Here is a 144,179-nt window from a genome sequence, read left to right as displayed (position 1 = left end):
AGGGAGAAGCAGGCTCCATGCAGGGAGCCCGACGTGGGACTCGATCCCAGGTCCCCAGAATCAGGCCCTGGGCTAAAGGCGGTGCTACTCTGAGCCACCCATGTTGCCCTACTCTTATTCCTTTTTTGTTTTTTTTTTCTACTCTTATTCTTGAAGACTATTTTCATTTTCATTAATATCTTCATAGAATATTAGGTTGACAATGATTTTCTTTTCGGCACCCTAAAGCTGCCATTCCATAATCTTCCGGCCTCCACTTACTCATCATGCCTGTACTACTTTTCTTTTTATTTGTTTATAAGTTGTGGTATTTGTCTTGCAGTATTTGGGATTTTCCTCTTTTTTTTTTTTTTTTTTTTTTTAATTTTTGGCTTACAGCAATTTAAACTACTAGTTTGCTTTTCTTTATTTTTCCTATATATGGTTTGCTGATCTTCAATATGTAAATAGATATTTTTGGCTCAAGTGGAGAAATTTCTAGGTACCATTTCTTCATATTTTTACTTTATTTTATTTTTTTAAGATTTTATTTATTTATTCATGACAGACACAGAGAAAGTCCCTATGCGGGACTCAATCAGGGGCCCCAGACCATGCCCTAGGCTGAAGGCCGCGCCAAACCACTGAGCCACCCCGGCTGCCCCAAACATATTTTTATGCCCTATTCTTCCTTTTCCTTCCTTCTAGAACTCAAATTACACATATACTAAAATATTTGAAATAATCTCTCCTGTCTCTGAGTTTCAGTGTTTTATATTGTTTTCCAGTCATTTTTCTCTCTGTTCTTCAAAATGGATGTTTTATATTTGTTTGCATGTAGTTTTAGTGATCTTTTATTTTGAAGTCTCCACCTGCTATTAAGAAAATCCAGGATTTTTTTTTTTTTTTACTTCATATATTGTATATTTCAGTTCTAAAATTTCCCTTTGGGTGCTTTAGTTTTTTGAGTTTTTGTTTGTTTTGTTTTTAATAGTATCCCTTTCCCTAAGTACCCTAATCCTTACTCTAGGGTATGGCCTTTACTCCTAAGCATAGCCTTTCTGGAGGTGCTCAAGAAGTCTTTTCAGTCAGACTGACCCAGAACTCAAATATTCCAGTCCCTACACGAATGCTGTCTAATACTTGAATACAATTGCCTCATATATTTTATTCACTTTCAACCTTGGTTCCCATGAGAAAGAAATTTTGGTAGCACTCTATTTCCAAAAGCAAATTTTAACATATACAAATTAATTTCTTAATTCAATAAAAATTCCATACATTTTTTAAATTATAAAATATATAAGGGAGAAAAAAATATTGGCATTACCAAAAGCATTGCATAAAAGTATAAGAAGGTTTTTATGTTAAACTACATTGTAATCAAAATATACTTCCCATGGGAAAAGAAACAAAGAGCAATTACCAAAAAACAAAACAAAACAAAACAAAAAAAAAACAAATCCAGAAGCGGATAATCTTAACAAAATTTTAATGAATGGTAAATTTAATATTTTAATTGAAGTGTAAAAGAGAATGTGGCTATTAGACGGTACTATAATTATCCCTGACTCTGGGAGTAAACAATTCAAACAATTTGCTGGTAAGATTCACCTCACTATGAATAAATATGAAATGATTTATTTCTCTGAACACATTCTTCAACCATACTCCACTGAATATCCTTTATCCTAATAGCAGCTTTGGTAATTTCTGTAAAGGTATGGTTACTTTTTGCATTAACACTAAGGTCATAAAAAAAAAAAACAAATATAGAAAGACAAATTTTAGATATCCTAGGAAGTTTTAAATAACTATAAGAGGATGTTGAATAACTGCATGATGATAATATTGCAGATTTGGAGAAAATGTTCTTAGGTTAATATTGATTACTTATGGGTAAAATTATGTGATATCTGGATTTTATTTTAAATACATATCCATAATATGGTGGACTAAAGGTGGATGCAGACATAGGGAAACATGTTGATAGTTGCTGAAGTTAGGTACAAAGCATAAGTTGGGGTTAAACATTCTCTATATATCTATATGTTATGTATCTATGTACCTAAGTTGTATATGATTGATTCTATGTCTTAAGTGCTTTATTTTTTTGAGTGCGTTTGGGAAATTTTTATCAGAAAATGTTAAGGTATAAGAGAGCAATGTTGCCTCATTAAAAAGAATTATAATGCACAGACATCTGGTTATAGCTCCAACATGTAGAGAGATTGAAAATTGTTACTCTCACACTTAACAACAATAAAGCTAAACATTCAGAAAATCAATGACTTTTATTGACCCATCAGAGAACTGAAGTCACAGGGCAAACAACATACAAGATCAAGCAAGCCAGGTGAGTCTGCAGGGCAATGAACTTGTAAGAGGTCTTAAATTATAATTTTGACAGCCTTGGAGGCTGAGTTTGGACAAAATGAGAGTGAGAAACACTTACTATTGCATGCTTCAGTCATAGGAGGGTGCTCACAGTTTCATGGTTTCTATGCAAATGAACTCCAGCAGATTATAATGTTGAAGACCCAAGAAAGATCCCGTATCAGCTTTTGCATTTGTGGGGAAACAAGTAACCATTGTGGAAAACACTCAGAACTTTCTCAGTAATAGAGGCTTATTTGCCGGAAGAAAAGATTTTACATGTTTGCCTACTTTGAGATAGAACATTTCTTGACTCTAGTTCTCTCTAACCTTGTTTCACTTAAAGTAGGGGGATGGGGTGGTGGAAAGAGACATTTCTCAAAACATGTGAGAAACACTTATGATAGTTTTAGCCCAGGGGCACTCATTCTCTAAAAGGTAAAAATTAATCACTGGATTTTAGAAAACTTATCACTCACATCCTATCACCATATTATTAATGTTCTAATATAAGGGATTATAGCTAAAGGAACTGCAATATGCAGATTCTAAGGAAGAGTTTATAGGAATGACCAGAGAAAACAGAGAAGATAAAAACAAGGACATGTGAGGAATTTGAAGCTTTTGGCATTTTCTACTATAGCAACCATTAAACAGAACCTAACCTGAGTCCAAATTAATATAAAACTTTACATACACACACATGCACACACAAAAGAAAGAAACCAAATCAATCTGAATGAAGTATAAGAACTGGACTCAGATATAAAATAAATATTAGAATTATTGAATAGGGAATTTAAAATAATTATGATTCACATTTTAAGTGCTCTAGTTGGAAAGCACATGACATGAAGAACAGAATGGCCCTTAAACAGAACAATAGAAACTCTAAGACTCAAAATGAAATAGAAAAATCATTATAAAGGAAATAAGAAATGCTTTTTATGAGCTCAATAGTGGACTAAATATGGCTGAAAAAAGAATGAATGAGCATGAAAACAGTTCATTGGAAATTTCCCAAAAATAATGCAAAGAGTAAAGAATTAAAAACAAAACAGAACAGACATATGAGAAATGCAAATCATGCTTGGATTTCCAAAGATGTGGGATATATAATTGAAGAGAATCTAGAAATATACCCTCACATATATGGTCAAGTGGTTTTTGAAAACGATATCAAGACCATTTAATGGAGAATGGGCAATATTTTCAACAAATAGCTGGGAAAACTGGATAACCACATGCAAAAAAATATGGAGTCAGACCTTTATCTAAAACCATACAGAAAATTAACTCAAAATGGATTAAGTACCTACATGTAAAATCTAATAAAAGACCTAAACCTAAAAACCTAAAAGACCTAAAATGTAAAACCTTTATATTCTTTAGAAGAAAAGATAGGACAACAGCTTCATGACATTCTATTTAACAATGATTTCTGGAACATGACATCAAAGGCATAGATAACAAAAGAATGTGTATGTGTACATATGTATATGTGTGTATATATATGTATATATGTATGAAAAAATATATATATACATGAAATTATCCATAGAGTAAAATTATCCATAGATTAAAAACACAAATTACACAATGGGAGAAATTATTTGCAAATCAAACATCTTATAAGGGATTAGTATCCAGAGTATATAGAGAAGTCTAAAACTTAACAACAAAAATGACTCAGTTCAATAATGGGCAAAGGACTTGAATAAACATTTCTCCAAAGATGTATGAATAGCCCATAAGCACATGAAAAGACGTTCAACATATTAAGGAAATGCAAATGAAAAGTATAGTGAGATACTACCTCAAATGCATTAAAAAGTCTACTACCAAGAAAAGCAAAGAAACACCTAAAACGGAAAACAACAAATGTTGCAGGGGATGTGGAAAAACTGGAACATTTGTGTATTGTCAGTGTGAATGTAAAATAGTACAGTGCCTGTGGAAATAGTATAATGGTGCTTCAAGAAGCTAAAAATAGAACTAACCAACTATCCAGCTATTGCACTCAAAGGATATGAAGATACTGATTCAGAGGGACACATGTACCCCAATATTTATAGTAGCATTATCAAAAAATTATGGATAGAGTCCAAATGTTCATTGACTGATGAATAGATAAAGAAGTTGTGGTGTATGGATGTATAATGGAATGTTACTTGGCCATCAAAATAATGAAATCTTGCCATTTGCAAAGACATGGATGGAGATAGAGATTATTATGCTAAGTGAAATAAGTCAGAGAAAGACAAAAACCATTGATTTCACTCATATGTGGAATTTAAGAAACAAAACAAAGGAGCAAAGGAGAAATAAAGGTGGGGACAGACCATAAAACGGACTCTTAACAATAGAGAATAAGCTGGGGGTTGCTGGAGAGGAGGTGAGCCAGGGAATGGGTTAAATGGGTGGTGGATATTAAAAAGAGCACTTGTTTCGATGAGCACGTAAGGGATGAATCACAAAATTCTATTGAAATCAATTTACACTATATGTTAACTCACTGGAATTTTAAATAAACAACTTGAAAAAAAAAAGAGGGGTGCCTGGGTGGCTCAGTTGGTTGGGTGTCAACTCTTAATTTTGGGGTCTTGATCTCAGGGCTGTGAGATCAAACTTAGTTTGGGGCTCATGTGCTGGGCATGGAGCCTGCTTGAGGTTCCTTCTCCCTCTTCTTCTGCATCCTCCCTCTAAAAAAAAAAGAAGAAAGAAAAGAAAAAGAGAAAAAATATAAAAGCAACTGTAAAAGAAAAGAAAGGGAGAGAGATTGAGAGAAAGAGACAAACTGAGAAACAGGCTCTAAACTATAGAGAACAAACTGATGGTTACCAAAAAGAGGTGGGGGGGGATGGGTGAAACAGGTGATGGGGATTAGGGCGTGCACTTGTGGGGAACACTGGGTGATCTATGGAGGTGTTGAATCACTATATTGTACATCTGAAGCCAGTATTACACGGTGTTAACTAACTGGAGTTTAAATTTTAATAAAAGTGCTCCCTGTGCTTCTCTTTGCTGGAGGAGATATTGGTATCATTTTTAAAATGTTTGGGAGAGGGGATCCCTGTGTGGCTCAGCGGTTCAGCGCCTGCCTTTAGCCCAGGGCATGATCCTGGAGACCCGGGATCGGGTCCCGCGTGGGGCTCCCGGTGCATGGAGCCTGCTTCTCCCTCTGCCTGTGTCTCTGCCTCTCTCTCTCTCTATCATGAATAAATAAATAAAATATTAAAACAAAAAGACAGGTGAGGTTAAAAATAAATAAATAAAATAAAATGTTTGGGAGAATTGGTCAGTAACATCTTCTAGGCCTCATGCTTTCTTTTTTGGAAGTTTATTAATTACTGATAAAATTTCCTAATTGCTAAAGGTTTATGCAAATTATTTATTTTGCTTTCTGTGAGTTTCAATAGTCTTTTTCTTTCGGAGTTTCTACATTTCATCTGAGTTGTCAAATTTGTAGACGGCGAATCATTCATGGAATTATTCTATTATCTTTCTAACGTCCATGGGATCAGTAGTTTCTATTTCATTTCTGATATTTGTAATTTCTTCTTTTCTCCATTTTTCTTGGTAAGATTAGCTAGAGATTTATCAATTTATTGTTCTTTTTAAATAAAGACTTAAATTCCATTGGTTTTACTTCAATTCCATTGGTTTGTCTGTTGTTTCCTATTTAAATTTTATTGATTTCTACTCTAGTTACTATTATTTCTTTTCCCTGCTTGCTTTATTCTAAAATTGCTCTCTTTTTTCCCCAATATCCTATAGTGGAGTCTTGGTTATTAATTTTAGATCTTTCTTCTTCTCTAATATACTTAATGCTTCAATTTTTATCCTAAGAATTCACACAGACTCCATAAACTTTGAGAAATTGTATAAACTGTTCTATCAAAAGTTTACCATGAATTCAAAATATTTCAAAACTTCTATTGGTATATTTTTCTTTGACTCATATTTTAGTAAGAAGCATGTTTAATCTCCTAATATTCTGGCATGTTTCAGCTGTCTGTTATTTAGTTTAATTTCATATGGTCTGAAAACATACTTTTTATGGTTTCTATTATTTTGAACGTGTTAGGGTGTGTTTTGTGGCCCAGAATGTGCCTATTTTCTAAATTCTCTATGAAACCTTGAGAACAGTGTGTATTCTACATTTATTTAATGAAGTTTTCTGTCCATGCCAATTTAATCAATTTGATTGATAGCATTTTTTCAGGTCAACTATATCCGTACTCATTTCCTGTCTGCTTGATCTATCAATTCCTGAAAGAAGCACATTGAAGTATTCAAATATTATGGTGGGTTTGCCTACTTTTTCTTGCAGTTTTATCAGTTTTGCCTCATGTAGTTTGACAGTCTGTTGTTAGGGACATACAATAAGGATTGCTGTTTCTTCTTAGAAATTTTCCCCCTTTATGTAATGCCCTTCTTTATCCTTAATTATTTTCCTCGTTCTGAAGTCTGCTATTTCTGAAATTAGTATAACTACTCTAGATTTCTTTTGACTATTGTTGTCATGGTATATTTTTTTCAGCCCTTTAGTTTTTTTTTTTTTTTTTTAATCAACTGAAATGTTTTTATTGGGTCTTTTCCCTATTTTTTTGTGGTATAATACACATAGCACTTGCTATCTTAACCTTTTTAAATGTACAGTTCAGTGGCATTAAATACATTTACACTGTCATTCAACCATCACCACCATCCATCTCCACAATACTTTCCATCTTGTAGAACTGAAACTCTGTACTCCTTAAAGAATAACTCTCCATCTGCCACCGCCCACCCCCAACAAAAGCCTGTAGCAACCACCATTATACTTTCTATCCTTAAGGTTTTCACCTCTCTTTAGCACCTCATGTTAAGTGGAATCATGAGGTATTTGCCTTTTTTGTGACTGACTGATTTCACTTAGCATAATGTCCTCAGGCTTCAACCATATTGTCATATATGTAAAATTTTCCTTCTTTTTTCAAACTGAATAATATTCTACTGTACGCATGTACCATATTTTATTTATCCATTTAATTGTTAACAGATTCTTGTATTGCTTTCATGTTTTAGCCTTGTGAATATGCTGCTATAAACATGGATATACAAATACCTCTTTGCAACTCTGCTTTCAGTTTGCTTTTCTTTCTTTCTTCTTTCTTTCTTTCTTTCTTTCTTTCTTTCTTTCTTTCTTTCTTTCTTTCTTTTTCTTTCTCTTTCTTTTTCTTCAGAAAGAAATTTCAAGGTTATATTTAAATTCTAGTTAGTTATTATACAGTGTACTGTTAGTTTCAGGATTAGAATTTAGTGATCCATAAGAAACATATAATAATACCCAGGGCCCATCACAAGTACTCTCCTTAATATCCATCACACATTTAGTGCATCTCCCCACTCACCTCCCTTCCAGCAACCCTCAGTTTATTCTCTATAGTAAAGAGTCTGTTTTATGGTCTGCCTCTCTTTCTCCTTTATCCTCCCCATGTTCATCTGTTTTGTTTCTTAAATTCCATATATGAATGAAATCACATGGTATTTGTCTTTCTCTGACTGACTTATTTCACTTAGCATAATAATCTCTATCTCCATCCATGTCTTTGCAAATGGCAAGATTTCATTCTTTTGTTTTTTTCTTTTTGTTTTTGTTTTTTTTAAATAATTTATTTATTTATTCATAAAGACAGACAGAGAGAGAGAGAGAGAGAGGCAGAGACACAGGCAGAGGAAGAAGCAGGCTCCATGCAGGGAGCCTGACGTGGAACTCGATTCAGGGTCTCCAGGATCACGCCCTGGGCTGCAGGAGGCGCTAAACTGCTGCGCCACCAGGGCTGCCCAGATTTCATTCTTTTGATGTCTAAGTAACATTCCATTATACATCTATACACCACAACTTCTTTATCTATTCATCAGTCAATGGACATTTGGACTCTATCCACAATTTTTTGATAATGCTGCTATAAACATTGGAGTACCTGTGTCCCTTTGGATCAGTATCTTTGTATCCTTTGAGTAAATACCTAGCAGTGTAATGGCTGGATAGTAGGGTAGCTCTATTTTTAACTTTTTGAGGAATCTTGATACAGTTTTCCACAGTGGCTGCACCAATTTGCAACTCCACCAACAGTGCAAGGGGCATCCTTTCTCCATGTCCTCATCAACACCTATTCTTTCTTGTGTTGTTGATTTTAGCCATTATGATGAGTATGAGATGATATATCACTGTGGTTTAGATTTGTATTTCCCTCATGGCCAGTAATGTTCAGCGCTTTTCTTGTGTCTGCTGGCCACCTAGATATCTGCTTTGGAAAAAAAAAAAAAAAGGCTATTCATGTCTTCCATGTCTTCTGCCCATTTTTAATTAGGTTACTTATTTTTTTGAATATTGAGTTTTATAAGTTCTTTATATATTTTGGATGCTAACCCTTTATCAGAGATGTCATTTTCAAGTACCCTCTCCCATTCCATAAGTTGGCCTTTTAATTGTGTTGACTGTTTCCTTCACTATGCTTTTTATTTTGATGTAGTCTCAATAGTTTATTTTTGCTTTTGTTTCCCTTGCCTCAGGAGACATATCTAGAAATAAGTTGCTATGGCAGATGTCAAAGACGTTACTGTCTGTGTTCCCCTATAGGTTTTTATGGTTTCATATTTCACATTTAGATCTTTCACCCATTTTGAATTTTTTTTATGCCTGGTGTAAGAAAATGGCCCAGTTTCATTTTTAGCATGTGGTTGTCCAGTTTTCCCAATACCATTTTTTCAAGAGACTGTCCTTTTCCCAATGGATATTCCTTCATGCTTTGTTGAAGATTAATTGACCACATAGTTGTGAGTTCATTTCTCAGCATTCCATTCTGTTCTATTGATCTATGTGTCTATTTTTGTGCCAGTACCATATTCTTTTGAACACTACACCTTTGTAATATAACTTAAAATCTGGAATTGTGATGTCTCCATCTTTGCTTTAATTTTTAATGTTGCTGGCTATTTCAGGTCTTTTGTGGTCCCATACAAATTTTAGGATTGTCTGTTCTAGTTGTGTGAATGATGCTGTTGGTATTTTGATACAGATTGCATTAAATGTGTAGATTGCTTTGAGTAATATAGACATTTTGACAATATTTGTTCTTCCAATCCATGGGTATGAAATGTTTTTCCATATCTTTGTGTCATCTTCAACTTTTTTCATCAGTGTTTTATAGTTTGCAGAGTTTAGATCTTTTACCTTTTTGATTAAGTTTATTCCTAGGCTTTTTATTGGTTTTTGGTATAACTGTAAATGGAATTGATTATTTAATTTCCTTTTATGCTGCTTCATTATTAGTATATAGAAATGCAACAGCTTTCTTTATGTTGATTTTGTATCCTATGACTTTACTGATTTGTGTATCATTTTTAGCAACTTTGTGGTGGAGCCTTTCATGTTTTTTACATGAAGTATCAACTGCAAATAGTGGAAGTTTTAATTCTTCCTTACCAATTTGTATGCCTTTTATTTCTTTTTGTTGTTTGATTGCTGTGTCATTATCAAGTCAAATAAAAGTGGTGAGTAAAAATCACAAGGGGACACTTTCTAACCCATTTTATGAGGTCAGCATTACCCTAGTAACAAGACATGATTAATAACAAGAAACAGAAACCAAGTCTAATATCTCATGAATATAGGTGTAAAAAACCTCTACAAACTGAATATAAAAATGTATAAAAAGACTTACTATAATCAAAAGTGATTTATTCTAGTTTTAGGCAGATTTAACAAATATCATAAATATCATAAAAATAGCTTCATCACACAAAAAATATGTTGTGCTTCATCTATGTAACTCTTCCCCTTTCCCCAAGCAGATTTAACATTCAAAAATAAATAAATGTAGCCCACCATTTTCAAGAAGGTAAAGAAAAAGTATAAGGATATATTAATTATGCAGAAAAATCATTTCACAAAATCTTTTGCCCGTTTTTAATTAAAAATCAATTTTTTTACAAAAATACTCAGGAAATCAGGAATAGAGAGAAACTTCTTCAACTTGAAAAGAAACAGCCACAAAATACCTACATATAATTTCAAACATAATTTTGAGACATGAGATTCTTTTCCCCTAAGACTGAGAACAGGGCCGGGATGTCCCCTCTCACTGTTCTTTTTCAGCATTATAAGGAAGCCCAAACTAATGTAATAAGACTAAAATAAAATAAAATAAAATAAATAAAATAAAATACAACACAACACAACACTGAAGGAGAACAAAGTTGGAGAAATGACACTACCTGACTCAAGACTTAATATAAATCAACATTAATCAAGACAAAGTATTATCAGTAAAAGAAGAATCACACAGATCAATGGAACAGAATAAAGGGTGACACACACAGACCTACACAAATATACTCAGCTTATATTTGGCATAAAAACGAAGGTAATTTAATATATGAAAGAGAGTTTCTCAATAAGTAGTTCTGGAATAATTAGACATCCACACAAACACAAAAATTGTACCTAGACACAGAACTTGCACTTTTTACAAAAATCAACTCAAAGTGGATTATACACATACATGTAAAACATTAAGTTATACAATTTCTAAAAGAAAATGTGGTGGAAAGTTTATGTGATCTTGGTTTTGATGATGATTTTATAGATAAAACACCAAGAATGTGATTGATAAAGGAAAAAAATCGTGGTTAGATTCTATTAAAATTAAAAAAATAAATAAATAAATAAAAACATCTACTTTGTGATGGATACCATTAAGAGATTAAGAACAGAAGACAAAGGCTGAGAAAAGATATTTGCTAAACATATAACTGATAAAGAATCTCTATCTAAAATATACAAATAATTCCAAATACTCGATAAAAATAAAGCAAATTATGCATGGGAAATGGGCAAAAGGTAAGAACAAGCACATCATAAAACAAAAAACATGGATGGCCAATAAGCATATAAAATATTTTCAAAAAAATAAAAAATAAAAAAATAAAATATTTTCAACAATATTTGTCATTAGGAAATTGCAAATTCAAACTACAATGAGATACTACCATATGTATTAGGATGGCTTTAAAAAATAAGAGTAGTAAATGCTAGAAAAGATGTAGAGCAATAGGAACTTTCATTCTTTGCTGGTAAACAAAATGGTACATGCACATTGGAAGTTTGGAAGTTTATTACAAAGCTAAAAAAATTATTATACAATCTAACCTTCATTCCCCTGGGTATATATCCAATTGATTTGAAAACTCATATCACACAAAAACCTGGACATTACTGTCTATAGTTGCTTTATTCATTATTTTTAAAAACTGGATGCAACCAAGATGTTCTTGAATGGGTAAATGGATAAACAAAGTGCAGTACATCTATGCAATAGACTATTATGCAGTGACAAAAAAGAAATGAGGTATAAAACTTTGAAGACATGGGGAGGAAACATAAATTCATATTGTTAAGTGAGAAAAACCAATCTGAAAAGACTATATACAGTGTAATTTCAATGATAGGACGTTCTGAGAAAGGCAAAAGTATAGACACAGTAAAACAAATATAGACATTAAAACATTCTAAGGGCTTGGGGAAAGGGGGTGAGTTACATAGATGAAGCACAACATATTTTTGTGTGATGAAGCTATTTTTTATGATATTTGTAATGGTGTATTCATGACATTATGCACTTGTCAAAACCCATAAACCTTTACAGCACAGAGTATAGCTTAATATATGCAAATTTGAATAATTTAGGGAATCAAGAATTCACAGGAAAGAATGCAGACTGTGACAAAAGATATATCTGTAAAACAAATGTGCGAAACAATCTCAGTGAAGAAGGCAGAGGGGAAGCAGGTTGACTTAATAAATGGAAGTGAGTTAAATCCATGACTAAAGACAAAAGAGCTGCACATAAGCACTGTACTCTCACTAGTAATGCTGTTTGCAATCCAGGAATGGATTAACAATCCAGATACTAATATTCATGTATACTGGAATGGAACAGTTAAGTAAATGAAGGTTAATAGTGGAGCCAAGTTTCTCACTATTGAAGTAGTGTATAGATAGGCAAAGGGAGATGAGAATGACCCATATGGTAAAGGATTAGAATTGGAGCCTTCAGTAAGAACACAACTTTAGCTTAATATAGAAACAAATGGCTGCCCATGGAAACATTTACTGATGTGTGCATATACTCATGTTGGTATACACACATATATTTCTTTACTTGGTCATCTGAGAAGGCCTAAAAGAAATGACATCCCAAGGCTACAAGCACATCTGTCAATCTGACCTTGTTTTTCAGGATCATTTTACCAACCAAAGGAACCAAGTCTTTTTGAATAAATGACTCAAATATCCAAGATGAGCCTGGAGCATCTATGCAGTTCCAGAAAGTAAGGAATGGCTCAAAACACAATGAAAGCAGACAAACAAATCTGCAATGACAGGGGTATGTTGAAGGAATACAGGAGACAGCTGAAAAAACTCCCAACAAGCAAAGCTAGGACAATTTGAGCAACAAAATAAATAGAGTAACACTGGATTTTAACCCAAAGTATAAAATATCCACAAATCCATACTGACACAAATAATTAGATCACAAGTGGGGAAAAGAAAGACAAATGTCCTGTACAGAAGAATTTCAAATAATGAGTGCAGTTTCTCCACCCATAAAACTACCCACTTCTTTTTTTTTAATTTTTTTAAATTTATTTATGATAGTCACAGAGAGAGAGAGAGGCAGAGACACAGGCAGAGGGAGAAGCAGGCTCCATGCACCAGGAGCCTGACGTGGGATTCAATCCCTGGTCTCCAGGATCGCGCCCTGGGCCAAAGGCAGGCACCAAACCGCTGCACCACCCAGGGATCCCAAACTACTCACTTCTTAAGTCAAAGCTGTACATCATGATTGCCTTCCAAAGAGAACACTGTGAAAAAGAGAAGAAAAAGAGTTTTCACAGGTGGCAAACCTGACAAACACTACCTCAGCCAGGTGATCAAGGTCAACATCAATAGTCATAAGTCATAAGTATATACCTTTCCTACCATGTGATAAAAATGTCATTGTCATCTTCTTCCCCAAACCTATAAAGCCCAATCTAATAACAGTAGCAATAACAATAATAAAAAAGATAAATTCCATTAGAATATAATATAAAACACATAGCTAGTATTTCTCAAAACTGTCAAGGTCATCAAAGTGTGAAATTCTCACAGCCAAGAGTGGTCCATGACAAATATTTGTAATGTGCTATCATGGATGGGATGGCGAAGGGGTAAAAAGAACATTAGGTAACACATAAGAAAATCTAAATATACTATGGACTTTATTCAATAATAGTATGTCAATATTGGTGTATTAATTGTAGCAAATGCACTATACTAATATGTTAGTACCAGGTGAACTAAATGTGGAATGTGCTAGAATGCTAAATGTTGCCATCTCAGTTTTTCTTTAAATATAAACCTGTTACAAAATATAAAAGTTGTTATGGGCTGAATTGTGCACCCTCTCCCATTCATATGGTGAACTCCTAACCTCCAAGAGCTTCAGAACATGAAGATATGGAGACAGTCTTTAAGAGGCAATTAAATTTAACTAGATTATTGGAGTATGACCTAATCTAATCTGAGTAATGTGTATGTAAAAGGAGGGCAATTTGGAAATAGATACAAAAGGAAGCATGTGCAGACACAGGGAGAAGAGGGCCATCTGTGAACCCGGAAGAGAAGCCTCAGGAGAAACCAACTTTGCCAACATCTTGATCGTGGACTTCTAGTCTCCAGAATTTAGGGAGATAAATTTATTCTATTTAAGCCACCTGGTCTGTGCCATTTGTTATGGTAGCCCTAGCAATCATTCAGTTTAAAAAAAATAAATAACACATAAACTCCATTCCTATGTAGGCAAATCTCATCTTATCCTGTTTTTAATTATATCTATTGCTGAGTGCCTGTACTCATGTGGCTGTCTTTGCATACATGATATACATATTACACCTTTTTTTCCTTTATAGAGCTCATTAATGATTTTGATTCCTGTTCGGTGTGTGTGTATATATGTGTATATGGTTTCTGTACCCAATGATTTTTGTCTGTATATCAAACAGGCATATTTTAAAACAAGAAGTCCTTTGACCTCTCTGAAGATTTTCTATGCCCTTTTCTTAGCATAATTTTTCTTCAATATTTACAAACATATAAAATAATCATTATATTTAATCATTTTAGAATTAAAGCTCTAGGAGATGAAAGAATTTATTAGCTCTTTTTGCTTTTATCTATAGTATCCAGATCAGTGCCTGGGCATGGTGAGTGCCCAGTTAGTATTAGCTCTATTTTTGAATAAATATCTACAATATATTTGCAAAATACTCCTCACCCATGAATATGTCGTATCTATTAATGCTTGAATATAGTGATATAACTGTAAATACTAGGACTTCCGTAAAGCAATTTTTAATGTAAAGAGCATAACTAATTTTGTTTTAATCTAACACCACTGTGGTATTATCCTTCAGTAATACATTTAAACTTAAAAAACTCTTAATATCTATACAATGTTTTATTAAGAATGTTTGGTTTGAGAAAGTATGACTATATACATTATTTTCTCTTTCTGTTTAAACAGTTGTCTTGCATTGTGTTTTATTTTGTTTTTGAGAAAGAGAGAGTGTGAGTAGTAGGGGAGGGGTGGACAAAGGAAGAGCGAGGGAGAGAATTTCAAGCAGCCTCCACACCCCTAGTACAGAACCCAATGATGAGCTTGATCTCAGGATCCTAAAATCATGACCTGAGCTGAAATCAAGAGTTGGGCACTTAGCTGACCGAGCCACTCAGGAGCTCCAATTATGTGTTTTCTTTATATCTCTCTCTTTTTTTATATTCCCTAAGAATAAACGTTAAGATTTTTCTGTCTTCACTGGAATATTTGCCATTAAATCACTAGACCAAATGAGTTTATCTATGTCCATATTTATTATGCCCATTCTGTGCTGTGTTTTGAGAAATTCAAATAACACCAAAGTTTCTTTTAATTACAATGTTAATTACAAGTCTTAAAAAATGTGTCCTATAAAGAGAAATGGTAGGAAACAAAGAAAGTGTAAAAGTTTTACATATGTTCTTTGAGAGATAGATCACTTTGGTTCAGCATGCTGAGTTTAAAGCAGACAAAGGTGAGCTTCCACTGGGGGGGGGGGGGGATATTTCTTACTCCAGCTATTTTCTTTTTTTTCTTTTTTTTCCTTTTTTTTTTTCTTCTTTTTAGGGGCGGGATAGAGAGGGAGAGAGAAAGGAAGAGAAAGAATCTTAAGCAGGCTCTATGCCTAATGCGAGCGCAAGGTGAGGCTCGATCTCACAACCCTGAGATCATGACCCGAATGAATCAAAATCAATGGACGCTTAATGGGTTGAGCTACCCAAGTGCCTGCCAGCTATTTTATTTCCATTCACCATTAACTTATTAATCCTCTTAGAATACAGGTTACACATATCAAGAAAATGGAATACATGTTCCCAAAGTACTTCAAAGTATAAACTTTTGAAATACAATGTATTCCCAGAGAACTAAATACTAATGGACAAGGAAAAGAGAGTAGACATATAATTGAAACATACTATTATAATTGAGGTGTAGAATAATCTACAGCATGATAGAGGGGGAGGAAGTTATATTAAAGATAATTAGGTGCTGACGAATGGGTAGATTTTTTCCAATGTACAGATGGAAGGGAACATCAGATGGAGGTGAAAATGTGTACAAATATCAAAATATAAGGAACAGTATATTTCATGATGAATGCAGACAGTAATTCATTATTTTCAGCCTGTAAATTACAGGTGGTATCACATGCCTGTGCTGGGTAGATATGGAGCTAGGTCATCAGGAGCCAATGCTACGAACTTTGAGGGATATGAAATTTGGCTGAATGTGCAAGTAAGAAGTTGAGGGAGGTAAAGTTGAGTAAGGCTTGCATTAAATGGAAGTGTCAAAAAAAAAAAAAAAAAAAAAAAAGCAAAGGCCCCAAATGGTGCCACTTATCAGTGCTCAATACATAATCTAATTGCAGTTTCAACCTCTCCCCAAAATGTAATCTTAACCAGTCAGCCAGGAATTTTTCAATCCTTGCAAATGAGTCTTCCACCTGGGTCCTCTCTACTCAATAAAGAAATATGAGGTAATGTGCATGCTAAGACTTCTTATTTTTTCATGTAGAAAGCAGTGTCACTTGGAAAAATTCTTTTCTTCTGCTAATAACTTTCTAGCCTCCACTGTCCCTCTATAAAACCTTCCATTTTTGTCCAACTCCTTGCAGTGCCTATGTACAATCGGATGCTACTCGATTCATAAATTGTTTAATAAAGCCAATTAGATCTTCAAATTTAGCTGGTTGAATAAAAGGCAACTAGACATCCTTATATTAATGTAATTATAGATATATCAGACATATTTTATTCAATCAAATGAATGAAGATATTTGAACTTCTTTATTCATTAAAATATCAAATGATTTTCATATATTTGGATTATATTCTTTATGAAGATATTGAAATAGAGAATTTATTACTAATTTACCCTAGATGTTTAAATTAATTACTTTTTAAGTGTCTGTTTAATAAATTTATCTAGGATAGAAGCCCATATATGGTAAGCAAGTTTTTTTCATTTGACTTGTAAATTCACAAAAATCATATATTAGGCTTTCTAGTAGCTAGAAACTTTTGAATATCTGTGTAAGAAGCATACCGTTAATTTTTTTTTACTAAAAAAATAAGGCTATAGGGAGTGAATTAGGGATTTAAAGGATCTTAATGTTTTCACACTAGTCAAGAAATGTAGAAATGTATAGAATAAGTGAAATCAAAGATAATAAGAGCTTATTATAATAATGGTGGATATAATCAATCTCCTATGGCAAATTTAATTTACAATTTTAAGTAAACAAATACATTAAGTCATCTATAACCAAATATTAATAAATTTAATTTTCCTAAATAAAAATTTATAATCCCAGAATTCTAAGCAAATTTAACAGTCTTGGAACTATGAAAACCAACTATCAATATCATAGGATTTTTGTTTATTCTTTATATCAAAAAGATATAAGTAGATGGTGATAATGATGATGACAAGAAACAAAATAAGCCTGTGTTAATTTTTAGCTTTATAGTAACTACTAAGTAATGACTAACATTTTTAATATATCTACATGAATCTAAAGACTAGTTGAATGATATTTTAGTAAATTTCCCTCTATCATTTATTCTTTTCAAATTTGATAAATGACTGAGGGAATGTAGTTTTATTTCACATTATGGAAAAAATCTTTTTTCCAAATTTATAAAAGTGGGATCTGAGATTTAGAAAATATTAAATTTAATTTCTCAAAACATAACACTTATCAGCTGAGTGTAGATTACATTTACGTCTCTTCACTTTCCTAATGGTGAAAATAGCAATATTTGATGCCATTTATGGTGAATGAATGTGGATTTTTTAATGGTGACAAGAGCAATATTTGATGGCATTTATTTCATTACATTAATTGTAGGACAAAAATGCTGAAACTGTAATAATGGTATTGATACTGGTACTTCTTTAAAATTTCTTAATTTTTTTCCATTTAATCCATCCATATTAAAATAACACATTTTGCATTTTCTGCTTCAATTTAAATGAATACTGTACAGTTTCTAATCCCAACTAGGAAGTTTATATTGGTTTTACTTTACATATTAAAATAAATCTTTTTTCTGTAAACACTAAATGGTGAGAGGACTAATAAACTGATTAGTTTAATCCACAAAGATTTTTGTTCAAATGCTCATATTGCAGAAGAAAAGTGAGTCTGAGATTTCACTCTTTTTCCACATTTTCAAAGCACATAACAATTTTCACATAGTTCAGTTTGACAGACAGTCCTTTCTAACAAACAGGTGTTTCAAGGTCAGAGCTAAGAATTGTTGGCAGAAATATGAGGGGCAGTCCACAAAATAGCCGCTGACATGTACTTGGCTTCATTCCCTCTGTTTCACCAGCACTAATTTCATTCACTGATAATTTTGCAAAGGTAAAACTATTACTACCTCTGGAAAGCTTTTATGAATGCTTTAAGTAAGCTGATTTCTTCTTTTCCATTTTGTACTCCAGCATTGCAAATGGAGATTTCTCCTACGTGAATAGTCTTTCAAAGCAAATCAATCAGTGATTGAACTTACTAAACTTTAAAAAGGCCACTTATGACATGTGCTTAACAAGTTTCCTGGTCTCCAGTTAAAAGCAATTCTCCTACTTAAAAATACATTTTTTACTGTAACTCTACCTGAAAATGTAACATTGATATAATTTTTTATTTTGGTGGGGAGGGGTACTAGAAGCATATAAAACCTTGTCAACTTGCTAAAATGTCTAAACAAAGCTCAAGGATGAAAATGGTGGCTTGTAATGGCCATGGGCATATCTTTCTTACTTAGAAGATTTTAAGAAATATAAATAGCAAATTACTTTCTTGACTTCACATGTAAGACAATTCACTTCCCATTCACTTTTTCATGGTGCAGAATTTTAAAAATCGAGATAGAGTGAGAAACAATAAATCAACACATGTAAGATTTTTTATGTAAATCTTGGATGTAGATATGCTCCTGTCTAATGATTACTATATAATAAATCAAAATTCTCAGAAGTATAAAAATGCTAAAAAATTTTTCTTCTTAAATTAATCGATTATGTGCAAATTTCTTTAGCCTTTGCTAAACCACTGTCAGAGTGGAAAAATAGATCAATTTATCTTTGGAAATAAAACGTTTTAAAAATGTTTAGCTTTTTAAAAAGATTTTTAAAAGATTTTATTTATTTATTCATGAGAGGCACAGAGAGAGAGGCAGAGACATAAGCAGAGGGAGACACAGGCTCCATGTAGGGAGCCTGATGTGGGACACAGTTCGGGAACTCCAGGATCACGACCTGGGCCAAAGGCAGATGCCCAACCACTGAGCCACTCAGGCATCCCTAAAAATTTTTAGCTTTAATTTATTTCTATACTTTTTTAAAGCTTTTATTTTTATTTATTCATGAGAGACAGACACACAGAGAGAGGCAGACTAAGGCGGAGGGAGAAGCAGGCTCCCTGAAAGGAGCCTGATGTGGGACTCGATCCCAGGACCCCAGGATCATGACCTGAGCCAAAGGTAGACACTCCACCACTGAGCCACCCTGGTGCCCCAGCTATTTATACAGGTTATACGGAAATAGGAGCAAAATTTCAGTAAATCAAATTAAACAATGCTATGAATTATCAGTTCTCACTGAAATAAACCAAATCACACTTACTACATGTTTCAAAATTAATTTGTAATGTTTTATATTCTCTATATTATTGGGAGAATAATGGATGGCTCTGCGGTTTAGCCCCTGCCTTAGGCCCAGGGCATGATCCTGGATCCTTTGCAATTTTTACAATGTTCTCTCTACTGTGAATATACTATAAAATTTTAAAAACTTAGAAATGTTTACACTGTTTCATTATGACATATATATTAAAATGTAATCATGTAATGTGTATATATATGATAATGGTTATATAAATTATGAATGTATAAATCACTGTTTTTTAAATGTCTGTTATCATATTTGGGCTCTGAATGCTTATGTAATTAACATCTTTATACATAAAATTTTATTGCAATTCTGGTGATTGCCTTTGTAAAAATTTTCTAAGGATTCATAGTAAATAATTTGAACACTTTGAATGTCTTGAGAGTTTAAATAAGGATTTTTGAAAGTCTTACTAATTTATAGTTCTACAATAGCATGATGAGAATGCCATTTCAAAATATACTGGAGACTATTTATTCTATTTTTAATATTTTGTGGATAGAAGTCCATCCCACCTTTTACTGACATTGACTGCAATATTAGTGACATTCATATTATCAGAAATTCTCAAATAAATTTTCTGTGAAATATTTAATATCCTCTGCCAAATCTTGATATAGCTTTTATTGATATGCAAGAGGTCTGATTTTATAGATGGTAACATTTCATTTGCCATATTCATTCAATATTTTAAATTTAGCTCTTCATATATTTTCAGTGGCAACTCACAAATATTAATTGTGAGTTGAAATTATCATTTCCCAGTCTGACTTCTTGATGCCTATTTTATGGCCAGAAAGTCTATCCCCATTTAATTAATATTTCATATAAAATATTTAATTATACTCAATTAAATTAATGCCATTGTATTTAATTCATATTTAAGATAAACTTTAATCCTTTCATTAAATTTTATTTCTGATATTTGTATAAGATATCATGGCAGATTTATTTTTACCAAAGCTGAATCAACTATTCTACAACTTATGTTATAATTTATTAAATTATACTTTGCTTCCCTACATTTCTTCTCTGACATTTTACTGTTAACATTATTTCTTTACAGAACATTCTAGTGTTAAAATTTCTAAAATTCTCTACCATCATTTTGTATCAAAATACTCTATTTTCATTTATTTTCTTCCAAATGGTTTTATTTATTTTTTTTAAGTTTTATTTCAGAGAGAGAGAAAGAGATTGAGCATGAGAACATAAGCAGGGGGAAGCGTAGAAGGACAGGGACAAGCAGACTCCATGCTGAGCACAGAGCCTGATGGAGGACTCAGTCCCAGGACCCTGGGATCATGACCTGAGCCAAAGGCAGACACTTAATTGACTGAGCCACCCTGGTGCCCCTATTTTTCCAAATGAATTATTAAACACATATTTAAGAAAAAAACATTAATATTTTAATTGAAATTACATCTATGTTTGTTAATTGAAAAAAATGATTTTCAATAAGGGATTCTTAGACCAGAAATATAGTATCTTTCAGTATTTGTTAAATAAATGGTCATATTTTCACTTTATTTCATACTTTTCTCAACATAGATTTTTCACAGTTCCTTTTTAAAAATCAGTTTTCCTAAAGTACTCTTCATATACAGTAAAATGTATTCATTCTTAAGTGAGTTTTCTGATATGTTTGGACACCTGTATACAACCATGTGACCCTTACACCAAATATCGGGCACCCTAAAATTTCCCTTGAAACTCTGCAGCCCCTTCACCACCTTCTTTGCCCCGCCAGGCAGAAACTGATATAATTTATAACACTTTAGATTCATTTTTTCCTGTTTTAAAGAATCATACCATCAGAAACCTATATGTACTTTTTTGTATGACTGGATTATATTATTTAGCACATTTTTTTTTGAGATTCATCCATGTTAATGTGTGTATCTCCAACTGTTCCTTTATTTGTTTGTTGGTCCCCATTTGAATATACCATAATTTATCCATTTACCAGTCGAGGGGTATTTGAACATGTAAGATTGTGACTTTTGGGAACAAAGTTCCTGTGAATATTCATCTAAGTTTTTTCTAGAACCATATTTTAATTTTTGCTAAATAGCTAGGAGTAAACTCCTGGATCATAGCTTGCTAACCTGTTTTCTAAAGTAGCTGCATCATTTTATACCTCCAACCTCACTGTATTAGACTACCAGTCACTGCATTTTTCACCAAGCCTTGGTGTTAAAAATCTTCTTAATTTTAGACAAAAAAAAAAAATTTTTAGACAATCTACTGGGCATCATGGTATCTAATTTTACTGAGCATATCCTTAATGACTAATGCTGTTGAACACTTTTTCATATGCTTTTTAATATCAAAGTATGTTATTTGGTGAAATGTTAAAAACTTTTGCTTTGTTTTTATTGGATTGCTTTCTTCTTAGTATGGATTATTTCTTAACCAAAAGTTTGAGTTAAACATTATGCAATACTGGCCTAGAGTTTTGTGAAAAAGTATTTATTGTTATATTTATTTAATAAATATAGAACTTGCAGATATTCTAAATATTCATGAGAAATTTCTTTTGAAAAATTTGTTCATATCATGTGAAGATAGATTTATTGTCATACCTTTCCCCAAAATAACTTATAAACTTTCTGTTTCATTCATATTGGTAATTTATATTTTCTCTCTAGCCAGAGATTTTTCAAATGAACCAGTTTTATTGATTTACTCTTTCGTTTGACTGTTTCCTATTTCATATGTTTTCACTCTTTCTTCTACTTACTTTGTGTTAGTTCTTTCTTTTTTACAAACTTTGATAATTTATTTTTAAACATATTTAAAAATAAACATTAAAAAATGCAAAACTGTAAGTACTACTATAGCTACATCCCACAAAAGTTTATGTATTATTTCCTTTATTATTCATTTCTAAATAATTTTTTTAAATTGTCGTTTTTAATGGAAGATTACAAATGTCACAGTTAATTACAAATATTTGTCAATTTTCTAGGTACTTTAAAAATAGATTTCGAATACATTTCCATCATGATCAAATAATATATTTTTATGATTCCAATCATTTTTTATTTCTTGAGACATGTTTCATAGTTCAGTGTATTCATTTTAATGAATGTTCCATGTGCACTGGAACTAAATATACTCTATAGTTATCATGAGGGCCAAGATTTATACATATCAGCTAGGACAAGCTGATTGATAGTATTCTATTTTAAGTCTCCTTATAAATTTTTCTATCTCTGGTTTATCAATTTCTGAGAGAATAGTGCTAACTCTGCAAATATAATATATATTTATTAGAATATATACATACATACTCATATATTATATAAACATATATACACACATATAATACATACAACTACATATATACACATAAACACATACAGAGAAGAAAGAAAGAAAAGAAAGAAGAAAGAAAGAAAGAAAGAAAGAAAGAAAGAAAGAAGAAAGAAAAGAAAGAAAGAAAGAAAGAAAGAAAGAAAGAAAGAAAGAAAGAAAGAAAGAAAGAAAGAAAGAAAATTTTGGTAAGAATGTAAAATGTATTAAGCCCCCACAAAAAATAAAAATAATTAAAAAATAAAATAAAATAAAATAAAATAAAATAAAATAAAATAAAATAAAATAAAATGTATTAAGAGAATAATTAATTGTTTGTTCCTGGGTTAATAAAATCTATTGAGAAAAAGAACATATATTTTATTATCTGAAACAATGTATTCCATGACAATTGTTTTTCAAGTAAATCAGAGAAATACAAAATAGCTTCTGTTTAATCTTAAATATAATATTTAACATGTAATAAATAGTTTCCTTAATATTTGGTTAGTTAAAATGTTCTATTTCTTAATATTCATAAATTTTAGTTTTTTAGAAATCTTACATTTTAATGTATGTGCATATGGGTATTCCATTATTATATGTGCTTATATAACCTGTCACATTCTTATTTTGAACATTTTTGTTTAATTAGAATAGAATTTATTTTTTAAGACAGACCAATTGCTACATGAACTTTACTGGAATTACAATTTTGTGTTTTGTTTATATCCCCACCTCCTCTCATTTACCTTAAGTTTACTTAAGAATTTGTTATCTGGTCCCTCATTCTATTGGCTTTCTAGTATAGTGAAGTTAAAACAGAGCTGTCTGCGTTTTTTTTAATAAATTTATTTTTTTTGGTGTTCAATTTACCAACATACAGAATAACACCCAGTGCTCATCCCGTCAAATGCCCCCCTCAGTGCCTGCCACCCAGTCACCCCCACCCCCCTCCCTCCTCCCCTTCCACCACCTCTAGTTCATTTCCCAGAGTTAGGAGTCTTTATGTTCTGTCTCCCTTTCTGATATTTCCCACACATTTCTTCTCCCTTCCCTTATATTCCCTTTCACTATTATTTATATTCCCCAAGTGAATGAGAACATATAATGTTTGTCCTTCTCCGACTGATTTACTTCACTCAGCATAATACCCTCCAGTTCCATCCACGTTGAAGCAAATGGTGGGTATTGGTCATTTCTAATAGCTGAGTAATATTCCATTGTCTACATAAACCACATCTTCTTTATCCATTCATCTTTCGATGGACACAGAGGCTCCTTCCACAGCTTGGCTATCGTGGCCATTGCTGCTATAAACATCGGGGTGCAGGTGTCCTGGCGTTTCATTGCATCTGTATCTTTGGGGTAAATCCCCAACAGTGCAATTGCTGGGTCGTAGGGCAGGTATATTTTTAACTCTTTGAGGAACCTCCACACAGTTCTCCAGAGCGGCTGCACCAGTTCACATTCCCACCAACAGTGTAAGAGGGTTCCCTTTTCTCCAAATCCTCTCCAACATTTTTGGTTTCCTGCCTTGTTAATGTTCCCCATTCTCACTGGTGTGAGGTGGGATCTCATTGTGTTTTTTTTTTTAATATTTTTTTTCAATTTTTATTTATTTATGATAGTCACAGAGAGAGAGAGAGAGAGAGGCAGAGACACAGGCCGAGGGAGAAGCAGGCTCCATGCACCGGGAGCCCAATGCGGGACTCGATCCCGGGTCCCCAGGATCGCGCCCTGGGCCAAATGCAGGCGCCAAACCGCTGTGCCACCCAGGGATCCCCTCATTGTGGTTTTGATTTGTATTTCCCTGATGGCAGGTGATGCAGAGCATTTTCTCATGTGCGTGTTGGCCACGTCTATGTCTTCCCCTGTGAGATTTCTCTTCATGTCTTTTGCCCATTTCATGATTGGATTGTTTGTTTCTTTGGTGTTGAGTTTAATAAGTTCTTTATAGATCTTGGAAACTAGCCCTTTATCTGAAACGTCATTTGCAAATATCTTCTCCCATTCTGTAGGTTGTCTTTTAGATTTGTTGACTGTATCCATTGCTGTGCAAAAGCTTCTTATCTTGATGAAGTCCCAATAGTTCATTTTTGCTTTTGTTTCTTTTGCCTTTGTGGATGTATCTTGCAAGAAGTTACTGTGGATGAGTTCAAAAAGGGTGTTGCCTGTGTTCTCCTCTAGGATTTTGATGGAATCTTGTCTCACATTTAGATCTTTCATCCATTTTGAGTTTATCTTTGTGTATGGTGCAAGAGAGTGGTCTAGTTTCATTCTTCTGCATGTGGATGTCCAATTTTCCCAGCACCATTTATTGAAGAGACTGTCTTTCTTCCAATGGATAGTCTTTCCTCCTTTATCGAATATTAGTTGACCATAAAGTTCAGGGTCCACTTCTGGGTTCTCTGTTCTGTTCCATTGATCAAACTCTCCCTCTTCACCGATGACATGATACTCTACATAGAAAACCCAAAAGCCTCCACCCCACGACTGCTAAAACTCATACAGCAATTTTTTAGCGTGGCAGGATACAAAATCAATGCCCAGAAATCAGTGGCATTTCTATACACTAATAATGAGACTGAAGAAAGAGAAATTAAGGAGTCAAACCCATTTACAATTGCACCCAAAAGCATAAGATATCTAGGAATAAACCTAACCAAAGAGGTAAAGGATCTATACCCTCAAAACTATAGAACACTTCTGAAAGAAATTGAGGAAGACACAAAGAGATGGAAAAATATCCCATGCTCATGGATTGGCAGAAATAATATTGTGAAAATGTCAATGTTACCCAGGGCAATTTACACGTTTAATGCAATCCCTATCAAAATACCATGGACTTTCTTCAGAGAGTTAGAACAAATTATTTTAAGATTTGTGTGGAATCAGAAAAGACCCCGAATAGCCAGGGGAATTTGCTAAATGACTGTTAGTAAACAAAAATGCAGTACCACACTGTCTTGATGACCACAGCTTTGTAGTACAACCTGAAATCTGGCATTGTGATGCCCCCAGCTATGGTTTTCTTTCTTAAAATTCCCCTGCTCAGCTCGGGGCAGGAGCGTCCTTGCTGTCCTGCGCCCCCCCGCCCCGCCCCCGCCTCTGCCTCTGCCTCTGCCTGTCCCGGGGGAGGCCGGATCCTGGGCTGTGACCCGGCGCCCTGTGCTCCCGGTCTGCGCTGTTGGATTCGCGCTCCCGCCCCGCAGCCCCCTCCGCGGAGCCTCCCCCGAGCCCCTCCGAGCCCCGCCGTGCACGCTGCAGCCCTTAGGGAGCTCGGCGCACTCTCCCGGGGCGCAGGTTAGTGTCCCCGGGAGTGTCCCCGGGAGCCCGAGGGCATCCCCGCCCTCCTGGGTCCTGCTCCACCTCCCTGCGAGCCCCTTTCCCCCCGGGAAGGTCGGTGCAGCTCCTGCTCCTCCGGGTCGGGGCTCTCCTGGCCCCTCCCCCTCGGAGGCCTTTTGTGTCTTTATTCCTCCCCCCCCCCCCCCCCCCCCCCCCCCCCCGGTCTTCCTACCTGGATAGAAGCATGAACTCTTCTCACTGTAGCATTCCAGCTGTCAGTAGCCTAAGTTTAAAGTGGTATTTTGTCATATAAATGAATAATCAGAATATTTAAAAATCTTTTTATTTCATCTTTCTTTATTCCTTTAAATGATTTAAGCAGTTTTGTATACATTTTAATTTATTTAAATCAGTATTACACATTTATTTGTGTTATATACTTAAGATTTTATATTACTTTCTTCTTTACTATGTTATATATTAAGGAGAAAATATTTAATATCTTTTCGCCAAATGAAAGACCACAGAGCTTCCCAGGAAATAACTCAACATGTTTTATTCATCACTGTCCTAATAGCACTGTCCAACTGAAATTTCTGTAATAATGGTAATGTTCTATATCTACCCTGTCCAAAATAGTCAATAGCTACATAGGACTTGAACTTGTGTGGCTAATGTTATTGAAAAATTAAGTTGTGGGCAGCCCAGGTGGCTCAGCGGTTTAGTAATGTCTTCAGCCTAGGGTGTGATCCTGGGCACCTGGAATCGAGTCCCATGTCGGGCTCCCTGCATTGAGCCTGCTTCTCCCTCTGCCTGTGTCTCTGCCTCAATCTCTCTCTCTCTGTGTCTCATGAATAAATAAACAAAATCTTTTTTTTTTAAAAAAAAAGAAAGATTAAGTAATTGATTTAATTTTAAGTGAATTTTAACAGCCACCTCTGTGGCCAACATATTGAACCATGCTCTCGAGAAATATCTATGTTAGTTGATGTAACATTACTTGTACACTACTTTTCCTTACTGGTCTGGTCTTTTGTACACTTTATTATCCCAGGTTTAATTTTTAGCAAAGAACTGTAATTTAACCATTATAATGATTAGTTATAATTATTTATTACATATATGATGCCCACAATAGAGTATTAAGATAAAATATCAAATTTTTCAACAGGGTCAATAGTACAATTTGATTTTAGTGAATACTAAAGCATTATCTTTATATGTGCTCATTTCTATCTTACTGTATAGTTTTCTAGATACTTAAAATAAAATTTATAAAAAGGAAACTTCTGATTGTTTTGCCATTGAAAAGTTTGGGATAGAATAGAGTGTGGGACAGATTTAAGGCTGTGCTTATGATCCCTGCCTTCTGGTGTCCACACCTTACAAGGCCATCACCTTAAGAATGGGTAGGGCCTTTGACTTGCTTCTAACCAACAGAATATGGCAAAAATGATGACATGTGTGTAATTATGTATGTGTCTTATTCTTTATAATAGAGGGTAAAGGGTCATGTCTGGCTTGTCCATAGTTACAGCTCTTAAACATACCACATTAAGGTACATATACTAGGTTCTAAATATTTGTTGAAATAATTTATACATAAAAAATGGTTTTGACAGAATTAATACTAGTGAAATTTTTGAGTTTCCAGCTTTGTGAGGCGACCATTTTCCTTATGGTTTTTGAAGAAGCAAGGTGCCATGTTGTGAGCTTCCCTATGAGGAAGGCCATGTGTCAAAGAACTAAGGGTAATATACAGACAAAGCAATAAACTGAAGTAAGCAGTCTAACAGCCTTCAGAAAACTTCCAGCTGCCCCCTTCAATCAAGTGAATTTGGGAACAGATCATAAAATGGAGAGAGAGGAGATGAGTCTGAAAATACAGGCTACAGTCTGGTCACATACTCTTGAATTCATCATATTAACAATAGGTAAAAATAAGAAGCTCTTAGGTGAAAGTGTCTTAATTTTTAGGAACATTCATGATAAAAGGAGAATGTTAAATATGCCAAGCAAGGGAGAAAACTACCACCTCTGGCAAATCTAAAAGTGAGGCAAATTCTCAGGAATTTGAATCTGGAGATTGAATATGGAGAAATGAGGAACAAGGGTAATACAAAATTAAATTGTTCTCATATACTAGATTCAACCTTTAAAATTAATTTTAAAAAGATTATTATTGGGGATCCCTGGGTGGCTCTGTGGTTTGGTGCCTGCCTTTGGCTCAGGGTGTGATCCTGGAGACCCAGAATCGAGTCTCACATCGGGCTCCCTGCAAGGAGCCTGCTTCTCCCTCTGCCTGTGTCTCTGCCTCTCTCTCTCTCTCTGTGTCTCTAATGAATAAATAAATAAAATCTTTAAGAAACAATAAAAAATAAAAAAATAAAAATATTATTATTTACAGTGGCAGCAAAACAGCAAAAGTCCAATCTATTAGTCATACGTAGGACTTCAAAAACAATAACACTTTATTCAAAGACATAAAAGAAGATATAGATAAGTGGAAAAATGAAACTGTTCATGAATATGAAGTTCGTACATAAACATATAAGGTTCAATGTCATTTACTAAAACACAATCTATATAAACATTCCAATTCTAAAACCTTTATTAGGACTTTTAAAGGAATTTGTCAAGAATAATTAGAAAAAGTGTGACCAAAGATAATTGTAAAAGAAGAAGGTGGATGGATGAATTGTATCAATTAACAGGATATATTGTGTAGTTACATCAATTTCAATAGAGTATGTTGACATAGGGACAGAAAATGGACCAATGATACATTATAAAGAGCCCAAAATAGACTCAGACAATTGTGGTAAGTTGATATATAACACAAAGAGGTTTAAAACACATCTAGAAAATGACAGAATAAACATAAATCATGCTAAAACAACTTGTTTTTATATAATAATAATAATAGTAATAATAATAAGGGATTCCAATGCCACTAAAAGTATACTCTAGAGGAGTTAGTTACCTATGTGAAAGATAAAAAAATTAACTGTTTAAAATATAAATGGAATTTTTATGCCCTTGTAGTAAGAAAACAATCCTTAGATCAAAGGCAAATCATAAAATACATTGGCTGATAAATTTAAATATGCCAAAATGAAAATATTCTGTACATTATAAGGTTATAGACAATAAAATATTTTATCATGTATAACCAAAACAGGATTAGTGTCCATGAAATGTTCTAATGAATGTAAAACATTCTCAAAAGTGTACATGACATATCATGAGTATAAGATAAATGCTATTTACAATATTCATTGTTTTTAGGAACACATACAGACCATAAAAGCTATAAAAAATATAAATTAACAAGTCAGCTTAGTAGAAAAGTTGGCAAAAAATATGAATAGCAATTTAAAGGAAGAAAAATGGAATGACCAATAAAATGTGCCATCTCACTAGTAATCAGGAAAATGCAGATGAGATGTCATTCACTTTCATTAGATTGGAAAATAATAAAGTAATTCTTCTTAACAAATGTTAGCAAGGATGAGGAGCAGTGAAAGTCTCATTAATTACTAACTTATTTAATTAAGCTGAGCAGCGAGAGCTTAGTAAAATTGAAAATGAACGTATTTTATAAACTAGTAATCCCATTACAAGTAGATATCATATATAACACATATATTTCAAAATGTGATATTTTAAATAATATATTATTTTTGTAATATTTAAATATTTGAATTGATCTAAATATTTTCTAAAATGCAAATTAATGTTATATTCATACAATTACATATCAATATTAATTAACTTGAGATAAAGGTACTAACATGGATAAATCTCAAAAGCATAGTCTGTGAAAAAATGTAGGAAGGTATATATAATATCATTCTTTTTATATAAAATTTAAAATCATGTAAATAAGTGTTATATTTTTTATTTTTAATTTTTTTCAGTGTTATATTTTTATGCATAATGCAAATAATGATAAATACAAATTAACTCAAATTCAGAAAAGTAAATACTTCTGAAATGGAAGGATTGGCATGAGTTGAGGAAATTATAAATAAAGGTCTTTAACTTTTAAATTTATAACTTTTTTGAAATATAAAAATCACTGAGTCAAATAAAGCAGAATATTAAGTTTTAACCAGCATATGAGAAGAAACATGTATGTTTATTAACCTCTAATATTTGATGTGTACTTAAATTACTTCAGAATAATTTAGAAAGAAAAGGATTTGTAAATGTAGAGAGAGAAGATTAAATTGACACTTTTGGGATTTGTGATAAGAATGAAAGATAAACTAGGCCAAAGAAGATTAGGAAAATGGGACAATAATTACATCATAAATAAGAAACGGGGATGGGATCCCTGGGTGGCGCAGCGGTTTGGCGCCTGCCTTTGGCCCAGGGCGTGATCCTGGAGACCCGGGATCGAATCCCACGTCGGGCTCCCGGTGCATGGAGCCTGCTTCTCCCTCTGCCTATGTCTCTGCCTCTCTTTCTCTCTCTGTGACTATCATAAATAAATAAAAAAAATTTAAAAAAAGAAACGGGAATTCATGGACCTAGGGGATATTATGCTAAGTGAAGTAAGTCAGAGAAAGACACATACTGTATCATCTCACTTATATGTGCAACCTATAAAGCAAAATAAATGAATAAACAAAAAGCAGAATTAGACCTTTAAATACAGAGAATAAACTGATGGTTGCCAGAGGCGATAGGGGGAGGGGGTGGAGGATAAGAAAGTTGAGTGAAGGGGCTTCAGAGGTACAGGCTTCCATTTAGAGAAAGACTAAGTCATGGGGATAAAAGGCACAGCATAGGGAAGATAGTCAAAGGTATTGTTATAGTGTTGTATAGTAAGCTACACTTGTAATGAGCACAGCATAATGTATAGAGTTCTTGAATCACTATGTTGTAAACCTTAAACTAATGTGACATTTTATATCAACTATACTAAAAAAAATTTTTAAAAAAAGAAGAGGAAATTTAGAAGCTAGAAGTTACCTGGAGAGAATAATGAATTAAGTTGCCAGGAAAAATTTTCAGGTACTTTAGATAATTGTAGTTAGTGGAATAGAGACTGATTAGATATGGAGATCAAGTTTTGAAAGTTATCCCTGTAGAAGTGATAACTAATAGGATGAGATTAGTTACCATTAGATAACTAATAGGAAGGAAGATAATTGTGAAGAAGCAAAAAAGCCTTTAGGATTCTTCATTTGCATGTGGTGACCCCAAATTGCTAACAAAATTAGACCATAAAAAAGAGAAATAAATAAGAAAGATATTATCAATATTGAATGAAAGGACATTCAAGGTACCTTATTTCCATGTCTATATGTTTTGACAAAAATGTATAGGCATAGGCAATAGGTACTCCAGTTAAGGGGAAATTAAGAGAGAAAATTCAAGAATGTCCAGAATATTACATGCCTGATTGCATGGGATCACTTTATCTAGTGATTTTGATTTGTGAGCCTCCTACTTCTTTCAATTAAGTCAGCAAATTAAGCTTTGAAGTCCAGGTAGACACTGACAGCTTTATCAAAATGCAATCTGTAGAAAGGCTTACTCTGACACTTTCATACTTCAAATCAATTTGCTTATAGTAGAAATAGAGAATTTTCTTAGAGAACATATGGCTTTATGCAGAAAGAGTTCTGCAACTACTTAGTAAGGCTACTCTGTGGTTTTGGCATGTGATGATAGAATTTTTTTTCTACCTATCTTGATCCTTTACTTAAAATATTGCATTGTAGTTTTTATTCTATTTATGTTAAATTTGTTCTGACATAACTTTATAACAAAAGGTGGTCACATCGGTTCCTATGGCTTAATATTAATGTGATAATATTTTTACTCTATATTCTAAAAATAATATTTACTAAGTTGGACAATCAGTTCTGGCATGAAAATACTTTTATATATAAGGAAAACAATCTTTTCTTAAAAATTAAACACATTTTAGAGTAATAGAAAATTTTCCAGCTCTTAATATTTATACTTACCCTGACAAGGGTAAGTATAAATAAGAGAAGACATACAGACTTCAGTTCTGCCAATATGGAAAAGTTATTCTGAAAATATTCAAGCTCCAAAATACCAATATCCTTGATAACAGCAGCATATCACCTACAAAGTATACACCTTACTCTTTAAGGAAATTAGGAATATTCCTATAGGATATAACCTAGAGAAAGCTGGAATTCATCGTGATAAACCAATGCTGACAATCTGACAGACCTAAAGGTTTTTGATGATTTCAGAAATCCTGAGACTTGAGTTTTAACTGCTCCCAGGAACTCAGGTTGGAGATGGGAGACTTTGTTCTATTCCAAGTGGGAAACTGGTACTTAGATTCCCTCATAGAACATCTAGAATTTCAACACTAATAATAACAATAATAACAACAGGATTTAAATTAGAAGAGAGAAGGTTAAATAGATTATATAGACAATACAAGGACATAGAAATTATCAAAAAGTGGTTAAGCGGTGATATAATAAGAGTCCAACATACAGTTTCTGAATTTCCAGAAGAAAGGGATGATAGACATGAAGATTTAAGAAACAACAACAACAAAAATCCACACTCAGACTTATCAGAATGAACTTCACAACACATGTTATAAAACTTAAATTAAAAACATCCAAAGAAGAAAATAAAAAGGTAACCAAGAGAATGGAAAAAGACTTTCAAAAGTGTTAACAGGGGTGCCTGGGTGGCTCTGTTGGTTAAGCATCCAACTCTTGATATCGGCTCAGGTCATGATCTCAGAGTCATGAGATTGAGCGCTGCACTGGGCTTTAAGCTTAGCATGAAGCCTGCTTGGGATTTTCTCTCCCTCTACCTCCAGTCCCTCTCTTCTTTAAAAAAAAAAAAAAGAAAAGAAAAGACAGCAGAAAACTTGAATTACATGTAATTCAATGTAACACATGTAACAACAGCTGGAGAATTTATAAATTACATTTGGTATTTCAAGGTAACTATATACTGGGGTGTCTGGGTGGCTCAGTAGGTTTTGGCCCAGGTCATGATCTCAGGGTCCTGAGATTGAGCCCTGGGCCCCACTTCCATGGGGTGTCTGCTTAGATTCTCTCTGTCTCCTTTTCCTCTTCCCTCCCCACCCCATGTTCTTTCTCTCTCTCTCTCTCTTTCTCAAAATAATCTTTTTTAAAAAAATAAAAGTAACTAATACTAGTTTCAAAAATAATTTTCAATATTTTCATAGAATCAGTGTCATTCATATAGATGAGATTAACAAAATAAATATAATTGAGACATTTTATTTTTTTGAGACATTTAAAAAATGTTCTACATACAAACTGGGTCAACAACATTACAATGGAAATGAGCAAACAGGTAACTATGGGATATAATTAAAGGGGTATCCAGGAAGAAAGTGCATTGACCTTGTATATAGAGTATTTAAAAAAGGATGTATAAAAATGCATGAGGGGCACCTGGGTAGTGCAATCAGTCGCTTAAGCTTTTGACTCTTGATTTCCCCTCAGGTTGTAATCTTAGGATGGTGAGATCAAGCCCTGAGTTGGGTTCTGTGTTCAGTGCAGAGTCTGCTTAAGACTCTTTCCCCTTGTCCCTTCCTAGTTCTAAAATAAATAATTAAATCTTTTTTTTTAAATGCATGAAATAATATCTCAAGGTATGAGGAAAAGAACAGAAATATGTACTCAAAGTAGAAAAAAAGAAATTATAGCAATAAAAAGCAGAAAAAATGTTTGAGAAATTGAAGCTAATAGACAAAATTTAACAACTTTACTTGCAACTTGTACACTCCAAATGATCACATTAACTGAGCAAAAGAAATAGACCAGGTAGTCATTTAAATATATTCAGGAAAAATACAATTAATTGGATAATTTCAGCATTCACTCAAGATAAAATAATTTTGCACATCAGAAGGGAAATTGCTTAAGCTGCTAAAGTGTCTGCCCAAAATTTATAGCTAAATAAATATATAATTTCAAAAAGGAAAACTTCATATTAAAATTTAAAAAAGAAAAAGAATGAATGGCCACTGGAACTTTCTATACGACATTCTACAAATGCTGACCAATGAGAGAAAAAGAAATAAAAAAAAAAGGCATTCAGAAAGAAACAATTAGTGAACAAACTATTCACTTCCATCTAATAATCTCAATTTATTCTATATGATCTTACATATTATGTTGCTATTATAAATGATGTCTAAATTATACTTTGTTTTAGGGACATATAAAAATGCAGTTTTTGAAATTTTATCTTTTTCCATCAACTTTCTCAGGATTCCCCATATATCTTAAGATTTCTAAGTGTTATATGCAGAAAAATCTAGAGATATAAATTCTCCCTAAATCATCTGTTTGGTTTCTTTACAGGTTTTCCCTGAAAATAAACCTTGAGAAGATTATTCTCAAGTGTATCTAGTGGAGTTTGTCAAGAAGAGATTTCACATCCTGAAAGAAAATTAAATTCAGTGATGTTCCAGAAACTTATAATTGGCTTTCATTATCTATTTTGATATTTTTCCTCAGTTGAGCAAAAATATTTCCAAGAAAACAAGTGAATATTTTCTGGGCTGTTTTGTAAATGTAGGTTATTAAGATCTATTAAGTGGGACTTAAGGGATATTGGTTTGTTATCTTCAGGAACTGTCCTTAAAGGCACAGAGTGTTGCCTCTCCTTCATTTTCCTCTTCTCCATGGCTGGAATTTGGATTCAGTTAACTGGGACTGGTTCGTAAAGCAGAAGACAGCTACTGACAGTAGAAGAACAAAGCAGTTAAGACCTTAAGTCCTGATGCTCATAAAGTTGATTTACCAGTTGTAGCCCATATACTATACCTTTATATGTGAGCAGAATAAATCTATACAGTGTTTAATCCACATTTATTCTGGAATGTTATTTTTCTTTTACTCATAGCTGAATTATATTCTATTATATTCTATATAATACTAGTGACTTAGCTTACAAGAAATTAAGACCTATTATAAAACCACCATATTCAAAACAGTTTAGTACTAAAGCAGGAATAAATATATTTGCTTATGAATTAACAAAATCAAACAGGTCTTTATAGTAGTTCTATAATAAAAATGGAAAATGTACATATCTGAACAGTCACATTCCATATCAGTGGGGAGCACATGTGAAATCATATATGTGCTAGATAAAATAATAGTATTCCCAATATCACCATATTCTATGTTAAAGTGTTACCTATGTATTTAAGAAACTGGAATGTGGCAGTTTGGGGAGAGAAGTTTGAATTATTTATTGAACATCATGAAGATATAAAGAAAACATTTTAAGTTGGAGAGCTTCAACTTCAAAGATAGTAGCACTGTACTTTTCAGTATTTACCCTGTTAGCACTATATTTTGAACAAACCATTGATTCTCATTAAATATTTGTAAAATAGGGTCTTTTTATTTAAATGTGGTAATTCGGTAATTATTTTAAAGAATACATTACTATATGTTTTATGTATCAGCCTTGTTAGGCTTATTGACTTGATTAATGTGAATTGACCTTATAGATGGGTCGTTTCTTCATTTCTGAGTCTGGAAACCCAGGTTAAGCTTTGAGTTTTTGGAGATACACTGATGTATTTTTGAAGGATATATTCTATAAATACTCCTTTGAGACAAACTTCAGGCTCTTTCTTCCCATACTCATATATTTTTGGATAAACATTTATAGTCTACCAAAGGCCACACTGATTTCAAAATCCAATTATCTTTCTAAAGAATAATAAAGGTGAGATGACATTGTATTCATCCAGAATCATTGCAGAAGAAGTTTATGCACAAAGAAGAGTATGAGTCAAGTGTCAAAATTCTCAGTGAATGTAGAGGACTTTCTAAGAGATTTGTGGACAAGTAGTATTTATACATAGTTGATGGAATATAGTTTATCTTAGAATTATGAATAACTTCAATAAAAACGTGACAACAACCTATTCATTTCATTGAACACTTAGATGTTTAGGACATTGGAAATTATGGAAAATTCTATTTAAATTAGAAATAAATAATGGCTATAAAATGGTTGGTAATTTTAAAGAATGGAATTATAAGTAAAACTATTTTTTAACTTATCCTAATCATATTTTAAGCATATGTCTTAAAAATATTATAAAGATAAGATGTATAGTTTTGACAACTAAAAGTATTCGTTAGGAAACTAGTTGAGTTGAATATCTTATGAGTACTAGGCAGTCTTAACATCTGTTCTCCCATGTTCCATAGACAGGAAGCTTACCTGCTCATCTCATTTTTTCAGCCCTCGGTAGCTATATATAGCCCTGAGACTATGTTCTGGTTAATCAGATGTCTGTTGAGCTTAAGTGCTCATTACCACTTCCATGAATTAACTTGAAATGTTTTTGTCATGCATTCCTGTAGCCCTGTCTCCATTCCCACTGTCTAGATGGTTAGAACTAAATCAGTGTCCTTTCACTCAAACTTGGAAGTCAACTGTTGAGGGTAGCAGAAATGCCAGGTCAACCCGGACCCTATTCATCAGGGTTGTTGGAACCAAATTTCCGTATTGTTTTATCCACAGTATTTTGTGATCTATATCTCTTCTTTCCTTAACAGAAGATTATCATATACCGGGTCCCTGGGTGGCTCAGTCAGTTTAATGCCTGCCTTCCATGCAGGTCATGATCCCCAGGGTCTTGGGATCAAGCCCCGTATCAGGCTTCCTGTTCATCAGGGAGCTTGCTTTTCTCTCTCTCTCTCTCTCTCTCTCTCTCTCTCTCTCTTTGCTGCTGCTGCTGCTCCCCCTGCTTGTGCACTCTCCCTCTCTCAAACAAATAAAATCTTAAAAAAAAAGATTATCATATACCTTAATCATTACATCTCTCAAAGCCTATTATTTATCAACTATTCCCTGTGAGCTTAGGTTAACATGTCCATACTACAGTTCTTAATTATCACTTAACTTCAGATTTACACTTGCATTTAGATCCAAACATATGGCCCCTAATTTTTTTCATTCACTTACTTGAAACCAAAAACTGAAACATGGCTTTACAATGTTTCTACCTAAAAGATTTCTTTGTGACTAGCTAAAAATGGGCTGTAAAATCTCATCAGGATTTCTTTGAGCTGACAATATAAACAGGACAGAAATCAATAGTCAGCATACAAGTGGAGTCTCACTATTACCACATTACTATTTGTTTTTATTGGATCACCCCTAGAAATCTCTATTTCTGAAACTATTTTCCACTTCTGTTAGCAGTTCCTGTAATTTTCTTGGAAACTGAACAATGTATCATGCATGAGAAAACCGCTGTATTAAGGGCAGAAGTAACATTTCAGATTCTACAACATTGCTGATATAGTTCCAATAACAACACCTAAAATCACTGACACACCTCAACATAACTTAACAACTGGATTGTGGTTGACGTTGTAAGGAACAAAAATATTGAATGTTGAACAAAGTATACTCTGGTCCCATATAACTCCTAATTTTTTACTGAGGCTAAAGTCCTGTTAAATAATGGTTAAGGGTACATTATATATGGAAGTGTGTGTACACTCCTAGTCACAAATTTACACACATTCTGAGTGTCTTATGTCAGGGGAGTATCAATCAAGCATAGTGCATGTCAAAGCTGATTGCCTATATGTTGTTTTTCTCATTTATACTTGAAAATACATGTTAAATGTTTTTGTTTTCACACTTGATTGTGAGCTCCATGAAAGTACGGCCATCATCTGGTTTCAAAATACTCATTGTCTGGCATTCCGCAACTGATTAATATATACTTGTTCTCCAACTAGTCATTATTCTCCATAGCAACTGTTTTCCTTTTATATACAATCACTGTGATTTCTGACAGTGAATATATTCATCTTTAGCATTGGCTATTAGGACTTTCAGAATGGGCTTTGTGAAGCCACTTCCATAGCTAAGAAAAGAATATCTTACTGTGCATATTTGGCATACCCTCTCCCCTGTCTTTTCCTTTCTATCTTATTACCCCTACTTTACTTCTTTGTAACTATGCCTCTTAAGTTTACCATTAAATGCAAATATTTCAATAGTCTTTTTGGAATGCAGTACAGGTATGAAAAAATATAAACAAAATAAACAAAATGCAAATGACTTTAGAAATTCCATCCGTGGTAGCATACAAACACAAAATGGCTTAAATGGCTTTATTTATCTTCAATCAGTGGCTTCAACTAAGCTGTATTCTGTCCTTTAGTAATATTTTTGGAAGACCTCATTGCCTCTCTATCATGGTCAGTGATTTCAAAAGTCCATCCCAGAGACACCTGGGTGGCTCAGCAGTTGAGCGTCTGCCTTTGGCCCAAGGCATGATCCTGGAGTCCCGGGATCCAGTCCCACATCGGGCTCCCTGCATGGAGCCTGCTTCTCTCTCTGCCTGTGTCTCTGCCTCTCTCTCTCTGTGCCTCTCATGAATAAAAAAATATAATTAAAAAGAAAAGTCCATCCCAGTACAATCCAATTCAAGATTTTGATGATCTATTCAACCCACACATTCTCCCCTTTCCCATTCTCAATTTTGGCCTGGCCACTGTCAGGTTCTTGAAGCAGAGAAGTGGTAGACTGTTTTCCTCACTGTTTCTCCTTCTTGTCTCCCTCTTGATCTTTTCTCTTCTGTTTTGAGGCTTGAGAGGAGGTAAAGTAGATGAAGGGGACAAGTATCCTTAGTTAACTGGCACTGCCAAAGTCCTCTATTGGTTGTCATTACTTGTCTAATTTTGCACCCAGACAGTGCTCTCTGGGGTTATATGTGTGAGCACTTCAGCAGATCCAGCAGGAGCCTTCCCACATTCATAGTTATATTAAATGGGTGATCTATTTAAGTCTCTTACATCTCAGCTCCTGCTTCTAGAAGCGTGGTGGCAGATAAATTTAGGTGGAGACTTTATAAGACAGCTCAGAGCAGATAACCATAACATCACCTGATAACTGAAAACTCTTGCATTCTGAATATATCATTGAAGGAAAGAAAAACACTCTCTCCCTCTACCCGGTTTACATCTCCACTGGGGCTCTATAACAAAGGGCAGATTGCCAAAAGAAAAGCATTTAACTTTTTAAAGTTTTGTGTTAACTGGAAGTTGTCTTGAGGAAATGAAGAGCCCCAAAAAGTGTCAAAACTTAAGTGCTTTTATAGTAGGTTGAACAAAAAGAGGCAATTATGGAAAAAGTAACTAAAATATATGGAGAAGCTAAAGGAAGATAAGAATTCTTTTAGTAAGGTCTATGGTGCAAAATTCTCTTGGTCTTAACTTCCTGTCCCTGATGATAAGAATGTTTCTTTTCTTTTGGTAAGGGGAGGGTATCTTTACATGGGAGTTTTATCTCCTGTTTTCAAAAAGAAAAGAGGGGAAATCAGAAACGTTTGCATCTGCTATTTTTCAAGTGCCTTTAGCTCAAAGTGATCCTTGCGTGGAAGTGCCACATTTTTAGGTGGCATGCTCTGGTGCCCTTCATCACACAGACTTTTTGCCCTTTCTCTTCACGAGGATTTCTTTTTCCTTGAACTTTTTTCCCCTTGAATAGGGCTAGTGGCAAAGTAAGCAACAGTTTTACATATGCCTACAGGAAAATAATGCAAAATATCTTATATTCTATGAGAATAAATAATTCCCCCATACTTTCCTTTTCCTAGTTTCCATAAAAAGAGAAGAAATTACCTAGAATTTAGCTTATCAAACAATTATTTTCTCCAGAAGTCTGTCACTGTCTTTTTCAGAGCTGATTTTAAATCACTGGAAAAGGAAGGGATTATATCAGGGCTTGTTCTACTACTCCTTAGTAAATTCTACATAGGCATGCAAAGAATCTTTGATGGCTGTCTTTTGGATATGGGGGTAGTGACTTTTGTGTTCAGCTTTGGGCTTTTTGCTCATATTTTAAGTTCCATAATTCAATTTTACGTTCACGTATTTATAAATTTTATATTTGTTGAAATTTTATATTTAACATCACATTAAATTTTCAATACTTGTAAAATAAATATTGAAAACACAATATATGCCCTAAGATAGATTCAAAGACAGTGCTTAGGGAAGAAATAAAGAAGTATCATTAGATGGGGAAGTTCAGTACAGATTCTCAGTAGAAATAATAATGCTAACTTCTCACTTAGCTGTCTCAAGTGCTGATTAAACAGACTTAAAGACAGAACTGAAAGAGGAGAACAAACACATGCCCCCTGGACCCTATAGTGCTGCTTGTCCCCACTCTTTCTTTACCCCCATTTGTAGCCAAAGTTCAAGTTTTCTGAGTATATCCTCTCTGGTTTGTTACATATACATATTTCTATTTCATGATACTTTTATAAAACAAAAAGGAAAATAAAGAAACTAACATTAGGGTTCATTAGGTCATTTTAAATACAAAAGTGATAAAACTTTACAACTTCAGTTGAATTGTACTTTGAGCTATACACACTGACTCACCAAAAAGATTCTTCCGATACTGAAACAACCACAATCCAGAATTTGGTGTGCAACTATCTTGTCTTTTATATCTAATGTATATACATGAACCGTTATAGTATTTTGTGTGATTTAATTGGATTATAGGTAGATTCCTATCTAATTTCCATAACTGTCTTTCTCTTGGGAATAGGTTTTTACATAAGTATTTAGGCATATGAGTAGACAATTATTTATCTACTTATTTATATATAAATTTATCTTATTCTTATTTACCTGAATATGATTTCATTATATGAAAAACTCTTTTTATATTTATTTGCCTATAATAATGATCATTCATATTACATTTTAAACTATTACAGGGATGCCTGAGTAGCTCAGTGGTTGAGCATCTGCCTTCAGCTTAGGGCATGATACTGGGTCCAGGGATCGAGTCCCACATTGGGCTCCCTGTGAGGAGCCTGGTTCTCCCTCTGTCTCTGTCTCTGTCTCTGTTTCTGTGTGTGTATCTCTCATGAATAAATAAACAAATAAATATTTAAAAAATTAACTATTACAAACATTGTATCTGTGAACAACAGGGTTCCTTGTTCCACCTTGAAATGAACTCAGTATGTCATAAACCATGAGCTTAAGGCATGACAATGAATCCCATAGGATGTTAAGAATCCTACCTAAGTTTGTCCAGTTTGTAAGTTTGGAGCTAAAAATAATAGTCAAGAAGGTTGGATCAAGAGTTTTATCTAGTGATTCAAAAACAGTTCTACCCATGTTCTTCATATGGTGAAATCTTAACACAACACACATGTGGTAGATTACAAAAATGACCACAATTACCCACATCTCTAATAGAAACTCCTTTGCAATGGGACTCTTCAGCTATATCCATTTACAGATAAAATCTATTTCTCTACTTACTGAGTTTGGGTGGCTGTGCAACTTGCTTTACCAATAGAAAATGGTAGCATCAAAGGTACCCTGGTTCTGTGTCTAGTACTCAACAGACTGCCTACTTTTACTCTGTCTCTTAGTATGTAGCTGAGACAGCATTTGAACAAGTTCAGACTTTCCTAATGGATAATATGAGATTTGTTTGTTTGTTGCTCCTATTACTGTGGCCAACACAATACCAACCACCACACATATGAATGAGGGCATCTTAGGCCTGTCTCTCTCAGCCACCCTGCAACTGGTTGGCAGCTGACCACAGATACATGAGAGAATCAGCCAAGCATAAAATAAAATCTTTGCTGCATCCAGCCCAAATTGCCAAACCACAAAATTGTGAGTTAGATTAAAGGTTTTTGTTCCAAGCCACTATGTTTGGGCTGGTTTGTTAGACAGTGGTAGATAACTAACATATCACATACTGATACTTCTTTCAAATCACTATCAATCTACCCAGCTGGAGAAAAGTTCCCAGGTCAAAATTGTCTAAGATGTGGATTCTGGTTTTAAATAGTCACTGAAAATGACATTATTGTGATCCTTCTCCAATAAATGTGACTATGAAGGGTGTTGATAAATATTCTGGTTATGTAATCAATTTTCTTAGACCTGCATACTGAACCATTGACACATCTGTATTTATTTAACTTTAAAATAATTAAAGATGTAGATAAAAATACAGAAAAAGATTTTTTTATAATTTACAAATCTTGACATTATGCAGTAGTATACATTTTTTTACACTTTTTATTGTGTTTGAGGTTTTTCTTAATAAAAACTTTTTAAAAATAGGTTTTCATCCTTCTTTCTATGGAAGATAAACTTCGCTTCTAATAAATCCTGAGTCACATAATAGCTTTTGAACTTTCAAACTAGAACATAATCACAAGTTGTTTCCATCTATATTCATACTCAAATAACATTAAATGTCAAGAACTAGGAAGTGAATGAAATTACATATTCACTTCCTTTTGTCCCTTGTACTAAAATCTCTCCCTTCCAAATAAATTATCTTCATGGCCCAATAAGAGCTAATGGTCCCTTTGCTCAATGCTTTTAAATTATCACCTACAAAAATCTTAGTTTGCATTGGATTTGAATTAGAGCATGTAATGTGATGAAGATGTTGCATTTCTCATACACTTATCCTAAGCATAAAATATGCTATGTGTTAAATGGTTAGCACAGTGATCAGAATATAAAATGAATACTAAACAAAATAAAGTTACAATCTTTATGGCTGATGCTATACTATACCATGTGATCATTTAATTCATTTACACAAATATTCATTGAAAAACTACTAAGTGCAGGTACTATTCAAGACTCTATTGAAAAAAGTAGGATAATAGGACGTTTATGTTCTTATAATATCTTCATAAATATTTACATACTAAACAGGATATGATAATTTTAGAGTAATATGCCAATAAAATGCCATGAGGTTATATTTGGAAAGATATCTCAAGAGATCCATTGAACTGATTGCTTCTTTACCTAACTTTATCTTTTTACTAAGGTGCCTTGGTCTCAGCATATATATTTTATATGGTCATTCGTTGACCATACCATGTCTTAGTCAACTTTTATTCCCTGAAGTATTGTACACACAACACAGGTGTTTCAAACCCAGGTGGGGAAGATGAAGCCTTCCCAAGTCCAGGAAATGGTTTATTTTCTTTTCTAAAAAATGGTTAGATAAGGTGATTGTTAAGATTTTCCTCTGATCTAAGATTCCATCATATCCAGAAAATTGGAAAAAGCTGTGATATATGGAATAATCTTTAATAGCAAAGAAATGGAGTATAATAGCTCTTTGTTCTGCTGTTTGATACATGGATCACATTTATAGAGTCTCTTGTTCATTATCAATAAAATATAGATAAATATATTGTGTTTGTTTAGGATTAAATTACTTAAGTATCTGTAGATACAGGTTGTAAATTATATAAAGTTAAGCAGATATTAAATTATATTAGTGTTATTATCATAATTTCTAAGGAATGAATAAAAATAGGCAGAGAACTGTGAGTATAATAAGAAAACCATGAACTTGGCCAAGCCAACAGTATGATTACCATAACTCTGGAAAAGAAGGGCTGAATAATATTACATGTAATAGAAGGCCTTGAATTTCAGCATATAGAATTTTATATGAGTAAAGATTAATAATTTTTGGTTTGGTTTAGGGGAGATACAATCAGAGCTGAGAAAAAGTATTATTAAGATGACATAATAAACTTAGTAAGGTTTTGGGGAACAGTTAAAAGGAATTGTAAAGAACTCTATAGAAATAGAAATCTGCAGCCTTAGCAAGCAAATGTAGGTAGAAGACTTAAAAATTTAAAACTTGGGGATCCCTGGGTGGCGCAGCGGTTTGGCGCCTGCCTTTGGCCCAGGGCGCGATCCTAGAGACCCGGGATCGAATCCCATGTCGGGCTCCCGGTGCATGGAACCTGCTTCTCCCTCTGCCTGTGTCTCTGCCTCTCTCTCTCTCACTGTGTGCCTATCATAAATTAAAAAAAAAAAAAAAAAAAACAACTTAAAAAAAAAATTTAACTAAAACTTTTAAAGCTAGATGTGATTGAAAATTACTTGTCTAATCTAACAATGAAAATCATCTTGGCCATGTTAGAACCTGCTAATGAAATGAATGTAAGAATTTAAGAATTTACCAAAAGCTATGAATTATCATAATTATTACTGTGCCTATATGAGTGTACTGTTAATTTTGCATAAATTTATAGAAAGGTTAAATATAAGTTTATAAGTTAATGAAAAAAATCTTTAAGGTAAAGCTTGCATTCAATAAACATAGCAATCATATACATCCTAATTCAGTAAATACAAATAACATAAAATAATTAAATTCTACGAAATATTTACAGACCTAATAGTTTGCCTTCCCTTCAATACTCTATTAAGATGTGCAAAACTTCCTGTAGTTAACAGGCAATGGAAAATGTGTGTGTGTGTGTGTGTGTGTGTGTGTGTGTGTGTATTCAAAGGTGGCAATTAGAAATTTTTATGAAATCAGGAGACAGGACAAGAGAGTATCCTTAGTAAACTGAGAAAATAGAGAATAATTGATAATCACTCTGATTGATAAGTGATAAAGATGTTGCACAAACTCTAATTCATGATCAGAAAATCATGTGCACTCTTGATTCATATGAAATGTGAAAGTGAAACAAACCTGTGCATTGTCACATTTACACTAATTATTTCATGATTTTATACTTCTGAAACATAATAGTAGTACAATAAATCTATTATTTTACATCAAATACTATTAAATTAATGCTAAAAACTACTTTATTACTTGTCTACATAAAAGTCAACCTCTTTTCTATTCCACTTTTTATCTGTGCCAAAAGAAAATAAAGTTAAAAACAACTACATATATTGTTGAAAGTTTTCTTAAAAACAAACAAACAAACAAACAAACAAACAAACAAACAAAAAAACCTCTTACAATGATTCTATAATTTGGGAGTAAGCAGAGGAAGAAAAAATAAGGCATACATTTAATTTTACAAAATCAAGGATTACAGACATTTATTTGTTGAAAATCCTCCATGCTTGAGCAATGGTGCCACTTTATTAGTCTGACTAAGAAGGAATATTCCATCAATAATGACTGGAGTTCTGGGCAGCCCGGGTGGCTCAGCGGTTTAGCACAACCTTCAGCCCAGGGCGTGATCCTGGAGACCTAGGATCCAATCCCACATCAGGGGATTCCCCCTGCATGAAGCCTGCTTCTCCCTCTGCCTGTGTCTGCCCCTCCCCCTGTGTCTCTTATGAATAAAAAAAATAAAATATTTAAAAAAAATAATGACTGGAGTTCTTATCAAACATACTCTTCTTATTGCTATGCTCCACAATGGTTATGCATAATGGGTAACAAAAAAGGAAAAAATTTCAGATTGCCCTCCATATTATAGTTTAATTAATAAATCATGAAATTGGTACTACTAAGTGTATAAAATATAGCCCCTTTCCCGAGCCCACATCAACAGCATCCAAGGATAACCATCAAACATTAATCATATATGTTTAAATTTATATATATATTATATTTATAGTCAACCTTCCTTGTTGACTTTTAATTGAATTCAGCATTATCTATTCCCTTCTCAGCTTACCTCAAAGGGATGTATCAAAAATTATCAGCCCTTACTAGGTATCCTCATTTGTCTCCTCCTCTCCAGATTGCTGAGGATGGACGAGTTTCATCTAATGTGTATAAGTACAAAATAGCTCAAATGAACCAAAGAATTCTACTGTGTTTGTGCCAGCTCCATCCATCACAATATTTCCATTTGAAGTTTCCACCTGCTGAGATTGATTGCTCTAGTCCTGCTGCTGTTTCCAGAAGAAGGCTTGCATTACAGCCAAAGCCCTAAGAATCTATCTGACAACCTAATTTCTTCCTTTCTTTTCTTTCTCTCTCTCTCTCTTTTTTTTTTTTTTTTTTTTGACCTTCATGACCTACTTTGTTTCAGTGCCACAGACTCCAGGTGCAGTAATTTTTTCTAATTCTCAAAGATTTTGATTTTTTTTAATGTCAGACAGGGACAATGGAGAAAATATAACCTCCTGGTGGGAGAGGTATCCAAACTTATCTTGAGTGTATTACATTTCTCATTCATGCATCCATGCATCTATCCATTTATCCATCTATCAATTCATCACAATAGCCTTTTGTCCACCAACAAACATTCCCAAGTGAGTTAGCAAATCTTACTTATCAGTATATAATATTGTCTCATTTTCAGGGTGGGGAGACAAAAGATAAACTAACCATATTATTTAATAATTACAAAAATACTGATGCCGCCTAAACATACACTCTTAGCTTATTATGCCATTATGATGACGGATGAGTCTTGCTTAATTATGAGCAAATAAAAACCACACTATTAGATGATTTTAAAAGTTAACAAAGGAAAATAATTTTTACATGAGGTTAACCAATGGATTTGATCCTACTGATTGTATTGTTTCCACAACTGAGCAAAATGATTAGGATATGTAAATTAGTATTTTAAGTTCTAAGGCACAGTTACAAGTATAAGTCCTAGTGGTTTGTTTCTGAAAAACCATTAACATATCCACTATTCCCTTCTATTTGTTTAGTGAGGAACTGGCATTCCCTAGCATATATTAAAAACATCCTTTCTACCATTCAGCAAGGATCCAACGAAATCCAGCTTAGCCATTCTAGAAAATAAAACCATCATTTAAGATAATTATGAAACTGAAATAGACAATCCTCTTACTATTTATAGAGTGAGAAATAGAACTTGTTGTAATTTATTTGGTTAACCATGCAAAATTATTTGTTTAGAATGCTTTCCTGAAATTCTATTACTTAAATATCCTTTCCTTGAGCAAATATTACCTTTCAAAATACACTTACAAGTCATAAAAGATTTTCATCACATAATTATATCCCAAAGCTTTTCAGTGATTTTCAAAAATAAGTTTCTTGTCTCCCTAATTGAATAGTTCACAGTTAGGGTATTCACTGTCTCATCTGGGGTCATTTTTTCCTTGAATTCCTCAAAGTGCTTATGAAGGTGTTTAACCTTTCAACTACATTCATGATAATTCAAAATAAATACACAAATTCCAAAAAATGCCTGTGAATTTCTACATAAGATTTTTTTCATTTCATGAAGTTATAAATTAATATTTATTTTTCATTGTTTGGTGACTCTCTAGTTTCTCAGTATATAAATTATATTAAAAATTGCACCTGCAATTAAAAAAAATATTTCTTAGTAATTACTTCGGTGTATGGTAGGTCCAATTTTCATTATATAATCATAATCTATGTGATTCAAGATTATTCAAAGCCACTGCTTTTTGGAAATTCAACCTTTGTCAGTACTCCTATGTCAAATAATATACTCCTGCCTTCTCAAACTTTTTATCTTCTTCTCCAGTCATATCTGGGCTTAGGGCTGGCCTAAATAATACCAAGGAATTTGGGATATATGTAGTATTATTTTTGCTCCCTGCCTTCCCCTAATCCTTTCAGACATCACTTTTTTCTACTTTTTTCTACTTTTCCCCCTTTCATTTTAACTGTATTGACCTCCTTACTCCTCTTTGTACACTCCAGGCATACTCCCTCGATAGGGCATTTGGACTTGATATCTTCATGCTTCTTCCCCCAGGTATGCAGTGATTTACTCTCCTCATGTTTCTCAATGGTCATTTCATCAGTGAGTCTTTCCCTGAACAAGTTATAGGATACAATAGTAAATATCCCTCCCCCCACACTCCTTCATCATAACTTATTTTGCTCCATAGCACTTACGAATATCTGGAATTTTTATCTATTTACTTCTCTGTTTATGGTCAGTCTTCCTCTAAGGAGGACATCTCCATGAACCCAGAAAATTTTAGCACTATTCTTTGCTATATCCTTAGCCCCTAAAATCATGTCTGGCACACAGTATATGTTCAATAAATACTTGTTGAAAAATGAATGATAAAGGAAGAAAATAAGAAGGAAAATGATTTAACATGAATTTTGTTTCCAATTCATCTGCTATTTATATCCATAGTCATCACCTCTTTTTTACTCTTCCATAACACCTTCTCTCAACTGGGCTTCTGTCTGTTTTAGTTACTGTTGGATTACATCATATGTGCCTCCCATTGTGTTCCATGGAGACAAAAGTAGGCACTGCCCATTTCCAGGTCCATGAGAGATAATGGCTTCTATAAGACTTGCTCTCGGGATCCCTGGGTGACACAGCGGTTTGGCGCCTGCCTTTGGACCAGGGCGCGATCCTGGAGACCCGGGATCGAATCCCAGGTCAGGCTCCTGGTGCATGGAGCCTGCTTCTCCCTCTGCCTATGTCTCTGCCTCTCTCTCTCTCTCTCTCTCTGTGTGACTATCATAAATTAAAAAAAAAAAAAAAGACTTGCTCTCTTTTCAGGATAAATATGGGAACTGATGTAAAACCACCTCTTCCCACCTCTTCTCTGATCTTTCTTGAAGTACCTGCTGGGCAACTCACAAATCTCTCACAGACACCTCTAGGGCACCTAGGTGGCTCAGTGGTTGAATGTTGGCCTTTGGCTCAGGTCATGATACCGGGGTCCTGGGATCGAGTCCTGCATTGGGCTCTCTGTAGGGAACCTGCTTCTCCCTCTGTCTCTGCCTCTCTGTGTGTCTCTCATGCATAAATAAATAAAATCTTAAAAAAAAAAGACACCATCCCTCTGAACATCACCATCTAGACTCTCTTATCTTTGCTAACCTTTCCAAAATTCTAGGTCGGAAAAAAACCCATTATCTCTTAACAGTGAAAAAAAATATAATTTGTCTTCAAATATTCTTTACATTTTTCTGGTCTGGATGATATGGATCCTTCTCACTCTAGTCAAAGCTCTGCACTTCAGATCCTGCTTCTTGTCCTGTGACCTAGAGTTGCATGAAATATCCACTCTGTCATTATAAAAAATTATACTACTTATTAATTAGCTACTTATTAATTATATTACTTATTCTAATAATTTATTTGTAAAATACTATTTATCAATTTATTAATAAAACAATAAAATAAAAATCCCAAGTAGCCCCCAGTGATTTTTGTTACTTGCTATCTGGAGTACTAGATGATATGAAAATGTAAATATTAAGAGCTAATATCAGATGACTACATTTAACTTAAAAATCATTTAAGCCAACTATGAGTGCTTCTGCATGGTTCACCACATGCAGTAACTACCTTTTTTTTTTTTTAGAGAAAGACTGAGCACACCCACATGCTAGTGCTGGGTTGGGGGAGGGGCAAAGGGAGAGGAAAAGAGAGTCTTAAGCAGGCTCCTACACAATGAAAAGTCTAACCTGGGGCTCCATCTCACAACCCTGAAATCATGACCTGAGTAGAAATCAAGTCAGATGCTTAACTGACTGAGCCACCCAGGCTCCCCTGAAACCAACAGCTTTTTAAAAATTTGCAACCATTAGGGTCAATTGTCTGATTCTTAATTACAACTTCCATGTGTGCATAATTTTGGACAAACTATTTGTGCTTTATTTACTTATCTATAAAATGGGATTTTTAAGGTATCTATTTCCTAGAGCTTCTTTAAAGACTACTTGAGATATGTGTGTAATGCTCTTGGTATGGTACCTAGCCCATAATAAATGTATAATAGATGTCAGTTATTACTAATTACTGGATATCTTTTTCTGTATAGGTAGATATAATATTATATATTAGATATATACTAAATATAATATATATATTTAATTTTATAATAGTATATGTATATTTAAGAAAAACTTCAGAATTTTTAGAAATTCTCTTCCTCTTTCAGTTGTACTACTCATCACAGGAGTAATCATTAGGCATACATTAAGACTATAAGCCAGATTTTTCTTGGTCTTCTTGTCTTTCAACATAAACAAGCACTCAATGGTATGCATACAAAGTCAACTGAAATAAAGAGGGATTATAAGAGGCACATTTAATATCAAATTTTGGATACAGACAAATAATAGAAATAGATGTCAAGATATCTATCTGTACATAGGTTCATGATACTCTCTTGTCACATTTATATCTATTATCACCCCCTAACTACTTCGTTCTTCAAAGATTGGGGCACAGACTGATCATCTGATTGAACCGTAGCCTCTGTAAATCTCTACATTATTGCCTTGGTAAGAATACATAAGTGGCTTATAAAAGCTTATACAATGCCATGACTAAAAACTGTAAAATTTACTAAGCTTATATTCTAGACAATAACTATACTTCATGATCAATAAACCAGTAGGAAGGTCAGAGGACAAGGATGAAGTTGAATGATCTTTTTGTAGTTGGGCGTAGAGAATAGCAGTGAATTTCCTGCATCTGGAACACTTTTCAGTTATCTTGAGTAGAAATATAAATACATTAACTACTTTAGAATGTCTTGAACAAAAAAAGGCATTTTTGCTTATGCACTGTGTGCATTGTTACCACCGAAGATTATTAAAAGAAAGACTAAGTAGCACTATTAAAAAAAAAAAAAAAAAAGCCCTATCTAAACATCAGAAAAGAGTGGCAAGGTATTAATAGGAAACAAGTCTCAGCAAATGGCCCTCCAGAAAAGCTCCTAAAACCTCCATTTAGGTGAGCTTAACTGAAATCAAAGAGTTAATGGCTTTGCCATCACTGTCTCCCCTCTGGGCCAAATAGGCCTATTTCAGAACTGCAACAGATGTGTGTATACCAGGAGGAGAGACATGGCATCTGTGCTGTGCAGCAGTGTATATTTTCCTTTGAAATCCTGAGTGTGGTCTAATTCCGACTCTGTTATGTTTTTGTGTTGTGGCACTATGTCGACATAAGAGTACAATATTTGGAGAGCTATTGTTTCCACAGCTTGCTCTGATTTATGCTTCATTCTGTTTAGAGATTTTTATAGTAGTTCGAGCCTGAATGTCATATGTAGCAATGTACTAGAGGATTGTTTCTCACTGTTTTAAGCCACATGCTATTAGATCATCTAAGATTGTTTTGTTAACTAGACTTGGATGATGGTTTACAAAAGAACTTTCAAGAGACCCAAATAAATGAAGGGAATTCCATCTAAAGCTGTAGGTATGAACACATCTAATCTTCCCAAGATTGTCGATATAATTTAAAAATTATGAGAAAGTATGTAAAACTTCTCTTAATAACATGTACTTTGGGACAGTGTTTAAGGAAATGCATGATTTCAAAACCATTTTCATCCTAAAAGTAAATTTTCTGTAATATTAATCAATTTTCTTTTTCTTTTGAAATAGAAAAAAACATTTCTTATTAAAGATATTTACAAAGAAATTTATGAGAAAATCATTTTGGAAGCAAAAGCAACACATTTTCTAAATATTATTATGAAGCTAAGAGAAATGCTAGTAACCACATAGACAAAATACTCAATTTCCAAAGGCCCATATTTTACTGGGCCATATTTTACTGATAATTATATACATAATTTATCAGTATAAAAAATCACAACCTCTCGATAACCTCTATGAATTCAAGTAGTAAAATTAGTCCTTTTACATGGACTTTGTTTAAAAATTACTTCCATGAACCAAGGTAGTCAATCCACATTACCAATGCCTTCTCTATAAAAGCACTTTTTTGAACAAACCCTACAGTCCCACCCAGGGATTCTATACATACAAAGGAGAGTTTACATGAACAAATTCAGAGAACTGTTCTTCTATTCAGCTAAATCATCAGCTTCCAATTTAACTTTCCAAATAGTTCTCTTATCTGGCTGATTATTTTATTAATTACCAAAATATATTATTGCTTTAGATCATATATTTTTCATTATGAATGAAGCATATAGCTAGCTGGTGATTAACAAATGTGTTGATTGAATAAAATTAGGTGTATGGATGGTTTCATCAATTAAGATGAAATGTTACATGATGGGCAATTTGTTATGATCTCATGGTATACCTCACGATTGTTGAAATAAATTTCTAGGCCCAAGGTGGATCCCAAGACATGGAGTGCCATATCAGCAAAAGCAAAACTTAGATAACTTTCATGTCTGTATAAATGTTCCCTTTGTCCAGAATCACAGTGTATTTGGTTAGCCAATTCCCAAATGCCAGGCCAACTCTGGTCCTTCCTACCACAAACAAAGCTGGTGTCCAAGAATAGATGGTTTTGAGGGGCAATCTGGAAAACTATGTATCAATAAACAGCATCAATCAATATGCAGATTTCATTCTATGCTCCAATTTCAAAACATTAACATCTTGTGTTTTTTAAAAGATTTTATTTAAACAACTGAGCCATCCAGGTGCCCCTATTCTTTAAAATCAATTTATTGTCGGTATATTAATGTTCATATGCTTGAAATAATAACATAAAAATAATCACTGCTAAATATTTAAAGTATGCTAAAAATATTAAAAACGCTGAACTAGGGGCACCTGCGTGGCTCAATGGTTGAGCATCTGCCTTTGGCTGAGGTCGTGATCCTGGAGTCCTGGGTTGGAGTCCTGCACCGGGCTCCCCATGGAGAGCTTGTTTCTCCCTCTGCTTATGCCTCTGCCCCTCTCTCTGTGTTTCTCATGAATAAACAAAATCTTTTTATAAAACTCCTGAAACTGTAAGTTTAAAACAGTATTTCTTCATCTTTCACAATTGATCAGTATTAACATCTTAAAGTTTTATTTTTAAATAATCCAAAATGTACATTATATTATTTTAAAATAATCCATAATATATATAAGATACCAGAAATTTTTAATAATCTATAATATATATTGGATACCAAAAATATTAATTATTCCATATATTCCATTACTATGTTCCTCATTCCTATTTTCTATACAAAGTCAGGAGAAAAAAATCATGGCTTGCATATTAAAACAGCCAATCCAAAATCTGAGGAATATGACTTGGAGATTTACTGAACTAAAACAAGAGGACAGCAGCAGCCATAATCCATCAGTCTTACAACAACAATTAAAACATAATATTTATAAGTCCTTACAAGCCTTACAAATAAATGTGTTAAAAACATTTCCACCATAAAAGAGAGTAAAGTATTTTATGAAATGCAATCTTCTGTAAATGGGGCATCAGAAACAATAAAACAAGTTTAAAATCACCTTAACTTTACAATCTTTTGGTTCTAATCTGATTTTAATGTTTTCCACCTGCCCCATAAACTGGGTGGAGCTTGTAAATACATTTGAGAACAATGAAGCTTAATTTTTATGTTTTCTTCTTGAGAGGTTTTAAGAGTCTCATTTCCTGATAAACAAATGGATCTCCCTGTGCTGTACTTTCTTTAACCAATTGAATGATTTTAATTTGTATGAAATATTTGGTTCATTTGAAAACAAATATGTATTATTTTCATAATTAAATCAAAATTCTCTAATAGTCTTCTTGTAGAGTCAACCTAATTTTAACTTGAAATAAAAAATTTATATTGAAACTATAAAAAACTGTGATGGCTGGGTGGCTCAGTGATCTAGTGTCTGCCTTTGGCTCAGGGCATGATCCCAGAGTCCCGGATCGAGTCCCACATCAGGCTCCCTGAATGGAGCCTGTTTCTCCTCTCTCTGCCTGTGTCTCTGCCTCTTTCTGTTTGTCTCTCATGAATAAATAAATAAAATCTTTAAAAAAAAGAAACTATAGAAAATTTTAATATAATGTTAAATTCTGGTCACGATAAACGCTTCTGTAATGACTCATGAAAAGAGATTTTACTTTGTTCTCTGACTTTGGTAAAATTCTCAGTCTCTTAATCCTGATTTTCTTTATCAAAGAAACGTGTGGAAAAAAAAAAAAAAAAGAAACGTGTGGATTATCCTAGGTGATCATATTTCCCTTCCATATCTTATACTAAGTCATTACTTAACCAAATGCTAAGTATAGAACACTTACTATCTGACTAAAGACCAATATGAAGGCGTTTTATTATTGGTCAAGTATGAATGCCAAAGCCATAGTTCAAATTCAAAATGTCCATGAATCCAATGACTAACAATGATATAATATTGGGGAATTTAAAAAGAGGAAAACATTAATGGCTTGAATCTTTATATTCTTGATTATTACTAATGCATATTTTCCTCACTATCTAGTATCTTTTTTCATTCTATTTGCACATATTGATGCCACCTTATGTGCTGACATGTACTTACATGTAAAATTCAAACATATGGAGATCTATAAACTGAGGATAAGACAGTGACACTATCTGCAACTTGCTTTCCCATGCTTCTATCTTGTATGATTGGCTGAAGATCTTAGGAGAAGGATGAAAGATACATGATACAGAGCTGTACCAGCTGAGCTGCATCTACTGAGCCTAACCCCAATCAGTATTCAGGTGCCACAAAGATGTGTGAGTGATTATAAAAAAGAAAATGTTTAAGCAACTTGTTTGTTATAAATGAAAACCCAATGATGTAACACGCAACTTTAGAAGAACCCAAAATTCAATACTTGATTTTTAAGAGTGACAAATCTAAATCTCTCTTATATTATATAATGTGTCAATTTACCTATCATTTTTTACAACCTTGTATGCCAGCAACTATGCTATCTCTGAAGCAATTCAAAAATACTGAAATATTGTTTTGTATAAAGAAGGCCTACAAAAGAATATGATTAAATATATTTTTCACCATATTATAAAATAGAATATGATCATCTCCAGTAGAAATATAAACAGAATAAAAAGTAATACCTTTTTAATATATACTCCACACACACACACACACTTTATTTAACAATAGAGAGTGTAAAAATAGAAAAGAAAGCTTAAATATACTTTGAGATTATCATGATAAACATGGTAAATTAAACATATGAAGTCATCTTTACTTTTTCCTAAAACCAAATGGCATGAAGATAAACCTTTGATGGATAAATCCAAAAGATAAATAGAAGGAGAAACAACAGGGATTGAAATATACTAGCAAATTTTGCAATAAGGAAGGTAAATGTATGAGTGACAACTTACTTGGTACCTGAAGAAGTTAAATTCTGGGTAATAAAAATGGAAATGCCACTGAGTGGCAAACTGGATTATCCAAAACAATCACTCAAGATTGAGGAACTTTGGGCACTAGTAACCTTATGTGATGAAAGAGAAGGATGAGACTTTCAACAAAAAAAAACTTATCAATTCAATGTAAAGAGCAGGCATATAATCCTATCTTATCCACCACCCAAAAGTCAAAAGAGAATGTCTCTCCCAGGCTTGCAAAAGTGAAAAACTTATTTTCTAAAAAAAACAAAACAAAAAACAATGTTGAGAGGTTCTTAATACTAGAATAGCAGATATAGTAGAGGACAGGTTCAGTCATCAACATGAAAAAGGAAGATTTTATGAAATCTATATATGTCTGTGCTGGAAACAGAACCCTTCTCTGGAGAAGCTGATCCAAGAGAAAAACCCTCAAAAAGCCAATGTTAGATTTGTCACGTCATTGCTTAATCACTTCATAGGAAGGTCAACAAAACACAGAAACACCCACATATGAATCTACTTAGACATTTTTAGTTCCTTTCATATAAGTGTGAGCAGACCGGAAAGGATCAGCAGACATTCAAAGGAAGCCACTCAAGAAACAGAGACAGATCAAAAAAAGAAAACAAAAAACAAACAAAAATAAAATAAAAGAAAAAGAAAAATATTTGGGAGAACCATACAAAGAGAAGATACACACAACACAATACTGTAGAAAATCAAGTTACATTTTAATTAAATAAAATTTAAAAATAAGTTTAAAGGGTTGGGAAAAAACTAAAGGAAACTGTCTAGACAGTAAAATAGAAAAGAAAAATAGGGGTGGGGAGTGTTAGGAGATCAAAAGATTAAGATCAAGTCGATTTAGTATCTAAATTCTGAGATTATCAAGAAAAATAAGCAAAGCAAATACCAGAAAAGCAAGAAAGGAAAAAATTATTAAATACTACTATTTTTCAAATATTGACAAATGAAAAATAGGACTTCATAGACTGAAATGGCCAACTGAGATTCTTGCAAAATAAATGAAAAACACACACACTTTTCAAGCATGTGACTGAAACTTCTGAACACAGAGTGAGAAGAGTGGAAACAGAAACCAATCTAATACCTCCATCTTATACTAGGAAAATAGATAATTAGTAAACTTACGTATAGAAGTGGTATAAACCAGTATTTCGTTCCATGAAAATAACAACTAAAAAAAAAAAAACTGAAATTATAAAAAATGGAATTCCAAGTGAGAGAGTAGAAAGGTGGCACTGAACACTGCTCAGGTGATACACACTGGCTTGCTTTCGACATCATATGACCTTTTGTGATAATGATAAATAGACTACTAACCTCATATATAATTTATTTGATACAATTATTAGAATTTTTGTACAAAATAGAAAATTGGCTCTAATTCCACTTATTGGCAATCATTCCATGGAAACTAGCCTAAGACAGATTTTTTTTTCATTGTATTATTTTCAAGCTTCACTTTGGTTATAAGTAAGTTATTTTTAATATTTACTGAAAAATACCGACTAGGGACACTTGGATGGCTAAATCAGCCAAGTGTCTGCCCTGGACTCAAGTCATGGTATGGGGTCCTGCAATCTGGCCCTGCATTAGGCTCCTTGCTCAGCAGGGGATCTGCTTTTTTCTCTCCCACTGCCCCTCTACCCTGTTCATGCTCTCTCTTGCTCACTCTCTCTCTCAAATAAATAAAATATTAGAAAAAATAAAAATAACTAAACAAAAATATGCCAACTATTCATCTATAGTAAGATATGCTTACCTCTTAGAAATATAGGGCTGCTCATACAATAATAAAAAGGAAGTAGGCAATATTTTTTAATTTTATGATTATTCTTAAAGCTTGCATAAAACAATCAAGGTGTATACCATTTGAAAATAAAGAGTAATGCTTAAGTTTATAAATTTAATAAATTCAAATTCATATAACTGAATAATACAAAAAGATAATTTTAATGCAAATGCCCTCACACTTCAGGATTAAAACAAAATAAAAAAATAAAACTGCAAAGTAATCCAAATCTTCTAAACGTTTGTCTGATTTCTATGAAATTGTCTTTACAATAATTTAAAATATGTAATATGCCTGATCAATTATTTTTTTTTAATTAATGCTACATTGAGTCTCTGTCTCTGAAAGACACAGGATGGAGATATTTGAGTAAGTTGATATAAGAAACCTATATGCTGGCCTTATTGGAACTGTTGACTGATGGTGAGTAACATAAGGTAAGTGTCTTAATCTCTTTGGATCAACATCCTAAATGCATAAAATGGTAAGTTTTAGCAAGACAGTTTAATTCATTACCAGAAGTTATCACTACAGCAACATATTTTTTCTTCTTGATATAGGGAAATAATTTTAATATTTTAAAGAAGATGTAGCAGAGTCCATTTTCATTAAACATTTTGAATTTCCCTAAGTGCTAAGTTTACAGTTCAAAATTTATTCTAAGTATATTATGACAAGAAATAGATTAAAACTGGCAAATTGGATTAGATATGTTTATCTGAAAGGAAAAATAAATGGCATTTAAAATTATAAGTCTCTTAAGCTCTTTCTTAAGGGATTAGAATGCACAAAATCACATAAGACATATCCACATACATATTTTAAGCTACAGTTTTCAGTTCAGTAAAATATAATAATATACTAGTGTGTTATGAAAATATGACAGTATAGCTTTTAAGGCATATACAAAAAAACTGTATATGAAGATAATAAAATAGTGTTCTAATTTTTAGAAGAATTCAAAGAACAAGGAAGGGAGTCAGGAATATTAAATGTAAAGAGCCCCACTACAATGGGAAAAGCTGAAACGCTGGACCACAGAAATAGCTGAAGGATATATTTTAAAACATTTATTGGTATCAAATTGTTTTATGAAGGACCTCTTCATTAAAATCACAAATTACTGTAGCAGTAGGTTATACGTTGGAAAATTATGGAAATAGAAGTGGTGCCAAATGGGGTACCCATGGAGCTTAGAAAAAAAAGGAAGGAGTAGAAATAATCCATAATTGAATCAGTGTCTCAGAAGTAGGAACTCCTAGTTGAGTCAGACACAGACTGAGCAATACACGGAAACACACCCACAACCTCCCTCCACAAAAATCACTAAGTGTGACCAGAGAAAAGAAAGAATTATGTTTCCTAAATATGTGATTTGGAATTTGAGAAAATTTCATTTAACTATCCTGGTGCAAAGCACATTCTAAAAGATATAAAATTTGTATAAAGCCATGATATAGTCATCCAATTTTATTTCTTTATTCAAAAAAAATTATAAAAAGTTAGTATATATTTGGATTTGTCACCTAAGAGGTATACCAAAAATATATACCAAAACTAAAAATGTGCTCAAAAAGTTTACCATTTCTCAAAATATTTTATCTCCTCAAAATTACTCTCAATTGTTCAATCTTACATTCTATTTTTAAAAACCCTCCAAAGATTTGAGGAAATTAATTTACATAAATTTCAAAAATGAAAAGATTTCTAGGCTTCTCAAAAGCTCTGATATGGAAAAGAATGTTATAAATTTTCACATGGAAATACAATGTATACTATTTCTCAAACCTAGCTGAACATAAAGTGTGAATGTGTATGTGTGCATTTCATGGGAGCCAGAAGCCCCATGAAAAAGTTGTTAAAAGTCTCAAGGAAACTTAATGATAACTGGGAGACCCTTGAGAAGACTGTTGGTAAAAACCTGAAAGACAGTAAGAACAATGTTGTTGGAGGCTCTCCTTGAATCTGTGAATGGTCTGTTACTTTCTTGATTAATAAAGTAAAACTGATAAGATATTGTGCTAGTTCCAGACCTACTTTATAAGAGTAATGGTACCTCGGCCTTGGTCACTGAGCACTCTAGTCTGCCACATGGTAACTCCAACTTCTCCAATACAGGGAAAAGTTGAGAAGTCCTAAGAATACCTGGACTGGAAGATGAACCCAGCTGAAACTAGCTTCCAGCCAGGATTCCTACAGTACTAAGTGTATGATTTTAATATATACACTGGATCTTCCACATCATGCCAGCTGCCAGCAATTTGCCACCAAATGACCCCAGTTGACACCATGTGAAGTAGAAAAATAGCCCATCTAAACCTTGCCTGAATTCCTGAGAGACATAATAAAATGTTTTACGCCACTATATTTTTGGTTAATTTAACATGCAGAAATTTATTACCAGGAGAAAAATCATCCAAGCCTTTGGAATCACTACCTGCTAAAGCTCAAATTCAAGTAACATGGTATCTTTCCATTTTTTGTCTATTCTTCCATTTCAATTGCATTGTGATGAGAAATTTCCATCCTTCTATACCTATAGCTTACATATTTAATGTGGAAAATTAAATTTAACATCATAAAAAATTGGTATTCCCTAAAAATATTACAACATACCGTAATTATCCAGTCAATGTTATAGTATGAAAGATGTAAGAATTTAATTCATTTAGAGCAATTCAGACTCATGAAACAGAAATAGTGCCCAATGCAAAAAAAGGCAAATACATGTTAATTATTAAAACAAAAATCTTAGCCCAAATTTCTAAATCTAAAAGGATGGTTATAAAATTAATATTTGCATTAAAAGTAACTTTTAAAATAAATAGTTTGAAAACAAAATAGTGACTATAATCAACAATACTTCATTACATACTTCAATGTTGTGAAGAGACCAGATATTGTTCTCACCACAAAAAAGAAATGATAATTATGTAATGTGATAGATACATTAGCTACTTCAACTTAGTAATCATATTGCAATAAGTGTATCTAATCAACACATTGTACACCTTAAATGTACACAATATTAAGGTCAGTTATATCATAAAATAAAAATAAGATAAAATAATGCTAAATTAGACTTTTTGATATTGGAAACATTTAAAGTTACAAGATAAACATACATATAATTTTGAAAATTGACACATTTATTACATTTCTAGAGCTAACTAATAAAGATGTGTTATTTAAATACATGTCATCCGAGAAGCTTAGACAGCTTAAATATAGGAGATAAATACTTCCCAGACTAACTGCCAGAGGATACAAGTGACTGGATTACTGGAAATTTATTTATTTATTTATTTAATATTTATTTATTTATTTATTTATGATAGACACAGAGAGAGAGAGAGAGAGAGAGGCAGAGACACAGGCAGAGGGACAAGCAGACAAGCAGGCTCCATGCAGGAAGCCCGACGTGGGACTCGATCCCAGGACTCCAGGATCGTGCCCCAGGCCCAAGGCAGGTGCCAAACCACTGAGCCACCCAGGGATCCCCTGGAAATTTATTATTTAGTCTGAGATTCCGACTTGAAGTAGATTTGGAGTAAAGCTAATACAATACATCTTTTTGAACCCAAATTAACTTGATGAAGTCACACTGAAATCTTATCCAGGGCCGCCTGGGTGGCTCAGCGGTTTAGCACCTGCCTTCAGCGCGGAGCATGATCCTGGAGACCCAGGATCGAGCCCACGTCAAGCTCCCTGCATGGAGCCTGCTTCTCTCTCTGTCTCTCTGTCTCTTTCTCTCTTTCATGAATGGATGAATAAAATCTTAAAAAAAAAAAAAAAGAAAGAAATCCTATCCATGTATGGATTCAATCCTGGGAATTCAAAATTTCATGCAGTAATGGTCAGTTTCAACCTTTTATTCATAGAAAAATTGCTATTGCCTGATGAATTACTATTATATTTTTTATTCATAATATATTTCTAGCTGTAATCATTGCCATGACTGCCATTGGGATGCCTGGATGGCTCAGCGGTTGAGCATCTGCCATTAGCTCAGGGCCTGATCCCACGTCCAGAGATCGAGTCCCCTCAGGGATATAGTCCAACATCAGGCTCCCCACGGTGAACCTGCTTCTTCCTCTGCCTGTGATTCTGCCTTTCTCTGTGTGTGTCTCATGAATAAATAAAATCAATCAATAAAATAATTAAATGCCATCAAGTTACTTATCTGTAAATGTGTATCAGGTGTTGATGTGTCTATATTTGAGATCCATTGTCAAATGATAGTTTTTAATTGAAAGAACTCTAAAGTTATGATTCATGTATGCCTGGAAAACTTTAATAATTACAAAAACTTAGGTATTTTAGTTGTAAAACAAAACACACGCTATAATTTAGTGTTGAATTGACCTGACAGAGAAAAATGAAAGATGGGTTTCAAACGCACCATTTTATCTCTAAAATATGTAAGTTAGACTACTTAATAAATAAAACCATTTTACTTTTTAACTTTCATGTCTAAAATTGATTTCATGAAAACCCATGTAAAAGATAAAAATAAGGGGATCACTGGGTGGCTCAGGGCGTGATCCTGGGGTCCCAGGATCGAGTCCCACGTCAGGCTCCCTGCATGGGGCCTGCTTCTCTCTCTGCCTGTGTCTCTGCCTCTCTCTCTCTCTCTGTGTGTCTGTCATGAATAAATAAATAAAATCTTTAAAAAAGGAAAAAATAAAAATAAAAAGGAAAATCCATGTAGACGAATCCATTTAATTTTTATGATTTTAAACATATTTTAAACAATTTTGATTTTAAACACAATATGATTTTAAACACATTTTAAACAATTTTTATGATTTTAAATTTTAAATCACAGAAAAATTTTCTGATCCTTTTCACTTCCCACTTTGATTTTTAACTTACCAGAGGATAAATGTAATGCATCAAAATAAATCTTTATAAATGAAATTTATAAAGAAAAAATTGTTTTTTGATCCTCCAATTGTCTAATTCCACCATTGAACAAAAGTACACATCAGAATAAGAAGATGAATGTAATACATCAAAATGTATCTTTATAAATGAAATTTATAAGGAAAATGTTAATACTTTCCCTCTTATCCTCCAGTCCCCAACTCTGCCATTCAAAATAGTAAACCATGTTCACTCCCCACAGGGAACCTGATGTTGGACTATATCCCTGATGGGACTCGATCTCTGGACGTGGGATCAGGCCCTGAGCTAATGACAGATGCTCAACCGCTGAGCCATCCAGGCATCCCAACGGCAGTCATGGCAATGATTACAATGTATATATACACATACACACGACTATTCTTTTCTCTGCTCAAACACATGTATGCCTGCATGTGAATAAAAATGGGACCACTCTATATATATTACTCCTTTTTATTTTGCTTATATGATAGCCTAAACTTTTCTCCAACCCCACAAATAGATAGATAATGATGATAGATAGGTAGGTAGGCAGATGGGTAGATAGATATAACTCATTATTTTTAATAGTTGAGCAGTATATCCTTGGTTTCTTGAATATGCAGCATAGTATAGTACAATGATTAAGATCACAGACTTTTGAGACTAGACGTTTGGTATTTTATCCACAGTATGCCATTTGTTAACTGTTTATATATGGAGCAATCATAAAATTGGCCAAACACTGTACCACAAAAAATTAAGAAATGTAAGTAAAAATATTATAAGTGGAATTCTCTGATCACCATATGATAAATATAAAAATTAATAACAATATTTTAAAATCCTTTCCTCCTGGAAATTACTTTAAAATACTTAATTAAATTTAAAGAATCGAGGTAAAAGTATAAAACAAATAGAAAATTAAAGAAACAAGACGTCACAAATTATACAAAAATAAACTAAAAATGGATCATGGACTTAAATGTAAAACATAAAAATTTAAAACCTTTTCCTTTAGGAAAAACAAAACAGAAAACCTATCAGCACCTAGGACTAGGAGAAGAGTTCTTAGACTTGTCACCTAAGACATCCATAAAATGTAAATTTGGCAAACTGATTCTTATCAATATTAAAAACACACATTGTGCAAAAGATCCCTCTTAAAAGGATTAAAAGACAAACTATAGATTGAGAAAAAAATATTTTCAAACCATATGTGACAAAAACATAATATATATATACATATATATCACTCTCAAACTCAATAATTTAAAAAAATTAAAAAAAATCAAGCAATCTATTAGAAAATAGGCATAAGGCATGAAGTGGCATTTTACTGAAAAGGATGTAAGGATGACAAATAAGCACACAAAAGGGTATTCAACATTATTACCTATCAGGGAAATGTAGCTTAACGACAATAACATATTACTACAGGAATGTCTAAAATTTAAATGTGGTGATGGCATCAAATGCTGGCAATAATGTGGAGAAATAGGATCACCCATCCATTTCTAGTGGGAAAATACATTTGTACAGATATTCTGGAAAATAATAGGACAGTTTCTTATAAAAGTCAATATGTGCTTACAGAGAGACCCAGCATTTTCATTCTTGGGCATTTATCCCAGATAATGACAACTTAGGTTCAAACAATAACCTGTTTGAACCTATGAATGTTTATAGGAGCTTTTTCATAATAGCTTAAAACTGAAAACAACTGAAATACCATTCAGCAAGTGAATGATTAAACAAATTATGGTACATCCATACCAGGGAATTCTACTCAGCAATATAAACGAACAAACTAATAAAATACACAACTTAGATGGGTCCATCACAAATGAATTATGGTGAGTGAAAAAAAAGTCTTAAAATGTTATATGCTGTATGATTCCATTTATATAGCATTCTAGAAATGAGAAAATTATAGAGATCAGATGGAGAAAATATTTAATGGTTGCTAAGGATTGAAAGGTGAGGAATAGGGAGTGAGTTGGCAGTGTCTAAAAAATGGTAGTATGAAGGAACTTGAGATAGGACTGTTATACATCTTGACTGTGGTGGTGGATAAAAGAAACAACATATGGAATAAAATGTCTATAACTAATTTGTACACTTACAAACAAATTAGTGCATATAAAACTAGTGAAATTTGAATAAATTCCATAGATGTTCAGTGTCAGTTTCCTGGTTTTGATATTGTTGTGCAAGATATTACTACTGGGAAAATTATGTACAGGACATATAGGATCTTTTCTGCATTATTTACTACAACTTCTTGTGAACCTGCAATTGTCTCAAAATAATGATTTTAAAGAAATATAATGAAAATACTATGTAAATTAGAATTCATACTAAAATAAGAAAGAAAGGTGTACTGAGTTCATTACATTTTTATCCTGTCCCCCTATTGTCATGCTTTCTTGCCACACTATACTCTTCACCTATCAAGCTTACATATAACTCAGGGATGATTACATTCAAATGATTTTATGGCATTAAAAAAGTAGAAAAATCAGAAATATCAATTAAGCTATCTATTATATAATACTAAGCTAAAATGATTAAATTAATATGTGTATGTGAGAAAATACATATTATTTTGATTTGAGACGTCAAGGTTTAATGAACTTACTACCAAGTTCATTAGACTTCACTAAAAAAGCAAAAGAAGAAGGAGGACGAGGAGGAGAGGAGGAGGAGGAGGAGGAGGAGAAAAAGAAAAAAAGGAAAAAACCTTTCCTTCTTGTTAACCAAAATCTTTGGATTATCGAGAGACCTTCATCTCCTTTTTCATATTTTCTGAAAATCAATCCAAGGTTTCAAATGAAAAACTTCATAAAATTTAACCACCTATATCTAAGCTCTTTTTTTCTATTATTTGTCATCAGCTAAGGCATTTTCTATGCTATAAGTCTATTTCACTGCTACTAACTAAATGCTAATATTATATAAATGAATATTGCAGTGGTACATTATCCTGAAAAAGGTTGAACTACAAGCTTTAAATAAATCAAACAGATTGAAATAGTATCATCAACCATGCTGGAATGGTTTTAATATACCTGAAATAGTCTTTATGTTTTTCTCATTATCCTGTGTCATAAACCCTAATACAAAATTTTCTAGAGCTATGGTACAGTCATGCTCCCAAAAACTAAAGGTCCTTTAAGGCAAAGTGAGTCCAATATATGGCTCAGAAAATGAAATTCATTTCTTTATGGACTTTACATGTTATGATAAAAATGACAAAGTTAGTATGTGACAGGTTATATTAATATTGGCCTTTGTGTCTAGAGGTAAAATTATGCCTGTGCTTTCAAAAGTAATGTGAGTCTGTTTTCTCCCTTTTACAGAGATAACGCATGTTTAATGCTTAGTTTTAACTCATGGCCTCAGTTCTAGAATTGAAGTATTGAAGCATGATTCATATACAATCAATGTACGGTAGTCCTTCCTTATCCGTGGAATATACATTCCAAGACCCCCAATGGATCCGTAAAACTGCAGATTGTACCAAACCCTACATATACAATGTTATATCCTATACATACATACCTATGATAAAGTTTAATTTATAAATTAAGCCCAGTAAGATACTAACAATAACCAATAATAAAATAAAACAATTATAATATAAAACTTATGTGAATGTAGTATCTCTCCTGAAATATCTTATTGTACTGTATTCACCCTTCTTGTGAAGATATGAGATGATAAAATGCTTACATCATGAGATGAAATGAGATGAATGATGTAGGCATGCTAACAAAGCATTAAGCTACTATTGACCTTCTGACAATTCATCCAGCAGGAGAATCATTTGCTGTGGCACCAGGGCTGACTGCCTGAAAACACAGAAAGCAAAACTACAGATAAAGCAACTGTATAGGATATCCTCTGGGCTTCAGGCTTCATGCTTTTAAATAGGAGATAGAAGAGAACACAAGCCAAAGAGTGACAAAGAAAAAAGGGAAACTAGAAATGGTTTAAAAAAAATTAGGAATAACTCATGTGGTCAGGTCTTGGGCAAGTGGGGCCAGTTTTTACAGTAATGTCCAGGGACACTGTACATTATGGAGACTCAAGAACTAAAAACCAAGAACAACTCTAGCATGATAAAGGACAAGGAGAACAATCCAAATACCAAACTGCCCAGATTTTGGAGAACTCTTACCCACACACCAGAGGAAAGTACCTTTTCTAGTTCAAGATTCCTAATTTGTGGATATTCCATTAAGTAGTTATGCTGGACAAGAAGTGGTCAAACAATGAAGAGACATAACCTCAATAATTGCTATTTACATTGATATAACTGAAGGAGAGGAGCAAATGGGAATTTCTCAGGTGTCAGACATGAGCAGGCTCAAGGTGATATTTTAACATATTTTGATATTACACACTTGGAGAAGTGGTGGGAAACAAACAAATAAACAAACAAAAACATTCACAATTTCCTTTTCAGTTTCCTTAGGTCAGTTAATCCAACACAGAGCCTCTGGTGAAAACTGAAATGATAACATTTGTGGAGAGGGATCATGCAATCTCAGAGAAAAAAAGTTAGGGCAATAAGAAAATAGTTTCAAAAGAAGAAAGAACAATTACAAAGGATTGCTAGCTACAAACTGAGCTAGCCAGTTTTATAAGGAATGTGTCAGTCAGTCCTGTACTATACCAGACCAAGCAATCTAGGCTATGGGGAAGGAGAAAGCTAAACAGTTTATCTACTGGTTCTTTCCAATCTCTGTCTTCCTTTGTTCCAAAAATTTCCTCTATGGGCATCAATTTCTAGGCACTATGAAATGTTTTCTCAGCCTTTCCAGACAAACCCTGAGGATGACAGTGCCCCTGCAGGTCCAGTAACAGTCAATGTGCAGGCAACGAAGTTCCCTCTAATCTTTACGTGGGGGCTTTTAGGCCCTTAGCAATGGCATCTGATAGTACTGTTCAGGTTTTCTCTATTTATATTTCTGTCTACTTATTCTATCAATTACTGAGAGAAATGTTAAAGCCTTTAACTGTATTTGTATATTGGTCTATTTCTCCTAGTTATGTCAATTTTTGTGCTACGTGTTGAAGATCTGTTATTAGTGCACACAAATATATTCGAATATTCGAATCTATTTGTTCGAAATATTCGAACGCCATGTCTTTTTAATGAATTGATCACTTTTCAAGTGACTAAATATCCCTCCTTACTCTGTCAAAATACCTTGTTATGCAATCTTCTTTTTAGTTTTTAATATAAAATACTTCAACTATATTGTGATTAGTGTTTGCATGGTACATTTATGGACATGCTAAGTGTTTTAACTTTTAGCCTCTCTATGCACATAGTTACATGTTTATCCAATCTGACAAAATGCTTAATTGGAATCTTTAGGCCACTGTCATTTAATGCAATTATTAGTATGATTGTTTTAAATCTACCATCTCAAAAAAAGGGAAAAAAATACCATCTCATTATGTGTTTATTATTTGTCTAATCTTTTTTGTTGTTATTCTGTATATCCATTATCCTTCCTTGTGAATGTCCAGCTATTTTCAAAAGCCCCTCTTAGACTCATTTGAATTCTAACATTTCCCCATCCTTGGTGAGCTCTGGGAATCATATGTCTTACAACTCACAGTCATTCTTGCCCAGACTCATGCAGTTACACCCTATATATGTGCAGCCTTATATTCAGGAATAGATTCAAGGGAAATTACTACATAGATGTTTGTAGGTTTATTTGAAGAGTTCCCTCCTGGGGGCACCTGGGTGGCTCAGTGGTTGGGCTGGGCATCTGCCTTTGACTCAAGTTGTGATCCCAGGGTCCTGGGATGTTTTGTTCCTTCTTTCAAGAATCAAGTCTTATGCTATTTTGTGATGCCTGAATTGATTTGAATATTTTGTACAATTTTCTAGTTGCATATGACAGGATAGTAAGTCTAGTCTTAATATTTCACATATTACTCAGCCATTAGAAACAACAAATACCCACCATTTGCTTCAACGTGGATGGAACTGGAGGGTATTATGCTGAGTGAAGCCACATTAATTACTAGAGGAAAAATAATTTTAAAGCACATGTGGTATATATGGAAAGAAATGGAAAATGACTTTGATATACTCATAAGTATAAACATCTGGAAGTAGTTTGAGAAAAGTAACTCTAAGTTTCAGTTATTAAAATATTAATAGATAATTCAAATATACACTAGGATGCATTAAGGAAATGAAATAAGTTAGTAACAAGTTAGTAAAGTAACAAGTTGGTAAACAAGTCATTATAACAATCAAGTTACTATGACAAATTGTAAAATATTCTACACATTCAAGTAAATTTTAAAAGCACGTGGAAGGCATGCTTTAACATAAACATAAACATAAAGAAAAATATCAATGGAGCTAGAACAATCTAAGGCATTTAAAATTAACTCGTTAATTGTCAAAGTACTACTTTTAGTCAGCAAAGGATGACTATATATCTGAGAGTGAGAGTGACCTGAATTACATACAATATATTCTTAGCTATGTGAGTGTTCAATTATTTCAGCTTCTAGTATGAACATTTGTTAGATTACTTGCATGAGTGTCTGTCTATGGGGGAAATTATTTATTTATGTATTTTTAAGTTTATAGACACAGTGAATCAAGGTCATGGCTGTTTTTTTTTTTCTTGTAATATTTAATTCTTCTTTCTAAAGAAGATTTTATTTATTTATTCATGAGAGAGAGAGAGAGAGAGAGGCAGAGACACAAGCAGAGGGAGAAGCAGGCTCTATGCAGGGAGCCCGATGTAGGACTTGACCCCAGGACTCCAGGATCACACCCTGAGCCGAAGGCAGACGCTCAAGTGCTGAGCCATCCAGACGTCTATTAATTCTATATTCCATCTAAAAATGTCTTCTGCATTAGAGATATTTATCTTTTGGGTATAAAATACTTTTTTTACTCATTTTGAGGGTTTTTTCTTACTTTTTGTATATGCCAAGTTTAAGTGTATAGATATATGGTATTACAATTCAGGAATCTGTATCTATCAATATTTTTTTAATTTTTTTAAATTTATTTATGATAGGCACACAGTGAGAGAGAGAGAGGCAGAGACACAGGCAGAGGGAGAAGCAGGCTCCATGCAGGGAGCCCGACGTGGGATTCGATCCCGGGTCTCCAAGATCGCTCCCTGGGCCAAAGGCAGGCGCTAAACCACTGCGCCACCCAGGGATCCCCTACCAATATTTTTATTCACAACATCTATTCATTATTTTCTTAACTCAAAAAAGTATATCTCAATCTGTAATCATGTATTTCTTTTTTTTTTGTAATCATGTATTTCTGATCTAAATATTCCCTTACACTTTTATTTCTTAATATATTTAAAATTTTAGTTAACCTGGTACTTAAATTGCTAACATATGATGTGAAGTAAGGGTTAACTTTTCTCAGCTTGCTTTTCATATTAAATGGTCATTCCCTAAAAGTTAAGAGCTAACTGCAAATCATTACAAAACACATTTTCTTCGGAAGGTAGTCAATATGTATAGGTTCTGTGGATTTTCTAGACAAAGATTGCTGGAAGTACAATTATTGCCTGCCCTCCCCCTTTCCCTCCCTCCCTTCATTTATTTAATTTCATCTGTGGCATTTCCTTTATCCTTCAAATGTTTTTGGAGTTCAAACAGGTACATCACAGTGACTCTCTGCCATAGGAGAGGGAAGTACAAATTAGACCCCAATGCCTCCTCCAATCTCAACTGAAATATTTTCTTACTCTGTTTAGTAGGAATCCTTATTTCAGGCTCCTGTGTGACATCTTTCCTCTGGCCTGCAATGTTAAATGCTTTCACTGTCTCCTCTTCTTTTGCATTTTTAAAAAATTCTTTATGATTTCTGGTGTTTGCTTCTTTCCAGGCACATGAGTGCACCACTAAATGAGCTCCAATTGAAGTAGTATCTTCAGATTTATTTAATAAAACCCACGGTTATTATAGTATAGAAAGAAAATATAACTTTCATCTGCTATTTCAATGTACCACTAACAAGCAAACACTAACATGTCCAGTAATTAGTTCAATGACTATTAGATAATTAGATAATTTTTAACTTTGTGCTTTTGTAATTTTTCAATTTTTTAATTTTTAATTTTTCATTCAGCTTCTTCTAACACTAATAAAACCATGGTGCATTTATCAAAACTAAGAGTAACAGTAACTAACTACAAACCTCATTTGGTTTTCACCAGTTCTAACACTGATATCCTTTCTCTGGTTTAGGAACCAATCCAGGATTCCATGTAGCAGTAGTCATTATGGCACCTTGTCTGTGACTATTCTGTGTTTCTGTTTTTCGTGATTGTTTTCTGTAAATTGTACTTACTTTAATGGTAGCTAAAGATTTGACTTATAGGCTCATATTACATATACGTAAATAAAAATAAACAACTTTCTTTCAGGATGAGAACTAAGAATTAGTTTAAAACTCACGCCTTTTCATAACTCTTGACAAAATGCCATACTTCCTTATTTTGACCATTGTTACTACATAAGCTGCCTTTCCAGTCCCTCACCCCCACCTTTCTTGCTTTTCCACTCCTAGTACTCAATTTCAGTAGCTTAATTAGCCCACCTTTTCATATGGTTTTTATGTTATTATTGTGTTTGTTTCATTGTGTGTAGCTACAAACATCCGAAAGCAGATAAGTTGTAAATAAGTTATTCATAGAATATGCAATACTAAAAAAACTAGAGGATAAAAATTTAGGAAAGGTTAGAAGCTACAAAGGATTTCACCCAAAGCCTATTTATTTCTAGCCTCCCCAAATACTACTACAAAAAAAAAAAAAAAAAAAACAAACTAGGTTGTTACTAAAAACAGCTCTAGTCTATGGGTTTACATAGAAAGACACTATATTCACAAGCAAATACATGGTTTTCATTTCCTTTAAATCATTTTTTTCCACATAGCATATTTACTGATATGATCATACCTCAGGTATATTTTCTCTTCTTCAGAAAGTATAAATATAAAATTTGCTAATCTCCTTTTAAAAGGTGATCTTTTTATCAAAATAGAAAAAATCCCTCCCCCTCTCTCTCTCTCTCTCTCTCTCTCTCTCTCTCTATATATATATATATATATATATATATATATATATATATCTTAAGTCTCAAAGCTCTTAAATCATGACATGAGAGTCTTGCAAGGTAAATGTTAAATAAGAGTCAATGATATGTTATAAAACGTGATTTAATCTTAGACAGCTGGAACTGAGTTGTTACAGAGGAAAAAATACTAACGATATAGACTACTAGATGGTTTTAAATAAAATGTATAAATCTCAAAACTTTTTATAATCTAAAATTACAGCTTGTATATGCCATCTTTGAAAGGATTTCTAAGCCTTTTGCTCTCTAAATTAAAGGATTAAGAATACTTAAGCATTTCCTAAAATACAAAAATATAGTGGAGAATACTAACAAGATAGTTCAAAAAATGGCATAGCTAATGAACTCTTGCTACTCACCTGTAATGTCTTCACTGAACTATTATAAATAGAATAGTCTATCATTTAATGTTTAATAAAGAAACTATTTTAAAAATTATGTAGAATGGTGTATTAGTTTGCTACTTTAAATACTCAATTTCTAGATATGAAAAATGAAGTGCATGAAAAGTACTAAGGCAAGAATACTTTAAATGTTTATATACATATTTTTAATTTTTTAAGAATATTTATTATTTATGATAGACATAGAGAGAGAGAGATGCAGAGACACAGGAGGAGGGAGAAGCAGGCTCCATGCCAGGAGCCTGACACGGGACTTGATCCCGTGTCTCCAGGATCGCGCCCTGGGCCAAAGGCAGGCGCTAAACCACTGAGCCACCCAGGGATCCCCTAAATGTTTATATTTTTATAGAACTATCAAGGGCTCCCAAAAATAGTTTTCATTTAATCCAATTCCAGTTTTTCCAATTAAGACCAGAAAGGTTAATTGAAACACAAGTTTTACAAAGTATAACAGAAACAAGATGACAACTCAATTCTAATTATAATTGGTATATCTTTCTACCCTGCCATGTTTTACTTAGAAATATGCATATAGGTTATTTCTTTTATTAGTTTGAAGTACGACATACAGTTAAAGATGTGAGTCCTGCCTCCTACAGTCTGGGTTCAAACTTATTTGTTCAACAGTCTAGTTGGGTAGATTTTAAGTTAACCTAATTCTTCCCAATTTTTTTTCACCTGAAAAATGGACATGCCCATGATATTTACCTCATTGCTTAGTTTTGATGACCAAATTAAAAAATGAGTGATGTCCTTAGCATGCTTCATTAAACAATTCAAACACACATGCAATATTGTGGTTAAACATAAAATAGATTTAAAAAGGACATCAGGAGCCTTTTTCGTTTTTTTAAACAAATAGATCTTTATTGATCTAGAGGAAAGTGTAGATGGAATAGAAATAATAGGCAGTAAACTAACAAAATTTCAGAGTCTGCCTCAATGTTAATAGTAAATATAACATATTAGTAGTGTAGCATATTCTGGGCAGAGTAGTTGGACTCTCAGAACAAAAAAGTAAATCTTATTAGGTAATCAATACTAGTCAATTTTATACTGAATTAATTTTTTTTCTTTTTTTAATTTATTTCTTATTGGTGTTCAATTTACCAACAACATACAGAATAACCCCCAGTGTCCGTCACCCATTTACCCCCACCCCCCGCCCTCCTCCCCTTCTACCACCCCTAGTTTGTTTACCAGAGTTAGCAGTCTTTACGTTCTGTCTCCCTTTCTGATATTTCCCACACATTACTTCTCCCTTCCCTTATATTCCCTTTCACTATTAATTATATTCCTCAAATGAATGAGAACATATAATGTTTGTCCTTCTCTGATTGACTTATTTCACTCAGCATAATACCCTCCAGTTCCATCCACGTTGAAGCAAATGGTGGGTATTTGTCATTTCTAATAGCTGAGTAATATTCCATTGTATACATAGACCACATCTTCTTTATCCATTCATCTTTCGATGGACAGTGTAAGAGGGTTCCCTTTTCTCCACATCCTCTCCAACATTTGTGGTTTCCTGCCTTGTTAATTTTCCCCATTCTCACTGGTGTGAGGTGGTATCTCATTGTGGTTTTGATTTGTATTTCCCTGATGGCAAGTGATGCAGAGCATTTTCTCATATGCATGTTGGCCATGTCTATGTCTTCCTCTGTGAGATTTCTCTTCATGTCTTTTGCCCATTTCATGATTGGATTGTTTGTTTCTTTGGTGTTGAGTTTAATAAGTTCTTTATAGATCTTGGAAGCTAGCCCTTTATCTGATACGTCATTTGCAAATATCTTCTCCCATTCTGTAGGTTGTCTTTTAGTTTTGTTGACTGTATCCTTTGCTGTGCAAAGGCTTCTTATCTTGATGAAGTCCCAATAGTTCATTTTTGCTTTTGTTTCTTTTGCCTTCGTGGATGTATCTTGCAAGAAGTTACTATGGCCGAGTTCAAAAAGGGTGTTGCCTGTGTTCTTCTCTAGGATTTTGTTGGAATCTTGTCTCACATTTAGATCTTTCATCCATTTTGAGTTTATCTTTGTGTATGGTGCAAGAGAGTGGTCTAGTTTCATTCTTCTGCATGTGGATGTCCAATTTTCCCAGCACCATTTACTGAAGAGACTGTCTTTCTTCCAATGGATAGTCTTTCCTCCTTTATCGAATATTAGTTGACCATAAAGTTCAGGGTCAACTTCTGGGTTCTCTATTTGGTTCCATTGATCTATGTGTCTGTTTTTGTGCCAGTACCACACTGTCTTGATGACCACAGCTTTGTAGTACAACCTGAAATCTGGCATTGTGATGCCCCCAGATATGGTTTTCTTTTTTAAAATTCCCCTGGCTATTCAGGGTCTTTTCTGATTCCACACAAATCTTAAAATAATTTGTTCTAACTCTCTGAAGAAAGTCCATGGTATTTTGATAGGGATTGCATTAAACGTGTAAATTGCCCTGGGTAACATTGACATTTTCACAATATTAATTCTGCCAATCCATGAGCATGGAATATTTTTCCATCTCTTTGTGTCTTCCTCTATTTCTTTCAGAAGTGTTCTATAGTTTTGAGGGTATAGATCCTTTACATCTTTGGTTAGGTTTATTCCTAGGTATCTTATACTTTTGGGTGCAATTGTAAATGGGATTGACTCCTTAATTTCTCTTTCTTCAGTCTCATTGTTAGTGTATAGAAATGCCACTGATTTCTGGGCATTGATTTTGTATCCTGCCACGCTACCGAATTGCTGTATGAGTTCTAGCAATCTTGGGGTGGAGAATTTTGGGTTTTCTATGTAGAGTATCATGTCATCGGTGAAGAGGGAGAGTTTGACTTCTTCTTTGCCAATTTGAATGCCTTTAATGTCTTTTTGTTGCCTGATTGCTGAGGCTAGGACTTCCAGTACTATGTTAAATAGCGGTGGTGAGAGTGGACATCCCTGTCTTGTTTCTGATCTTAGGGGAAAGGCTCCCAGTGCTTCCCCATTGAGAATGATATTTGCTGTGGGCTTTTCGTAGATGGCTTTTAAAATGTTGAGGAATGTTCCCTCTATCCCTACACTCTGAAGAGTTTTGATCAGAAATGGATGCTATATTTTGTCAAATGCTTTCTCTGCATCTAATGAGAGGATCATATGGTTCTTGGTTTTTCTCTTGCTGATATGATGAATCACATTGATTGTTTTACTAGTGTTGAACCAGCCTTGTGTCCCAGGGATAAATCCTACTTGGTCATGGTGAATAATTTTCTTAATGTACTGTTGGATCCTATTGGCCAGAATCTTGTTGAGAATTTTTGCATCCATGTTCATCAGGGATATTGGTCTGCAATTCTCCTTTTTGGTTGGGTCTTTGTCTGGTTTTGGAATTAAGGTGATGCTGGCCTCATAGAATGAATTTGGAAGTACTCCATCTCTTTCTATCTTTCCAAACAGTTTTAGGAGAATAGTATGGTTTCTTCTTTAAACGTTTGATAAAATTCCCCTGGGAAGCCATCTGGCCCTGGACTCTTGTGTCTTGGGAGGTTTTTGATGACTGCTTCAATTTCCTCCCTGGTTATTGGCCTGTTCAGGTTTTGTATTTCTTCCTGTTCCAGTTTTGGTAGTTTGTGGCTTTCCAGGAATGCGTCCATTTCTTCTAGATTGCCTAATTTATTGGCGTATAGCTGTTCATAATATGTTTTTAAAATCGTTTGTATTTCCTTGGTGTTGGTAGTGATCTCTCCTTTCTCATTCATGAATTTATTAATTTGAGTCTTCTCTCTCTTCTTTTTAATAAGGCTGGCTAATGGTTTATCTATCTTATTAATTCTTTCAAAGAACCAACTCCTGGTTCTGTTGATCTGTTCCACAGTTCTTCTGGTCTCGATTTCGTTGAGTTCTGCTCGAATCTTTATTAACTCTCTTCTTCTGCTGGGTGTAGGATCTGTCTGCTGTTTTTTCTCTAGCTCCTTTATGTGTAAGGTTAGCTTTTGTATTTGAGTTCTTTCCAGTTTTTGAATGGATGCTTGTATTGTGATGTATTTCCCCCTTAGGACTGCTTTTGCTGCATCCCAAAGATTTTGAACGGTTGTATCTTCATTCTCATTAGTTTCCATGAATCTTTTTAATTCTTCCTTAATTTCCTGGTTGACCCTTTCATCTTTTAGCAGGATGGTCCTTAACCTCCACGTGTTTGAGGTCCTTCCAAACTTCTTGTTGTGACTTAGTTCTAATTTCAAGGCATTATGGTCTGAGAATATGCAGGGGACGATCCCAATCTTTTGGTATCGGTTCAGACCCGATTTGTGACCCAGTATGTGGTCTATTCTGGAGAAAGTTCCATGTGCACTTGAGAAGAATGTGTATTCAGTTGAGTTTGGATGTAAAGTTCTGTAGATATCTGTGAAATCCATCTGGTCCAGTGTATCATTTAAAGCTCTCGTTTCTTTGGAGATGTCATGCTTAGAAGACCTATCTAGTTGAAGTCACCAAGTATAAGTGTATTGTTATCTAAGTATTTCTTCACTTTGGTTATTAATTGATTTATGTATTTGGCAGCTCCCACATTCGGGGCATATATATTGAGGATTGTTAAGTCCTCTTGTTGGATAGATCCTTTAAGTATGAGATAGTGTCCCTCTTCAGCTCTCACTACAGTCTTCGGGGTAAATTTTAGTTTATCTGATATAAGGATGGCTACCCCTGCTTTCTTTTGAGGACCATTCGAATGGTAAATGGTTCTCCAGCCTTTTATTTTCAGACTGTAGGTGTCCTTCTGTCTAAAATGAGTCTCTGGTAGACAGCAAATAGATAGATGGGTCCTGCTTTTATCCAGTCTGAAACCCTGCGCCTTTTGATGGGGTCATTAAGCCCGTTCACGTTCAGAGTTACTATTGACAGATATCAGTTTAGTGTCACCATGATATCTATTCAGTCCTTGTTTTTGTGGATTGTTCCTCTGAACTTCTTCTTAAAGGGGAATTTTAAGAGTCCCCCTTAAAATTTCTTGCAGAGCTGGTTTGGAGGTCACATATTCTTTCAGTTGCTGCCTGTCTTGGAAGCTCTTTATCTCTCCTTCCATTTTGAATGAGATCCTTGCTGGATAAAGTATTCTTGGTTGCATGTTCTTCTCATTTAGGACCCTGAATATATCCTGCCAGCCCTTTCTGGCCTGCCAGGTCTCTGTGGAGAGGTCTGCTGTTACCCTAATACTCCTCCCCATAAAAGTCAGGGATTTCTTGTCTCTTGCTGCTTTAAGGATCTTCTCTTTATCTTTGGAATTTGCAAGCTTCACTATTAAATGTCGAGGTGGTGAACGGTTTTTATTGATTTTACGGGGGGGGTCTCTCTATTTCCTGGATCTGAATGCGTGTTTCCCTTCCCAGATTAGGAAAGTTTTCAGCTAGAATTTGTTCAAATACATATTCTGGCCCTCTGGCCCTTTCGGCGCCCTCGGGAACACCAAATAAACGTTAAGTTTTTCTTCCTCGGGCTGTCGTTTATTTCCCTTAATCTATCTTCATGGTCTTTTAATTGTTTGTCTCTTTTTTCCTCAGTTTCCCTCTTTGCCATCAACTTGTCTTCTATGTTACTCACTCGTTCTTCCACCTCGTTAACCCTCGTCGTTAGGACTTCTAGTTTGGATTGCATCTCATTCACTTGATTTTTAATTTCTGCCTGATTGGAACTATATTCTGCAGTCATGAAGTCTCTTGAGTCCTTTACGCTTTTTTCTAGAGCCACCAGTAGCTGTATAATAGTGCTTCTGAATTGGCTTTCTGACATTGAATTGTAATCCAGATTTTGTAACTCTGTGGGAGAGAGGACTGTTTCTGATTCTTTCTTTTGAGGTGAGGTTTTCCTTCTAGTCATTTTGCTCAGTGCAGAGTGGCCAAAAGCAAGTTGTATTGGGAAAAGGAGAAAAAGAGAGGAGAGAAAGAAGGAAAGAAAAGAGAAAGAGAAAAAAAAGGAAGTAAAAAACGAAAAAAAAAAAGGAAGAAAAAGAGAAAGAAAGGGAAAGAAAGGAGAAAAAAGGGGGTTGGGGGAAGCAAACAGAAATCAAAAAGCAAAACAAAACAAAACAAAACAAAACAAAAGAACCACCGGGGAGTATCTTCTGATTCTGTGTACTTTAAGTCCCTTGGCTTCTCCTGGAAGTTGTCCGTCTAGCTGGTCTTCTGGGGGAGGGGCCTGCTGTGCTGATTTTCAGGTGTTAGCACTTGGGGGAGCTGCTGTGCCCCTGCCTGGTGCAGGGCTCAGTGGGGGTTGTTTACCCCGTGAGGCCGCAGGAGGAACAACCGCAGTGGCGGGGCCAGCTCTGGAGCCCTGGAGTCAGCCCCCGCCGGAACCACGGAGCTCTCGGTCTGCAGGGCCTGGAGGCTCCGGGGCGGGGCCGCTGATCTGCTCAGCTCGGGCAGGAGCGTCCTCGATGTCCTGGGTCCTCCCGGCCTCTGCCTGTCCCGGGGGAGGCCGGATCCTGGGCTGTGTCCCGGCGCCCTGTGCTCCGGGGCCTGCGCTGTTGGATTCGCGCTCCCGGCCCGCAGCCCCCTCCGCGGAGCCGCCCCCGAGCCCCCCGAGCTGCTCCCCCCCGTAGCCCCGTCCTCGGAGCCACCACCGAGCCCCCTCCGCGGAGCCACCCCCGAGTCCCCCCCGAGCTGCCTCCCCCCCGCAGCCCCCTCCGCGGAGCCGCCCCCGAGCCCCCCCGAGCTGCTCCCCCCCGCAGCCCCCTCCGCGGAGCCGCCCCCGAGCCCCCCGAGCTGCTCCGCCCCGCAGCCCCCTCCGCGGAGCCGCCCCCGAGCCCCCCGAGCTGCTCCCGCCCCGCAGCCCCCTCCGCGGAGCCGCCCCCGAGCCCCCCGAGCTGCTCCCGCCCCGCAGCCCCCTCTGCGGAGCCGCCCCCGAGCCCCCCGAGCTGCTCCCGCCCCGCCCCCCCCTCCGCGGAGCCGCCCCCGAGCCCCCCCGAGCTGCTCCCCCCCGCAGCCCCCTCCGCGGAGCCGCCCCCGAGCCCCCCGAGCTGCTCCGCCCCGCAGCCCCCTCCGCGGAGCCGCCCCCGAGCCCCCCGAGCTGCTCCCGCCCCGCAGCCCCCTCCGCGGAGCCGCCCCCGAGCCCCCCGAGCTGCTCCGGGTCCCCCGTGCGCGCTGCAGCCCTTAGGGAGCTCGGCGCACTCTCCCGGGGCGCAGGTCCCTGTTAGTGTCCCCGGGAGCCCGAGGGCATCCCCGCCCTCCTGGGTCCTGCTCCAACTCCCCGCGAGCCCCTTTCCGCCCGGGAAGGTCGGTGCAGCTCCTGCTTCCCGGGGGGGGAGCTTTCCTGTCCTGGGGACACTCGCCCCGGCCTCAGCCCGGCTCCTCGCGGGGCCCCTCCCCCTTGGATGCCTTTTGTTTCTTTACTTCTTTTTCCCCGTCTTCCTACCTTGATAGAAGCACGAACTCTTCTCACTGTAGCGTTCCAGCTGGTCTCTCTTTAAATCTCAGGCTTCATTCCTAGATTTTCAGGATAATTTGAAGTTTATCTAGGTAATTTGGTGGGGACAGGTGATTTGGGGACCCTACTCTTCTGCCATCTTGCCCCTCCCCCCCACAATTTATTTTTTCTATAATGAATTAATTGGAGTATGAGGGCTCTTCAGGGAACAAAACCAATAGGATGTGTACCTGTGTGTATAGTAGCATATACTACATAGAAAAAATATATATATATTCAATTGTCCTGGAAAGTCCAGAATCTACAGGATTGGCTGGCAGTCCAATGAAGACCCAGGGAAAAAAATTGATATTGCATTTCAGATCAAAATACAGTTGGTTAACAGCCTTGCCTTTTCTCAGGGGACAGGAGTGTGTTTTCTATTAAGATCTTCACCAATATTAGGGAGGACAATCAGTTTCACTCACACTCTGCAGATTTAAATGTTATTATCTAAAAATATCTTCACAGTAATATATAAATGGTATTTGACAAAACATCTGGGTGGTTTGTCATTCTCAAATTAATATCTAAAATTAACCATCACAATAGGTCAATCCAAATTTGTTCTTTAGCAGATTTCTCCATCTTTCTTAAGAACCCCAATATCCATTCATTATCAAAGCAGAAAACTGCTATCTTCTTTTCCCTGAAACTCATATACACCACCTTGCCCCCCTTCCTTTCCCTTCACCCATAATATCCAAGAAATCAGTAGGTACCCATTACTGTCAATTCTCCCATAACCGTCACCAGAAAACTCTTTCATCAGGCAAAACTGAGCCTATCTGATGTAAGAGAAAACACCCCTTAAAGAATCTAAATAGTGTCTTAGGAGAGGCAAGTTAGGGTATTTACAGAGTCTGGAGTCTAACTTCAAGTGGTATTAGGTAGGTTCTTCAAAATGGGGGATGTGGGACGCTTGGGTGGCTCAGTCGGTTAAGCGCGTCTGCTTTGGCTCAGGTCATGATCCCAGGGTTCTAGCATCAAGCCCTACATCCAGCTCTACTCAGCAGGGAGTCTGCTGTCTCTCTCCCTTTGCACCTTCCTCTCCCTCTCCCCTTCCCACAGCTCGTGCTCTCTCTCTCTCTCTCTCTCTCTCTCTCATACACACAAATAAATGCATAAAGTCTTTTAAAATATGGGGAATTTGATGGTATTGTGCAAAATCCATGATAGAATATTTTAGTATCTGGGCATTCAATATGGCAAGAGTTTTGAGAAGACTTTGAAAACACACTGGTATTAGAAGCAGGATGTTTGTGCAGGTGAGTAAAATGTTATCTTAATGGGAGATTTCTTTACACAGATGAGCAAAATACTTACATTTGTTTGCAAGAACTTGCTGAAGCAAAGAATCACAGTAATTATTTGACTCCAGCATTACTCTCCTAGCAAAGAATTTCCTAGAATGAATGGCTAAATATGTTGATAAGTTGTCAAGATTCTACATTCTGTTGTGTCTCCTTTGCGATCTCTCCCTTTTCTACTCTAGAGCCATTATCTACATTACTTCTTCTCTCCTGGATGCTTAAGAATGTTTATGTGGGGTATTCTAACCTCCCACTCAAACCTATTTTCATGGTCATTTTTTCTCTAATTTGCTAGACATTAATGCCCATCTTATCCTGTAATTCAAACCTTCAATGTCTCTAAGTTTCCACGTCACCACAAAGGATAAAATATCAAGCTTGTGACAACAGTCCTTATTGTTTGGCCTTGTTTCTATATACAAATATCTATATACAAACTTTACCTTGGCCATATCAAAGTTAGAATTTCTCTAAACTCCATGTTAGTTTTAGGTAGATTTTTTTTTCCTTATTTTCCCTAAAATAATGCCCTTTTATTTCCCCCTATCTGAATAACTACTAATCTTCCAAGTAAAGTGTAATCATCGTTTCCTCTTTGAGGCATCTATTTTATTAACCCTACTACAGTTAATCAATCTACTATTTTACCTTTTCATCTAGCTCATAGGTCTTCTAGTTCTTACATGTAGCTATTTATGTTCATTTTTTTTCCCTATTAGACTGACATCATCTTGAAGGCAGAATCTCTCTTATTTCTCTCCCAGTGCTTAGTCTAATCATAGCTGGGAAAAGGATAGGCACAAGATGTATTTGTTGAATAAGAGATTGATGAGATCTTTTTAAAAAAAGAAATAGAATGAATTATTTTCATGATAAGAAGTTTCTAAAACACATGTATTTGTCAGTGAGTATGACTATATCCTGGACTCTGGGGATGAAAGTGAGCAAATCTATCCATTACATTCACTCCTCAAGGCCTATATTTTTATGATGTCATATTCAGATTTCACTTTATATTTAAAAATACGCTAGACAGGAGAGGATCCAACATGTTACATACCACATTATTCTGTTCAAAAGAACTAAAATCTGCCTAGGTGTACAAGAAGTTCAAGGCTATTATTTCAAGAAATAAAATCTAGACTCTAAAGCATACTAATAAAGCCCAATGTAAAATTCAAAGAAGAGGTGATATGTATATACAATGGAGTATTATTCAGCCATAAAAGGAATGAAATCTTGCCATTTGTAAAAACACATATAATGTGAAGCTAAATCAATTAGAGAAAGACAAATACTATATAATTGCATTCATGTGTGGAATGTAAGATACAAAACAAAGGGGGAAACGGGGGAGAGAGAGATTGAGACATACAAATCAAGAAAGAGACTATTAACTAAAGAGAATAAACTGATGATTACCAGAGAGGAGGTGGGTGGGGGATGGGTGAAATAGGTGAAGGGGATTAAGAGTCCTGTTATCATGATGAGCACTGAATAATCACAAAATTGTTGAATCACTGTATTGTACACCTGAAACTAATATAACATTGTATATTAACTATACTGGAATTAAAATAAAATTTTAGGGAATGCCTGGGTGGCTCAGTGTTGAGCGTTTGCCTTTGGTTCAGGGTGTGATCCTGGGATCCTGGGATCAAGTCTCACATCAGCCTCCCTGCAAGGAGTCAGGAGCCTGCTTCCCCCTCTGCCTATGTCTCTGCTTCTCTCTCTGTGTCTCTCATGAATAAATAAAATCTTTTTAAAAAATTAAAATAAAATTTAGGGGCACCTTGATGGCTTAGCCATTGGACTTTTAATTTCAGCTCAGGTCATGATCTCCAGTTGTGAGATTGAGATTCTCTCTCTCTCTGTCTCTGTCTCTGTCTCTCCCTCTTTCTCTCTCCCCCTCCCTCCCCATCCCACTCACTCTCTCTTTATTTATTTATTTATTTATTTATTTATTTATTTATTTATTCATTCATTCATTCATTCATTTATTTATTCATTCATTCATTCATTCACCACTCACTCTCTCTTAAAAAAAATCCCTTATATTTAAAAAGTACTATAACCAGGTTTGATTTTTATACTTCAGGTCATACTTTCCTTATTGCATATTTCCTACTCTTTCACAATTTATTTATTTTTGTTTTTTATGTATGTGATAGCCTTGATATTTCCTTAGTGCCATGTCACATTTTAAGAAATATTAACACATATCCTAGTTATTTATCAGGCATCAGAGAATGGAATATATTTAAGTGAAAGGAAAGCACAAAGTCTAAAAGATTACTTGTATGTTCTCCCAGCAATTCAGGCCTAACTTCATTAGCATCTATTTGGGAGTGATGAAAGCAAGACTGAAAGAGAGGTAAAGCATTTTACACATATTGTAAATGATAGCCAACAACCCCTTGGGACTGAAAAGGAGGAAGCATTAATTATGTATTTCAGTTTTGCATCTGGAATACTGGCAAAACAACAGCATTTACCAAAACTGCAAAAGAAGAATTCCACTTGTGAGGGAACATGATGATTTCATTTTTCACATGATGAACATGAGGTGAAAAAGACCTTGAGTTAGAGATTTACTATTGCCATAAATGAAAATAGGACTTAAGGTTAGTTAGTAGTAGCATATTCAGAAACTATTTCTATAAATACAAAGTCTGAAAGCAGGAGAGCTAATTATTTCTCACAGGAAATAGAATAGGAGAATATCAATAGACTGGGGCTTTGGTCTTATGAAATGTTCATCATTGGGACTGAGACAAAGGGAAGGAGCTGGTAAAGAGAGAGAGGTTCAGGTGAGAGAGAAATAGGATAGTGCAAAGTTAGGGAAATGTTAATATGTTAATATGTATGCATTAAAACAGGATTTAAACTCAATTTAAAATTAGTTGAGAAACATGTTTTTTTTTTCTTTTGCATTTAAGACTTCTAGACTTCTATTTCTGTGGGATCAATCCCTGAAAAATGACCCACATTAGGAAACACAAGAAGTAATCAAGCACTGGGCTTTTATAAACCATCCATTTACCAATCTTCTACAAAAGCAGAAATTAAATAAAAGCCAATAAGATGGGAGATGTTTATAGAAGGAGTAAAGTACCAAGATAGAGAATATAGAAATAGTCAACTCTTATATCAAATTATTAAAGGTATGTAGTGAATTCAGTAGAACCTGAAGCAAATATTTTCTGGCTGTACCATTTGAGTAAAAACCTGATATTCGTGTTTATATGTTTACACAAAAATGGGATATTTAAAATGAGGTAGAGTAGGGGAAAAAAAAGCCCATCAACTTTCTTCTCTAAGCCTGACCAAATTATTGACAAGCAATCAGGAAGTTGGTGGTCCAAAAACTATTTGTCAATACAAGAGGAGAAAGTTGTTAGAAATCAAAGCAGAATGAAAAGTGACAAAGTAGGTAACTTTTACAGATCAGTGCTTATCTAACAGTTTAGTTAATTCTCTGACTATATCAACTTCATTTATTGGGTACCTACTATATATAAGATACTTTTCTGGGCAACGTGTAACTTACAGTGGCATTTAATTTACAGTCTCTCCATCAAGAAACTTATAGTCATATTGAAAAATAACTCAAAAGGATTTATAAATGTCAAGGTTTTAAACCCTAAGGAAGCTTAGTGAACTCATATTAAAACTATTTTCTGGAGTCTCAAATATGTTAAATAAGACCTTTAATTGCTAATGATTTGGGCTTATTTTTACATGCTGTTTCCTCTAAAAGCATTAAAATATGAGTTATCAATACTAATAATACTAAAAATAACAATATAATACCTATTACAAGATGACATGATTAACTGCTAAGGTAACAATATAGGAAATCAGTACTATTAATTCAGGAAAGCAAAACATAATAAAAATTGTAAAAACTATAGTACACTAATGAAGATACTTGTTTGAGTCATTTTAAGTTTAATGAAATATCCCATTCTTCCAATTTGCTACTTTTTTGTTGTTAACATATGAATGAAACATAAATGAGAATAAAATCAACTCATAAACTCCAACTGAAGACAGAGTATATTGTTAAATCAGAGTTAGTCCAAATCTACCCCTTGAATACAAAGATTTTTAGGGGCTAAAGATGTGTACCACAGATTTTGAAGCAGTCTTTCATAAACACAAGCAAAGACTCTCATTCAGTGATGTTTGCTTTCATCACACACAGACAGCAAGCCCAGTCCACATGCCCTGTGCCTCTCCACACTGGCTACATACCAACTGCTATTTGGTATTTAAGGAACACTTTCTGTGATGAGTGCAATGTGTTCATTAATCCCCATTCATTTTTGAGAAGTCATTTCTGGAAGATTTTTGCAAAGGTCACAATACTGTTAGGTATATGGAAACAGTGACTCACAGAGAAATTGAAGAATATGATAGCAGCATTATCAAATACTGTGTTTCACTGGGGTCAAAACTTCCTTCTAATCTACATAGTATATACCAAACAGATGGAGTGTGAAAACAAACCTTTGCTGTGGGTGGCCTTATCTTTTCAGCCAAAACAGTACACATATACCCACAAAAGATATGTATCTGATAAATCTCCCAAAAAAATATTTCAGGGTTTTTTTTTCTCAAAATATCTGACAAATTTCTTTGTAATGCTTAATCGATTTCCCAAATAATCTAAATTCTGGAAATCAGTTATTCAGCTTTATTCATATTAGTAAAAACACACAGTCTCCAACAGTTGGATAGTAGTTAAGGAATTTATGTTTCATGAAATTGATAGAGTCTTAATTAGCCAACTCTCAGAATAGGGTCATGCAGAGAAACAGAGAAGTGTTTACCATGTAACATTTGGTAGGAAAAAGTAAATATATGATTTTCTGATATTATGATTACAACTGTGAAAAATGTATATGGAATTTTTGGAAGGCTAAAACAATATGAAAAAAAATTTAAATACATTCTGTTGTTGGGTTCAGTGTATTTTTTCTTCATAGACATGATTTATGTTGACATAATCTTCTCTGTATTATCATCAAAATCATAGTTAAATTTTATTTATTATTATTTTTTTATTTTAGAAAGTGCTTGGCTTTTGTCTCAACTATTCCATTCTTTTCTGGTCACAGCTGTTGTTCTACAATGAACTGACCTAAGTAAAGTGAATAACATGCAAGTGGATTCTAAGTCTGTTGACATTTGTTTTCCAACTGGACTTTTTGTTTACTGAGTTATCTTTGTCAAGAGCTCTGGTTTAGAATGTTTTGCAAAAACTAATTGTTATAAACAAAAATATTTAATATCCCAAGAAATGCCATTGTAATTTGCAAAAGGCAGTTACTGGAAAGAACAGATCTCATATGGATTTTTAATTATAAGACTGATATAAATTTCCAAGCAAATGTCATCTACTATGCTGCTGGCCTTTATATGGCCTTCAGATGTAGCAATTCAATAATTTATTTAGTGAATAGTGTTTGCAAAATTCTGTCACAGGTATTAGGAGGAATCTGAAATAATAATATAAAGCTTTTGTACAAATTTGACTTTGCACAGCATTAATAAATCAAGCCAAGTTTTTGTTGTTTCTTTTTCAATTCTTTTTTCCCAAATGAAGGAAATGATACTTGTAGTACTTATCTGTCTCATATAAATGGGTTACCATGTAATCAAGCCAAGAACAGAATATAAATCAATGCTCTTCATTCTAGCATATTCATGTTTTCTCTCAGGAAAAACAAAAACAGAACCTGTGGTAGCTTACATGATCTTAGCCCATTTGTGTTACTCCCATGAATCCCATGAATGTGTTATATTACATGGCAAGAAACGTTTGAGATGTAATTAAAATCACTAACCAGCTGACCATAAAATAAGGAGATTATGCACAATCTATTCACACTGACCCCTAAGAGGGGAGATCCTTCTCTAGTTGGAAGCAGCAGTGAGAGATTCAAGTCATGGCACAGGAAGGATTGGATCTTCCACTGTTTTTTTGAAGGCAAAGAGGACGACAAGAAAAACATGAGATGGGGATCCCTGGGTGGCGCTGCGGTTTGGCGCCTGCCTTTGGCCCAGGGCGCGATCCTGGAGACCCGGGATTGAATCCCACGTCAGGCTTCCAGTGCATGGAGCCTGCTTCTCTCTCTGCCTGTGTCTCTGCGCCTGTCTCTCTCTCTCTGTGACTATCATAAATAAATAAAAATTAAAAAAAAAAAAAAAAAGAAAAGAAAAACATGAGATGGAAATGAATTCTGACTCCAAAATGCAGATGAAAACTGCACCCCTGGCTGACCACTGAATTTAGACTGATAGGATCCCAAGAATCCTCTCAAGCTTTTTTGGACTTCTGACCTTCTGAAATGTGAGATAATAAACAGATGTTTTTAAACCACTAAATTTTTGGTAAATTTTTGGTAAATTGTTGTAATAGCTGCAGTAGGAGTCAATAAAAGTGTCTGTCCTGGTACCTGTATGTGAAAAAAATAGAAAAGCAGATAAAGTTTTACAGTTTAATTTACTTCACTTTCTTTTTCTCCCTGTGTCTTCCTTTTGTTGTTTTCCTCTCCTTCTGAAGCTATCCAAGGGCTACCAGCTGTAGTGCAGCCCCCTGCTAGGGATAGTTCTTTCAAGATAAGTACACATGTTGAACATCAACCTCATCGACATTCCCTTTTTCTTTAAATCTGGCTGATAACTAGGGAGAAAGGTAAGGACTGCTTCTCAGATTTCCCCAGTGGCATTTCCATTTCAAGTCTGGATACATGAAGGAACAGCTCAAAAGTCATAAATCTTAAATGATGAAATTTCCATCATGCTGATAGGTGGGTAAGATATAATGCATTGGGTGGGTAATCTCTAATATGTGTTAAAACGACCATGACCATGGACCTGCACATCAGCAGCAGGTGGGCACCTGTTAGAAATGCAGAATCCCAGTCTCCACCTCAGAAATACAAAATCATTGTTCCTGTATCTGAACAAGATCTCCAAATGATGCACATATATTAAAGTTTGAGAAGTTCTGTCTTAAATTGCACTATGTGGGTGAAATATCCTGTCACAGTTTGGAAGATTCTCTCTGCTAATAGCATCCTCTCACTAAAGCAAGGAAATAATCAGGAGATTCCCTGAAGTTCAAATTTAGAACCGCTGTTTCCTTATATTGAGCATTTATTTTGTACTAGAGATTATGTTTATCTCATTATGCCATTTAAATTTCATAATTAACATGAGGTTGATACTAATATCCATACATAATCCAGGAAGAAACTAAACTTTTGAAGTAAAAGAAGTTAATTACATTGTCTAAGGCCAACTTAACTGAAATTGGAATCTGGGCAGGCTGACATTCTAGCATTTGCGTAACTGTAGTTAGTCACTACATTGTAATGTCTTTTATTAAGTTTTAAAGTAGGATCTAAATTGCCAAATTATCAAATGTATCAAAACCTAAAATTCTATCTCCCAACTACTCCCTATACCATATCGAAAGGCCAAACAAAAACAAAATCTTAAAATCATCCCATATCCTTTACATATTACTTTACCATGAACTGTTAAAACAGACAAAAAAAAATATGGTTTCATGTAAATAGCCCTGTTGTCCCGATTTAACTCTTTGATGTTTCTATATTTCATCTGAAGGAGAAAAAGAAATATATTCTATGAAAATATCTAAATAAATTAATTAAACCGTATATTACAATAAGAAAACTTTGGTATGTATGAGTGCTTAATTTTTATTAAGCACGTATGCACTAGATATTTAAGAACTTCATACCCATTAAATATTTAAGTTACTTCTGCATACAGATGATTTAAACTGAGTTAACTGATAAACTGAGACTTAAAGTTTAAATAATTTTCTTTCCAAAGATCACACAATGGAGCTAAAATAGCAAGTCAGACTAGTCTGACAGCAAAAACCATACATGTAACAATTCATTTTTCCATTTTTGACTACAGAATGCTTTTAATCAAATGAAGGCTCTAGCATTTAAAAATTTGTTATAAAATGAACATTTGAAGAAACTTTAATGGGAATTAAAGGAAGAATGATTAATTTTATCAGATTAAAGCACAGTTCTTTTAAAAACATGAACAAAACAGAAAATGGAAAGGAAGAAACTTAAAATGTAAGGAGTTATTAATCAACTTTATCTCCTAGGCTAATACTGAGGAAAAATAATATGCATGCAAAACATTTAGAACTGCACCTGGAAAATTATAAGCCTTAAATATATCACTTGCCTTTGTTGCTGTTATTACTATCACTGTACTAATCTCAGTGTATATACCATTCTAATCTCATGGAAGATGAAATACACATCTCTTCCGTTACATATAAGATAGATATTCTAAATTTCAGAATTTATTTTCTCCTTAAAAAAACTCTAACATTTTAAACAAATATCATTTTAGAGTTTTAAACTAACGAAACAAACCATCATACCTAAACTTATTCTTTATCATTTATACTATTAACCTTTAAGTCACTTTTTTATATATCATATATATGTGAACTTTTTAGGTAGTTAACAGTTATTCAAAAATAATAGTGTAAATATAATACTACTGATTATTTCCTATATCTGTACAATATGAGCAAAGTAGAAATTTATAAGATCTTTTTTCAAAAAGAATATTAAATATGAATATATGAATATGCATATATAGTTCTGATACTTATAATGTCTTCTATTCTCAGCATTTAATTCTTATTAAATCCAAAAATGTAATTCATCAGAGTGAGTAATATTTCAGGTTAATATGAGTTTATAAGTGATTTGGCTTTGTTTATGAAAATAGCAAAAGAGGAAGAAACAAAAAGTACAGTGCATTGTAATACAATAGCCTTGTGAAAAATATTTACGTAAGAAAATGTACTATGTTCTCATCTAAATCTTTCACATTTAAAAGTAACTCCTTGTGAGTACTTTACTAACTTTCCTTTACACATGAATACTTGGAGTTACTGAGGTAACTCTTTTCTCATTTTAAATAGACTAAAGGGGAACTTAGTTGGTTTTCTTTCATTTAATGGATAGAACAAAAATTTATTTGTGTAGGTTAAAGTTTAGATAGGTATTTGAAATTTTAAAATCAATTTAATGACAGATAATAATAGTGCTGGTGAAATGCAAATTTTAACAGGATATGCAAACTCTGAAATTTAGGAAAACACCAAATGTTGACAGGGCTTATCTATAAATACATGTGAAAATATCCTATTATAGCCACAAACAACTGAATGTGGATAAAGGGAAATTTTGAAAGTGGCAAGAAATCCTCTGGTTCCAGCAAAAAGACCCGGAAATAGTCACTCTAAATGTAATATTTTTTTACAACTAAAATTTAAACACAAACACACATTCTATTAAAACCACCGTAGTATTAGAGAAATAAAAACACATTTGAATAAAAAATGAATATAAGTAATTACCATGTGAAAGGCACTTAACCAGACTTTCTAAAGAAAGCAAAATTCCATTTAACTAATTATGTGTCTATTACATGTTGGATATTGTACTAAACATTATACGCCATTTCTTGCCCTAAAAATTATACAATATGAATGGAAATATGAATGAAGAGGGTGAGAGAGAGACACTTGGGCTGACATGATAGTATAAAAACTTAGATCCCAAGTGTTCCTAAAAAATCATTTAGCTTTTCATGTATTGCCTCCAAATTTTTCCAGATTTTTCTTGTGGAAGATATGCATTCCCCAAAATCTTGGGAGTCAGTAGGGTACAATTTGAATACACTGGAGAAAAAGTCTTTTCCACAACCTGGAATCGGATTACTTATGGGCAGAGAAAGAGTACAACATGTATATGAAACTAAGAATAGAGCCTGCTTTGATAGAGAACACAAGTGTGGAAATTTTTCACTCAACGAAACAGAACAGAATTACAAAGGACATTAAAAGCTATCAGAAGGTTTCATGCAATTGGCAAAGGATGAGCTCTGCAGATCTTACCTAGGAGTAACATAAGATTAAGAGTGTTTGGCTCTTTAATTTCTCTGTTTCTATCCCAGGAAAGTTTTACTTATTTTCCAAACTATAGCCCAGTGTTAACAGCTACATAAGTTAGTTTTCTTTTTTTTTTTTTAATATATATATTTTTTTATTTATTTATGATAGTCATACAGAGAGAGAGAGAGGCAGAGACACAGGCAGAGGGAGAAGCAGGCTCCATGCACGGGGAGCCCGACGTGGGATTCGATCCCGGGTCTCCAGGATCGCGCCCTGGGCCAAAGGCAGGCGCCAAACCGCTGCGCCACCCAGGGATCCCATAAGTTAGTTTTCTAAATATCCAGTTAGTTTAAATTATTCACCATAAATTTTATACATAGATCAATCACACTGTATATTTTTACACATTCTATTAGAGATGAAACAGAAAACCCAAATGACACGGAGAAAAATATTTACCTAGGGAAACACACCAAAGTTGGGAATAAATAATACATGCAATAACAATATTATCTTTCTGTTATTAATCTCAATTTTTGAAACATTCAATTGTAGAGTTTAATATTATACTTGAATCTATTTATTTCCTGTCAAATAGTATAATTTACAGGGATGTATTTTATAAGCTTTAACTCGTAACTACTTTTAAAAATAAAACTATATGAAAACAGATGAGGTAATACCAATTCTTGAGGATATAGTGAGTTCTTACTTCTAGCTGTATGACAGCATGATGGAGTTTACACTTCAGCTTCCCCACTGGACTAAGCCAGAGCTTTTAGGTGTTTCCTGTAGATAAGAGTTGTTTGCCCTACCTGCATAATAATTCCTGGTATTTTCTAGGCTAAGAAAGGCTAGTTGTATTTATTTATTTGTTTATAATCAAAGTTTTATTTTGTTTAGTTCTTCCGTGGATTCATAACATTTCAGAAGAAAATTAAATACTTTAAAGCAATAAAGAGAAAAAAAACCATTTTAGATAAATGAGCTTGGTTGTTTCCTCTGTCTTCAATTCCAAACCACTAAGATATTTATTTCATTAAGAATTAAAATGGTTCTGGGCAGCCCAGGTGGCTCAGCGGTTTAGCGCCGCCTTTGGCCCAGGGCCTGATCCTGGAGACCTGGGATCAAGTCCCACCTCGGGCTCCCTGCATGGAGCCTGCTTCTCCCTCTGCCCCCACCCCCCTCTCGCTCTCTCTTTCTCTGTGTGTCTCTCATGAATAAATAAATAAAATCTTAAAAAAAAAAAAAGAATTAAAATTATTATAATCTTCCTCTCTATTTTTTACAATGGTTTAAAAATTAATCTATTCTGTGATAGGGGCTTTGCTTATAGTTCAAAAAATCTTTTAAAAAAGGAATAGAGATGTGTATGTAAGTGTAAAAGACAAATACAGAGTGACACTGATATAAGAATAGATGGACATAGATTCTGGATACCAGTTATACCAAACTATTTGCCCTGTAGTTCTACAGCTTCCCATCCTTAAATGAATCACAGAGGATTATTTATTCAAGATTGAATTTTTTTCCAAGTCTAATACATAAATGGATTGTAAAACTTAGAGTGTTAGAGTAAGTTGACTGAAGGTTGATGAAGACAAAGCAATCTTAAGAATAAAGCTTATTCTTAACAACAAATCAATAATAAAAGCAAAAAAAAAATTGGTACTTATCTGGAAGACTACTATAGTTAATACATAGGAAGGCAGAATTTACGTGGCTTTAGAATTTACATTTAAGGCTTTACAGCAGTTAAATTAGTAAAAGTCCACAGATATTAGTTTGGAGATGTGGAAACATTGTATTTCATCCAAACTCAAGGATATATTAAATTTAGAGATTATAAACAATTCCTTAGATATATGGTTTATTAATTTATTACTGATAGTACAACTTTAAAGAAATCATAAAATCCAATCAAAATTATTTAGATCTTAAAGATGACCGCTTTAAAATTTAAATATAAAAAAATAAATATAACTGAATAAATTATGTAATAACCACTTGCAAGAAATGCATTAACCAAAAGATTTTGTGAGTGCTGATCCATAAGTGCCAGGTACTATGGCTAAGTATATATGTTTCATTTAATCCTGACAATCCCATATTTCAGTTTACAGAATTGTCCTCATTTTATGAATAAGAAAATAGTGCCTTTGAATAAATAAATGAGTTTTCTAAGGATATGCAGATACCAGCTATTGTTACAACAGGTGTTAAAAATTCAGGAACACAATTTTAGTTCTTAGTCTCTCCAACACACTATTATTTTGCCATTTTAAGAAGCAATTATCTGAGGAAGTTGGAGAGATGATGGAAGAGGAGGATCTAAGCTCACTCCTCCCAGGGAGACAACTAGGTAACACTCACATCAGTGTAAAATGACCTGAAGACTAGCAGAACAAACTCCATAACTAAAAGTAGAGAACAGGCCACATGCAAAAGGGTAGGATGGGTGGAGATATAGTGGGGAGCTGAAGGAACTGAGGAGAGGGGAGAAAAACAGAACCTCACACCGGGGAACCAAGGCAGGGAGGATAAATCCCTATAACATTTGGCTTTGAAAACCAGAGGGGCCAAATCTGAGTTCTTACAACCAGTGGGACTTAAAACTTAGAATTTTAAAATTCAGTGGCTTTTCTCAGGGAGCACATAGAGGGCAAAAGGAAGCTGAGTTCCTGCCCTAAAAAAAAAAAAAAAAAAAGCATGACAATAGCCCAGGAAGATATAGCATAAGCATAGAAGCAGTGTTTGAAAAACACCTGGAATGCATGGGAGGGAGAATTATTTACTAATCTCAGAGTAACCTGAAGCAGCAGGGTTCCTTGAAGGACTTCTTCAGGAACAAAGGAGCTGGCAGGTACCCTAGTAGGTTCCCTGCTACAGCTACACCTACCCCTCGAGCAAACCCCCACCCTTCCCTCCTAGCATAAGCACATGGTGACCTGAGGGAACCAGCTTGTGTAGGCATTGACTCCCTTACTTGCTTATACCAAGTCCCACCCTACTGGATTTTGGTGTTTTCACCCTTTCCAATTACACCTGCCTCAGTGGGAGGGCTGTGGGTCCACTTCTGCAGAAGACCTGTACAAACCTTGCCAATGTTACATATCCTGCCATGCACTTTGTGGGGAACCGTGGTCCCTGTGGTGGGAGAGCAGCCACACAGAAGATGAACTTGCATCTTGTTAAAACTGTGTGCCCCACCCCAGGCATCCCTGTCCTATCAGCATGTCCCCTCCAATACACTCTTGGCTGGAGCACATTCAAACTGAGGCCAGAAGCCTGGTAGTGTGCAACTAGCCCCAACAGAAGCCAACATGACTCCAAAGTGACTTCTGCCCTGGGGTCAAGGGGGGATAACAAAATATAATGGTCAAACCACTGCTCCAGCAGTGGGCTGGGGGCAGACAGTGGGTCTGATTGCAGACCCCACTCACCAGTGAAAACTCAGGGAACAACACAGGGATAGTGCTCTATAATTTTGGGCTACTGCACCTTTGGAAAAGATCTGGTCTGATTCAATTCAAGCCCAATGCAGTCCTAGAAAGATCCACTAACATGTTAGGGACTAAACACTGTCCATAACATGCAAAGAGAGCCACAGCAGATGATCGAGCTAAAGGTAAAAGCAGCTAAAACACAACATCAGGGTGCACACAACATACATAGGAGACATCCCTAAAGCACTAGCTTCTGGTGAATAGGAGACACTGCACTGCAGGGCACTACAGAACCTCTTCCTCACAAGGCCATTTTCAAGAGCAGGATATGTAGCTGACTTTATTAACAGAAAGACACAGAGAGTTAGATAAAATAAGGAGAAAAAGAAATATGTCCCAAATAAAAGACTAGGACAAAATCACATCAAGACATCTAAATGAAATAGATAAAAGTAATATGCCAGATAAAGAATGTAAAGCAATAATCATAAAGATACTCACTGGATTTGAGGAGAAAAGTGGAAGATACCAGTGAGACCCTTACCAAACAGATGATGAAGAACCCAATCAGAGGTGAAGAACGCAATAAATGAAATTTTAAAAATATACTAGGTGAAATAAATAATAGACTAGAGGAAGCAGAATGAATCTGTGACCTGGAAGACAAAGTAATGGAAAGTAATCAATCTAAGCAAGTAAGAGAAAAAAAAAATATGTAAAATTAGAATAGACTTAGGGAGCTCAGCAACTCCATCAAGTGTAATAACATATGCATCATGGGGATCCCAGAGTGAGAAGAGAAAGGAAAAGGGCAGAAATTTTATTTGAAGAAATAATATTTGAAAACTTCCTGAGTCTGGGAAGGAAAGAGATACCCACATCCAGGAAGCACACAGATCCAACAACAAAATCAACCCACAGAGGTCCACACCAAGACATTTAGTAATTAAAATGATAAAAAGTAGTTATAAAGAGCTTTAAAAGCTGCAGGGATGGGGGAGAAGCATGAAAAGACAGTTACATACAAGAGAAACTCCATAAGGCTATGTCAGTGGATTTTTCAACAGAAACTTTATAGGCAAAATGGGAGTGCTATGGGGTGCCTGGGTGGCTTAGTCGGTTAAGCATCTGCCTTTGGCTCAGGTCATGATCCCAGAGTTCTGGGACCAAGCCCCACATTGATCAGCAGAGAGCCTACTTCTCCCTCTCCCTCTGTCTGCAGCTTCCTCTGCTTGTGCACTCTCTTTCCATGCCAAATAAATAAATAAATAAAATCTTTAAAAAAGGAGAGTGCTGGGATATATTTAAAGTGCACAAAGGAAAAAGAACTGTAGCCAAGAATACTCTACCCAGCAAGGCTAGCGTTCAGAATATAAGGAAGAAGAATTTCCCAAACAAAAACTAAAGGAATCCATGACTATTAAGGGAGCTCTACAAAAATTGTTAAAGGAAAATGACTGGGAAGGAAAGACCAAAATAAGAGCAAGAAAAGTAGGAAGCACGAAAACAGTAAAAATAAGTATATCTGTAAAAATCAGTCAAAGGATTCACAAAATAAAAGATGTAAAGTGTGGCACCATCTACCTAAAATGGGAGGATGAGTAAAAAATGGGTTCAAACTTAAGTGAACATCAACTTAATATAGACTGCTACAGGCAGAAGATGTTATATACAAACCTAATGGTAACCACAAATCAAAAACCTGCAATACATACACAAAGAATAAAGAGAAAGCAATTTAATTATATCACTAAAGAAAGCCATCAAACTGTGGAAGAAGAAAGCAAGACAAGAAAGGATCAGAAAAGATCTATAAAAACAACCACAAAACAAATAACAAAATGGCAAAAAATACCGATTAAAAATTACTTTGATTGTAAATAGATAAGACACTTCAATCAAAAGTGAAAGTGAGAGAGTAGATTTAAAAAAAAAAAAGAAAAAAAGGACCCATCTATACGACACCTACAAAAGACTCAACAAAAAACACCAACAGATTGAAAGTGAGAGGATGGAGAAACATTTATCGTGCACATGATGTCAAAAGAAAGTCAGGGTAACAATGCATATATCAGACAAAACAGCCTTTAAAACAAAGACTGTAAAAAGAGATAAAAGAGGATACTATATAATAATAAAGCGGAAGTCCAACAAGGATACATAACAGTTATAAATATTTATGCACTCAACATGGGAGCACTCAAATATATAAAATTGTTAATAACAGTCATAAAAGAACTGACAGTAATATAATAATAGTAGGGGACTTCAACATCTCACTTACAGCAATGGACAGATATTCCAAAATCAAAAAGGAAACAGTGGCTTTGTATGACATACTGGGTCAGATGGATTTAACAGATATGTTCAGAACATTCAATCCTGAGACAGCAGAATACACATTCTTTTCAAATGCATATGACACATTCTCCAGAATTAATCACAAAACAATTTGCCACAAAACAATTCTCAACAAATGCAAAAAGATCGAAGTCCTACCATGCATCTTTTCTGACCATAATGCTATAAAATTAGAAATCAAGTAGAAAAAAATTTTGGAAAGAGCACAGATGTATGGGGATTAAATAACATGCTACTAAATAATAGATGGGTCAACTAAGATATCAAGGAAGAAATCAGAAATTTCATGGAGAGAAAAGAAAATGAAAACACAAGGGTTCAAAATCTTTGAGATGAAGCAAAAGCAGGTCTATGAGGGAAGTTTATAGCAATACAAGCCAACCTCAAGAAGCAAGAAAAATCTCAACCAGCCCTTACAACTAAAGGAACTACAAAAATGACAAACAAAACCTAAAATGAGTAGAGGGAAGGAAATAATAAAGATTAGAACAGAAATAATTGATCTAGAAACTAAAAATACAATAGAACAGATGGATGAAATGAGAAGCTGACTCTGAAGAGATCAACAAAATTGATAAACCTTTAGCTAGACTCATTAAGAGAGAGAGAGGTCAAATAAACAAAATCAGAAATGAAAGAGAAGAGAGAAAACTGACACCACAGAAAAGCAAAGAATTATAAGAAAATACTATGAATAATTCTATGCCAAAAACTGGACAACCTAGAAGAAAAGGATACATTCCTAGAAATATACACTCTACCAAACCGAATCAGGAACAAACTGAAAAATTTGAACATATTATCAACAAGGAAATTGAATCAGTAATCAAACAACTCCCAACAAACAGATGGCTTCACAGATGAATTCAGCCAAACATTTAAAAAAGAGTTAATACTTATTCTTCTCAAACTATTTCAAAAAATAGAAAAGGAAGGAAAACTTTAAATTCTTTCCAAAAAGGTCAGAATTACCCTAACACCAAAACCAGATCAAGACATAACAAAAGAGGAAAATTACAGGCCAGTATCTCTGATGAACATAGATGCAAAAACTCTCAATAAATACCAGCAAACCTAATCCAACAATACATTAAAGAAATCACTCACCATAATAAAATAGCATTTATTCCTGAGATGCAAGAATGGCTCAATATTCACAAATCAGTCAATCACACCACTAAGAAAAAGGATAAAAACCATATGATCATTTCAATGGATGCAGAAAATTCATCTGACAAAGTATAATCTCCTCCATCCATGATAAAAACCCTCAACAAAATAAGTCTAGAGGCAACATACTGCAACATAAGAAAATGCCAACATCCCAACTGGGAAAGAAGTAAAACTTTCACTATTTGCAGATAACAGGATACTATATATAGAAAACTTGAAAAACTCCACCAAAAAAGTACTAGGATTGATAAATGAATTAAGTAAAGTCACAGAATATAAAATTAATGTGCAAAAATCTGTTGCATTTCTATATACTAAAAATGAAGCAGCAGAAGAAAAAACTAAGAAAACAATCCCGTTTACAACTGCACCGAAAATAATAAAGTACCTAGAATCAGCCTAACCATAGAGGTGAAAGACCTGTACTCTGAGAACTATAAAGCACTTATGAAAGAAACTGAACTTGACACAAAGAAATGGAAAGATGACTGGGTGGCTCAGTGGTTGACCATCTGCCTTTGGCTCAGGCTGTGAACCCAGAGTCCCGGGACTGAGTCCCACATTGGGTTTCCTGCATGGAGCCTGCTTCTCCCTATGGAATAAATAAATAAAATCTTTAAAAAAAGAAAAAAGAAAAGACATTCCATGCTCATGGATTGGAAGAACAAATATTGTTAAAATGTCTATACTATCCAAAGCAACCTAAACGTTAATGCATTTCCTATCAAAATGCCAACAGTATTTTTCACAGAACTGGAACAAACAATCCTAAAATTTGTATGAAACCACAAAAGACCTTGAATAGTGAAAACAATCTTGAAAAAGAGAAGCAAAATTAGAAGTATCACAATTCCAGACTTCAAGTTATACTATAAAGCTGCAGTAATCAAAACAGTATGGCACTGGCACAAAAGTAGACACACAGATCAATAGAACAGAGTAGAAAACCCAGAAATAAATCCACAACTATATGATCAATTAATTTTCAACAAAGCAGAAAAGAATATCCAAGGGAAAAGGAAAAGGACAGCCTCTTTAACAAATTGTGTTGGAAAACTAGACAGCTCCATGCAAAAGAATGAAACAGGACCAATTTCTAACACAATACACAAAACTAAACTCAAAATGGATTAAAGACCTAAATGTGGGGCACGTGGGTGGCTCAGTGGTTGAGTTCTGCCTTTAGCTCAGGTCATGATCCTGGTGTCCTGGGATCAAGTCCCACATCAGGCTCCCCAAAGGGAGCCTGCTTCTCCTTCTGCCTATGTCTCTGCCTCTCTCTGTGTGTCTCTCATGAATAAATAAATTAAATATTTATTAAAAAATATAAATATATATGCCAAAAAATAAAGTAATAAAGACCTAAATGTGAGACCTGAAACCATAAAAATCCTAGAAGAGAGCATATGCAGTAATATCTCTGACATGGGCCATAGCAACATCTTTGTTTCCTGATGCAAGGGAAACAAAAGTAAAAATAAACTATTGGGAGTGCATCAAAACAAAAAGCACAGTGAAGGAAACAATCCACAAAACCAAAAGGCAACCTATGGAACAGGAAAAAATATTTGCAAATGACATATCTGATAAAGGATTAGTATCCAAAATATATAAAGAACTTCAAAACTGAACACTCAAAAAAGCAATCCAGTTAAAAAAAAATCAGAAGATATGAGCAGACATTTTTCCAAAGAAGACATACACAGTCATTTTTCCAAAGAAGATATACAGATGACTAGTAGACACATGAAAAGATGCTCAACATCATTATTAGGCCAAGGCATCCCAGCCTCTCTCTGGCCAGCGGTCTCCCACTGCCCTGGGTGCTGGTTTCCCTGGGGTTGAAGACCTGGTGTTCAGAGGCCTGTTGGATTTTCTCTCCTGCTGAACTTGTGACTGACATGAAAACTATTTTTTTGTCTTGCTTTGGACAAGGAAATCTTGCCCTCTTCCAACTCCTAGAAATTGTGTGAAATTCTAAAGCCAGGTACCATTAGTGGTTTGGAGTGTCTGGTCTGTACTTTTCTTGTCAATCATAATGTTAAGGAGAAATAGCCGTTACCATGGGTTAATATAACAGCACTATATTTAAAAAAAAATGTAAACCAAAACTACAGTGAAACATCACCTCACACCTCTCAGATGGCTAAAATCAAAAACATAAGAAACAAAAAGTGTTGTTGAAGATGTAGAGAAAAAGAAACCCTTGGGCATTCTTAAGGAGGATGCAAACTGGGGAAGCCACCATGGAAAACAGTATAGAGTTTCCTCCAAAAGTTAAAATTAGAATTACCCTATGATCCAGTAATAGGGCATTTACCCAAAGAATATGAACACACTAATTTGAAGGCAATATTCATGTGTACGTTTATTGTATGTGTGAGTGTGCACGTGTGTGTGTGTGTGTGTATATATATATATATATATAATGTGATATTAGTCAGCCATAAAAAGAAAATCTTGCCATTTGCAACAACATGGATGATCTAGAGAGTATAACGCTAAGCAAAATAAGTCAGTCAGGGAAAGACAAATTCCCTATGATTTCACTCATATATGGAATTTAAGAAACAAAATAATTTAACAAAGGGAAAAGAGAGAGAGAGAGAGATAAAAAAAATAGAGAATTCACTATAGAGAACAAACAGATGGTTACCAGAGAGGAAATATGTAGGGGATGGATGAAATAAGTGAAGTGGATTAAGAGTACATGCATCACAATGAACACTAAGTACAATGTATAAAATTATTGAATTGCTACATTGTATACTTGAGACTAGTATAACACTGTATGTTAATTATACTATAATTAAAATATAAAATAGGGGATCCCTGGGTGGCTTAGCGGTTTGGCGCCTGCCTTTGGCCCAGGGTGTGATCCTGGAGTCCCGGGATGGAGTCTCATGTCGGGCTCCCTGCATGGAGCCTGCTTCTCCCTCTGCCTGTGTCTCTGCTTCTCTCTCTCTCTCTCTGTCTATCATGAATAAATAAAATCTTAATATATATATATAATAAATCATAATGTAAAAAAGTTAATTAGGAAATCCTCTTTATACATATCTTTAATGTGAAGCCGTGATCATGTATAATTGTCTGAAGCAATAATTTTAAACATTTTATAATCTATAAATACATACACACACATAAGCTCTACATCTACTTGGTTTTCTCTGGGTATTTTCTTTCTCCACTATTCCAAAATGACTATCAAATGCTGGAAGTGATTCCTTCTCATTCAAATCCAGGAAGAGAAAAAATATTTTTCACTTACCACCATCTAACAGATGCCCTGAGAAGGTATTGACTGGCCTCCCCCCAGCACATCTTGTTGGTTTGGGATATGTCCTACGTGGACTAGCTTAAACTCAAATCATGGCCCATCCAGAATCTCTGTGACGGGGGTAACAAGGTCATGCCTGCAGCTGTCAGTGTGATCAACAGATGAAGCACTTTGAAAGAAGTGTTTAGTATGACTGCAATCTAGTCCTCCACCCTTGCCAATTTTTCTAGGGAAAATTTGAGAAATTTAGCCAATTATCTGACTCTTGAACCTATCCATACATAAATGTTTTCTTATTTTTTTCTCAGTTTGCTCTTTCAGACTAAAAACACAGTCTTCAATTAGCAATAAAAATATTCAATCTGAAGTATCAGTCAAAAATCTGAGCTTTTTTTATAGCTACATAGTCTTTTCCTACACAAGTGGAACTTATTAGGGGGAGTACTTTAAGTGACTTAAGTGTAGTTTGAACCAGTTTTTGGCTACAAACTATCTATAGGAAAAGGATGTACAAGGTTGGTGTCCACTCTATATTTTCTAAATGAAGAGCAATATCCTTATTTAAACTGGTAACACCTTAAGGTAGGTTTGTATTCTATGGAGCAAGTATTTCAAGATGATTTCCTTACAGGATATTTCCAAGTGATTCTCAGAAGTTCCCTACGAGGTCTCTCTATCCTGAAAGTCTTAATTCTGAGATGCTCTTCATTTTGTTCTAGTGCTCATTTTTGGCTCCTTTCTCAGGCTACAGGAGTTCACACCTAGCTTTTTGCCTAGTAGACTGCCTTCATCTTTCTGAGCACCCTGAAGAACCCAAGACTATCCCCAAAGAGTAACTTGGGAATAGTATATATTGCATGAGACATAGTCATGCATACCTGTACACTACAAATTTGGGGAGTTCAGCTCAACTGACCCCAGCAAAGCGGCACTCTAAATGCTCCAAATTCAAAGTAATTCTCCAGACTGTCTCTAGCCTTCTTAAAATTCTTTAGCAGGAACAAGATCTTCAGCAGAGTATGTCTTCAATCTACATGAGTCTCCTGTTAAGTGTTCTAAATAGACTAACAGCAGTCCCACCTTGTCTTTGAGGGGCAGCTACTACCTCATGAAGTGAAATGGAAATGGGACTTAAAACTCTATTTTCCTCAGAGATCCTACTCACAAAAGCCTGCTTTATTCATCTCTCTCATCTTTTTTAATAATCTCAATATAGGTGGTGGGGGTGTTCTAGGATGCTGGAGTCATGGAACAAATCCCAGGCCATATCCTCAAAAATGTGCACATTTTAATTTACATATACCACTGCATGTCAAAGCTATTGTGCCTAGTTGAAATTCTAACTTTTAGGTTTTGTTACATTTGTGATGATAAAATTCAACAGTTTTCCAATCTATTCATTTTTAAAATATTTGTATTGTAAAATATAACAATGATTGCTTAAAACTGTATAAAACACTTTAGAATCATCTTCCTCGATTTTTAAAAAGACATTCATTAATAGCTTTAAAAACACTTCAAGAAATAAAGACCAGTTTTGTCATTGAATGGCAATGTTTCATTATAGTTCTGTTTCCAAATGTAGTATCTATTATTATATTAATATAAAGTAAGCCTTGTGTTAAATTATCTGGGACATATTAATTATATTGATATATTCATTTACAGCATTAAAGTTGTTAACACTTTAATTTACATTTAAGAATGTGGTTGGTAGTAAAAAAGATCAGAGATAACACTGATTTAGTTAGACTTTCTAACATTTCTAGCACAGAGGTAGTAGGTGCTGAATAAATGTTTTTTTTTTTCAGTACAATGTGTTAAAATAATATTTTTAAAGTATAACAGATTTCAGATTTTCTTCTTGTCCTTATCTTCTGCCTTCTTAAAATCAATCAATAAATTCTTCAGGTCTTTGGTTCATCAGAGAAGAAAATCATGTAATTGATCACAAATATTAGTCTAAATATAGTCAACCCAATTTAAATGGACAGCAGCCAAATTCATTCAGAATGTAAATTCTATAAGGATACAAAGGAGAGGAAAATCATTGCTTTAAAAATGCTGAATATTTACATGCATTTTAATGAGACTTGCATTTAGATGAAGACAATTAAGAAAGAAACTTTTAAACAGGTTGGAACTCAATAAACACTTCTGAAACTTTTTTTTTTTTAATGTAATTTGCTTTACAGCCAAGCTCTTCCCTGGCAGCTTCTCTATCGGTTCTCAGCAGCACATTCATTGTAGTCAATGAGCCAGTTCCAAAGATATTTCAGGAACCTAGTTTGTGCTTAGGGGCAGCATTTTGGTAATTAGAACTTCTATTCTACACAAGTGGAACTTATTAGGGGGAGTACTTTAAGTGACTTAAGCAGGTAGGACTATTTGTACTTATTTTCTGAGCTGCCAATATGTTAATCTAGCATCTGGTTGGGAGGGGAAGTTTGCTCTGCTCTGCCTCCAAATTTATCTTTTATTTTTTTTTCCTCAAAGAACTTAACTGTTCTTTACTTAACTATACTGCTAATGCATATACTTCCTGAAATAATATTTGCTTTCATTTTGATAACCGCAGTGCATAGCAATTATGCTAGGCTTTGCACGTGGCACCTGCTTGATAAATGTTTGTAGAATTGAATTAGCCTTCTGAATTTTATCACCCTAAAGAAGCCATGGATATATGCTAACTTCGTTATGTTAAACAACAAAAGTAAAGGCAATAAGAATAATAGTAGCTCATATATTAGAACACCTAAACCAGTTGTTATTTCAAGCATTGTCTATGCATTAACTAATCCTCATAACAAGCCTCGATTGGTTTTCTCTTGTTTGCACAATTATGGATTGAAATGATATGAGATTCATTATTTTTTCTTGGTCACATATACAGTAATGGGTATATTCAAGATTCAAAATCCAGTATTCTAGCTTCACTTAATTTGTGTATTCAAACAAATCTTAAATTAGAGGCATTTTGGCTTACAGCTAGAATGGAATAATTTGGAACAGATTGATGTTCACATAGACACCAATCATAATAGCCAAATAAAACAAAGAAATAATTCACTTAAAATTATCAAAGACCTGCAAAAACAGAGGAGACAAGACAGGCTAAGATTATAGAAAAGATAAAAACCTAACAGGAAAAGCTGATTATCTCAAGTTGCTTTTTCCCTACAGTATTCTTCTGGGGATGGACAAAAGGCAGAAAATACAGAAACCATGGAACTTCCATCAGTTAGGTGCAGCTACAGCAATATGGCTAAAACTTAAGACACCTAACATATATGGGTGGTCTTCCATGGAGATATTTCACAGACCCTGATGTATATGCAGCAGGATGCAAAAAATCTTTTCAAAAAATATTTTATTTATTTATTCATGAGAGATATACAGAGAGAGGCAGAGACATAGGCAGAGGGAGAAGCAGGCTCCATGCAGAGAGACCAAGGCGGGACTTGATCCCAGGACTCTGGGATCATGCCCTGAGCCAAAAGCAAGTGCTCAACCGCTCAGCCACCCAGGCGTCCCAGGATACAAAAAAAATCTTTTTTTTTTTTTTGGATACAAAAAAAATCTAAGAAAAAATTTGAATTGCAGAACAGAATTTTCTAGTGTGATGGGAAAGATATAATGACCCAACAGAGACCTTGGTTTAAAAAACAGTATAAATAAAATGAAGACCCTATTGTGAAAGCTCAAAATGACCACACTTTTTAAAAAATGTGATAAATAGAAGTAACTGAAACTGTACCCCTAGCTGAGTCTTTGACTGGATTTAGAATTCAGCTCAACTTTCTCTTCCTGAAAGAGGAAAGCATGAGATCTTTCTAGAGGAGGATGATTTCATCTGTGTCCTCTAAAATTTTATTATAAAAGGCCTCTCAGGCATTCAATAAAATATTGCCAGAATTCTTTTTTAAGGACCAGAAATCTAGAAGGGAAATAGTCAATGGCAGCCCCCAAAATTGGTTTAGATAACAGATTTTATTTTTATTTACCAGGCAAATTTTTAAATAGAAAAATTACTATACCTTGGAAAATAAAAATATGGAATCTTTAAAAATGAATCACGTGGGTTTCCTATAGTTGAAAATAAAATATCTGAATTTAGAAATTCAATGAGATTAACAAACATTTAAGCATTAATAGAAATTACCCAAACTGAGCTTTAGAGGAAAGAAAATAAAAAATAAAATAAATTTGTAAAAAACTGTGACAAGGTCATATATAAGTATAATTGAAGTATTGGAATAAGAAGAGAGAGAAAATAGTATAGAGGAAATGTATGAAGAAGTAATGGTTATAATTTTTCCCAATTTGGTAAAAAAAAAACCTCTAAAACAAAATATTCCTCAACATATAATAACAAAATGGCTACAAACAGAAATATCCTTAAAGGAGAGGAAAAAAGAAAAAAAAATGTTAGCGTGAAAAAAGCAATGGTAAGAACTTCAGGGAGGCAGAGAGATAATAGATAGATAGATAGATAGATAGATAGATAGATAGATAGATAGATGATAGAGGGTGGGTATACAGACTGACATAGATTTACTGCCTTTATCAACCATTAAAACACTTAGTTCCTTATAACATCTCCAAGTGAGGGAATTCAAATTGATTTACATAGTCTGTTAACTACTTTTATACCAAATTCACCTATTTTTTTCCGATGACTTTTAGGTTGATAAAAATAACATGTGGTATGAGTCAATTTCACATTTTTATTGGAGTACCTAATTGAATTCCTCGTTGTGCCTTAAATCTATTACCTTACAAAGAATATACATTGCAGGGGTTCTCCCTATTGAAATCATATTTCCCTCAATTTACTGGATCCAACTTAAGTTGCAAAATTCTTACCATTTAGATTTATTAAAATGATTACTTCAATGTTAGATATGTTCTATAAATCCTCTTAAAGACCTTTTAGGCAGAGGAGCTGCAGTAGCATTTACCTATTAATTGTAATTTTTTTGATGATGGGTTCCATATTTTAAACAAGTCTAAAATTATGCTAGTGAGTTCCTTCAGAAAGCTAAAGTCAATAATAAATATGAATACATAAAATGATGTATTATTTTATGTATTTATATATATATATTATATATTTTCCCCAAGGTGATAATATCTTAAGTATATAAAGAACATTTAAAGGAACTGTAACTAAAATTATAAAGAGGGAAATAATGTAGATCTACCTTAACAAAGGTGAAGGTGCCAGTGTAAGGTCACCAGCAGCCATTACACAGAAGTATCAATTACCATCCACAACAGAAACTACAAAATCTCTTAGAAAATCCATAAATAAGTGAAACTGTTTTGTTAATGATTCAGTCAGCCTGGTCAAGGATACAGATTGACCTTTTGTCATCTTTTGGCCAATTATTTTAAAAGAAGAAAACAAAACAAAACAATACATTGTTCTAGCTTTTATTTCTATAAAATCTGCCTTGGATTTGGTTGTTACTAATCTATATAGGATTGATTTTCCTTATCATATGTCATTAAATTTTAGCTTCACTTTCAACAGAACTAAATTTTTGTTTTATTATTTATGAAGATTCCACTGAGATTGCCTACCTGTCTCATTGCATTGTACCATAGAGAGATACTGCCTGAGTACAATATACACATATAACAAAACATCAATTTGCACAACTTAACTAGGTACAATTTTTGTCAATTACACTTCAGTAAAGCTGGGGGGGGTATCCATTTCTTAAATGGGGCTTTAAATTGGGCTTTATGTAAATGTTTGAAGAAACATACAGGTTTGCTATAATAAATTAGTAGGAATTTTTCATTTGTCAGTGAATGTATGCTACTGTATATAAACACAATGCATATCAATATTTTGGAATTGAGGAAAATATGAATAAATATGTGTGGATAAGTTAAAAAGGGTTGTATCTGTCAAAAATTTTTTTACACATAATTCTCCATATGTTTTGATCTATGACTAGGGTTGAGTGGGAAAGTTATCTTTAAAATGTTAGGTATTGGGCAGCCCGGGTGGCTCAGCGGTTTAGGATCTGCCTTCAGCCCAGGGTGTGATCCTGGAGACCCTGGATCGAGTCCCAGGTCGAGCTCCCAGCATGGAGCCTGTTTCTCCCTCTGCCTGTGTCTCTGCCTCTCTCTTTTTTTCTCTCTGTATCTCTCATGAATAAATAAATAAAATATTAAAAAAAAAAAAAAGACTGTTGGGATCCCTGGGTGGCTCAGCGGTTTGGTGCCTGCCTTCCACCCAGGGCGTGATCCCACATCGGGCTCCCTGCATGGAGCCTGCTTCTCCCTCTGCCTTTCTCTCTCTCTCATGAATAAATAAATAAAATATTTAAAAAAGACTTTTATTCTTAGATTTTGAGGAAAAAACCATTTGTAAACAGTAGAAATATAATTGTGTGGATATCTATAGGGAGTTCTGGACAAAATTATGCTTTTTCATTTCCGAATTTGGACTATTTTTAAGTCTACAAATTTATGCATTTCTAGAAATCCATCTTTACTTCTCTGTATATACTTTTTCCTTAGGCAGCTTCATTTTCAGGCCTTCTAATTTCAATCATTTGCGAATGGCAACTTATCTTTCGCCTTGACTATTCCAGTTGACTACTCTGCACCTCCCTTTGAATACATATGAATGTTCCCTTTGGATGTTCTGATAGTGCAAAAAGACACCTAAAATTCAACATTTCAAAACAAAACAAAATAACCATTAATGTGTTTCCGCAGAGATGCCTGTGGCTCCATGGTTGAGTGTCTGCTTTTAGCTCAGACCGTGATACCGGGGTCCTGGGATCGAGTATTGCAGTGGGCTCCCTGCAAGGAGCCTGCCTCTCCCTCTGCCTGTGTCTCTGCCTCTCTGTGTCTCTCATGAATAAATAAATAAAATCTTTAAAAAATACATTTCCCCACAAAATCTTATGCATGATCTTCATGCAACATTACTTTCTGAGCAGTTGCACTAATACATATCCATGTATGCATGAGCTATCTCCTCCCCACCCCAAACCTTGTTCACAGCCAGTCCGACACTAAGAATTTCTGTACTACCTCTTACATATCTGTTGACTTATTTTTTTTTATCTGTTGACTTATTAACCTGAGTTTCACAGGGACAGACATCATGCCTACTATTTGTTCACTGATGTATTCCCAAAACCCTATGTGGTACTTAATAAATATTTATTGAATGAATAAATGAATGCATATATGTTTATTTTGGTTTACAGCAATCAGTGAAACTTATAATGTTTTTATCATTCAGGGCCAAGGAAGAAAAAATAGAAACCAGCACTTAAGGGGGGAGGGACCTTATTAAAATGAGTTGGTTACACAGTTGACAGAAAATCTAAGAACCCAATTAGGGACAATAAAAGTAATATAAATTTTAAGGAAAGAAAGCTATAAACTCCTAGGCTGAAAAGACAAACAGCAGAGGAAATGTTACATAAGTATAGCAGTTAGAATCATAAACAGCAACTGGATGTGATGGGTGTATTCTCTACGTGCTGGAGCCCTGCTGGAAACATCATCTTTCTCCAGAGATGATGACTGAGGCATGGAGATGGGGAGACATGCCACACAGTCTCCAGCTAATAATCCAAATAACTGGAAGTAACAGGTCACTGGACTTGGGAATGTACCCTCCATGTATTAGAATATATTACCACTATCACTACTACTGCTACTACTACTACTACGACTACTACTACTACTACTACTACTACTACTACAGTATGTATATATGAACACAACATAATAGAACAGAATGAGGTAAGGATGAACTGAATATAAAAGTTTAAAGACTAGCAGATTATCTAAATCTGTGAAAAAAAAAGTCTAAACTCTTGTTCTCAGGTTAAGATTCACTGAGCACCTGACAAAAGTCGTTTAATGATAGTTGATCAAATGGACTGTGGAGTGACATACAATTGAGCCTTGAACTCAAGGGTTAGGGATACCAGTCCACACACGGGAAAAAAAAAATCATATGTAACTTTTAAATTCCCAGAAACTTAACTAGCAGTAGACTACTGTGGACTAGAAGCATAACCAATAACATGAATAGTCAACACGTATTTTGTATGTTATCTGTATTATATACTGTATTCTTATAGTAAAGTAAGCTAAAGAAAATGTTAAAATCATGAGAAAAAAAGAAAATCATAAGAGAAAATATGTTTACATTACTGTACTATAAAAAAATTCACAGGTAAATGGGTCTGCGTAGTTCAAACCTGCATTGTTCAAAGGTCAATTACATTTCTCTAAGTATTTTAATAAGTCCATAATATATAATGTTTGAAAACAAAACCACAAGTAATCTTTCACACTAAGATCCATTAGACAACAGATGGTGTCTAAAAGTTTTGCCTTTCACTTAGTTCATTTGATGGGATTCAAACATCAGAGTTGGCAATGCAAGATAAATACTGTATAGTATCTATCACTTACACGTAGAATCTAAAAAGTTATACACATAAAAACAGAGATGTCTTTTTATCATAAGACAAGTTATTATTTAACTTAAACTCAATTGGAGGCAGCTATATTACTAATGGAACATCAGAATTTCCCAGTAACCTATATACAAGGCATGACACAAGGGATCTTACATTTGAGCATGGTACTGGGGGATAACTGGTCCTAGGCAAGTGTTTTGAACCTGGTAGGAACTTAATAAAAATGCACAAACAAAAACACAAACTAGATACCTGGTAGGAAATGGCTCCACACTGAAAATTAGTTGAGACTGATTCCAAACTACTCTTCAATCATCTTTAGTTCAGTTTTCATTAGAATGAATTATGAAGTATTAGCTTGAAGGGCATGACGATATATAAAGTCCTGTATGCAGCAGACAAAACAGTGAGGCATTAAGAACTTTACATTAAAAAGTAAACCAAAAAAAGTAAACAAAACCCACCTTAGTGATTAGCTGAATTCTCTAGCTGTTGCAGAAAATGTAAGGTAGATTTATTCAATGACTCATTGTTTTGAATGAATTTATTCAATGAATCTATATTAGAACTATTATCTAGCACATTCTTACTAATCTAGCACATTCTTACTAATCTAAAATTGGGGACCCCCTGTTGTCTAGTCAGGAAATAAACCTAACTTCAGATTTATATTTTTTCATTAAAAGAACAATTATCTCCATCTCTGCAGGAGACAGAGGTCCAAGCCAACTGTTTCTTGGAGCTCTGTTTCCACAACTCACTTCTTAGTCACAATTTTTAGGATAATATGGTGAATATGCTTATTATACATAGCATGCACACGAATGATATGAATATCTTTACTTTGTCTCATCGCTTATTGCTTTTTCTAATTCTCACCTAAATATATTCCACAGTCAGATTTTGCAGTCTTTTGCATGTATCTTTTCCCTCTTGTATTTCTCTTGCTTCAGCTTTTCTATTGATATTACGCCCTGGTTCTATCTACTTCTTTTGGGCCTGCGTGTGTGGGAGTAAAATACAATGGCTTTGACAGATCCAATTTTGACCAGTTTCTCTTTAAAGTCATGGAAACCAACAAAGCTCAAGTGGATCCTTAATGATGTCCAGCAATCATATATTCTCATTCCTCCATATCAAATGTGACTATTTAATCACTCCTCTTCACTCAAACCTCCAATCACTGCTTCTCAAAACAAATGCTCAACTTTGAGGAGGAAAAAGAACCACTCAAAGTTAAATTTCAGCAAACTACCATACTCACATCAACTCCCACACTCTGCCTTCCCGCCTGATACCAGAGGTGAACCTTTTATACTCTTTTCTAATGTCAATCTCTATGTATTCACTACACAATTTTGCAACTATGAAACAGAAAGGTGATCATCATGTTTTTTACAGTATATTTAGCTATCCTACTTAAAGTGGTTGCCTAAGATATCAGATATCAGAAATGGTATGGTTTTGCTGTATCCTTTCATCACATTTTAGTTATTAAAATCACTTAAAATTTCACTTCAACTTTATCTTATATATATTTTTTATTTATTCCTGAGAGACACAGAAAGAAGCAGAAACAGACCGATGGAGAAGCACTGCTGAGCTACCCAGTCATCCCCCACTTCAACTATAAATCAAGATAAAAACATTAAGAATGTAATGTTTCAGGAACAGAAATAGGGCTTAATGCATACACAGAACCCCAGTCCCAAAAATAGGATAAAATATAATAAAAGCCTAGCCATGTCTGTCTGCCTACATGAAACCCCAGATTGTTTCTGGCTATATCTATGTGGGTGTGGGGGGGAACCTCTATTCGAACCATACTTCAATGGTTCATGATTATGATTCTCCTCTCCATCCCCTCAAATTTTTTGCTAATAAAACTGTCATCAGATTAGAAAAATACATATTTTTTATGATTCATAGAGAAAAATTGTAAAGTATTTCATAGAAACATAATAACATAGAAGCATACTTCCACACCTCAATCAATCCTTTTTTGGATGGCATATAATCCAAATTCACTTTTGACTCAAGCAGTGTTGTGATTTCAATTTAACATCTCTTCACTTTTAGGAAATATGCAACTGGGACTCATGTGAAATCAAACTCTCTGTCCATGAAATTCTTCAGTTTATCTTGCATGAGAAACTAGGAAATGTTCTATAAATATTCATAAGCTGGCAGTTAGCCATAGTTGAGATATATTTGAGGTATGAAAATAAAAGCTCATAGAAAAGCTTAACCTGATTATTTTAAAATTGAGGCAGGAACTTTTTTTAAGAGCTCATGCATGGCCAATGTGTTTATTTTAAATAGCTCCTTTTGTTATCTTGTTTTCCATGTTATAACCAGTATTAATGTAAAATGATTTCATATAATAGATGTTATTCCTTCTGATGCATACTCTGCTGTATTGGTTGTTTTGCTTGAACCTTATCATAAATAGAGAAACTTTTTTTTATATGCCGTGTCAATACTTAGCAGTACCTTCACATTCTTATCTCTTCTTCATGTGATGTCTACCAGTTTCTACTTTCACCAAAACTTATTTATAATGTTTATGAACTTAGCAAACCAATTTTTTCCTATTTATCAAAATAAATATTTATCAAAATCTATTTAATATGGGAATAATTAAGAAGTTAAGCCTTTATAAGTTTTTATGAATATATGTATGCCAGGTGATTGATAGGATGATCACTTTAGTGAAAAGAGTCCTGGCGATACTGCTCTGATTTTTATATTTGGAGTATTGCAGGATCTCTGAGTTCATTCCTATTGACTCAAAGGAAATATATGCAAATGACATCCCAATTAAACTTAGTAGTATAAAAAGGATTCTTATTAAGAAATAAATTTTCTAGAGACTAGATCTAATTTAAACAAAGCATATGCAAATGACCATATAATAAGACATTTTAAACATATAAAATAAGACCAATGTGTGTGCTTTATATTCTGAAGATAATTAATATTATCTTTGGTATTCTCACTTTACAATTATTAGGGTTTCTCTTACATTAATAAAAGAGCTAGAATTATTTTGCACAAGAAATGATTTTTCCTGGTAGGAAATTTTTATAATCAATATGCATATGTCATGTTTTTAAACCAATTTAGTAATGCTTTAGTGTGGAATGGTTGAAAAATGGGACTATTATTTTGCCTCACTAAATTTTTAGGAAAAGAAAAAGACCTTGTCTTTATTAAAATGGTTGAAATAAATGAGATCAAGTCTTTGCTATTTTTCAAAACTGCATATTTTATATGGCCCAGAAGGATCAGATCAATTTTACAAATTTCCTTAGGATTGTTTCTAGGAATCAGATCTTTTAAATATGTTCTTCCATATTTAACATAGTTACGCCATACAGACTTAGCAATAATACTGTATATCCAGCTTATTTTTTTACCGGGAAAAATTCCATACAGACCACAGCTACATAATTTAAGGTACATAACTATATATATGAATAAGAACTCTCCCTACCAAGGTTTGGATAATTTGCATCACTCTGAAACTGTTCATGTGCTTTTCAGTCAAACTCAAGTTCCATCCATTAACACTCTTCTGGGTTCTAACGCCATAGATTAGATTAGTGCTATTTTGAACTTCATATAAATGAGATCATACAGTATCTACTCTTTTCTTTCTGGTTATTCTCACTCAATAAAACATTTTGAGATACAATCAAGTCGTAACATGTACTAGTAGCTTATTTCCTTTGCATTTGTGTAGTGAAGAATTAAATCCTGGTTTTAGCCCTACACTACCTGGAGATGATGTCTAGGCCCTTGGAATGTCACATCTGTTAGGAATATCTTTGTTCACACAGGGGCTTTAGCTACTAGACAATTTGACAGCATGATATATAATGGGAGCTTTGATCTATGCTGTATCAGTTCTTTCTCCAGAGGGACTAGAAACTAAAATGTATCAGCCAGCCTCTGAAAGGGCTAAAGATAGGCAGACTGTGATCAAGCACCAGTAAAAAGTCTGGGCATTAAGACTTGGGTGAACTTCCCTGTTCAATAATACTCTGTGTTTCATTACACATTATAAGCAGAGAATAAGGCATCCATGACTACACAGAGATGATAATGGAAGCTCTGTGCCTGGTACCTTTCTTGGACTCGGACTCTTTGCACATCTCCCCATTTTAAGGACCCGTTAATCCCTGGCAACTACCATTCTATGCACTGCTTCTATGAATTCCACATTAAACTAGATTATGTGGTTTCTCTTTTTGTGCCTATAGAGAAACAAAAGAATATTAAAGAAGACTACTTTAGTACAAGAATATTGCCACCTTTATTGTTTATAACAGTATTCCCAGTGCTTAATCACAGTATCCAATAGAAGCTTTTTGCTAAATATTAGTAAAGTAATTTTTTAAATGGTGATTCAGACAGGGGTGCCTGGGTGGCTCAGGTGGTTAAGTGTCTGACTCCTGATTTTGGCTCAGGTCATGATCCCAGGATTGTGAGATGGAGCCCTCATCAGGCTTCATGCTCAGTGGAGATTCTGCTGAAGATTCTCTGTCTCTGTCTCTCTCTCTCTCCCCCTCTGCCCCTCCATCCGCTCATGCGCACATGTTCTCTCTCTCAAATAAATAAATAAATCTTTTTAAAAAAATGGTGATTCAGAGAGATCACTTATCTTTGCCTTCATTTCCTATAGGACTCTCTCTGGGTGTAACTTCAGGGGTGAGGAGATAGTTTAACACACAGATCTTTGAGATTAGATATTTACTTAGGATCTTAAATTTTCATTAAACTAATACAATATTCAATATTATTCTCCTTTGTAGGAAGGATACTTATTTGGTCAAGTTACATCATTTTCCTCTCAAAAGTTAGAAAGTACCCATATTGATAAAGATTGCTTCTCTGCCTTTGGGCCACACATTTGGGCAATTTAGAGAAGTCTCTTTTGTGATCGGCACTAATTTGGGCTGTATTTGAAAATTTGGCTTATCTGCAATATTAGTATATCACACTTCATGCTAGATATATCAACACGGGTGCTTACCTCTCACTTACATGGACTTAGCTATGTTCACATATCCTGAAAAGTAGCCATAGATAGCAGTGTTCCATGACTCCAGACCCTCTATGCAGCTAACTAAATCACAGATGAGCACTTGATTAATGGACAAAAAGCTATATTTCTAGCAGTTTAATGCAAAATATTTTCCAATCCTTTCCAATATATATACATATATATATGTATATATGTAGCTGCATTAGCTGATGGCTCCACACTAAAATGCACATCCAGTCTATGGCGCTGGATTCTGAATGATTTGTTTTTGTTCTTTATAAGTTCTGGATCTACTATCTTTATGTTCTTCCCAAGGCCCAACTATCTTCTTGTTTATGTTTGTGCAGGAGTCATGATTTTACCTCCATTAGCTCCCAAATTGTCGTATTACCTAAAATAATTCAAGTGATTTCTATTTCTTGTGAGAGAAAGCACTTTGTTACAGAAATCTTGCATGAAGCTCACACTTACCCAGACGACCAACTTTCTACATCATTGACACTTTGTTTATACACTATGTTTTAATTTCTCAACTTTCTCTCTCTTCAATTTTTTCCCAGAGTAATAATTAAACCTTTTGGTATTAAAGGAAAAAAATACAGAGGAGCTAACTCTATTGTCATCTGCATCCCCAAATTTGTACCTACCCTTCATATGCATCTCCTCTAGAAATTCCTATCATTCTTTCCCATTCTCTTTCCAAATGTCTTCCCTTCTTGATGGATGCCTTATTTTATTATTGCTTTACCTCGGTTTAGAAATGTATAACATTATTATATTATACTTGCATACTAAGGAAGAATCATCTTTTTTCCAATGTTTTTCTATCACTATATTATCTATTTACCAACACATTTCTTAAAAGAATGACCTAGATTCGTATCTTCCAATTCTTCTGGGGGTATTTATACTTCAGTCCTTTTGAAATGTCACTTCTACACAACTTTTCTATTATACATTTTATTTAACATCACTAATGACCAGGCATTCACAAAAAAACTTCATTTTGACTTTTGTTTTGTGTAACTACATTGATTATATATAATACAACTGGTAATGCTATTTATCTTTTATAGATCCACAACTTGTTCCTAAGGACTACACATAGGGTAGGGAATAGAAGGGACAGAAATGAAAGGCTGGGATTCTATGTGGACAAATAAAGAAAGATCTGTCTCTTAAAGTTTGGTGTTCTTACAAATTTTCTCCTTAGAACTTTTATCTTTTCACTGTTCTTATTCTCTTAACATGCATCTTTTTTGCATTATCTTTGGGAAGAATCTTTTTTAAAAAATCGTGTTTATTTTAGAGAAAGAGTGTACAGTGGGGGTGGCGGTAGAGGGAGAGGGAAAGAGAAGCCCAAGCAGACTCTGTACTGATCATAGAGCCTGACATGGGGCTTGATCACAGCCCCAAGGTCAGGATTCCAATAGCAGGACCCCTAGATCACAACCCAAGCCAAAACCAAGAATTGGACATTTAATCAACTGTGCTACTCAGGGGCCCCTACACCCTTGGGAAGAATCTTAAGAGGACAGATTGCTGCTAAACACCAGACTCCTGTGTGAAATCTTACAATATTCAGTGTATTCATTTTCTCCTCTCTGCTCCATTAGGAGGCTGACCTATTTGATCTAGGCTAACAGTAACCTACAGCTTAAGGTTTGGTTTGGCCAATGAGGACCATTAGCAGAAAGTCAAGGAAAGGAGGAAGTAAAGCTCAGTTATGTATTCTGCTGTCTTTCTTCCAATGGATTTCCCAAACATTGGTAGCATCCCTTGATCAAATAACATACTTTTTATCTGTTATTCTTCTTTACACGGTTTTCTACTCTGAATTCTGGGAGTAATTTCCTCTTATTTAGAGTTAGGTGGCACAAGTAGATTTCAGCTATTACTAATCCTGGGGTTAGCAACTCTTACATTTTCCATAAACATTTTATTGAACTCTTCTCAAATTACCAAGTTAAAGTGTGCCATCTGTTTCCTCTCAGGGCACTGACAGAGACAGCACTGTTCATATATCTATGAATTTTCATTTTCTGTCATGTTTTTGGGTTATTTTCTTTTTGGTGTCTCTCTCTGAAAGATAAATTCTCACATCTCTTTACTGTGTCTCTGGACCATTAAATGGCTTTTAGTCATCCAAGCATCTTGACACAAATAGTAGAAATGAAGCCCATGGTAGAAACCACATTCTCTTCCCACTTTGATCCCCATTTACATTAATTTCACTGTTCTTTTTTTTTTTAGTTTTTTATTTATTTATGATAGTCACACACACAGAGAGAGAGAGAGGCAGAGATACAGGCAGAGGGAGAAGCAGGCTCCATGCACCGGAGCCCGACGTGGGATTCGATCCCAGGTCTCCAGGATCGCGCCCTAGGCCAAAGGCAGGCGCCAAACCGCTACGCCACCCAGGGATCCCTAATTTCACTGTTCTTATTTGGCTGTAATATTTCTGAATCACACCTTTGTATAGAGTTATTGCTTTTGGTCACATATAAACATTTCTTTGTTTAAGAAAAGACACATTTTTCCTTGTCTATCCACTTGGTGTTCCACTTATAGTTCTAGCTTTTGTCATCTCATTTCTATAGAGGAAGAAAAGTTTACTCAGGCTTAATAATCAACCCTCTTTTCCCACAATATACACTCTTCCTTAGCAATTATATTCATGTACACAAATTCAACTACCATATATTTGGATAACTTTCAAAATATATGAGACATGCTTAATTTTTCTTTGATTCCTTCTCTAAGCTTTAATTTCCTTAACCATGCATGTAAGATGCTCATTATACAAACAATAAATCAATTCACGTTAAAGAACAAAGTTCTAGCCCTGGCATAAAACTAACATTTGATTCATGGTAGCTCTTATTAGTGCAATACTTAACAATGGATAGTTAGTGAATATCTAAATTCCACCATACTCAAACAGAATCCATGGTCATCTTTTGCTATTACAACTTACTATTATAAGGTATTGGGCAGTGAATAACTTGAAATTGTAAACAAGCAGAAGTAATAATCTTTCATTTCGACCTACTGAAGCGAAAATAGCTGTATGAATTACTATACTCTCCTTCTTTACAGAGATTTCTAGACCCTCTGTTAGGATGAAATAAATTCTGATGTCTCCCTTCCATCTGATGGGTTGGCAGTGAATTTTTATAAATGTCCTTCTACCTAGAATTCCCTTCTCCAGCTAATATATTTATCATTTGAAAACTAGCTAAAATCACTATCTCCCTCTAAGAAGTCATTAATGATGTCCACAACTAGAACAAATCTTTATAAATTTACTTAACATTTTGTATCTCTTTATAGATTACCTTACAACCTACTTGTACTTATTATCATTCAATGGTTATTTATGCAGAATCTGTCTCCTCCTCTTGTCTGTACGCCTTCTGAAATTACACATTAGGTTCCATTAACCCAGAAACTATTAAAATTTCAAATGTAAACACTCAAAAGATACTTGTTGATATAAAATGCAATTTGATCTAATAGTTATTTATGGAGTGATTCTGGCTTATAAAAAAAAAAGAAGTGGGGCGTCTGGGTGGTGCAGTTGGTTAAGTGTTCAACTCTTAGTTTTGGCTCAGATTGTGATCTCAGGGTTCTGAGATAGAGCCCAGCAATGGGTGCACTCTGTGTGGAGTCTGTTTAAGACTCTCTCTTCCTCTCTCTTTGCCCCTCCACCTTGCATACTCTCTCTCAAATAAGTAAATCTTTAAAAAAAATTAAAATAAAATAAATTAAAAACTAAAAAAGAAATTTTTTGTCATTTTACTATATTTGTATGTTGTTTTTCAGCATAACCATTTCTAAAGACAATTATAAGATTAGAAATTATTGCATGATTGTCTCCTAGCACTAGTTCTTAAGTAGCTGGTCACAAAGCATTGCTTATAATTAATGACAATATGTCTATGTATGAAATCTGGTCATCTCTAACTCACTAAAGACACACACCCACCTATGTCTAAATAAATCATTCCTTCAAATTTCAGTCTGCAGGAAGTAAAATAAGGTTCTTGCAAATTAGAGTAATTAAATTATAATAATTAATAAATTATTATTATTACTAATCAATTATTGTTATGTAATAATTTAAAATATTTATATAATTCTTAGCAGATTCAGCTGTAAGACTGGTATTCTAACAGAAATCCTTCACCTTTTATATATCTTGGGCTAGTCTATTTTATATGACTCATAACTTTTTCTGTATTTAAAAACATTATGTGTACTATTTTTCATGATAACGATTCAACATAAGAGTTTTTACTTTTAACTATCATTGTATATATAATATCATTGCAGCCTAGGAAACAGCCATACTCCACCTATTTCACAACTCCTTAAAATTTTACACTAATAATTAACACTCCAAAAATACATACAGATTGCATTTTTTAGTAGTTCATTCTCTTGTCAAGTCATTGATCTCAAAATATGGTATCTTTATTATATGAGCTATAATTTAGAAGCGCTCTTCATAAATTGCAAATTAATAACTTTTGAGGAAACCAATGAAAAGCATGTCCTACTTCCTTTTATTACTTATGTTGGGAAAAATGCAGTTTCTTTAAATTTAACTTAATCAAAATAAAGACATTTAAGTTTTAAAAACAGTAATTCTCATAATATGCTTATAATATATCAAGCCACAGAATTTGATGAAACTCTTCTTAAAAAATGAGTAAGCTGATGATGAAAAGAGCTTGCTTATATTTGCTAATAAATCATTGCTAAAAATTATAGAGTTCATATTCTTTTTCCAAAATTACTAAAGTACATCAATAGCCTTCCCTAGTAAGGATTATTATATTTTCTTTCAACATGCTTACTATACATACATTAGTGTATTATAATTTTTTTCTAAAAATTTATAATGTAGAAAATATCAAACCATATCAAGAATGGTTTAAAAATATATTGAACTATATTAAATTCTTGGTTAAGTGTAAGCTAAAACTCCCATATTTCTGTAAGAGCTCTGAATTCTAAATTAATTTTTTAAAAAGCAGCCCGTCTATATGCAATAATAATGTAAAAATAGCAGTCAAAAGGTTACATCCGTATTTATTTTAATTAATCACATGTCTGAATAGAGGTAAAGGTATACTCCAACTGGGCTGGGATTTAACCAAATTATAATGAGCTTCTATTCTATGATAGACAGTAAGAATAGGATAATGAACCAAAAACTTGTGGAGTTTATATTCTAATGTGAAAGAATGATATTAGGTAACAGGTGCACAGTACTATACAGTCTGAAAATTTAAGTAGCCATTGCCCCTGTGGCCCCTAGAAGCATATGCACAGACATCTTAGAAATATTTTTTTTTAAGTCCAACTTCTCTACAAAACTCTAGACTCATATCAAATGGCCTAATCAAATCTCCATTTGAATGTCAAATAAACCTTTTTTAGTGGATGCATCTAAAACTAAGTTCTATCTTCTAAAACCTGCCTTACTGGCAGCATTTTATATCTCTGCTGATGTGCTGAGTGCTTTATTTGCTGCCAAGATCCCTTATCTGCACTAAGGTGCTCATTCCCGCAGGTGCCGGGGCGTTGGTTGCTTAGAGATCACAGCTAGGTCATTCTGCCAAAATTTCCTGATGAATGGACAGGAGCTGATGTATCAAGGTTATGCACCATTTCCGGTGATAATTTACAGCCAATGAATATTTAATGCAGGTACAGAGGCCAAACCCTCTTGCCTGAACTTTGGACAACTCAAAGAGTTCATCTTATTTCTAGAGTTTCTAGTAGCATCAGCTAAGGCCTCTGTTACAATTCAGTCTATATTTCAACTTCTATCTCTGGTCTGTCCTGCTTCCCTCATTCCTTACGGTAATCTGTATCCCACAGTAAACCACCTGAGTGAAATTTCCATTTCAGATTCTGATAGAAGAGGATCCATCCTAAACATAATCCTAGGAAGCAGACTCTAAAATGGGATTCAGGAGCTGAACCACCAACTGACTGACTGGCATGAAAATGCTATCACTGGGGGTAGACAACATACTGACAGCCCCTGGCAAACTCTAGTGGTGCCATTGTTACACATATGACAGGTACAGAATAATAAAATAATAATAGTAAAAGAGAATACAGTCCTATATACAATGCATGAGGCATTTGAGAAAGTAGAGAAAATACTAATTATATAGAATAATGAATACATCAGAGGAAAACAATTAAGGAATAAGAGTAATTAATCAGCAATTTTAGGTGAAATGAGAAAAACTAAAGAGCTTTCTTGGCATATGCAAGGAGATGCTCTTCTCCTGGAGCTAAAGGACAGATGAAGCTGAGGATAAGGCACAGAATGTAATTATAAGGGGAGCAGAGTTCCAAGGAAAGTTTAATTCCCAATCCAAGCGCTAAGTGGGAAGGAAGGGAATTTGAGACATGGGATGTATACATCTGCTCTTTGCACTTGAAAATCTGCAGATGTGACCTAATTTTCATCCCCCTTTTTGAAATTTTTATTTTTATCCCCCCCTTTTTTAAAGAAGATGCAGAGATCTCTTCCTTGAAAGATAACACATGCACCCGTGAGGATTTACCCCTTCCTACCCGTTTTTATCTTTAGACCAATAACTATGCTTTAATGACAGCATAGTCTGGGAGTGCTGAGATTCCCATGGTGAAAGGGTTTTATATCCAGGAGTATAGGAGTGGAAGACTTGGTGAACATCTACAGAAAACAGAAGTTTGTTGTGTATTTATGGGAATGGGTTCTGAAAATAATGGATGTAGAGAAAAGGGACATACAACTGGACAAAGGAAAGTTTATGTATGGGAGCACTCTTTCATGATTCAGTATCTAACTCTGTGGCAAGGACCTCAGAGAAAAAGTGAAGCTAATATGTTGCTGCTAGTTTGGAACTTGGAAGCTGGAAGCTTGGTGAAAATGATGACCCACCTTAAATGAGGTAGAAATGCTGGAATAGCTGTGATAGATGGTAGAGAAAAGGATCAAAAGCCTAAGAGAAGTGTGCATGCCAGAGTGCATGTACTATATAACACCAGAAAAATTCAGCCTACTATCTTCTGTGGGATGTCACAAATTATTCATACAGTTGACCCTTGAACAATATTGGGGTTATAAGCATCAAACCCCTGTAGTAAAAAATTCATTTATAACTTCTGAGTCCCCAAAAACTGAACTACTAATAACTTACTGCTAACTAGAAGCCTTACCAGTAACATAAACAATTAACACATTTTGCATATGTGTTATATACTGTATTCTTATAATAAAGGAAGCTAGAGAAAAGAAAATGTTATTAAGTCATATGGAAAATGTACTACACTATATTTATTGAAAAAAAATCCACATATAAGTGGACCTATGAAGTTCAAACCCATGTCGTTCAAGGGTCAATGGTACTATTTTCCAAAGCACTCAGGTCCTCCTCTATAGACAACACCATCTCCTTCAGAGACAGTAGAGTACTGAACTGGGCTCGCTGATAACAATAGCATGATAGGATTTTGTGGATAGAAATCAACTGGTAATATTTAGCCTTCAAAGCAAGATAGGCACGATGATGATAAAAAGTGGATTATTTTGAAGGCAGAAGGCAGGTTTGACTTCAGAGAACTATGCAGACAGTTTATAGAACATAGGTCAAGATAGACGGAGAACCACAGTAATACAACAAAAATTTAAGCATCTGCCTTCAGCTCACGTCATGATCCCAGTGTCCTAGGATCGAGTCCCCCACATGGGGCTCCCTACTTGGCAAGGAGCCTGTTTCTCCCTCTCCTACTCCTTTTGTTTGTACACACTCCCTGTCAAAAAAAATGCAAACTTAAAAAATAATCAAATATAAATAATTGCAATTTTAAAGGAAGCTGCCCCAATAAAAAGTCAGTGGTACATCTCCTTTTTATCTACCAGTCTTCCTCCTATAAAAAATGAATAATAGCAGACATCAATGGGCTGTTACAAGTTTAACCATGTAATAACCCAACTGAAGCTACTTTGACAGATGTGGACTCTTTGCTAGAAAAAAACATGAACAAAGACTCGAGTATGTAGTATGGGTCATTCATCTGGGAAATACTTTTTTTCACCTCTCAAGAAGAATGAGAAGCAATTCATAACCACCTGGGATGGAAAATATACTAGACATTTACAGTCTTGCCCCAGGCTATATTAACCTTTCTTCTCCCTATCATAATATAGTTCAAAGGGACTTAGACCACATTGGCCACTTAATCAATGATAGAATGTTGACTGGATTCAATGAGTAAGGAATGACATATCAACTGAAGGCTTACTAGCACACATGTACTCTGAATGATAGGAGATAAACACTATTAAGATTCAGGGACCTACTGTATCAGTGGAACTTCAGGGAATTTAGTGATCTTCAGGATACTGAGACATTACCTCCAACTTAAAGGATCTATTATCATATCTCATACCTACTAGCACTTAAGATGGAAGTAAAACACCTAATAGGCTTCTTTAGGCTCTGAAAGCAGCCTATTCATTCTTGGTGAGATTCAGTTCTCCACCCATTCACTGAATGACGAGGAAATCTATCATCCTTGCAAGTGGTCTATAGTATGAAGGAGTGCCACAGCTCAGGCCATGGTACAAGTAATCCCAACACTCGGGTCACATGTCTTGGCAGGATTTATGCCATTACAGATACCGCTGGTGGGAAAAGGAGCTCTATGGAACTTATGTCAGGCTCCAACAGGAGAATTGCATGCTGAGAAAAACAATCTAAGTCCTTATGTCTTACAGAATTTTGCATGATCTGTCCTCTGTCCTCTCTGTGACCTCAACTTTCTGTTATTCCCCCAACACTATTCATTCCAGTCACATTGGCCTCTGTGCTGTTCCAGGAATGCTCCCAAAATAAGGCATTTGCATCTCTGCTGCCTGGAAGGCTCTTCTCCCAGATGTCTGCCATGACTAATTCTCTCACTTCCTTTAAATATTTGCTCCAAGTCACCTTGTTAATAAGGTACATCTTGTGTTGTAACCTGCTCTCTCCCTCTATCACCCCTCGCACCCAATGCTCCAAATCTTTATTATCTGCCACTACCTTTCCTTTTTTAAAATAGTACATTGTAAGTTCTAACATCCTTGATTTGTTACCTATTTTTTAAAATGTTTTACCTGTTTTCTGTCTATCTTCACTGATAAAATATAAGGCAAAGATCTTTGTTTTGTTCACTGATACATCCCAAGTGACAATTCTTGGCATACGGTAGGTGCTTAATAAATTTTAAGAATGAATTGAGAGAAGAGAACAATCACCACTCTGACTACAACAGGCTTTTAAATGATAGCCTTTTACTTCAGGACAATATTGAAAGTAAGAGTAAAAAATAGTCCATGCATCTGAATAATTCCTAAGGGCATCTGTTGCTAACAAGAGCAAAGAAAAACAATCCAAACCTGTGTGATGAGAAATTAATAATCCAAACCTGTGTGATGAGAAATTAATACAGTTGGTACAACAATGATATATGAAATTAATTGGTCTTCTGAAACCTCATTAACATCTACAGAATTTCTTCTTTATCTACAGCACAACATAAACATTATTGCTTATAGTGATGAATAAAGATTCTTAAAGGAAATACTGCTAAAATATATTCCATGTGTACTCTTTAAAAGTCTGGAGAAGATAATGCAGGTATTCATATTATTCATTTTGCATAAATACAAACAGTTTGAATGGTAAAGAGTATAAATGGTTTATTTCTCAGTTAATATTTAGAAAATACTAATGCAGATTAGCACCTGTGCCTGTAATTCCAAGTAAGAGATGCACAATGTCATACTGTGAAATCTCAATTATCAGTGTATAGTTTTTCCAGTCTGCGGATTTTGTACCATGTGTTTCAAATCACAGAGCAACTGCTCTGCACTACACAGAACATTTCTGACTGTCAAATTCTGTCTCCATCTCTAACCTCTGCCTATCCAGGTGTTCCCACATGTGTAGATTACCACCTGCAAATTCTGGAATTGGCAGCAGTCTAAAACTAATTCAGATCCAGCAGAATCTATAGGAGATATTTCCATCCTGAGACAATAGCTTAATAAAATTGTAAGTTAGTCCCAGTGGGGGCCTTAGATACAATCTAATCCTATGGCATATAAACAGAGCCCTAAGTGGACAGCTCTCGGTACTAATGAAGGGCACGGAGTGTTGGCCCAAAAGGTTGAACTGAACATCTCTGCTTGATTTCTTCTATTTCCCATGCTTCCACTTGAGACTTTTTTTTCCAACCAGAGTTTAACTTTTTTTTTTTTAATTTAAATGCTTCAAAATTTTATTCTTTACAGATAAAGAACAAAAATTCCAGGGTGGAGAGAGCCCCATGACTCAGGCATAAATGTTCTTCAGTTTAATTCATGCATGAAACCATTTTTTATACTACAGTCTAAGTATTGGAAAGGCTCTGTAAATTTCCTGAGGTTAATGATACAGAGCCAATGGAAGTGATGGGAAAGTCTTTGGAATGCATAGTTTAAAAATGTAAAATCAATGATGTTTCAGGTTGCAAAAGCCAAAACCAGGAGAAATGCAAAACCTGGAGAGTCAACATAAGCAGAGCTCCAGACCTATGTGGGCTACTCTAAAATCTGTATCACCAGTTTCAAACTTTCTCTAGAACTCCCAACTGTCTCCTTGACCTCTCCAGTGGCTACATAAAAGGACTCTCAAGCTTTAATGTAACTCCAAGAAAATCCTTATTTTTCTCCTTTAAATTCTTCTCCCTCAGTTTCCCCCAACTCTGTAATTAGAATTATAGACCCAAAAGCCTAAGACAAAGATCTAGGGTTGATCCTAGATTCCCTGTTTTCTCAGCTCCCTCATTGAATATATGAGCAAACCCTCTCAATAATATTCCCAAACATATCACCAGTATTTTTATTTTCTCCATTTTTATCGACCTACACCTAATTTGAAACCACCACCTTCCTGCAGCTAAACGCTGCAAAAGTCTTTACCAGTTACCATCAATTTTACTCTGCCATTTATTCTTTCAGCTCTTCTTTACCTGGTAAGTAAATCTAGGTAACTAGTTATTCCCAATTACATCATTATTGGCTTGTACTCATCGTTATTTAGAATTCATTAGTATTTACTTATGTATTTAATGTTTGCCTGTTTGTATCACTTCCTGGAATGAAGGCTTATTCAGGGGCAATACCTCTTTTATTCTCACTTGCATCTAAGATGGCCTGAAGCATAATCAGTGCTCACTAATATTTTGTTGAATAAAGGAGTAACAAAAAAAGGTGTATAATGCTGTAACTATGGCTTGATGTTTTTAAATTCCTATTCACTAATTCTTTTGTAACCATGGTGAATCTTTCTTAACATGATCAAGCTCACCAATCACAACATGAAATGTACAAGGTTTAAAATACTGCCAGATGGATTATCATTTGTTTTCAGCCAAACAGTGGTTAATTATGCAGACAGCAATAATTAATGCTGTCTTGTTTAAAGCAGAAAGATAATCTCTCTGTGACTGCCTCATCCGTTGTCAAGTTTCCTTTTTAGGAGGGATAAGACATGGCATAGGTAACGGTAATACCATTGATACTTGCTTTAAGATCCCAAATCTTTTGATTGCACTTTTCTTACTTTTTAAATTATGTCTTACACATATTAGTAGTAACTTTATTTTATTTAAATAGCACATCTAATGATGCCATGGGGATTTACTGCCAATATTGGCACTTGGCCCTAAGCCATAACTATTTGGGGAAATATGTTCACAGTTAAGGGGAAAAAATGTTAAAAGTTAAAAATAGATTTTTTTTATGACTTGGAAAAATTAAACCTGCTACATTTTTTAAAGATTGTTTCATCCAGTTGACCATACTGCCTTCAGGGGTTAAATCGCCCGCTCAAGCTCTCCTAGTTATCTAATGACTAACCTGAAGCTGAAATTAAGGACATCAATTAAAGTCCAGTGCTTCATTACATCCTATTATGTTTTATCCATTTATTCATTCAGCCCATTTATTGATCATCCACTATATCTTAGGCAAAATGCCCGAGACTACAGAACACTGAAGAAATACTGAAATAAACAGAATTGTCTATAGTTATATAAAATAAGGAAAAATACGTTTCAAATTTTGCTTGTTACTGATCAAACTACTAGCCCACGAACTAACTCCCTGAATTTTGCATCTCACTTACTAAGAAAAAAAATTTAAGATTTTATTTATTCATGAGAGATACGGAGAGAGAGAGAGAGAGGCAGAGAGACACAGGAAGAGGGAGAAGCAGGCTCCATGCAGGGAGCCCGATGTGGGACTCCATCCTTGGACTTCAGGATCGGGCCCTGGGCTGAAGGCAGACACTAAACTGCTAAGCCACCCAGGGATCCCATTTAGAAAAATTTCTTGCCTGACTACTGGCTTGATCTTGCTCTACTCCCTGTCTCAGGGACTGCTTGCCAGGCAATTGCTCCATTTAAGTAAGATATTTTGTTATATAGTTTATATATGTTATTATATTTAATATTTATGTCAAAGTAGTAAATTAGACATTATAATTCCCATTTTTCAGGTGATGAAACTGAGGTTTATATACCATAGCTAGTAAGAAACTTGAGCTAAGTTTGATCTTACGCCCACACCCATTCAGTTATGCCATCCTGTCCTCTGATTATTTTTCCTTGGTCTTCAGTATATGAATGTTTCCTGATTTTTAATTTCATCCATGCTTTTCTCCCCAAATCCAAATAAAAATGTTTGGTCTCTATATTTGCATTATTGTTTTCAGTGTATGTTTTCAAACTTAATTCCCCATCTGAGGCATTTTTGCCCATTCCATTACCATAGACTTTCCCCCACAACCAAAAGCTTGTGACCAAGTGCCACCAATGACAATTGTCCACAAAATATTTTTGGGTATAACTAGATGAAACATGATTATAGTATTTTAACACATACAAAAAAGGAAGTATAAAGGTGAATGATCAAAACACATTGTTACTTTTACAATACAAATAAATTACTCAGTTCCAATGACAATAATTGAAATGAGGGACTACAGAAGAAGGTTACCTTTCTGTCCTATGGTAACCCCCCTCCTAACCATTATCATTGATACTATAGTTGTGAGAAAAAAAAAAATTGAAAGCATCGATAATCTTCTTTTCCATAATAGATTTCTATTTGGATTCTTTAAGATAAACAGGGTAAGAAGCCCTGGCCAGCCTGTCTCCTACTTAGTCTTAAGCATTACAGGAAGTAAAACAAGATGGAGTTTCTGTTCTTCTATCTATTTTCTTTTCAACTCTCCATGGATAAAGGGTGAATCTCTTAAAGTTTAGCATTCATGACTTTGTATTTATTTTGATTTAATAGTTCTGGTAATAGTTTGACTAACATTTACTTCCCCTTCTTTGGGACGCCTGGGTGGCTCAGTGGTTGGGCACCTGCCTTTGGCTCGGGGTGTGATCCCTGTCTGGGGATCGAGTCCCACATCAGACTCCCTGCGACAAGCCTGCTTCTCCCTCGGCCTATGTCTCTGCCTCTTTCTCTGTGTCTCTCATGAATAAATAAGCAAAATCTTTTTTAAAAGTTAAAAAAAAAAAAAAACCACCTCCCTGGTTTTTGGAGACAATTCTAATCTTTAACATCAGGACTTGACCTTTGATGTGAAATCTCATCACTCGCAGTCCTTGCTCTCGTGAGTAGGAGGAAAACCATTCCATGTTAGAATGGTGATATTTGCAGTGTGACTTAATAATTATTTTCTCTCACACTTTGATGGTAATGCAAAGGAGCTTCAGTCCTATAAATAACAAAGAGGAGTGGTTTCTTCATTTTAACACGTTATGAACATAGTGACTGATGAGTAAAATAACTTGCTCTTTCTATGTGTTTTTCCATTAGGTTAGTGCTCTGTGTCTTTAAATTTTAATCCATTCATAAAGTAGATTTAAAAAATTAAATAACTATAACACCTACAAGAAAAAAAACACCATATATTCACAGACTCCCCGTGTATAAATAAATGCAGAGAACTCAGTATAAAGAATATTCTTTTGAATGATCTCTTGTGGCCCCATCTTCATTGATCTGAATAAAAACCCCTTTAAAATTCAGTCAAGTTTAGGGGATCCCTGGGTGGCTAGGTGGTTTCGCGCCTGTCTTTGGCCCAGGGTGAAATCCTGGAGTACCGGGATCGAGTACCGTGTTAGGCTCCCGGCATGGAGCCTGCTTCTCCTTCTGCCTGTGTCTCTGCCTCTCTCTCTCTCTTTCTCTCTTTCTCTCCATCATAAATAAATAAAAATAAATCTTAAAAAAATTCAGTTAAGTCTGAAACCTCATATACTAAAAACAAATAAATATATGGCCTTAATTTAAGTTAATCTTGTTCTTCCAGGGATCCCTGGGTGGCACAGCGGTTTGGCGCCTGTCTTTGGCCCAGGGCACGATCCTGGAGACCTGGGATCAAATCCCACATTGGGCTCCCGGTGCATGGAGCCTGCTTCTCCATCTGCCTGTGTCTCTATGTCTCTCTCTCTCTCTCTGTGACTATCATAAATAAATAAAAATTAAAAAATAAAATAAAATCTTTAAAAAAAAATCTTGTTCTTCCAATTTTAGTTTGCCATTATTTAGGCACATACAGTCAGAGACAAACATAAATGTATTTACAATAACCAACCTATGAATAACGCAAAGGACACTTTAACATCCCCTGTTTAGAAAATGATCAAATAAAAACATCAAACCAAAGCCCCAGGTCATGTTATTTTAATGACATCTATTTGAGATTTATCTTGAGTATGTCCAGTTTCACACCAAGTGGCTGGATAATTCAACATCCCACCTGCAGAAGGTTCCTAGCCACATAAAACTCACAGCCAGGGCTCATTTCCTATTCACTTTTAGAAGCAATTTAAGCATTGATTTTAATGTTTAAAGGCAGCTTGAGTTCCAGATACCCAGATGCCTAATTTTTATGCTGCATTTTTATAAGAACATGGTTCAATTTATGGGTTCCTGTGAACAAGTTTTAAGTTTGATTTCTAGAAAAGCAGACAGATAAAATTTGGTAGCCCAGGTGTATCTGTGTTTTAAACGGTACCTTGTTATTATGAATTATCTTCTGTAAAATTCAGGATCTCATTATTTGTTCAACAATCTATATTATTATAGACACTGTAACTTTTTTTATACTTAATATCTAAACTGGTATATTGATCTATAGTAAAGCAAAATACTTAGCAGAAATATCAAATTTTATTTTTATCCTCAAACTGCATATAAGGAGAATATCATAAAAATTATACTACACTTTTAAGCAGAGAAATCTGTGGAATTAGAAAACAACTGAGCTCAGTTCTAAGCATGTTTCTATATGAAGTAATGGAATCTAACTAGAAACCAAAAGTTCCTATTCCGTTAAATCAACCATTGTAACATATGACTCAATGTTTCAAGCTAGACTTCACATCACATGATTGATGAAGAAAAATTCCCATTCTTCTCATTCAGGGCCTTGAAGACATGAATAGACACATGTAAGTCTTACTATTTTTGGACTTCCCATAAAGATACTGTTTGAATGAGTATCAAATGCATATCAGCATGAAACAGTGAAACAAGTTTCTAATGGTCTGTATCTATTCTTTTTTAAAAAATATTTTATTTATTTATTCATGAGAGACACACACACACAGAGAGAGAGAGAGAGGCAGAGACATAGGCAGAGGAAGAAGCAGGCTCCATGCAGGGAGCCCGATGTGGGACTCGATCCCAGATCTCCAGGATCACTCCCTGAGCCGGAAGGCAGATGCTTAACCACTGAGCCACCCAGGCGTCCCGGTCTATATCTATTCTTAAAAGACATCAAAATCCAAATTTTACTTTCTGTAACATAAAACAGTACTTTGTTTGGTTTTTGAAAAACACATATGGAAACATCATAGGGAATGCCAATATGTAAAACAACAAGGCCTAACAGACACATGAAAAGATACTCAACATCATTGATCATCAGGGAATTAGAAATCAAAACTATAATGAGATATCACCTCATAAATGTCAGAATAGCTAAAATCAACAATGCAAGAAACAACAGGTAGTTGGTGAGGATGTGGAAAAAGGAGAACCCTCTTATACTGTTGGTGGGAATGCAAACTGGTGCAGCCACTGTGTGAAAAAAAAAACATGGAGCTTCCTCAAAAAGTTAAAAATAGAATTTCCCTCCAATCCAGCAATTGTACTACTATGATTTACCCAAAGGATACAAAAATATTGATTCAAAGGGACTTGTGCATCTGATATTTATAGTATCATTATCAGCAATACCAAATTATGAAAAGAGCCCAAATGTCCATTGACTTATGAATGGATAAAGAAGATGTGGGGTGCGTGTGTATTAAGTATAATAAAAAATAAAATCAAAGTGTCAAAAAGTGGGGATACATAGCAGCATTATCTATAATAGCCAAACCATGGAAACATCCCAAGTGTGTGTGTGTGTGTGTGTGTGTGTACAGTAGAATATTACCCAGCCATAAAAAAGAATGAAATCTTGCCATTTGCAATGACACAGATGGAGCTAGAGAGTATTCTACTAAGTCAAAGAAAAATATCAATGAAGTCACTCATATGTTGAATGTAAGAAACAAAATCAATGAGCAAAGGGGGGAAAAAAAGAGAGAGAAAGGCAAATCAACAAATAGATTATTAACTGTAGAGAATGAACTGACAGTTACCAGAGTGGGGATAGGAGGATAAGATGGGTTAAATAGGTGATGCAAATCAAGCAGTGCATTTGTTGTGATGAGCACAGGGTGATGTATGGAAATGTTAAAATACAACATTGTACATCTGAAACTAATACCACATCATACGTTTACTAACTATAAATTAAAAGATAAACTACCAAAACTGAAGCAGAAAGCAATAGAAAACCTGAACAGACCCATAACAGACAAAAAACTCCAAATAAATAAAAGTCCAGGGCCAGATGGCTTCTCAGGGGAATTGTACCAAACATTTCAAGTAGAATTAATATTCTTCTGAATCAGTTTCAGAAAATAGAAATGGAAGGAAAACTTTCAAACTCACATTGAGGCCAGCATTACCTTGATTCCACCAATAAAGAAAATTACAGACCAATATCCCTGATGAACATGGGTGTAAAAGTTCTCACCAAGATACTAGCCAATAGGATCCAACAGTACATTAAAACGATTATCCACGGCAACCAAGTGGGATTTATTCCTGGGCTGCAAGGGTGGTTCAGCTTCCACAAATCAATCAATGTGATATATCACATAAATAAGACAAAGGATAAGAACTATATGATTCTCTCAATTGATGCAGAAAAAGCATTTGACAAAGTGCAGCATCCTTTCTTTTTCTTTATTAAATACTTTATTTATTTATTCATGAAAGACAGAGAGAGAGGCAGAGACACAGGCAGAGGGAGAAAGCAGGCTCCTCACAGGGAGCCCGATGCAGGACTCAATCCCAGAACTCTGAGATCATACCCTGAGCCAAACACAGACACTCAATCACTGAGCCACCCAGGTCTCCCCATACAGCATCCTTTCTTGATTAAAACTCTCCACAGTGTAGGGATAGAAGGAACACACGTCAATATCATAAAAGCCATCTATGAAAAGCCCACAGTAAATATCATTCTTAACTGGAAAAAAAATGAGAGCTTCTCCCCCAAGGTCAGACGCACTGCAGGAATGTCCACTCGCACTACTGTTATTCAACGTAGTACTAGAAGTCCTAATCTCAGCAATCAGACCACAAAAAGAAATAAAAGGCATCCAAACTGGCAAAGGAGAAGTCAAACTCTCACTCTTCACAGATGACATGATACTGTATGTGGAAAACCCAAAACCTCCACCCCAATATTGCTAAAACTCTTGCAGGAATTCAGCAAAGTAGCAGGATATAAAAATCAATGTACAGAAATCAGTGCATTTCTATACACTAACAATGAGACAGAAGAAAGAGAAAGTAAGGAACCAATCACACTTACAAATGCAGCAAAAATATAAGATACCTACTAATAAACCTAACCAAAGAGGTAAAGGATATGTACTCTGAAAATTATAGAACACTTAGGAAAGAAATTGAGGAAGACAAAAAGAAATGGAAAAACACAACACTCATGGATTGGAAGAATAAATACTGTTAAAATGTCTATGCTACCCAGAGCAATCTATATATTCAATGCAATCTCTATAAAAATACCATCAAAGCTTTTCACAGAGCTGGAACAAATAATCCTTAAATCTGTATGAAACCACAAAAGACCCCAAAAAGCTAAAGGAATGTTGAAAAAGAAAACCGAAGCTGGAGGCATCACAATTCTGAATTCAAGCTATATTACAAAGTTGTAATCATCAAGACAGTATGGAACTGGCATGAAAACAGACACACACAGATCAATGGAACACAATAGAGAACCCAGAAATGGATGCTTAACTCTATGGTGAACTAATCTTTGTCAAAACAAGAAAAAATATCCAATGGAAAAAAGTCTCTTCAACAAATAGTTCTGGGAAAATCAGATAGCCACACGTAGAAGAATGAAACTGGACCATTTTATTACACCATACAAAAATATAAACTCAAAATGGATGAAAGACTTAAATGTGAGACCAAAATCCTAGAGGAGAACACAGGCAGCAACCTCTTTGACCTGAGACACACCAACGTCCTGCTACACACATCTCCAAAGGCAAGGAAAACAAAAGCAAAACTGAACTATTGGAACTTCATGAAGAGAAAAAGCTGTTATACGGCAAAAGGAAACAGCTGACAAAACCAAAAGACAACATACAGAATGGGAATAGATATTTGCAAATGTCTTATCAGATAAAGGGCTAGTATCCAAGATCTATAAAGAACCTACCAAGGGATGCCTGGGTAGCTCTGTGGTTAAGTGTCCACCTTCAGCTTGGGGCTTGATCCTGGGGTCCCGGGATAGAGTCCAACATTGGGCTCCCCGTGGAAAGTCTGCTTTTCCCTCTGCCTCTGTGTGTCTCTCATGAATAAATAAATAAAATTATATAAAAAAGGAACCTATCACACCACCCAAAGAACAAATAATCCAATCAAAAAAAGGGCGGAAAACATGAACAGACATTTCTCCAGAGAAGACATATAAATGGCCGACACATGAAAAAATGCTCAACATAACTTACCATCAGGGAAATACAAATCAAAACCCAATGAGATACCATCTCAAAGAAGTCAGAATGGTTAAAATCAACAAGGAAGAAACAACAAATGTTGGCGAGAATACAGAGAAAGGGGAACCCTCTTACACTGTTGGTGGGAATGCAAGCTGGTACAGCCACTCTGGAAAACAGTATGGAGGTTCCTCAAAAAGTTAAAAATAAAGCTATCCCATGACCCAGCTATTGCTCTACTAGGTATTTACCCAAAGGATACAAACGTTGTGATCCGAAGGGGCACCTGCACCCCGATATTTAAAGCAGCAGTGCCCAAAATAGCCAAACTATGGAAAGAGCCCAGATGTCCATCAATAGATGAACTGATAAAGAAGATGTGGCATACACACACATACACACACATAATGGAATATTAGTCATCAAAAAGGATGAAATTTTGCCACTTGCAATGATGCGTATGGAACTGGAGGGATTTATGCTGAGTGAAAAAAGTCAATCAGAGAAAGACAATTATCATATGGTTTCACTCATATGTGGAGTTTATGAAACAAAACAGAGGATCTTAGGGGAAGGGAGGGAAAAATAAAATAAGAAGAAATCAGAGAGGGAGACAAACCATAAGAGACTCCAAACTATAAGAAACAAACTGAGGGTTGTTGCAGGGGAAGGAGGTGAAGAGATGGGGTAACCGGATGATAGGCAATAAGGAGGGCATTGATGTAATGAGCACTGGGTATTATAAGCAACTAATGAATTATTGAACTCAACATCTGAAACTAATGATACACAATATTTTAACTAATTGAATTTAAATAAGTTAAAAAGATAAAATCTCAAAAATATAAAATAACAAGGCCTTCTATTATATGGCAGAAAAACTACTAAATGTTAATACTAAGAGAGCCAATAGACATGCCTTGGACTATGCCTCTTAACTCTCTACTCCCAGAGCAGTTTTGGCATTTGGGATCACCAATTTATATATTCTTAGATAGCTACATTTGATCTAGATGCGGAGGCTCAAATCTGGATACAAACAACTTCTAATTATAGTAAAACCACGTAATATATATTGTGATATATATTGTGATATGATATATTAAGTGATATATTAAGTTTCAAATCTGGATACAAACAACTTCTAATTATAGTAAAACCACTTAATATATATTGTGATATATATTGTGATATATTAAGTGTTATATTAAGTTTCACATTTTATAATAGAAGTAAAAATGCATGCTACATACACAAAAATGCTATTTGATTATCATTTAGAAAGAAGAGGTAAATTTCTATTATTATTTATTTATAGAATCAGTTGATATGTGCTCGCTTCGGCAGCACATATACTAGAATCAGTTGATATAATGGTGCCTTTGATTCCAAGTACCGGATATCTATTTCTTCTCTCATTGTCAAGAATCCCACTGGTCTCTTTCAATTTCAAAGGAATTCTAAAAATAATATCCCAAAACTCCTCAACAAGATTATATCTAAATCCTATGATAGTCATCTTAATTATCCTGCTGATAGCTCTATTCCCATCCTGATCCATTTCTCAAATTAGAAGATGGTGGAATTACCTTGAGATCAGCTTCAATATAACCAGTATATTTAGTCTGCCTAATTTGGGAGTTCCAAAGAATGCTCACTATAGTTCTTTATTAACGCCTCAGAGGAAAAACTGTAAACGGCTCTTCCATTTATGACGAGGCATTTTCTCACTCATATTTATTAGTATGTGTTATATATCATAAAGAGTTATAATGAAGGTAGTTTATAAAGCACTATAAAGAGATGAGAGTTGTCGATAACATGTAGTTCAAAATAATATTTGATATGATTATTTTTAGGTAAAAATAACTATCAAGTATCATATATTATTTTTATGGTATTATTATAGGTGCTGCAAAGGGAAATCATATGCAAGATGTAATCCCCTGAGACTAAAGAGCTTACAATCAAGTTGAAAAGGAAATAACATACCTCAGTAGACAAATTAATATGGTAGTTAATATCAATTTCCAAAAAGTATATTTCATACAACATTCAGAAATAAAAGTAATACCTTCCACTTGGTAGCATAACACCACTTGGTTTCATTTACAAGAGCAGTTTAGTGGTTTGCTAAAGATGAGTTATCTTAAAATTTTATTTTCTATCATAGTTGTAAATAGAGTTAGGAAAAACAGCAGCAGTAACAGTTAAGAGGTATTAAAAGGCTACATTAAATCATTATTATAACTGAAGATTGTGTATAACACTGGTTTTCAATTGTGAGTATCCTGAATGCCTGTCTATTTACTTCAACTTTCTACTGGGTATGTACACTAGGTGACCTCTAAGGTCACAGCAATTACCAAAAGCAATCTGGCCTAAAAGATTATTTAAAAAACCCTTTCAGATCAAGCTATGAATAGGATTTTAAAAATCTAATTATACAGCAGATTAGTATGAGGAAAAGATTTATTTATTTATTTATTTTTAAATTTTTTTCTTTTTAAATTTATTTATTCATGATAGTCACACGGAGAGAGAGAGAGGCAGAGACACAGGCAGAGGGAGAAGCAGGCTCCAAGTACCGGGAGCCTGATGTGGGATTCGATCCCGGGTCTCCAGGGTTGCGCCCTGGGCCAAAGGCAGGCGCCAAACCGCTGCGCCACCCAGGGATCCCTGAAGAAAAGATTTAATAAACATTTACTGGGCAGCCCAGGTGGCTTAGGCGGTTTAGCGCCACCTCCAGCTGAGGGCTTGATCCTGGAGACCCGGAATCGAGTCCCACTCAGGCTCCCTGCATGGAGCCTGCTCCTCACCCTGCCTCTCTCTCTCTCTCTCTCTCTCTCTCATAAATAAAATATTTTTTTAAAAAAAACATTTACTAAATATTGAATGTTTTAGAATGCTTCACTTTTTTTTATATCTAACATAATCATTATGGTTTACCCATCACACACACTTGCTTATTCAAAACTCACAACTGCACAACACTCTTGTAATAGAATATATATGATTACTACCAAGCTTTTTACATATGACCTAGAATCAGAAAATTTAAGTGACTTGTCACAGTTAAACAGCCAAGACTTAATTATAAGATTCCATCTTCGAAATAAAAGCTACAAAACACTCTTGAGGTCTTTCAACTATTTTTTTCCTTGTCCACTGTTTCAGAATAAATCAGAGTAATCGTGGAGTCATAAGAAGGAAGTCATGTAAACAAGAGTAACTTTGAAGGCAAGGACTCTTCTACTACAGTTGGAAAAAGCAGGAAAAAAATGTAGGATATTCTTTATTCTAGTAAATCTATGATTACCTCTCAGAATCTATTTGCAATGCAAATGAAAAGGGTACAGAGAATGCTCTCAGCATTACTCTTTACATTTAAACGTGTTTCACTTTTAAACATGTTTCACTTCACTGCTAACACACCAGGTTCACTGTGCATAATAATGAGTGTCACGGGCAATGGATTTTGTACATTCTATAACTACAAGAAGTCAAATCCTTTTAAAGCCTATGAAAAATTAATGCTTACCAAAAGAAGCATAGTAATTCTGTTATTCATTCCTGGATTAGGTTCATTTGTTCTCCTTTGTTATTTCAATCCGGTAAACACTTTCTTCATGCTTTTGCACTTATCTACTATATTATGAGTTTATTTTATCTTCTTAATTTAAAATTGAACAGTGTGACATTCCCTTTAGTTCTAATACGATGTTGCACAGGGTTTTTCAGTTATCAGTGCTTATTTTCTAATCAAGTAACACTGTTACTGGACACTGTTACATAACATTTGATCAAGGGACCCAAGGGTGGCTCAGGGGTTGAGTATCTACCTTCAGCTCAGGGCATGGTCCCGGGTCCTGGGATCGAGTCCCACACTTGGGTCTTTGCGGGGAGCCTGCTTCTCCCTCTGCCTGTGTCTCTGCCTCTCTCTGTGTCTCTCATGAATAAATAAATAAAATATTTTAAAAAATTGATCAAGCCAATGTGAAACCAACATATATCTTCTAGGTAGGTATATAGAAAGTAGATTGTAGGCATTCAGTAAGCAAATTTTAAAAATTGTGAATCCAATATTATGTCCTTCACACACTTCTCGTGTCAAAGTTGAGAGTCTTGGGGCACCCTACACTATACTTCCCCACGATTCTGATCTGGATTTATATCCACGTCCATTCAATGGGCACTCTTTCATACTCTGCTCATAGCTGTTTAATACAACATATTTTTAAAAGTCAATATGAAATTTTTATTCAAGGTGCCAAAAGAATGTTTATGTTCTTAAAGCCAAAATAGATATTGTGGCACCTAAGGCATAGAAATACTCTGAACTATAAGGAGGAAAGTCTTGAGGAAATATTTATCTCAAGATTATTTATGCAAAGTATTGGAAAGAATATAGTGTATAATATCACCCAAATGTCAAGTACGTTATGAAACATCTAAAATGATGTGAGTCAGAAGTATTTAATCACACAGGAACCTAGGTTAGTGGTGGAGTATACATCTTTTTGGACTTTCTGGTTTCTCCTACAAACTGCTTCTGCAAAATATTTCCCACAAACTACTAATTGAGTGATCTTGAGCAAATTATTCTTTGTCTCTTCTTTTCTCAGCCATTAAACGGGGAGTGTAACTGCCTTTCGGATTTTTGTGAATATAATGAATTAATGCACATTAAGGTCTTTGAACAGTGCTTAGGAAGTAACTAATACTTAAAAAAGATCAGCTACTATGAGTATTTTATTATAACTCTAAAGCAATATACTCATGATTTGAAACAATAAAAAGATTAATTACTAAATGTTAACTATACATTGAGATTATCAATGATGGTTTTATTTAAAATTTGTAAATCTCATACTTTTTATTTTTTAAAAATATTTTGATAAACAAACCAGTATTTTACAATAAAAATTATAAATGCGAAAATACACTTAACAATTACTTTAAGTGACAAAAGCCAACCCTACTATGGCCTGTCAATTGACCACTGATTCCTAAATCCTTTTGGATCTAAAAACTTTGAAAGCAGAGTTTTGGTAGCAGTTCTTATAGGACTGTTTTCAGCCAAGCACTGGATCATATAGTGCTTTAAAGAAACAACAAAAACACTATTTCAAACTAAGGGAGAGAATACTCTACTCATCATAGTTTCTCAGGAACCCAGGTTGATGGAGCAACCACCATCTCAAAGCTCTATTAACGTGTAAGAATAAGGAAAGCCGTAGAGAACCTTGCATTGGCAATTAAATGCTTTAGCCTGGAAATGCCTTGCTTCTTCTAACAACTCATTGGTCAGAACTAGTCACATGATGAGACTAAACAAGGAGAGAGAGCCTTGGTGTGGCAAAATGATTTTCCCTTCTTTCACAAATCTTTCACAATCTTTTCATGTTAAAGATTAGAAAGTTAAGGAATGTGCCTAGAAGTCTAAGATTTAAATGCCAGTTGGCTAGAGATTTAATCATATCATAAGAATAATAGCTATACCTTTCAAACTGATGTTCTCAATAAAACTAAAACAAGAAATAAAGGATGTCAAATGCCTGAAAAGAAGGTAGTGAACTTCAGATTTAATTAAGAGGGCAAAGGGAAAGTTCTCAATATGCTACCAGGCACTACACTTCTGAGTTTAACTGCAAATGTCAGAAGTCAAGCAGAGAAAACACTGAAAGAAAAAAAATCAGTAACACAAAAAGCAGATGACGTAGTAAGTATAGTATGAGGTAAGAGTAGCACAAATCTACCAAAAAGTGAATATTTCTGTCTGAGAGCTATTTAAAAGGTCCAGGGACAATGCCCTCTTTCTCCCAATGCCAAAAATTTCATTTCTATATTAGTAGACTGAGAATTAGTTATTCAGTATTCTTGGACATGGTCCCAACCTTCTGTAATTATCTGGTCAGTATTGGAAAATACAATTAACTAGTACCCTTACTTTCTAATTTGGAAAATTACTTTTCTGGATTGAATAACATAAGAATCCTTTGAATTTAAAAATTCTAAACTAAAGACTTAGATTAAAATGAGTTTTCTATTCTCGTTCTACCTACCTAATAAGTCATAGCTGATCATTCATTTCTACCCCATCTTCAACCAGTTTCCTATAATCCATTGTGTCATGGTTTTTCTCCTATATTATCTAAGGGCTCCTTCTCAATCTTCTGTTTATCCCCAAACTCTAAAAGTTGTAGTACCCAAAGTTTATCTCTTTGAATTTCTTTCTGTCTACATTCTAATGCCTATCAAATCTTTGGTGAACTCAAATGTTTTTAAATATTCTGATAAGCTCCTAGATTGATACCTTGAGCCCATAGTTCTCTGTTCATCTAGCTTATGTAACTAACTTAGCTACTGGCATCTTACATTGAATGTCTAATAGGATTATCAAATCAATTATAAAAACTTAGCTTCTAATCACCTCCCCCAACACCTACCATAAATACACACACACACACACACACACACACACTTTGTAAATCTAATTCTTCTCCATCTCTACTAAAGACAATTTTCCAAGTTGCTCAGATTGGAAAACTCAGGGACAGAATGAAGTACTTACAATTTTGGTAAGCCAAAAATCTTCGCTTTCCAGCCAGACTACTCAAAAGGTTAAACAAACAAACAAAAACCTTTTATAATCTCTAATCAAGAGCAGACCAAAACTCCAAGAAAACGTCCTGTTAATAGGGAGAAAACCAAATTCTAATTTTGCACCAGTAAACTTTAAATATTAAAACTAATTTTTTTTATAATTTTTATTTATTTATGATAGTCACAGAGAGAGAGAGAGAGAGAGAGAGAGAGGCAGAGACATAGGCAGAGGGAGAAGCAGGCTCCATGCACCGGGAGCCCGACGTGGGATTCGATCCCGGGTCTCCAGGATCGCGCCCTGGGCCAAAGGCAGGCGCCAAACCGCTGCGCCACCCAGGGATCCCCTAAAACTAATTTTTTTAAAGAAATAATAAATCCATGCTAATCTTAGCTAGCTTGACCAAACATAAAATTCACTTTCAAAGATTGCTTTTCCCTTAACTTTCTACAACTTCTTTATGTGTATTCAGATTTTCTCTTCTTTTTTTCTTTTTCTCATTCTGGAACAACAGGTCTTTCCTTACCTACTTTTCATTCACAGTTGTTTCCTCTCATCTTTATTAATTAAACCTCCTCTAATTTATATATATTGATATATTAACATACATCAATTAGAATCCTTTATTCCTAGTGAAAACAAAGAAGCAAGCAATTGTGGACAGTTAAATTCTCATTCTGTGGATTGGCAAATTTATAAATATATTTTATAATTTCTACAAATATATTCTTCCTCAATAAATTTTTTACTGTGGTGCAAGATATGTGTATTAATACACCCATATATCTTTATTTCCTCTGTAAATACAAGCCAAAAGTAGATAAAACTATGTTCAGTAATTAACATTTCAATATTGCATCTTATTTAGAAATTATGTAGATACTCAATGAAAATCATTGAATTTATATCAGTATAGCCTTAAGGTTTTAAGTTACTAAAGATATAGAAACTATTTTTAAGTAGACATACAATAAAACATAATTATTGTTGAAAGTTTTTATAAACTTTTACTTTCATCTATTCACCTATTCTTAACAATTATGTTTATTTTACTATGAAAATTTCATGAGGCAGTAAACATCTTAACCATAATCTAGAATTCTCTTTCTTGCTGACAAATTCTGTAACAGACATAACATAAGCTTATTTGACTTAGAGTAAACCTACATAAAATTAAAGTATTATATTTAATGCTGGTAACTCTAAAGACAGTAATTAAACCAATACCTAATTAAATCAATAAACAAACTAGATTTTATTCACCAAATGTTATCTAAGATTATGTGACCTTGAAAAACATTTGGGTTAGTTCCTTTTTTTTCTTTTTTTTTTAAGTTTATTTATTTATTCACGAGAGACACAGAGAGAGGGAGGCAATGATATTGAGGGAGAAGTGGGCTCCATGCAGGAAGCCTGATGTGGGACTCCATCCTGGGACTCCAGGATCACGCTCTGAGCTAAAGGCAGACGCTCAACTGCTGAGCCACACAGGCATCCCTGGGTTAGTTTCTATATTTTCTTAGTGTATACTTGATTTATAAAAATGCCTTTCTTTATAATAATTAGATAGAGCTCTTTAAAATTAATTTTGGCAATACCATCCAGACAGGGAAAAAACAGATCTATAGCACACATGATCATACAAGGACCTAAAGACAGACATAGAAATCTTACAGCTATTAAAATTTCAGCCATCAGCTACGCTAATGCAAAACTCATAACAGAACATTAGGATACAAGTTAAGCCCCAAACTGGAACCACAGACTAACCAAGGACTAAGGACTGGTACAGTTTGGTGACATAGGGTTTAGCATAAAAACTCCATTTTGCTGGGGGTGCCTGGGTGGCTCAGCAGTTTAGCACCTGCCTTCAGCCCGGTGTGAGATCCTGGAGTCCTGGGATTGAGTCCCGGGATCCAGTCCCACATCAGGCTCCCGGCAAGGAGCCTGCTTCTCCCTCTACCTGTGTTGTGTCTCTGCCTCTGCCTCCCAACCCCCCCCCCCCCCCGCTCTGTGTGTCTCATGAATGAATAAATAAAATCTTAAAAAAAAAAAAAACAAAACACCTCCATTTTGGACTTGTCTTGTTTTTCACACTTATTACTATCTTCTTTGTTCACTCTGACCTCTTAACTGTTTTATGCTTGAGGCCATTTGCACTTCTGTTTCCTGTACCCAAAATGTTCTTTCCTCATATATTTATATGACTTAGTTCCTTTTCAACTTCAGATCTTTAATAAAGTATCACTTTCTCAATGAAATCTTTTCTGGTTATTCTATTTAATTTTGTAAGACCAATACTTCCTTCTATGAATTCCCCAATCCCCTTCCAAAATCCCCCTTATAATTTGCTCTGTAACATATCACCATTTCCCATACCATTATCTATTTACCAGGTTTTTGCCTGATTTTCCTATTAAATGAAAGCTCCTATGAGCAATGTTTTTTGCTTGTTTTGTGCACTGTCTAGATAACTGTTGGTATATAGTACTCTTTTGTGATGACTGACTGAAATATTTCTACTCAAAAGAAATATTTTGAACTGTGATGGGTGTGCAACTTAAATCTTATTTATGATTTTATATTTGATTTTAAGGTGTCTATAAATATTTTAGCTGCTGCCCTGGTATTTTAATTTACAAAGAATAGCTAACTCTTATGAATGTAAAGGTTTTAATGTTAAATCAGCTTGCTATTAGTTTAGAAATGCCTAAAAGTCCTCTGGTTTGGTACTCTTAAAACCAACAGAGGAAAAAAAAATCACATAGCTAAAATACATAATCGTTACATCTTCTTGTATCACTGGAAAACTTTTTTTCTGAAGTGTAGGACATTGAGTAAATGTTGATCAAATATTATGTTGTTTTACATGAATGTTAAATTCAAATCCAAAAGCACCTCACTTTATTATAAGTTAGGTTCAAAAATGAATATGTATGGCACATATGGTCAAAATTCCCTTCATAATTTTATAAATTACCCTTACTATATTTAAGAAAATCTAAGCTGTTGAGTGCTATTTTATATAAATATGTAAGCTAACTTGTAGTATTTAGCAGAATTCATGTGCAAATTCTAAGAATTTAAAAATATATATAAGCAAGTGATAGGATATAGTTGAATAGACTTAAAGGAACATATGTTGAAATCTACTGTTCAGATATAAGATATTCAGAATCTAGAACATTTGGATTATTTCCTAGATATTTTAGAAATGGTTCAGATCTCAATATGATTCAACGGATTTATATAAAACTTAGTAAAGTTAAAATGGTAAAATGTAAATTTCTACTAAATCAAAGTATCTTCAATTGATAGAAAAAGTTTAGGAATCCATTTTATAGGAATAATTTAAAAATCTTTCCGTAAGACTATATACTGTTTGATTTTTTTTAACACCAAATTCTTACAGTTGACCATCAAAATTGATTTTGTTGTGGCCGGTCACATTAATGTTTACTTATATGCAGTGTTCTCATAGATCTCTCTTTGTAATTGACAGGACTTTCCACAGGGACAAAAAGTAAATGTCATATTCAATATTAAAGTTGTTTAATGTAACTAAAGTTTCATTGAGGCTAGTTTAGTAGATAGTTGTTTGATATGCTTAAAGAGTTACTTAAATAAGTCTATATATTTTAAGGTATTTGCTCTGGCTAAAATTAATTTAAAAAGCTATATTTTAAAAGGTTGTAAAATTAGACATTGAAAACAGAGGTTATGATTTCACTATGTAATGCTGTTAAACTTTTAAAAGCATAATTACCATGTTAGTAGCCAAGTTCCTTTATAACATATTAATCTGAAAAACCACATAAATTGTACACTTGCCACTTGGCACCTTAGAGTATCTCTCCCAATCCAAACACCATTACCCAAATAGTGTTTCACAGAGATTTAAAAACTCATAAAGATTTTCAAACTCAGTTGGTGGTCCCGGCATCTTTCAACGGTCCCGTTTCCTATACATTAAAATTATAGCTAAGGTAATTCACACAGAAAAAGTAAGACATAAATACATGTTAAGACCTCACAATATGTCACATGCTCTGCTAAGAGCGCTATATACATTATCAGTTTTAATCTTTACAAAAATCTTTAGAGATAGTAAGTTTATTCTAGTTATATAGATGACTCAATTAGAGACAACTCAGCTAAACACAGACTGATAGGAAAGAACCTCAGTTTCTGGTTAGGTTACTACTTTCAGTGTTTCTGTCATTAGGAATAAGAAAGGCAAAAAGTCAGTACCAGGCACTGGACAATATGGTTTATATACTTTTTTATTTATTTATGTTAATCACTTCAAAAGATAAGTGCCATTATTCTCATTTTATAGAGAATGAAACTGAAGATCATGTGATTTTGTAAACTTCCCAGGTTTACACAATTAGAAGAGCTCCTTTTAGGTCTCTCA

The sequence above is a fragment of the Canis lupus genome, chromosome 13, assembly GCF_048164855.1.
Source record: "Canis lupus baileyi chromosome 13, mCanLup2.hap1, whole genome shotgun sequence".
Lineage (NCBI taxonomy): Eukaryota > Metazoa > Chordata > Mammalia > Carnivora > Canidae > Canis > Canis lupus.
Note: the sequence above shows the minus strand (reverse complement) of the source record.